Raw genomic sequence first — 144179 nt, 5'->3', positions numbered from 1 at the left:
TCGCTCCCCCATGGCAACCAGCAGTCTGTTCTCTGTGTCCAAGTCTATTTCCGTTTCCTAGACTCATTTGTGTCACAGTTTAGATTCCACGTATAAGTGATATCATAGGGTATCTGTCTTTCTCTTTCTGACTTATGAACTGCTTGATTTTTAATCCAAGATAGTAGCTCAGACAGTAAAGCGTCTGCCTGCAGTGCGGGAGACCCAGGTTCGATCCCTGGGTTGGGAAGATCCCCTGGAGAAGGAAATGGCAACCCACTCCAGTATCCCAGCCTGGAGAATCCCATGGACTGAGAGGCTCCTCAGAGCCTAGTAGGCTACAGTCCATGGTGTCGCAAAGAGTCGGACAGGACTGAGCGACTTCACTTTCACTTTCACTTCACTCTATAGTAGACTGAGTACATGTATTTACCCAACCGTTCCGATTCCGAAAGCCCAGGCAAAGTCACCTTCACATGAATTAGAAGAAACCCTCTCTTTCAGGTGGAATGAGTGCATCGCTGGGACATCAGACCCTCTTTCCACTTGGCCAACTCCTATGGGCAGAGTTATAACCTGAATGGTAGTCTGTTGCAGCCCTGGAATAAGAGAATAAGAGGACAAAAAAAAAAAAAAAAAAAAAGACAAGGCTAGGTGGCTGGAGAAAAGAAAAAACATTCTGGGTGTTATTTGGTAAGGGAAGGATATAATTAACCATCTTTTTCTCCCCATCATTCTTTTAGTTGAGATATAATCCACAGACCATAAAACTCGTCCTTTTCAATGTACAATTCAATAGGTTTTCATATATGGAACAGAGTTGTACAACCATCACCACTACCTGGAACATTTTATCACCCCTCCCTCCCCAAAGAAACCATGCTCGTGAATAATCAGTCCTGATTTTCTCTGTGCCCCCTTAAATCCCCTGGCAACAGCTAATCTTCTTTCTGGCACCATGGACTTGCTTATTCTGGACATTTCATGTAAATGGAATATGATATGAAGTCTTTTGTGACTGACTGTTCACTTCAGTTCAGTTCAGTCACTCAGTCGTGTCCGACTCTTTGCGACCCCATGAATCCCAGCATGCCAGGCCTCCCTGTCCATCACCAACTCCTGGAGTTCACTCAAACTCACGTCCATCAAGTCAGTGATGCCATCCAGCCATCTCATCCTGTCATCCCCTTCTCCTCCTGCCCCCAATCCCTCCCAGCATCAGAGTCTTTTCCAATGAGTCAACTCTTTGCATGAGGTGGCCAGAGTATTGGAGTTTCAGCTTTAGCATCAGTCCTTCCGATGAACACCCAGGACTGATCTCCTTTAGGATGGACTGGTTGGATCTCCTTGCAGTCCAAGGGACTCTCAAGAGTCTTCTCCAACACCACAGGTCAAAAGCATCAATTCTTCGGTGCTCAGCTTTCTTCACAGTCCAACTCTCACATCCATACATGACTACTGGAAAGACCATAGCCTTGACTAGATGGACCTTTGTTTGCAAAGTAATGTCTCTGCTTTTTAATATGCTATCTAGGTTGGTCATGGGAACTTCCCTTGTAGCTCAGTTAGTAAAGAATCTGCCTGCAATGCAGGAGATCCAGGTTTGATTCTTGGGTCGGGAAGATCCCCTGGAGAAGGAAATGGCAACCCACTCCAGTATTCTTGCCTGGAGCATCCCATGGACAGAGGAACCTGGCAGGCTACAGTCCATGGGGTCCAAAGAGCTGGACATGACTTAGCGACTAAACCACCACCACCAGGTTGGTCATAACTTTTCTTCCAAGGAGTAAGCGTCTTTTAATTTCATGGCTGCAGTCATCATCTGCAGTGATTTTGGAGCCCAAAAAAATAAAGTCTGACACTGTTTCCACTATTTCCCCATCTATTTCCCATGAAGTGATGGGACCAGATGCCATGATCTTAGTTTTCTGAATGTTGAGCTTCAAGCCACTGTTCACTTAACATAATGCTTTTGAGACTTATACTTCTATTATCAGCACTTTGTTCCTTTTTAAGGCTGAATACTATTCCACTGTAGGACTTGATTCTGTTTATCCATTTGTCAACTGATAGACATCTGGATGGTTTCTACTTTTTTACGACTATGAACAATGCAACTATGAACATTGGTATACAGGTGGCTTGACTTTTTACAGGAAGCTTATATTCTGTAATTAAAAAATAATTAAAAAGAAAAAAGTCACAATTTACATAAAAGTCCAGAGCTGTGATTTCTTTCTATTTTCTATTTTGTTTTTCCTCTTAGATTTAAGTATCCTTCCATTATTTGGTTGTATTGACTTCTGTTGCCCCTATATTACAATTGTGATTGATTTTTGTGGATTTGTAAATATTTTATTGGTTTTATACAACATTGCTTCTTTTAAGCATGCTACATGATAGGTTTAAAACTTGGAGGTGGGGGGAATGTCTAGTTAGTCTAGTATTAAATACAGTAATTGAAAAATCATAATGAGAAGTATGTTCTGTAGAGTCAGACTAAATATTGCCCTAAATCCTAATAATTCTATTTCTGTCATCAACAAATGATGCAATTCATCTAGGCCACTGCAATTCCACTTGGCAGGAGAACAGTTAAAGAGGTCAATTAAATTTACCTTCTTAAATCCCTGTATAGGGAAGAATCAACTTCTTACTACCACAGGAATAAAAAAATTTTTTTTAAATTCTGCATTCTAAGTGAGGGTATGCAGAAATCGACCTACTGAAATTTTGAGAGAATAAATGGATAATTATAGGAGATTGAAATCAGAAAAATACTTTTGGGAGGAAAAAAAATTCCATGTACCCATATCACAGTGGTAGGAAGAGTGGCTGCCAGATACAATGTCAGTAAACAAAGTGTTCTGTTTAGTTCAGTTCAGTTCAGTCACTCAGTCGCGTCTGACTCTTTGCAACTCCATGGACTGCAGCAGGCCAGGCCTCCCTGTCCATCACCATCTCCCGGAGCTCACTCAAACTCATGTCCATTGAGTCGGTGATGCCATCCAACCATCTCATCCTCTGTCGTCCCCTTCTCCTCCTGCCCCCAATCCCTCCCAGCATCAGGGTCTTTTCCAATGAGTCAACTCTTCTCATGAGGTGGCCAAAGTACTGGAGCTTCAGCTTTAGCATCATTCCTTCCAAAGAAATCCCAGGGCTGATCTCCTTCAGAATGGACTGGCTGGATCTCCTTGCAGTCCAAGGGACCCTCAAGAGTCTTCTCCAACACCACAGTTCAAAAGCATCAATTCTTTGGCACTTCTTTATAGTCCAACTCTCATATCCATACATGACCACTGGAAAAACCATAGCGTTGATTAGACGGACCTTAGTCGGCAAAGTAATGTCTCTGCTTTTTAATATGCTGTCTAGGTTAGTCACAACTTTTCTTCCAAGGAGCAAGTGTCTTTTAATTTCATGGCTGCAGTCAACATCTGCAGTGGTATTGGAGCCCCCCAAAAATAAAGTGCGTCACTGTTTCCACTGTTTCCCCATCTATTTGCCATGAAGTAATGGGACCAGATGCCATGATCTTAGTTTTCTGAGTGCTGAGTTTTAACAAAGTATTACCTACTGTAAAGCATACACATCTCCCAACGCCCTCCCTACCCGTTCCCGCTAGTGTACAAAAGTTCCTAAACATATAAAGGCGATTCATGATCAATCTACCAGTTACTCATTTAAAAGGCAGTAAAAATGCAAAACACAAGTGTACTGCAGGCCTAAACGTCATCTCCAGAAAGTGGGTCCACGTTTCCTGTCTCAGATGCGTGAAAAGTGCTCCTTGTAGGTATCAGTGCCAGGACTGGAGAGAAAGTTGTGGGGATGGCCAGGGCAGCAAGAAGTCTATTGCTAGCTTAGTTCACACCTTTATACCTTAAGGCATTTCAGAAATAGGCCCCTGTATGCCTGAAAACCTCTTCTGTAAAAAGGGATAAGGGAAATTATGTGACAGGACTATCACCATGGAAACAGAGTCGCTGAACACACGCTCCTCAGGCTTTGGTTCAAACTTCCCCATCCTCAGTTTGATACTGTATCAGTAGCAGCAGCTGTTTGGATCAAGAGCAAAGTTGGCACATGGGTCCAAATATTCAAATTAAAATTATGTTCATAAAGACAGAAAGGCTTGTGGCTACCTAAGTAAGGCTCAGTTCAGTAGTTGAGCCTGAGATATCTTGAGGGATATCATTTACGTGAATGATATCCCTCAACTTTGTAGACATGAATGATGAAAATAACAGCCTCTAAAGGTGACTGAATTTATGGCATTACTATTTTTTCAATAATAAAAACATTTACCATATGTTAGGCATACCATAAGCCAAGGTCACAACAGCAAATTAAACAAACAAACAGCCTTAGGGGTTTGTACCTTTGTCAAATCTCTGTACCTTTGTCTTAATTTTGCTGTGAACTTGAGGCTGCTCTAAAATAATAGTCTCTAAAAAAAGAAATTGCTGCTTTCATGGGGTTCAGGTTCCAGAGCGGGAAAACAAACAATAAATAAATGTTAAAAATATAATTTCAGGTAGCGATACATGTAGAAAGAAAAAGAAAACTGTTAGAATAAAGAACCATAGTGATGGAGGATCTCTTGACAAAGTGACATTTGAATTATTTGCTTAATAGTACGCTTAGGTTTGCAAGTTAAACACTCAGCAATCAATCATTCAACAAACACTGATGGCCCACTTATTTGGTTTCAAGCCATGTGGGGCAACAGGTCCGGGGTGGAAAAAAATCAATAAACCACAGCTTCTGCTGTCAAAGTCCTTGCATCTTAGTAAGGGAAGACAGATACATCACAGACACACAAGTGTTGGGATTTTGTTTATGTTTTTCTGTTCTGGTGGTCCTGTTGTTAGCAACTGAAATACCGTAGCTGTCTTTTCCCAAGTCCAAGCGCCTTGCCCATTTCTCAACCTGGACACAGCATTTACGTCCTCAGGTCCTGAAACTCCAGAGTAAGCAGATGGCAGCCCTCTGAGCTGTGAGCATGTTTTGCAACACACCCACGATGGACATGAAGAGTTGTGAAAATATTAGCAGAGAAATTTTTCTGATAAATCGAAAATCTACCAGAGCTAACTGTTTGAACCATCTTTTAAATGATGAAATTCCTTTAAGGGGTTTTAGAATGGTATAGAAGAGGAAGGTGGGTAAGATGGAACAGGATTAGCCATAGAATGAAACCAGGTTATGGATACAAGGGGGATTCATTACACTATTCTGCCTACTTCTATACTTGTCTAATGTTTTCCATCATAAAAAGGGGGTTTTTGCTTTGTTTTGCTTTTCGTTTTATGTGACAAAGCCTAGGACCTGTAAGTTCCATGCATGTCCTGAGAAAACCATTCTTATACAGATATCTGGGATTCATAGCTATTTCAAAATCTACTTATTTTGGCTAGTGATTTTTTTACATGCAAGAAAGATAGTAGAGTATCCATGTAGGCTGATGACTAAAGATGAATATGTATATGAACAAATCCTCAGTTTAGCATCCAAACTGTGTATTAATGCAAGTGACTATCAGAAAAAACAAGAACAACAGCAACAGTCTAATTGCTTTCACCTAGTTGATAAGCCACATTCACTGAGTTCCTACCAGGAGCCTGACTTGATATTTTCTCAATTATGTCACTGATGAGACTATGAGAATATATTTCCATTTTCTAGATGAGGAAACTAAGCCTGAGAGGGTGGGTCTCTTGCTTTAGGCCACAGTGAGCAGAGATGAAGGTTAGGGCTCTTTCCATTCTACCATTACTTCATGAAAATGAAACTCCTGAACAGACAGATAGAAGGTAGGACAAGTCTCCTGAACTGAAAACCCTGCTTGGCATTCTCCTTTTCCTCATAGCTGACTACTTCCTACCTTTTGATATTTACAGGGCAATCTGAACGGCAAAATACATCAATTCCTGGGGACAGGGGAAGAATGAAGAGAAACTGAGAAAGCAGGGCAAACCTCTGTTTTATTATTCTCTGAATAGCAAAAGTATTTTTTGAACGTTTAAAAGATATTTTAAACAATTAGAACTTTAACATTTAAATCATCTAACTCAAAACTGCTGAAACCACCAAATGGAATTTCCTTGGAATTAAATATTATTATTACAAATTACGAGAGATAAAGCATTTTCAAAACTAGGAGTCATCAAAGAAATGGCCTTAAAATTATGTCTGTTTCAATCTTTTCAAATTATCTAAAAGAAAGCTGTAAATTGGGGTATTAAGAGAAAATAAAATACAAAGTTGTGGGTATTTTCCATTTTTAAAATTTTGAACCAATAGCTGTATTATATTATAACCTAATAATTTATATATAACCAAGCATTTATTAGAATATTCTGGCAAAATTCTCTTTTATTTATAGGCAATCACACCAAACAGAAATAGAATGTGAATTAAGCAGAGATGTATAGGGAAAGGATCAGACAATTGAAAATCAGAAGAAATGGATTGCAAGCCTGGCTTTGGTACTTAAGACCTTATAAAAAGGAGCAAGTCATTTGGCGAGAGGCAAGATAAGAGAGACAGACTAGCAAGAGAAGGAGAAAAGGACCGTAATAAAATTCAACTGAAATTGAGAGCTCGCAGGCAAAACTTCATAACTAGATTTAAAAACCATGTGTAGAAACACAACAGTCATTCACAAAATATGTGTGTGTGTGTGTGTGTGTGTTTAACTTGTCCAACATGTTGAACTGGTTATAATTTTTTTTTAATTTTAAATTAAGATCTCATAAATCTCCTGGGAATTTACGGTGTCTAGAGACTGAGAAATGGTATTGCAGATAGAGGAACAGGTTCAGGGCCATGGCAGCACACAGCTGCTGTAAAGAAGAGACCTCCTCCCTCACTGGACCACCAGAAATGCAGCATATTAATTTTCCTAGCCTCAGTCTGCAGCATGGTTAAATGTCATTCAATACTGATGCCAACACTGTTTTGCTAAATGCCTAGAAAATAACATTTTGTCATGATTTCAAAAATAATATACCAGTACTCAAAAATATCTGAGGACTGAGAAGAAAACAAAACAAAACAAAACCAAAAAGTTGAGGTCAGTAGGGGTAGTTTAAGTATAGTAGGAATAAACTGGAAATCGATTCAGTTAAGGGCAACTCCCATGACTAGACCTGTACTTCCTTCCCAATACAATAAACATAGTATGTAATTATGAACCTGGGAACAAAGTTCCCCTAGTTAGAAGAAAAGCAAATATGCCTGCAAATCTCAAGTGAGATAAACAACTGAGCATTAACTGCAAAAAAATAAAAAAATAAAACAAGTGCCCTAGGACCAAACCTCAGTATTTGGAATAAGCCCTTGTAGCTGGGGAAAGTGAACCAAGGCACAATCTTTCATTTCTAGAAATTACATGTGGATAGAACTGCATGTGTGCGCTGCTGCAGGGCAGAGACCACGTGTTACTTATCATGTTATCCCCAGAATTTAGCAGAGGACCTGACACAAAATTCAGTAAATGTCTGTGGGATGAAAGAATTCTGCAACTATAGTCTATACATTGTCTGTCCAAGTTTTGAAAATGTAGCCCCACACACAGTAAGAAAACAAATTTTACATCAACTGCTGGTACACACAAACACACACACATAATACAATGAAGCAACACTTAATTTAGGAGAGAATGCTGATAGTTTCTATTCTGTTCTGTATTATTATAAGAAGTATTTGGCTATGACACACTAACTGATTTCATAATCCACTAATAAATCAAGACCAGTAGTTTTAAAAAACAGACTTATGCTATTTCTTTTTCTATTGCTTAACTTCTTACATTTTTAGGCTTCACTAAGTATAGGTCACTTTTTTTAAATCACATTTTTCATTGAAGTACAGTTAATTTACAATGTTGTGTTGAAAATTTCAAGTATATAGCAAAGTGATTTGGTTATATATTTATATCTTCTTTTTCAGATTCTTTTCCATTATAGGCTTAAGATATGGAGTATAGTTCCCTGTGCTATACAGTAGGTCCTTGTTGTTAACCTATTTTATATATAGTAGAAAAATCACATTTAAAAAAATCTGGAAGGAAATTTAGAAAGTATTCAGATCAACTATAAAAAATGTTGCACCAGTTATGAGCTTAGGTAGGCAGGTAGGTTTAATCACTAAGTTGTGTCCAATTCTTGCGACACCATGGACTGCAGCCCACTAGGATACTCTGTCCATGAGATTCTCCAGGCAAGAGTACTGGAATGGGTTGCCATTTCCTTCTCCAGGGGATCTTCCCCAACTGGGGATGGAACCCGGTTCTCCTGCATTGCAGGCAGACTGTTTACCAAAGAGCCACCAGGGAAGTTAAATGCCCTAGGACCAAACCTCAGTATTTGGAATAAGCCCTTGTAGCTGGGGAACGCTTACTATGATGGAATTCCATTCAGTCAATATTGTTTAATTATGAGTATTTCTCCACCAAAAGCAGATTGGTCCTACCTCACACCATACACAAAATTTCACTCAAAATTACATTGCAGACCTAAAAGTAAGAATTAAACCTATAAATCTGTGGCTACCAGATGTGGGAGGGGGGGAATTAAAGGATAGTCAAAAGGTACAAATTTTCAGTTATAAAATAATTTAAGTCTACTAGAGATGATGGATATTCACTAAACTTATCCTGTGATGATCATTTCATGATGCATGTAAGTCAAATCATTATGCTATATACCTTGAAGTTAGACAGTGCTGTATGTTAATTATATCTCAGTAAGACTGGAAGAAATAATAATTTAGTACTGGAGATGTAGTACACAACATGATGACTATAGTTAGCTTTGCTGTATGATACTAAGAAAGTTATTAAGAGTTTAAAGCCTAAGAGTTCTCATCACAAGGAGAAACATTTGCTTCTGTTTTTATTGTCGCTATATGAATGTTGCTTAAACCTATTGTAATCATTTCACAGCATACCATATATCAAGCCATCATGCTGTACACTTTAAACTTATATAGTGATATATGTCCATTATTTCGCAATACAAGCGGGGGAAAACTGTCAATAAACTAAAAATCATTGGGTTGTACATTTAAATTAGATTATTTAAATGTCAGATTCTACAAATTATATTTCAGCTTTTTTTTTTTTTTAAGCAGATTGGCAGTCTGGAGCGGTCAAGAAGAGGGACACATGCAGCACTTCAATGCCTGAGCAGAGAATGCTGAGCCAGAGTCAAACTGTCTACCTACCTGGCAGGCAAGGAAGTAGGGTTTTTCGGTGATGGTCTTCTTTTAAGTCCCTCTAGAGCTATGATTCGGAGAAGGCAATGGCACCCCACTCCAGTACTCTTGCCTGGGAAATCCCATGGACGGAGGAGCCTGGTGGGCTGCAGTCCATGGGGTCGCTAAGAGTCGGACACGACTGAGCGACTTCACTTTCACACATTGGAGAAGGAAATGGCAACCCACTCCAGTGTTCTTGCCTGGAGAATCCCAGGGACGGGGGAGCCTGGTGGGCTGCCGGCTATGGGGTCGCACAGAGTCGGACACGACTGAAGCGCCTTAGCAGTAGTAGTAGAAGAGCTATGATTCTTCAACTTCCTGTTTTATGGGCCAGGCGGAGGAGATGGATCTGTTGAATTAAATTCTGAACGTTCTCCAAGATGATAAACATCCTCACGATATTTTACTTGTAACTGCAAACAAGAACCAGCTTCCCTAGAGGAAAAAGAACCGGCCAAATTAAGATGCTAAGGAGGTGGAGAGCATCGTGGGCAAGTAACTGATAACGCTTCTTGAAATCACGGGCTCTATTCGCTCCCCAAGGACTGCCAGACTCAGAACAGGGTGTGCTTTTCAGCAATAGGATCGGAAACAGACACGGTAAGTAAAGGCCTCATGTCCAGAAGACCAGAGGCTTTCTAGTTGGCCATCTCTCAGCCCCGCTTTGGACAGGTTCACGGGAGAGGCAGGAAACGAAGGTGCCCAGAGTCCACCCGGTCCATGCACGAGGCAGCTGGAACCCAAACTGCGCCTCACTCTCCCAACCTGAGTCCCAGGCCCCGCCCCACGCGCACCCCCCCACCCCCACACACCAAGTGTCCGGCTCCCTCGGCGTCAGAAACACTGCTAAAAGAATTTCAAAAATTCTGTCAACGAGTTTAAGGAATACTTTAAATTTTTACAATCAAACTTTGTCACTTTAAGTGAACCACGAATACCAGCGGGAAATACGAAACGCGAAAGTGTTGAGTGGGGTGGGGGTGGGGGTGGCGGGGCGGGGAGCTGAAAGTGTGCAGCGTCATTAGGTAGGGATTTAAAAAAAAATAAAACAGGTGATCCTTAGTACGTCCTCATTTCTTTCTTTCTTCCTTTTTAAAATTTTGTCTTAAAAGGATGTTACTGAAAAGGACTTGAGGGGAAACAACAAAAACACCCGCAGACCACCGTGCGAAGGCGAGAGCCGCGGGCCGGGAGAGGGGGCGGCTCGGGAGCCCCACACCTCGTCGGCTCTCCCCGACGTGACCGCGGGCATCCTCCCGGGCTCCGGCCGGTCCCTCGTCAAGGAAAAACGGGACCATTTCGGGGCCGCCGCCCAGCGGCGGCAGCGAGGAACAGGCGGGCCCGGGCGCAGAGTAGGTTCGCCCGCTAGACGGTGGGCGCGGCGCGCGGGGGCCCTACTGTGCGCCGGGCGGCGGCGCCGCGGCCGCGCCCCTCCCCTCGGCCCGCGCCCCCGCCCCCGCCCCGGCCGCCGCGGGCGGGGCCGACCGCCCTCGGGAGCCCGCGCCCGAGCCGCCGCCGCCTGGGGCGCTCGGGGCGGCCGCCTGGACACCGGAGCGGGCCGCCGGGCCACCGGCGCAGGTCAGAGCCGGGCGGCCCCGCTGCGCTCGGGGGCGGGCGCGGGGACCCGGGCTGAGGAGGGCGCGGGGCGGGGCCGCCGGGGTCTCGGGCTGAGCGGGCCCCGGGGGCGGCAGGGGCCGTGGACCGGCGGCGCCCGGGCTGACAGGTCCCGTCCCGGCCGAGGGTCGCGCCCTGAGGAGACGTCCGGGCGGCGGGGGGCACGGGCCGCGGGCGACGCGCGCGGGGCAGAGCTGCGGTCCGACCCGAGGCGCGAGCCCGTGCGCCCCGCGCGCCTGTCCAGGGTTCGAGGGCGCGCGGGTCTGCGAGGCCCCGGCGGCGCGGCGCGGGGCGCGGGGGCCAGGGAGGGAGTGGTCTGGGCGCCGCTGCCCGGGGTACCCCAGCCCCCCCGGCGCGGGATCCCGTGCGGGCGCGTCCCGCGGCCGCGGGGGTCCGGCCCCGTCTCGGCGCCCAGGCTGACCGCTGTGGGGTCGCGGTGACAGTTAAGCCTGGGGCGCACTTTCGGGGCGGGCGGAGCCGGGGGGGCGCGCTCACGCACCGGGCTGGCCGTGAGCCGAGAGGAGGGGCGCGGGACGCGGGGCTCGCTGGCCCCCCGGGGGCAGCGGATGGAGAGCGCGGGCCCTTGCCACCCGCTCTGCGGTCCGGAAGGTGGCCGGACGGTGCGGTGGCTCCTCCACGTGCCGGGCTCGACTCCCGCTCTGCCGAGCCCTGACCGGGGAAGGTGGACGCAGGGCTGGCTTCACCGAAATCTCTAGTCCCTGCGTGCAGGGGGCGGAAAGTGGGTGTGTATCTGTGGTACTTTCTGCCTCGGTGTTAGGGGAGGAGCCTAAGGTAAGGAGGCTGAAACTGGGAGTAACCTATCTGCGGCTTTTATATAAGGTCAGTGGTTAGGTAAAGAAGGGGCCTTTACCTCCGCCGGTGATCAGAAGCCTGCGTCTCTAAATTCTTCCTAAGTCCCCTTGCTTAGGTGAGTCGGCTTACTCTGTAATTGCACTCTGTTGAAATCACTCTGTTGGTGATGCGTGTCCAAAATTTGCAGGACGCTGCTCGTGAGGCTCGTGGTGATGATTATTCTGTTGTTATTATTTGGTCGTGCTCTTGTTTTACCGCGAGAATTTCATTCACTTGGGTCTGAGAGTAAGGGTTGGGGAAATAGTGTCAATTATTTGAGGAGAGAAAGCTTAAAAGAACATAGCAGTCTGTCATGAAGAAAAACTAAAGTTTTCTTTTCAAGATTGAGGTTAACATGTAAAATTGATTTGTACAGATCATTGTCTGAAAACAAAACCAGACACGATGATTAACTGAGTTGTCTGAAACCTGTTGCTGGAGAAACTTGGTTTTGAAGTTCACTATTTTCATGTCAACTATTTTTATCATTCATGAAACAAATTGTAGTTAGAGATATTGAGAGAGCAATGACTAACACTCTTTAGAAGGCGCTGGGCAAACCTTGGACATACCCCAGGTGTTGGGTGGCAGTCTTCCTGTTCATAGTTAAGGGATCAATCGCTGACTGAAAACAGGACCTCATGATCGTCTAGATGACTTTTACAAAACCCTTCTGGAATAGAGACCCATGGAGATGTTCACTGAAGCTTCTCTCTTAAAGAAATTCTTTCCACTCCTGTGAAAGGTCTGTAGAAAACAGAGATGCTGCCAGTCAGCTTTCCGGGTGATACTTCAAAAGATCTTTTTCAAATTTGAGAACAGTTTTTATGTTGCCTATTTTCAATCGGATTCAGTCTGTGAAGTTAATAGGCACCATAGTTTTCTCTGATATACAAAACGCTTAAATGAATGCCCTTAGCCAAAAAGTGAGGATTGTTACAAAATCATCCATTATAGTCTTACTGTGTACTTCTTGTCATTATCCTTTATTTAAATTTTAATCACATGTGATACTTCACTTGCTGATAATTAGATCTTAAATTTAAAGATCTTAGGATCAATTAATGACCCACCGCTCAATCTCTTGCAAATCACTGGAAAGGGGGTAGAAACTGGTGATTTAATTTTTAAATCAAAATTCTTTTTCACGTTTAAAAGTTTGTCTCTTGCTTTTATGATAACCTCTGTAAAAAAAAAGGACATCAGCGAGGTTATAAAGGTTTGGAGATTTCCAGGCTAAGTTTTTTAGGCACTGTTTTTTTCATGCTTTTAAATTTATAATAATATAATTTATTTTTAAATTAAAACTAAAATATCCACCTGCATCATTTTCTTTATTAAACTTAGAATACCTTGAACATATTTTTGCAGTTGGCATTTTAAATAAATATTGCTGTTTTCTTTGAGGGGACTGTTTCCTTACTCTTCGTTTCTTTGTATATTTTTCAGAACGGCATTTTACAGACTTAACATAGGACTTTTTAAAAATCACAATATTAATTATAACATCTCTATGACATTAAAATTGTATTATCCCTGTGTATGAAAATTTATACAGGGAAAAAGCATGACTTTAGGAACATGTATTACATTACTGATCATAGCTAATTGCTCTTAATCAGTAAAAAAAAAAATAAGCATTTGTTAAAATAAGGATGTTTGCTACTATTCCTAATTAGCAAGATAATTTTGTATTCGACAGTTGTATAAATGGCACAGCCATGGAAACGCACACAAGTCTTAATAATACATTTCATTTATTTTCAAATTGTGAAATGGTGTTTTACTGTCAGGAGAGTTTCATGAAAACAGTATTAAAATAATACTCTGCAAATGTTTTATATATCCTGGTCTGTTACTTTTGCTTCTTTCATAGGATTTGTATGTGCCCAATGAGCAGAACAGAAAATGTTGGTCATTCTAATTTGTGGATGTTCTGGTGAATTCACTATCACTTGAACTTGGAAATATAATCATGTCATAAAATGTGGCAAGTATACCAAAAGAAGTTTTGGGTTCCACTAAAAATAAATATCAGCTGTAAAGAATTTTTTAAAAATCCTAATCAAGAAAATGATAAAAGTCACTGGCCTATGGATATAAACATGTGTCTCCCACTACCTTCAAAATTATTAAACTGAATTTCTAACTTGCTTTTATTTTTCCTAGCAGATCTCTTTACTGCTTTTGACCTCTTGAGCTGTTGCTTTCTCTCTTAAGGCCTATAAGCAACAAAAAGGGTGGTGATTTAAAAAGCTTAATCCTTTGAAACTGATCTAATTTGACTCCACAAAAATATAATAAGATCTGTAAATAACCACCTTGCAGGCATAGATAGCCCCAGTGTATCAAACTTCAGTTAGTGTCATAGCATTCTAGATGAAAATTTTAAATTGAAGACTATTTTTGATACTCCCTGGCTTTGTCATTTACTATTTGTATTTTTATCACAACACAGAGGTAGATTTGGGGGAGTTTTATGGCGTATCTTTTGAACTTATTCTAATTTTTATTTACCTAAACTACTGTAGGTTCTTGAAATCAGCTCAAATAAAGTAGACTGTATTTGGGGGGAAGCTTTTGGAGATGTGAAGACAACTATCACCGACAATGGTGTATACTTAAATTATTTTTTATTTTAAAAAACAGGTTTATATATTATTAGTATTTTTCTTCAACAGTCAATGTACACCTGTGTTTTAATAACAAATGTTTAACTCAGACCGTGAATGTTTACACTTTTAACTATTTTAATTATTATAGTGAGACAAGTCATTTATCCTAACTCTCTGTTTCCTTATCAGTGTAAATGAGAAAAGTATTGGAATTATTGTTCCGTGCTCTCTTTTTTGTATGATTTTAAGACTTTATCAGTAAATCTGTGTATCTTAAATGATTTGACCTTGTCTGTGAATTTAATTGAGCTAATTCTTCAACACATATTAATAGTTCACCCTAGTACTAATTTTGAGATTCTTGTTAACAGTGAACAGAAGATAATGCTTGCCATGTGGTGATCAATTTATCAGATGTTTCTGAAATAAGATATTTCATCATTATTCAGTTTAAACCTGTATTTCCTATTCTCTGGTGACTCCGGACAAAAATCAGCCCAAGAATTATTTTTGTCCTGTTGATAATATTTCTGTGAGTCCTGTGTAGACACAGTGTGTAGTCTTTCGTGTCCATTTTTGCTTCTTCACGCATTTAGAAGGCGCAAGCTGTGCTTTTATTTGATGAAGTTCTAGTCTTTACATATTTTTATGGCATATACTGTGAATGCTTAATGTGTGTTTGTTTTATACTGAGGCCTATGATCCTTCAGATCAAAAGACATTTTAGTGTCGCAGCTTAAAGAATAAATAGGGACCGTGCTTGTCATAAAGCATGGGGCTCCTTCTAAGAAGCCGTATCCAAAAACATAGGCTTTTAGCAACTTGAAAAGTGAACATGCCTCCTAGGAACCTACCAGTTTACTAGTAGGGACTCATTGGAAAATCATGTAATTAAGAGTGCATCGTCCAGACAATAAATTTTAAATTCGTCTTATGGGTTGTTTAAAAATCCATTCTATTGTGAACTGTCTCCTATGCAAGAAAGTAACAGCCTTGACTCTCAGCTTGAACCCCACTCTGTTCCCAGTTCACCTACAGAGGCCAACTGGGGACCTCATTAAAAGTACGAGGAGGCAGAGGACAAAGAAGGGTTGGGCCATGCCTGTAGATGGGTGTTCCCCCTTTGCAGCTGGGGAGTGGGGAGCAGCCCTCATTTCCATTCTCTTCATGGGTCTTCTCTGGCTTTCTCAGAGCCATGGCTACACCTTCAGCTATTCCAGTGACCAGGCCATTCTCAACTTGAAAATCTTTTTTGGGATGGGTTTCCTTTCTGTACTGCGATTTTTCAGACATAAAGGAAAGAAATGAAGTCATCAGTTCATGCACCATGAATCATTTACAATGGAGATTTAAAACCGTAAGGGAGGATTTACACTCTATCCTATAAGTTTAGTTCAATTTGATTCAGTGTCTTAAGAAACAGTTTTTATTTCACTTCAGTGGGTTTTTTTTTTTTTTTAGAAAATAAATTCATTGCTAGTTTTAACTGATTTTTTTTTTTTTAAGAAGCACTTCAATTCGTGGATTCATCTAGAATTGTAATATGTGGATAAGACCCTTTGAGACACATTTCCTGACCTTCTGGGAAGAGTTCAGATTAGCATAGACCCGGGGTGTGAATTCTGCACAGATTACCGTAGATAAGGAGAAGGTAGCTAGGAGGGAGAGAGAAAATTAGGGAAATACCCTGAGTGGGAGTGTAAGAGGTCTGTGTGCACTCACTTCCCACACTCAGCGGGTTGCACAGTAATTGTACAGAGACCTGAATAGAAGGGGTTGGTTTCTAAGAATTTACCCTGTGCCTTGGTGACATCAGAAACTTTTAGGACAGCTTTGACTTCTAAAGTTGCTGCTTGGCACTGTCGCTGTCTCGGGCGCTCTAAGTTGCTTCCGGAGAGAGCCCCAGCAAGTGAACGGAGAGAGGATATTATTATCCTGTGTGTTTAAGAAATAACTACTGAATGATGAAGACTGCCTCGTGCAGCAGCGAGATGCTGGAAAGAACTCCTTCACCTTGACCCCACCCCACTGACCATCATTTCGCCTCCGCTGCCTGTGTCCTTTGAAAGTTTGGAGTCTGCCTTCAAAATGCCAATATTCCTAGCAGGGTTAATTCTTCAAGACATTATCAGCAAAAATTTGAGAGGTTAGTTTCCTGGTTTGCTTGCTACCTGCAGGCAAAGCTTTTAAGGAATAATAAACACACTTGAAATGTAAAGAGGGGATCAGGAGAAGGCAGAATAAAATTAAAGCGAGTCCTGTCCCCAGTTCTCCATAAACCAGCCTTTATGAAACCAAATTTGAAAATAGTCACTTGAGATAGTGACACAAAAGGATATATTCTCCCACACAGGCATATTTTTTTCTCTTAAAAATCTACACAGGGGAATTCCCTGGCGGTTCAGTGGTTAGGACTCTGCGTTCTCATTGCCAGAGGCTGGGTTCAGTCCCTGGATGGGGAACTAAAATCCCACAAGCTGCACGGCCTGGCCGAAAAACCAAAATCAACATGTGTTGTAATTCTTCCTTGAACCATTTTTTCCTTCAGAAAAAACAAATCGTCATTCCTAAATGTCAGTTTAAGAAATTTATCAAATTTAAGGCTCTAGGAGTTGGTAGTTGGCTAGTATAATTAGATATATGACTATTACTTCTGACTATGTCTTCCTGTCTCTGGGACATTAGACAAATTATCTAGTCCCTTCTTGAGTTAGTTCTTCCAAATTTATAAAGTAGCTTTCTAACAGATTGAAATGAGAGGAATCTCTCAATCACATCATAAAAAGATATGCCAAAGATGTATAACAAATGCTTAAGACTTTGGCAAATCCTCAGATCATAAAATTTTATATATACTTTATTTTTCCTTTTATGTTTTTTGCCAAAAATACTTCCAGGAAATCAATGTGTATCTGATGGAAATAGAAGCTTAGTAGCCACCTCAAAAGCAAGTTCATTAATTCTGTGAGTCAGCTGATAGGCAGTGTTGAACAGTTCAGTACAGGCCACCGTCACGGGTATAAGTCAGCATACTGCATGCTTGCGTCGTTCACTTTCCCATAGTGTTGCTGAAGTCTAAATCTACATCAGAGAATCCCAAAGTCCTACCGTACTTACTGTTGTTTTTTTCTGCCAGTTGATAATTACCTGGATTTTGTAAACAAGGTTTTGATTGTGTATGGACAAGTACTTATACAAAATCTTTCTCTGTTTTATGTGGTGGATGAAGTTATGAAAGAGCACAAGCATGTGAATGGTGTGTATATATATATACATGAAGAAGATACTGTAGCAAATTATTTGCATATGTTCAGAAAATTCGGAAGAGTGAAGAAAACACCCAGGCCTTTGCCAATGTAGGATTACTACATGTTTTCCTAAAGCATTTGGAACTAATTAGAAATACCCTAGTTTTATTTAAAAGCAATCAACTTTTAAACTTTGTTTTCAACAAGGTCCCAGTTTGTTGACTTTCAGGACGAGAGCAGTACAATGTCTACAAAAACATAGATTATTAATTTATTGAAGCAGGGCTGACTGGTTTTACTCATCTTTCTGTCTCCAGCACATAGCACAGTACTCACTAAGCACTTCTTACATGCTTTTGAAAGAATCAAGAAATAAGTCAATGATAAAGAGTGGTCCTTGGAGCAGCAGCAGCAGTGTCTGGGAACTTGGTGGAAATGTAAATTCTCAGGCCCCACCCCAGACCAACTGAATCAGAAACTCTAGGGATAAGGCCTGATAATCTGTCTTTCGACAAGCCCTGCAGGGGATTCTCTCGTGTAGTGTGTGAGAACCTCTCACTGCAGCTGAGCCCCGAGTCCCATCTGAGAGCCTGGAGCCCAGTGTGCAGCGCAGTTAGTCCGGATTGTTCTCGCTCTTGCCTATAGTTAAGTCTCTTGATGTATTACCCTATAGGTAGTGATAGAAGCTCTTGAGATCACCCTGTCAGTTGGCTCTGTTGGTCTGACATTTTATTAGTTAGAGAGACTCAGTCTTGTTTTGGATAAGCTTGTGTCCGTAGAGGCTAGCCGGCTATCTGCTTAGCCGGAGAATCACTGCTTCCCCTTACCTTAGCGTGGTTGCCAACAATCCCCAGTCTGTAAGTCAGAGACTGGATTTTATACAGTATCTGAGGATGGTCTGGCCCTGGAGGACCCACATTAAACAGACTTACAAGAAATAGATTTGTAAACTTCAGTTCCAGTTTCATCGTAGAAACTGTATCAGTCCTAGTGATTGTTGATGATAGATTTTTTTTTTTTAATCCTAAAATTCTGTGATTCAGGAATTGAAGAACCTGGTTCTCTTATGTATAGCTGTTGTCATTATCACTTAGTTCCGCCTGCTAAAAAGGCAGTTGGGCAAAATGTTGCACAATCTGCTGCTGTACCCCTACTTTGGAGATTTTTTCCAAAGAGGTGGAGGATACAGAACAAGCCACATACACGAAGACTTTCATACAAGCATTGCTATAGGAACCAATATTTGGAAATAACTATTCAACAGCAGTGGAATGCTTAAGTAAATTATGATGTAATTAGTAGGTGGAATGTTATGTAATTGTCAGTGACAAATTGGAAAACTAGAGCAAACTTGAAAACTATTTTTTAAAAAGTAACATAAAGAATGTATGTGCACCATTGATTGAAACCTTATATAAATGTGCCTATGAAGGGACAATACAAAAGTTATGAAAAAATGTATCATATTTTAAAATAGATATGGAAGGCTTTTTGTTTGTTCTTATGCTTTCCTCTCTTTTCCAGAGTTTAGCCATTAATATAAAATTACTTCTATACTTAAAAGCCTACATTTATTGCTTTTATTTTTTAGTACGTCTGTGACCCTGATCAGTAAAGATCAAGCAAAGAGTAAATTGAACATTGAGAACCCTCTAGCTATTTTATTGCTTTTAAGCCATTGAGGATAATGTGAGACAGTACATGAATTCTTTTCTGTTATATGCAGTTTTATTTCACACTTAGCTTTCTCTCACACGTTGGGCTTCTCTGTACTCTGCTGGACTAGTCTCTGGGAGGAAAAGATTCTCCATCTTTGTTACAGCCTCTTCGTTTTTCTCAGTCATACATACGGTTTGATTTTGTTGATTCCTTTGGGCCTGTGCTCTATTTGATCTTTAGCATCCACCAGACAGCAGCTATTTTAAACAATAGTTTCCTGAGTTATTTTCCTTTCCAGCTATCCCCTTTTAAGTCTTTCTCTAAAAACTATGTATTTCTATTATGGATTTTTTTCCCTAAAATTAAATAACCTCGGGATAGTTTGTCTTCTAACTCGCATAGAATTCTGAACTGGTAACCATAAATAGCTGATGCAGAAGCACAGGAGGGTAAACTTCTATTGCAAATGGTTATTATGAGACCTTGATGTAATCCGTGATGAGTAGAGGTTTCCCAAAATCTTGTCAGACCTCAGAGTGAACACAGTAAAAGACAGACACACACAGCAATATATATGTGTATACTATCCACATCCACACACACACACACAGCAATGTCCTTTGAATTGAATACTTCTTCCTTTTTTCTGTTGCGTTGCTCTAGAAAATCCCAGAGGGAAAATTAAATAGTTTTGCCTTCAACTCAGATTACAGGTTACATTTTTCCTGTCACTTTCTTTGGAACTTCCTTTGAGAAATTTATATCAGCCTGATGCCTTTAGAATAGCCTTTATCTAAATGAAAACAAAGTTTTAAACGTTATTTTAGAAACTTTATATCAGGAATATTGGCTATTTCTCTCTTCTTTCCCCTCCCCCGCCACCATTTCTGATGATTTAATCCTTAATACGGCCCAAGGCAAACCTCAGCGGCTATCACAAACCTGGAGATGACCCTCCCACTCCCAAGAACAAATCGACAGAGAAGCTCCTTTTTAGTGAAGATTTATTTATCCAACAAAAATCTATTGAGCTCCTACTTTGTGCCAAGAGCTGTTTTAGAGAAGGAGTTTAAAGCAGTGAACAAAACAGACAAGGATATCCCTCCTGACATTCATGAGTATTGTTATCTAGATTTAACGAGGGTGTTAGTGGGAGACATGACGACTAAGAGCAGGCAATAGTCTAACTCCTGCCTCGTGACCAGGCAGCGTTGCCAGGCCAGCCTGGAACTGGGTGGCTGTCTTTGAGTTAGATGTGAAGGAGGGGAACACCTGTGTCCTTGAATATTTTTCCTAAATCTCTTATATTATTTTAGGTTATACATAATGAATAATGTAATTATTGTGTTATTTCATTTCTCTCTTAGCAACAAAGTTTACTAGCAAAGGATATAAGGATGCATCTTTTGTTAATAAGCTACTAACTTTTCTTGAAAATACAAATAATAGGATGCTGATTCACTTTGCAGAAGGAGTATTTATTTCATAGTAATTTCAAAATGGATATAGTTAAGTGGTTCACTATCCAAGTGAATTTAGTTCATAACCTTATTTATCAGAAAAATGAATTACACCTAACAAAAATGTGAAACAAATTTCACTGAGACTAGCCCATTAAAATTAAAACAACAACAACAATACTTTTTTCCCCTGGGAAATAGTTAGCAACTTACCTTTTAAAAGCATATTTGGAATTTTTAAATATTTAGAATATAATGTTTGAGTAAAAGGAGACCCAGCTCTTACTTCTAATGACTGTTCTTTGGTCAGTGTAAGTATTACAGCTATTTCAACTTCTGTACTCAAGACCCAGTTGTCCGATTACCATTTCAGTTCTGTTTTTAAATTCTCAGAAAATGTCTTACTGACCACTTAGAGATAAATCCTAAATAACATGAAACTTTGGGGGAAACAAATGGTAAGGAAAATAGATTTTGAAGGAAGTTATATGAAGTTAAGTAGAATGAATATTTTCTTATATAGACATGGGATATTAGAGTGCATCTCAATGCAGATGTAACCAAAGCCTTCAGACATTACAAATTCCACTAGAAGTTATTCAAAGCTCTGTGGACGTTTATCAGATGACCACTCGCTTTCCAGCACTAGGTTTCCTTATACAGGAAGCAAAATCTGCCCACCTGGTGACATGACTTTATAGCTGGTGGCCCAGGTGCTTTTCAGATTGGGGAAGGGAATCAGAATCTAGCACCAGGCAGGCAAATAACCGAACTCAGTGAAAGTTAAGATTATTAAGTGATGGAACATAGCACATTGGTATGACGTGTCTTTAGGCCATTCGCATGATTCGTGTGCCCTTGACCATGTGTACATACCTGCTAGAACCATCTCTGATCCTGACGAAGCACAGCACATACACACAAACATTTTGGTTTTGCGCCACACATTAAGTTTTAAGGGTCAGATGGGTTTCTTTTGTCACACACACCCTGGCCACTAGCTATTAAACTCAGAAAATGCAGACTAACTTTACCTTTAGCTGAAACATAATTGGAAGAGATTTACTCTGAAATGCAATTTAACACGTTCCAGATTCTATATTACTCATTGCATTTGCTGATTGTTTGCAGTCAGGTCTTACAAGTTTTATGTGCAAGTTCTGTACCAAGCAAAATTATGAATTCCTAGAGAGTAGAAATGAGCGTTGAGGAGCGTTTTATTCTTCTCATGTGTACGTGCCCTGCTTACCTTCCCTAATTCACAGCCCACAGCACAGGGGACTGAGCACATTGTCATTACTTTATAAATGCTTTCAAACTTGGTTTGACTTTGAGGACTGCTTTGTGCTGTTTCATTGTGGGTTTCTTAGTGCTGCTCTTCTGCACATCTTCAGTGTGAAGTGAAAGTCGCTCAGTCATGTCTGGCTCTCTGTGACCCCATGGATTGTAGCCTACCTGGCTCCTCTGTCCGTGTAATTTTCTCGGCAAGAATATTGGAGTAGGTCGCCATTCCCTTCTGTAGGGGATCTTCCCAACCCAGGGATCCAACCCAGGTCTCCTGCACTGCAGGCAGATTCTTTACTGATATTTAGGGAATTCCCTAAATTACTCTCTAAAAATGTTTATTTCTATTTTAACATTTTTGGTTACACAGAGTGATATGAAATTAATGCCAGAAGAAATTTCCATTTTGCTCTGCTAAAGCGAGCAAAATGGGATATGAAAGAGAAAAAAAAAAAAATGTTAATTATAGACTTTAGCATTCTATGTTGGATCTTTTTCTTGTCCTGGTCAGAAGAACAGGTTTTAAATGGCCTGAGGGCCAGGGCGACGTTTTGCTTTCTTGTTTGAAGACTTCCAGTGGCAACTGTAGCAAATTCAGTTTAATACTACAGCAGGGAGAAAAGTTCCTACGGATGTATGATCCAGAATGTTACTTAGATTTATTACTCATGCAGAAAATAAAACCGGTTCCCTTTCAAACATTGTGTCAATTGTTAGATAAAACACTACATGGTCTCGGCCTATTCATTTGTTTATAATGTATAGAATAATTATATGCTCAGCTATTTCATATGTGCATCACAAGTATTATCACCATAATTGTTTAACAGTTAATCTCCTTTTACAAGGTAGATACACGTTTATGAGCCACTTCAAATCAAAATACCAGGCAAAGGAACCGATTTACATATGAAGGCAAAGCAAACAGGCGAACTTTTTATTTTTTTCATGTGGCCCTGTGACCTCTCCGCACACCCGCTTTTCTCCATAGGGCTGCATGTGTGCCTGGGGAATGAAGGTGGGAGTCTCTCAGCAAGAGATCAGTGCGAGCAACTCGCACCCTCTCCACCCCTGGGCAGCCTGCCATCATCCTCCTGCCGCCACACCTGTTCATCTCCTACCGGGGCAAAGAGGTGTCCCATACCTACACCTGTGACACTGAGGAAGAAGCACATGGCAGGCAGGAGGCCACGACAGGAGGAAGGATAAGAACCGACCTGGGCCTGGAGCCGGCTCTCACTGAGGATCCAGACTTGAGCGTCCTTCACTTGCGCCTCATTCACGCACAGCCAGACACAATGAGTTACGTCCAGGTTCAGTAGGCTGCAGGCACAAAGGGAGACAGCAAAGCTCCTAGACCTCAGAGTTTAGAAGCTACGTGAGTCGAAAAGGGGCAACGTTGAAGCAGTTAACCAAAAACCCAGATCAGTGTGTGGTGAAGGACTGGAGAAAGTAGAAAACAAATGCTGCAAAAATTCCGAGAATGGCAAGATCAGTTGGAGTGGAGGGGAAGCCCATGAAAAGCCTGTAGAGGAGATGGGCATTGCATTATGTGTGGAAAATTGAGGAATTGACAGGATAACCTTAAGAAAAATCCGAAAGAGGGTTTATATGTAGACATGTGGCTGATTCCCTCTGCTGTAAAGTAGAAATGAGCACAGCATTGTAAAGCAACTGTACTCCAATAAAAATTTATTTTGGAAAAATGGAAAATGACTTTTAAATATACCAGAAAAGAAAAATGAATCAAAATACAATTTCATTAATATGAAATACTCAGACTAGGCAGATTCATAGAGATAAAAAGCAAATTATTTGTTGCCAGGGCTTGGAGGCAGAGGGGGCCAGGGGAGTGACTACTTGATGATGCAAGATTTCCTTTTGAGGAGATTAAGCTGTTTTAGAACTTGATAGAGGTGACAGTTGCACGACTTTAAGAATGTCCTAAGTATCATTGAACTGCACACTTTAGAACAGTTAATTTTATGTATGTGAATTTTACCCAGAAGCAAAAAAAGTTCAGGGCTTGAGACGGCGTAAGAGGAGGGGGGAAAGAATTTCCAGGGCAAGAAAACAAAGCCTGGACTAGTGAATAAGCACAGGCTTGGGAGGTCATTCTGCAGAGATCATCCCAGCGGAAGTGGGTCGTGTGTCTGTGCGAGGAGTGAGAAATGGGATTGGGTGTAGATTTCAGATGGGATGAGAAAGGTTCTGGGATGTAGGCAAAGGAGTGTGGGCTTTATCTTGTAAGGACGGTTGGGATTCCAGGTCTTGGGGGGAAGAGTGAGATGATTTAATCAGAAGGTTCATTTGGCAGTAGTGTGCAGGGCAAGCAGCTAGGAGGCTATCGCAAAATCTGGACAGAGGAGGGCCTGTCAGAACAGAAAGAGACAAAAGGAGAGGGCCGTTGTGAAGCAGCTTCTGGAGACGGCTCCTGCCCTGATGCTGCTCTGCTCATTGTCGGTTTCCGACTTGGTAAAAGGTAAGCACAGATATGAGGATAAGCGTTTACAGATGTTTATGGTAGAAAACAAGCTTACGCTTACCAAAAGGGAAGGGGGAGATGAATTAGGACTTTGAGACTAGTAGATACATATACTATGTATTTTGCAGTCGGAACTAGCAACTCACTCCAGGATTCTTGCCTGGAAAAATCCCATGAACAGAGGAGCCTGGTGGGCTACAGTCCATGGGGTTGGAAAGGGTCAGACTTGACTGAGTGACTGAGCACAGATACAGTACTGTATATAAAATAAACCATCAACAAGAACCTACTGTATAGCACAGGGAACTATAGTAGTATCTTGTAGTAACCTATAGTGGAAAAGAATCTGAAAAAAGAATATATATGTATGTATAATTAATTCACTTTGCTGTGCCCCTGAAAGTAACACAACATTGTGAATCAACTATATGTCAAAAAGTAAACGAAAAACATCATTAATGGGGGAAAAAAAAGTCTATATTGTCATGACACTCAGGCACACGCTTTTTTTGCATATCATAAAAGGATCCACAACAGATTAAAAAAGAAAAATGCCTTCATCCTGAGCTAGAACTCCACTGTCCTAAAGGACAGATGGACTGGACGTAGGGACTGGGTCTTGCAGGGCAGTCGGTAGCCATGTCAGCAGTTTTATGGCCCATTTTAATGGCACTTTACCCTGTGCCACGCGTCGTGCTGGCTCTCGATGAACAGTGAGCAAGGCAGGTTGTTCCTCTCCCTTATGGAGCTCCTAGGTCATAGATTGTCAAAGGATTGCTAGAAATTAAAGGGAGGCATACGTGAGCTCAGTGTAAAGAAAAAAATCTCACAACTGCAGTTGTCCAAAGGTGGGGAGGGCTCTCGTGTGAGTGCCAAGTGCACGCTTTTGTCAGTAGAGAGATTTAGGCAGAACCGGAATGGCTGTCTGTGAAGAGGTCTTGTTTGATAGGAGAAATGAATCAGGGACCTTATAAAGTCCCTTCCGATGTGAAGGTGACTCTGTGTTCTATAACATTAACTTAGAAAAACAGAGTTCTTTCTCTTTTTCTAAGGTGAAGTGTAGTTGACTGACAGTATTGCGTAAGTTTCGGGTATACAGCTGGTGATTGCAGCATTTTCGCAGATGACGTTTCTCTTTCTTATTGGACCGTGTCGGAACAGCAACGCCTGCCCTTCTCCTCATTACTTGTAATTAGATTTCCCTAGATTTGCCTGCAAATTTGATTTTTAAACATACCTGCGCAGTGAGTTGCACAGTTCTTTTTAAAGAAAGTACTGTTTTCGAATGCCTTTTCAACTGTCATTTATTCCCTATTTTACTATTCGTGAAGTTCCTCTTCCATGTGACATTTGCACAGGCAACGCAGATTTCTGCAGAAGTAAGTTACATAAATCACAGGCAGTCTGCTGACCCCTAAATCATTAGTCCCCACTCCTGTGGTGTAACGCAAAGGCCAAACAAGACCAGGCGCGGCTACCCATGTGGGGAATGTCTCTGGGATTCCATTTTGGTCTGAGTGAAAGCTCAAATAACTTTTGTTATTCAGCTTATTTCACTTAGTTATGACAGTCTCAAACTCTTGCTGTCAACATTTGAGCAGCTCAAATGAGCACAGATTGATTGTACTTGGGAGCATCCGGAGAACGGGACTCCTGTAGGAGTGATTCGTGCCTGCTCAGCGCTAAGTCGTGTCCGACTCTTTGAGGCCCCACGGACTTTGGCCCCCCGGGCTCCTCTGTCCATGGGATTTTCCAAGCAAGGATACTGGAGCGGATTTACCATTTCCTCCTCCTGGGAATCTTCCCAACCCAGGGATCGAACCCACATGTCCTGCCATCTCCTGCCTTGGCAGGTGAACTCCTGAGCCACCTGGGAAGCCCTGTACTCAATAAATATTTGTTGAGTGTTGTTCATCGAACAGTATGGTGGACAAAGCACTTCACATGGGAAACTACTATAAACACAAGCACGAAAGTAAAGAGAGTGTGAGTTTAGAGAGAAAAAAACAAAGACAAGTTCCCGAAGGCAACAACATCCTTTTGTAATTACCAGTGTGAATACTTTTTGGCTCAGTAATTGTGGAGGCTTCTTAATTTCCACACAATATTTAAGATGCCAGTGCTGGCCCTTTCTGAGTCTGTATCCACAGAGAGCAGCTGAGCTGAAATGGGAAAGGCCATTTCCTCTGGCTCTGCTTTCTGGGCCTCTCCGCCCCCGTCTCTTTCCTCCTTTCCACCCTCCCCCGCCCCTCCATCCCTGCTCTTTCTGTTTGTTATTGTTTAGTTGCTCAGTTGTGTCCGACCGTTTTTGTGACCCCATGGACAGTAGCCTGGAAGGCTCCTCTGTCCATGAGATTTCCCAGGTAAGAATACTGGGGTGGGTTGGGATTCCTCCTCCAGGGGCTCTTCCTGACTCAGGGCTCAAACCCACGTGTCCTGCGTTGCCAGGTTACTCTAACTCTGTTCTTACTCCCCACCCCACCCCTTTTTTTTAAAAAATATTCTGATGTTTTCCATATTCTGTCCCTTTTTTTCCTTCTTTTTCTGCTCTCTCATCTGATGGCCCTCTTCCTTTTCTCATTTCCCAGTTTCTAGTATCTCTCTTCTTGGTCCAGTCTCTTAAATACAGTATGGAAAAGGAATGTATTTTTAATCGACTAATCAAATAAGGACATAGGTATTTTTTTTTCTTTATTGCAGTGTGATTGACATAACTGACATAAATTGACATAAATTTAAAATGTACATTCTGGTGATCTGAAATACCTGTGCATTGTGGAAGACTTCCCTCTGTTTGTTAGTTAACATCCATCACCTCACAAATACCTCTCTCTCCTTTATTTATCTATTTTTTCCTTTTTGGAGAGAACATGTAAGCTCTATGCTCTTCGCAAATTTTGATTATATAATACAGTGTTGACAGCTATAGTCACCACGAGCACATTCAGGGTTTTTTACTCCGAATGTAACGTGAGCAACATGCTTATGTTGCTCTTTCAGATGTGAAATAAAATTGCTTATCCCTTATAAATGGATTTTGATTGATTTTTTAAAAAATTAGTGAATCGCTAATCCTCAGATTTGGAGAAGGGGATCAACAGATCTTAAGTCATAATTCCTAGTAAAGCACCATCTTTAGTTCCTCATTTTTCCACATGGTTCATGTATCAGCTATATCATGGGATCCTTTAGCACCATCTAATTTTTTAAATTACATCTTGATTTACACAGTTACACAAGAGCTGGAATATTTCTCTGTTTTGTTCATTGTTTATCCCCAGTGCCTAGAACACTGTTAACAAATGTCAGATGCTCAACAAATAATTGTTGCTTTTTTTTTTAAGTTTAGAAGTCTTGTGTTTTTTTTTTTTTAATATTTAGTTTTATTTATTGATTTGACTGTGGCGGGTCTTAGTTGTGGCTTGCAGGATCTTTGATGTTTGTTGGGGCGTGAAAGCTCTTGTTGCAGCATGTGGGATCTAGTTCCCTGACCAGGGATCAAACTCAGGCCCCCTGCGTTGGGAACACAGAGTCTTAGCCGGTGGACCACCAGGAAGTCCCTATTGCTTTTCACTTCAAATCTGCAGTTTCATTCTCCTTCCTAATCCTGAATAAGTATCATGACTTTTTGGAGTAATATTATTATTCACTGGGATAACAAAGATTGGTTTATACATGTAACCATAGGATTTCATGTTTAGGTAGTGCTTCCTTCCAGTTCAGTCTCCACTTCAGTCTGCTCCACAGTTTCAATCCTCAGCTAAACTGTCATTTACCCATCCTTCTAAAGGACTCTTCCTTAACTATCTCAGGCATCAAAAAAACAACCCAGCAATCGACAGTAATAGTCAATATTTACCGAGCCCTGATTCTATAGCAGGCTCTGTTTTAGGCACATTACATACATCGCCTCGTTTTAGTCTGCCAGCAACCTGTTAAAGGTATACACTCTTACCTCTGTTTTGCAGATGAAGAAACAAGCACAGAGAGGTAAAAATAACCTGCCAGGCGATAAAACTAAGATCTGAACTCAGGCAGCCTAAACCCAGGCACCTTGTCTTGCACACGCTAACAAGAGTCTAATTTCCCAGTATTTAACTTGCCGGAGAATGAGATAAGTACACCCCATACTACTAGCACCATTCCACACCTAACAATTCCATCCACAGAAGTGTACCTGTATTCAGAGGTACTCAAGGATTAGAGCCAAGCTTTTCAGTTGTTTTGGTTCCCTGCCAATTGGTTTACGTGTTAGAAGGAAGCAACCTGAAAGGACTTATAATTGTTACTTGGGACAAAGTAAAGTAGATCACCAAATCTTGATATTCAGTAACTCCACTGTCACTGAAAACCAACCCCTCTTAGGAGATTTCTTTATTTCCATTCTTCCCTTTCTCTTAAATTCCTCTTCATTCAAATAAAGTCACTTGATTTTGTCACCTCAGGCTATAGACATCAATTTAATAGCCAGTTTTGAATGGGAATGTTATGAAAATCTAGGGAAGGGTATGATTGGCTCATCTTGACTCTGGCTTCTCATGGAATCAGTCAGCAATTTGGGGGCGGAGAGGTCAGTGGCAGACCAGGTATTTAACTCAATGGGATAGAAATTAGTCATTTGGGAGCATTCATACACTTTCGCCTTCCCTCAGTGCACCAAAGAGACTTTTCATTTGAGAGCATCTTGGAGAAGGAAATGGCAACCCACTCCAGTATTCTTGCCTGGGAAATCCCACGGACAGAGGAGCCTGGTGGGCTGCAGTCCATGGGGCCCCAAAGAGTCGGACACGACTGAGCGACTTCACTTTCCTTCTTTTTCTTTTCTTTCCCCTGTCCCTTAGAATAGTTGATTTTACTAGGTCAGTTCCTACATTTTTGTCAGGTATTGGAGAATGAGTAGAAAGGGGCTGGACATGAAAAGTTGGAGGAGATTTAAAGTTGCCACAGTTCTAAAGAGCTCGGACAGAGAGGAAAGTGAGATTGTGACATTACTGGGCTGGGGATGGAGGACATGTTGAGTTAGGAGGACTTGTGCTGAAGGAGATGCTTTGGAAAGCATAGGACATGAAAAAGTCAAAGGAAAGGGAGGTGAGAGGGTCTTCTGTAGTTTTGAGTTGAGCCTCCTTGAACGTCTGGTGACCCAGACGGTAAAGAATCTGCCTGCAGTGCAGGAGACCCGGGTTCAGTCCCTGGGTTGAGAGGATCCCCTGGAGAATGGAACAGCACCTGCTCCAGTATTCTGGCCTGGAGAATTCCATGGACAGAGGAGCCTGGCGGGCTATAGTGCATGGGGTTGCAAAGAGTCAGACGTGACTTAGCGACTTTCACTTAACGGCGCACCGTTGCGCAAATAGAATGAAAACCAAGAAAAGCCTAATGGATTTATTAAGAAGGAGCCCACTTGTCACTTTTGCTTGAGTTTCAGTAGAAAGGTGGGTGGTGAAAGCCACACTGAAGTGGGTTGAGTGAAATAATAGAAAGTGAGAAAAATGTTCAAATACATTTGAAAACTAGTGAGCTAAATAGCTAAGCAGATTGTTATTGTTGATACTGTTGGGTTTTTTTCTGATTGCGGAGCTTACAGAACATATGCAATGTTAATGTACTTTATTAATCTCCAAAGATGAACAATATGTGCAGATTCATTTTGTGGTGGAAGCTTTTCCACTGGAAAATCTTGAGGAATCTAGTTATCTATAGAACGCATATTTGGGGAGATGCTACTGTAATCTTTCACAAATAAGATGATGTTGGCTGTAACTTTGAGATTAATACTCTTGTTTTTAAAGTTTCTTAGATCTCTAAGGAAATATTTTCAAGAATGAATGTTGAATTTTACCGGGTATTTTTCTGGTGGTTTTTGAGATAGTCATGTGGTTCCAGTGCTGGAACACATTATTCTAATAGGTTTTCCAATATCAAATCTTCTTTGTCCTTCTGAGATAAATTCAATTTTATTATGGTGTTTTATTCTTTTACTGTACTATTGGCATTTGTTCATTAGCATTTTCTTTGTACATTAGTGTCAATAAGTGAAGTTGGTATTTTTGTTCTTGTTAGGTGTTGAAAATTAATTTGGTCACTCTTTTTCTTTCTACTCAGAAACAATTTTTGTAGCAAAAAGCATTTCTGCCTTGAACACTTGAAAAAAAATTATCTATAAAATTTTCAAGGCCCAGAGCTTCTTGGGGAAGTAATTCTTTGATAAGTTTTCAGTTGTTTCCATTTTTAATTATTTTTCCTGTTTCTTAAGTCAACCTTTACCATTTTTACCATTTCAGAGAGCGTAGAGTAAGTTGCAATATCATCTACTTAGATTCTGGTAGAAAGCTTGTCTCGGATAATAGAAAGGTGGATGCGTAGATGTGAACAGACCCTGTCTAGTGTGGGTTGTGTTGAAGTGGGAGGGGCTCGTCTGCTCTCTTCACAGCCTCATTCTCTGGCTTACGTCGACGAGGAGAGAGATTTATGAATGAATGACTCTACACCAGTCTGCATTTAATTGATCAGACGGGGAGCACGAAAGAACTATAACCCTTGGTACCTCCTGCCCCCAGAACAGATCTAGTTTCTGCCCGATTATTACATTTTATGTCTGGAAACTACACCTTCTATGGCACAGTGCAGTTCTAAATGGATACAGAGAGCGGATTACTGAGTTTACCAAAGAGAAGGGGCTTGAGAAAAAGTTAGAGAGACTTCCTGAAAGTCACAGAAACTGGCCCAGTTTTCTGTCTGGTCCAACTCTTAGGGCCGCAAGGTAGGAATACGTAGCAGTTTCCAGAGAGCTTAACTTTTTCCTGTCAATTTTTTTTTTTAATGAATTCATATGTATTTCAGGTGAGTGTCAAAAAAAGCTAATATGATTTACTCTTAGCCTGGCGTCAACATTCTTTACTTTTTCAGATAGAGATTTTATTCAAATTTTTCTTTATCAATATTTCTTTCCTTGTGTTTTCACATATTTAAACCCTTTTTAGTTGACTTAAGGGTGAAAAAAGTCAAAGTGGTAATCCATTGTAGATAAGCTGTTTCTCACGTATTGATGTGGGGACTCCTTTCATTTTTCACTAACAGATGAGAGAGTGTTTCACATGCAGAACATTGCTACAATACAGATCAACAGTCAGAAAGCAAAGCGTGACGGTCTAAAACTCAGGCAAGTTAGCTCTGTCTGTGCCCCATGCTGAACACAAAATAGTTACCTTAACTGTTGATACTGAGTTCACAGTAGGAAGTTTTCAATTTCCAAACAGAAGTACTAACCAATGCTGGGGAAACAAACAAATAGTCAAACAAAATACGTGGGCTGCAGTTTACATTCCTTTCATGCAGAAATAACAAAATGAGAAAACATTTTATGTTCATGATCCACTACGTTTATGCCTTTGATACAGTTCGTGAGGTTCTCACCGCAAGTATACAGGGGTGGTTTGCTATTCCCTCCCCTGAGAAAGATTGAGGGCCTCTGAGGATGAGACAACTGGAAGGCATCACCGATGCAGTGAACATGAACTTGGGCAGACTTGGGGAGATGGTGAGGCCCAGGGAGGACTGGCGTTCTGCAGTCTATGGGGCCGCAAGGAGCCATGACTGGGCCACTGAACAACAGCAACACATTCATGCCATTCACTGGGTGTAACAGATTAGTTTTTGCAAATTCCAGATGGAAGGGTGCAGAATTTTTTAAAAAAGGAAGGAAAAATGAGAATTTGGGGGAGGTTAGACTGGGCAGAATGTTGGGTCTGGCTGTGAAGGCCCTGATGATAAGGCTTTGCCACTGGGTGCTATTTTGTCTTTATGGAACACACAGCTATTCTCGGATCCCTGTGTCCTTTGTAAGAGCCAAGGATACACATTCTTAGACCTTTGGCATGATTACTCAATATCTGCTCTCTGCGTCTTCCTTTTATAAATCTGTTCCACTGGGAAGGGAGTTTGGGGGAGAATGGATGCATGTATGTATAACGCCAAATCCCTTTACTGTCCACCTGAAACTGTCCCAAAATTACTAATTGGCTATACTCACAAATAAAATAAAAAGTTAAAAAAAAATTTTTTTAAAGGCTCCACATGAAATGTGTGACATCTCTTGTCTCTAAATGGCTGTTACACTTTTACTTTAGGTTAGCAGGCATGTGCCCTCTAGAACAAGCTTGTATGTTCATAAATGTCATCTTTGCTGTATATAACTTTTATCAGTCACCTATCTTTTGAGGTTAGTAATCCTTTTCAGATCTAGTTTTTCTTAAGTCTGCTCAGCAACATAGGTGCGATTATTAATTCTGCATAAAAGATGGGTGAGACAAAGGACCTTGACTCATGATCAGTGACAGACTTGCCTTTTCAGGAAGATTCTCCATGATTTATGAGTCAGTCTGTTGTTTGCTTCTAGAGAACACAAAGCATTTTAAGCTCAGGGAAAGCAAACATTCAGGATGAAATCCAACAGAGGAAATCCATGTATTTCTGCTTATCCATTTTGACAGCTGAGGTTGTCTAAGAATTTTGAATATGTGTGTATATTAAAAATCTTCTTTCTTTTCAGTTGTTCAGGTTTGAAAGAAGCCACAACATACAACTCTAAGCCACAGACATACAAGAGGGACGTTTCCTTAAACAAGTGTCACTCCTGAACGGTAGGTAAACTCAGAACTTATTGTACTAAATTTGTATTTAAATGAATCTTAAAAAAAAAAAATACTGCGAATGCTTCATAGTATTTTCTTGCAAAATTTCTTAGAGAGCTTTTATTTTGACTATCAGAATACTTTCTACTGTATAATCTACCAGTCAGTGAACAGAGGCCACAGTAACTTACTTGTCTAAGACAAAACAAAGATAGGAAAGTGACCTAGAAGTTGAGAAAATAACTCAGATCCTTAGAAAATAAGTCTCAAGTACATTATGTTAGCTTCCTGTGTTAGTAGTTAAATTGAGAGAAAAATAAAAATATCTTGCGTGATTCCCTGTAAGTCTTGCTGCCATGATGCCAGGTTACAGAGGAGAGAGTAGCTTAATTTATCCAATGCTCGGGTATATATATTCTATCTGGGGTATTAAAATCCAGTGCTACAGTTATTTATTTTATTATTCAAATAATTCCAACTCCCAGTGACTAAGGCTGGAATAATTTGAACAATAACATTTTTAAGAACTACAGCTTTGGATTACGACCCCCATATATATACAGTCATACAAAGGGCTTCTCTGGTGGCTGAGATGGTGAAGAATCCAGCTGCCAATGCAGGAGACACAAGTTTGATCCCTGGATCGGGAAGATTCACCTGGAGGAGGAAATGGCAACCCACTCCAGTATTCTTGCTGGGAGAATCCTGTGGACAGAGAAGCCTGGTGGGCTACAGTCTGTGGGGTTGCAAAGAGTCAGACACGACTGAATGAGTAAGGCGCAAAACAAAATAAATGAATAACTGAATGATTAAGTAAATGGAAGGAGAAGTACTTTTCCATACAGAAAAAGTTTAAATTAGTAAACGTGAAAGGAATGAGGGAGACGGAAGTTTGCCTTCGGAGAACCCCAGCAGCAGTGACTGCTCCCGACAGGGCCACTGACCAGTACTCAGAAGATGAGTGTCAGGAGGAGCAGAATATGGACACAGAACCTCAAAGTATCTCCCTCCAAATATTTATTAATTACAAAGAGAAAAGTAGTTACTTGATGGGGGAGAATCCTGGGAGAGCCCACTTTAACCAAGTAATCCAGGTCAGTAGGTTTATATCCACAGTAATAAGACATGGAAAAGCGCCCATCAGGTCCTCAGAATTCTTCCCCCACATTCATAACGGTAGTTGAACCTGAGACAGTGTTGGGCAAATCTAAACAGACATCCCACGGAGAACCTCACCAGCATCCTTCAACAGTGTCCAGGGCGTGAAAGACAAGGAAAGACTGAGGCACTGTGCGCTCAACTGCACTTCACTGTCTGTTAAGTATACCTCCGTAAAACCACTCAAGAAAAAGAAGAAAAAAGAGTGAGAAACTGGAGGAAATAAGGAGAAATAGCTACAGAACACAGTGTGGGATCCTGGATTGGGCCCTGCAACTGAGAAAGGGCGTGAGTGGAAAAACTGGTGAAATCCGAATAAAGCTGTTTACATTCTCGTGCCAACTCATTTATTAGTTCTCCTCGTCGGGCTGTGGTTGTAAAACGTTCACAGTAGGAAGCCCAGCACAAGTGACAGGGAAACTGTATCTTTGCAATTTTCGGTCAACAAGATGAGACGTTCTTTCGAAGTTACATTGGAGTCCCTCAGTAACCATTCTCATTAGAGTCTCACTGGTTTTCAGAGGGAGTTTCTGTTTGTTTGCCAACTTTAGAACCCTCTTCTCATCAAGGAGTCCACCTTGAGCTCCTTCTTAACCTTGTGCATGCACAGAACTTCCTTGGGCTCCGCAGCCTTCCTCGCCACATAGTTCTTCAGCTCCACAGGCTTCCTCCTCACATGGTTCTCCAACCAGTTACTTCCAGCCCCTAGAAAACCTGTGAGTCGGGGGAAACACCCACAAGGCTCTGCGTCCTCAGAAACCACCTCTTAGCGAAAATTTTAGCTGGCGATGGTCAGGGTGTGACTTCAGTGTGCAAACTAAGTCTATGTCTCATTAATGATCTCTTGGTCCACCGTTCTTGATGCAAGGCACCATTTGCCCGTAGAATTAGGAGCCCTATGTTTGAATGGTGAAGATAAGAGAAGATCGTGCTGTTTTTTCAGGTAAAATGTCTAGGAGTTCTGTGAATACAAGGAATAATAAGGGAACTTTGATTCTTAAAGGAAGTCGATAGCTGTATTGTTTGCTTTGAAAATCAGTTTAACTGAAAAACAAAACAAAACAATAAAACACCAAAAAAACCAAAGCCAATTTAAAATCAAAAGACTAAACTCTTGAAAGACCAAGGAAGGGGCAGACATGTACTCTGGCTTCTGAAAATGAGCATTTGGGCACGAAAAACCAAATAGTAAGTGTTAGTTCTTCCCTGAAGGGTTTTTTGTCATCAGTTCTCTTGTGTGTTCAACCAGTTTGGTAAACTACGCGAGTTCAGAAACTTTAAGTGAAACGAGAAGAAACCGAAGTGTCATCTAGAGCAGTCAGTTCGTAGCGATGGCAAGCATGCTGGTGCCCAGGAGCTGGGAGGGATGGGAATGGGAGTTCAGTGTTTAACGGGAACTCAGTTTCAGTCTGGGCAGATGAAGAAGTTTGGGATGGTAGTGATGGGTGCATAGCAGCGTGAATGCTCTTAGTGCCACAGAGCTGTACCTTTTTAAATGGTTAAAATGGTACATTTTTATGTAAGTGTATGTTTTACCAGCACTTTAAAAAGTGAAAAAATAAGTGGGAGTCGTTAGCAGTTCCACTCCCCTTCTTTCTAGGGTGCCCAGCTTTGAGCAGAATCTCTGCCTGGGGGTGTTTCTCCTTCTGAGGAATCTTCTTTAAACATCTAGAGATGATTTCCTGGACATCACTTACCAACCAGAAGGTTAAATGGCCCCGTATCCTAAGTGGTGCAAGTAGAAAGGAACCTGGCACACAGGAAACAGGAGCGCTGGGTAGTTAGGAGAGTTGCTTTTGGGTTAATTTATAACTAAGACAAATGAATCTATAAAAAGAAGAAAAGCCCCATAAGAATTATGTTAACTGATGGTAAGGGAGAAAAAAGGGTTTAGATAAAAGATATCTGAACTCGTTTGGTCCCAGTGATTTTATGGCTAAGGAATTCAATTAGAGGTGTACCGGCCAGAGCAAATCGCAGTCCTGTAAATTACTAATAGGACCCCACGATCTTTATCGTCTTCTGTATGTGTTCACATGCAGGGTTCGGGCCTGCCCTCTGTAAATACACTTTCTGCTCAGCTATGCTGCTAGGTATGCACTCAGAGCTGCAGGGCTGGCACCCAGATAGGGTTCCGAAACCTTCAAGGTGGGGAGGTGGTATGAACAGAAATACGATTAGGAACTAGGACAGATAAAGTGACTTTGGCTGTTGAATTTGGGCCATTGGGTTTGTCTCATTTCACATTGAATTCTTTCAAGATGTTTTTGTTACTGAGAAGCTGTGAAATATTGTTTATAAGAAAAGGACCACCGGTAATCACACTATACTAAACTAAGAAACTGCTGTTCTAACTTCTGCTTCATTTCTTGCAGTTCTAGCTGACCTATGTATGTTTTTAAATCACTAACAGTTATGGTTTATGTAGTATTTCTGCTTCTTTCCCTATTAGATTACGTATCTTTCTCCCTGTTTACCTGGCTTTCAGATGTCATAATGACAACACGGTAGTTCATCTTAGTGATATCACAGAATTTAGTAAGCCAGGTTTTAGGTGGCTTAAAATTTTCTAATTGTTATACAGTTACTGTTTAGTCTTATTCAGTTACATACAGTGAATATCTTCATGCACATACGTCACTTTTCAAAAAAGTCATTTTCTTCAGATTGATTGCTTTAAGACGAGTTCTGTGTTTAAGGTTTTGAGCAAATGTATTTACTCTTGCATTATTTGTTTTTATGACATTTCACATTGCTCTGTGAATATATTAGCAGCAAATTGAGCAAAGGCATATTTCCAGAGTGTGTGTTTAAATGATTTCTGTTCATTTGAATCTGTTATCATTTAGCTCTGGGGGTGTGTGTGTGTGTGTGTGTGCGCGCGTGCGTGTGTGTGTATGACAGAAGAATGAGGGTGGAGAGTGAAGAGTTTCACTGGTTGTTTAGATATTAGAATAATATGGGCTTTGGGGTAGTTTCAGGGTTGTGTCAGGAGGTGTTGGTTTTGTTCTGGGTTAGGAAAAACCAACTTGGTTGCAGTGAAGTTGTAGATTATTTCCTGGGGCCATGCCAAATTTAAATCAGATGTAAAGTCTGTGCTGTAGGTCCCTGTGGCCTTTAAGTCTGCATGTTGCTAGTTGTTACAAAGGAATGATGGCTTTTGAAAATGCAGGTTTAACTAAGTAGCGCTTCCAGAGAGATGGATACAAACGCTTTTTTAAGGATTTATTTCAATCAGATATTTTAAATTGGTAGTTTGAATATTTGAAGGGAATAGTAATTTTAGGATAAAGATATAATGATAGGAGAAAATTTTAAGATACAAAATTATATGTTTAAAATGTATTACAATGAGTAGAAAAAGGATATTGGTGATTGTCTTTCCTTTTTATTCTAAACTCTCATTTGGGGGTTAAGTGTAATAGTTAATGATGTGAAATAGAGATTACAGCTTTTTAACTATAATGCAGTGTAATATACATTTTGCTATCAAATAAGCAACATAATAACAACACTAAAGATCATGTAAAGAAAAAGATTATCTATAATCAACATCTTTATTGAAACTAATTTCTACAAGTTGCTTTCCTGTTCTTAATAAATATACACACATTTATGTATGTTTATATAGAATTTGAGAAAGAAAATACACTATCCCTGATCCTCGATGTCTGTGAAATTAGGAAATTATGATAAATGATTTCTAAGTTATCTTTTCATTCAAAAACAGTATTTTAAAACCTAACTGTGCCTAAACTCTGTAACATCTTCTGGAAAAACATATAAATTGATCACAATGAGTACTATCTTTACCTAAAAAATGTGAGTCACTGCTATGAAATGTAGAGGATTAACTGCAAACAATTAAGCCTGAAAGAAAAACTTTTGTAATGTTTATTAAACTGAAGAATTCGTGGTAGGGTGAGGGGTTTGACTATTTGAGACTCTTGAGTAATAATTTCAATAAAGCAATGTTTGGCCTCAAGTAGTAATTTTAATAAAACTTACTGTACAAAGGTCTGATAAGAGAGGATACAAAAAATTACTTTTGGCGATGACTTGATTTTCATTTACAACTGTGCTTTCATTCTTGTAAGAGAAAAAAAGTTTTTAATCTTTTTATAATCTCATAATTTTAATGCTTTCATGAACTAACAGTGTGTAAAATACTGATTTTTGGCACCTAGTTAGACCAGTTAGGAAAAATGTACGCGTCTTCCTAATGTCTCCTTCCAGGATTTCGTTTGCCTTTTTAAAAATGCCAGTAATGAGCTGTGCTGTCCTAGCTGTAGCTTGCTTGATTCTTTGGCTACTCCCAATAACGTGCATAAATTCTGCCATATAGAATCAACTTAACATGGTAAGAGCCTCACCACTGGAGGCCATTGCTATTCCGTGGACCATAAAGTGAAGCAACTGTGCTCTCTCTGTATTATTCTACTTGTTTTGATTTTTCTTTCTTTGCACTTATGAACTCCTTGTCCTTCAGTCCAGATCTTGTGATCTGAAATCATTTAAATTATTAAAAGTTTGATATTTTTAACCTTTTATACTCTCGGTAGACAGGACATAGGAAATTTAGTGACGTAAGCACCTTTAATAATCTTTAAAAGTCATAAGACTTGGTAGCTGGGACAAGAAACAATTAGGCATAAATTTCAGGGAAATACCAAAATGGCATGACTTGTGTTCTTTTGTTAGCAAGCCAGTTGGCTTTCCTTTCAAACCCAAGGAATGAGTCGTGTGGCCACCTTTTATGATTTCAGTTTCATCTGCATCACAGAAATATATGTTTCCCTAAGTTTACTCACTATAATTTGTGATTGCTATTTTTCTTATCTGCGAAGGAAGTACAACAGTTCCCACTGGGGAAATACCATGTTAAGTTGATCCTAAAATAAGAAATCTAAGGGAAAGGTCACATCCTAATAACTTGTACAAATCTAAATTCCCATGGAGCTTTAAAATTATTTTGTAGCAATAGAGTATTAACAATGTGTTGTTGAACTTCTTCCAGATAGCGTCATAAAATTGAGAACACTTTTGTGTACAGAAATAACCACTGATATATCAGTACAATTGACAAGACCTAATTTTTTTTCTCTTTTTTTTAGCAATCCATTTTGAGCATCCAGAGAAATCTAGCATGAATCATAAACCACAAGATGCTTTTGGTTGCTTTCACTGAAAATATAAGGCATATTACTTAGGAAGTAGTATAATAATTACATACAGAGAAAGGGGTTTTTCCTATAACTATAGAGATGTTTAATACTCCACTTTTTACCAGCCTTGACCCCCCCAGTCATACTTTGGAAAAACCCTGAGTATGTAATTCTGGACAGAATTCCTGCTTCCAGGAATGCCTGAAAGTTGACACCTGAACATCAGGGTCACCTAGGCCGCAGTCTCTCCTTTTCTATTAGTTGGCAATCTGTTAAAATCTCTGGGCCTCAGTTTCCTTATCTGTTAGGATATTGATTATGAGGATGAAGTAAGATCAAATAAATACAGGGCTTAGACAAATTTTTTACAGATCATATACTTTAGGATGTTACTATCGTCACTGTCTTTAGTTTTCATCTTTTCCACGTGAGGAAATTTAGTGCTTATCCGTGTGACAGAGCATATGTTCAAAGAATGTCTACAGCTACTCAGTATCTTTGTAATAGCTCTGTTCAGGAATGGCGTTAGGGTCCTTCCTTGTATTAATTCATTAATGAACATTGGTTTTGTGCACCTATATGAAAAGGGTGAAAAGGAATAGACCTAGACCCTACTGCACATTCCGCGGGATAAGTGCTTGCTGGGGAGCGGTCCCACAAAGTAGACTCACTTCCTGCAAGTTCACATCCTTTTAAGAAGAACCGACTGGGATGCGTGGTGGCTGGAATGCGATGAAGTGACTTGACGTACACCCTGAGTGATGAGTGGAAGTTACAATGTTCCCAACTCCAGTATATGGAGGTCGCTGTCCTCATCCTTTCATCCATCAGACTTTGCAGTAACAGTAATAGCAACAGCAAGTAAGAGTCTTAGGAGAATAAATTCTCTGTGCACTTCTGCTCCCCGACATGGCAAAGGGAAAAAAATCTTTATGTGTGAACTACTGATGGCTGTTACTATAAATTTGTTTTTCCAACTTTTTAATTTCCATGGATGTTTTCTTAGTTCAGGTTTTCCTAATTCCTCACCTGAGTTATTGCATATTGTCTCTCCAACTCAATCCACCATTTCCATTTCATCTTTCAAGTAGACAGATTTTCTTCTCAAACATATGTGTGCATTTCACCCTGCTTCCTGGGAGCGTTATGGACTTCATGGCCAAGCTCAGCCTACACGCTGTCTTGTGGCTTCCATGTTAGGGCATGGCCACACCAGATGGCTCTATTAGTGTTCCTCTCATAGCATCGGTTCATGCCTAGAATGTACCAAGTATCAGATGATTGCAGATTTTGTAGTTTCACCAAGGGAGCTTCTTGGGGATAAAGACTGTCTTCTGGGTGTCCCTAGTACTTAACACAGTTCCTAGCAAGGATTATGCAAGTGCTACAATTATAATGTAATTAAAATTAAATGATTCAGATATACTTTTATTCCTGCTAATTAAGGATAGTACTATTAGCATTCTTGCCTAAATATTGCTTTTAAATCTACCAACAAGAGATAGGAAGTGTGATATCAGCCAGCTACTTTTTGACCTGTATAATTCAGAGATGAGGAATACTCAGTTCACAGACTTGTTGTGACCTTTTAGTCCTCTCTAGTATTTGAAGCAGGGCTGCTCGGTCAGGTAAAGGTCTATAGCAGTTATTTGTACAGAGGTTTTGTTGCTGTTGTTCCTGTTTATATGTGGTGTTTATTCGACAAGCATTTCCGAGCTACTTTTCTGTATCCAGCCCTGTTCTAGACCAAGGGGAATGACACCATTCATTACTCACAGTCTGATTTCAAGGGCAATACCAACACAGACCACATGAAAGAATTAAATCACAGAGCTGGGTGACGTGTGTTTGGGAAAAAACATGAGTGAAAGTTCGTACAAGCAAACACATCCACAGAGCTGGAGTAGTCAGGTGAGCTGAACCCTGAAAATGTGGATACGGAGACTTGAGAAGGAAGGAGCTGGAGATACTAGACATGAGGGGCATCGTGGGGTGGGGATTTCAGGATGTCAGGGACACACTGACTGCACTCTAGAGTCAGTGGGACGGTCACGTAGGAGGAGAAGGACTGAGCTTGGCAGGATACAAAGGCTAGAGCAAGGAACTTGGACTTTGTTTAGGAGACACTGGGCAACTTGAAGGTTCAGGAAGGGGACGTGGTACAACAGTCACTCCATTTGAAAAAGGACAAGTGAAAGAGATATTTTGATAACGTTAAGTTGGGTGACTGAATGAAAAACAAAGAGAATGAAAGAAAAGGGTCAAGAATGACCTTTGGGGTGATGTATAGAAAGACGGGAAAAATGTGGGAGAGGAACTGTGTTTGGGGGAAGAAAGATGAGGTTGATTTTAGGCTTGTTGAATTTGAAGTGAAGGTGGAGTATCTCAGTAGGAAAGCCCTGGAGAGGTGAAGATTCGAGACTGAACCTTGTTTTGGAGGCTGGAATGAGGCACGTTGATTTGGATGTCGTGAACACGGAGTAAAGAATGCTTCGCATGGCATAGAGTAGCATAGCATAGCGCGTAGCATAGCATGGAACATAGAGTGAAGAGCAGCGCACAGGTCAGGCCTGAAAGGGGAAGGTGAACAAATGGCAAGAGTAGGCGGGATCATCACATCACTGCCAAATGAGGCAGATTTTAAGAAGAGGAAAAGAATACAAGCCTTAGGACCTCTTACGCACCTGGCGTCACGTTACTACCTTGACGTATATAATCTTGTTGCGTCCTCACAACAGCTGTGTAACTGTAGGAATTATAATTACCCCCATTTCCCAGATGAATAAAGTGAAGTTAAACAGGTGAAATAATGTGCCTAAGGGCATACTATCAGTGCCCAAAGGGGTGTAATTTCAACTGAGATTCCTTTGACTTCCAAGCTCACATATTTTCTTTTTCAACTGAAATATTGTAAAATGACAGCACCCTGTCAAGAAGAATGAGAAAAGGAGTAATGCCCTTAACAGCTGCAAGGAGGAGATCATCGTTTAATTTTATAGCTGGAGTGTAGTGGGAGGAGGGCTTCCCTGGTGGCTCAGCAGTAAAGAATCTGCCTGCAATGCAGGAGCCTCAGGAGACTCAGGTTCCATCCCCTGGGTCGGGAAGATCCCCTGGGGGAGGGCATGGCAACCCACTCCAGTGTTCTTGCCTGGAGAATCCCAGGGACGGAGGAGCCTGGCGGGCTGCAGCCCACAGGTCACGAAGACTCAGACACGACTGAGCGACTGAGGGCACATGCATGCAGAGTGGGCAGAATGAGTGTTTTGGGAGCTTAGAGGACAACAGGTGGTAATATATGGATGAAGGGAGAGATTTTAGACCCCCGCCACGTGGGGCAACAAATAGCACAGCTCTCCCAGAAAAGCTGAATCAAGGAGTGTAGTGAGGGGTGCAGATCAGTGGGGGAGGAGATAGTATAAGGCTGAGGCCTGAGAAAAGTCATTAAAAAGGGCTGGAGCCTGTGAGAAAGGATTGCTTCCACCGAGTTCGGAGGTTGGTTTTCCAGTGGAGACCAGGGGGCAGGGCGTAAATGAGAAACATGTCAGATAAACATAGGTATTTTTTTTTAATTACTTTTTTCCTATTTATGTATTTAATTTTTTGGCCATGCCACAGCATGTGGGATCTTAGTTCCCCTACCAAGGACTGAACCCTTGCCTCCTGCTTTGGAAGCGCGGAGTCTTAGTCACTGGACCATCAGGGAAGTGGTCATTTATTTTTAATTGAAATATAGTAAATTTGCAGTCAGTGTTGCGTTGGTTTCAGGTATACAGCAGAATGATTCATATATATATATGTATATTCTTTTTCAGATTCTTCTCCCTTAAGTGAAGTGAAAGTCGCCAGTCGTGTCTGACTCTTTGCGACCCCGTGGACTGTATAGTCCATGGGATTCCCCAGGCCAGAATAATGGAGTGGGTAGCCTTTCCCTTCTCCAGGGGATCTTCCCAACCCAGGGATCAAACCCAGGTCTCCTGCACTGCAGGCAGGTTGTTTCCCAGCTGGGCCACCAGGGAAGCCCTTTTCTTTGAAGGTTATTATAAAATATTGATCAATTCCCTGCGCTGTAGAGTAGGGCCCTTGTTGGTTATCTATTTTGTTTATAGTAGTGTGTCTCTCGGAGAAGGCAATGGCACACCGCTCCAGTACTCTTGCCTGGAGAATCCCATGGACGGAGGAGCCTGGTGGGCTGCAGTCCATGGGGTCGCTAAGAGTCGGACACGACTGAGCGACTTCACTTTCACTTTTCACTTTCATGCACTGGAGAAGAAATGGCAGCCCACTCCAGTGTTCTTGCCTGGAGAATCCCAGGGACAGAGGAGCCTGGTGGGCTGCCGTCTATGGGGTTGCACAGAGTTGGACACGACTGAAGCGACTTAGCAGCAGTAGCAGCAGCAGTGTGTCCCTGTTAATCCCAGACTCTAACTTATCCCTCCCCTCCTCTGCCTTTCTCCTTTGGTAACTGTAAGTTTGTTTTCTAAAACAGAGTTTTTTTAAAAAAAAAAAAAAAAAAACACTAGTTGTAATGACACCTCCAAGTTATAACTTACTTGGGGAAGAGCTCATAAAAATAGATACGGTGGCTATGTGACCGTAATCAATCATTTTCCCTCTTCCGGCCTCAGTTTTCCTGTGTGTTGACAGTTTAGTGTAGGGTAGACAAATGAGTCTCGAAGGACCTCTCCAGTACTTCATTTTCTAAGCACTGTGGAATGGGATAGGCTTGATCTGTTCAGAGAGAGGGCAATCACATAGCTTTATACATCAAAGAAACTTGTAGGAATAATTAAAATGAGAGATACAAAGGAAATTTTCCGAGTTTTAAGTCCTCCAGTCAAAATTTCTGGTTGTCTCTCTCTTTTCTCCCTTATTAACAGTTACTGAAATGTCAGTGTGTTACTAACTGTGGCTAACTCTTGTTACTAATCCTTGAAGGCAAGGTCTCTGTCCTATCCTCTGATAAGTCCTCACCATCACACCTAGTGCCTGACGCAGAGTAATGACTCTGCATATTAAAGGGGTGAGAGTTGAATTACAGAACACAGCGTTTCCGTTAGAGCGCGTGCTGTGTGTCTCCTCCGATGTCGATGTCCGTTCTCCTCCTCAGTGGCAACTCAGAAGTGTGTGAATTATGCCAGGGCAGTCCCTTTTCAGTATGCTGCTTTGTTTCTGTACCGCTGTAACTGCTTGTTTTTTTTATTGCCGTGTTGGTTTTTTGTTCAAAGGAATCTACCCTTGGTGAGTTGACTGACAGCTCATTGAAACCTTGGGATTTTTTCAAAATTATCTTTTGTAGGAACTCACAAATTAATTAGCGTTCTAGTTTCACACCTTTTTGTCCGTTTGGCTGTTGGCTGTTTGGTTGCTAAGTCGTGTCTGACCTTTCGCAACCTCATTGTACCGAGAACGTTGCCTTTATAAAAAGGAATCGCGTTTTGTATGACAGAGGAAAACTGATTTTGAGAAAAGCAGAAATCTATTTCTGAACAAATTCAGTGATGGTGGTGTAAGAGAAAAAAAAAAAAAGCCACAAGAAGTCATCCCAAATTAGTAATGCTTCCCATCTTGAACACGTGATTTCAGTTGTCCCCAGCTAGCTAAAGGTTACAAAATGTCACCAAATATCCTTTACTTCCTTATAAGCTCTTGCTCCCCCAACACTTATTCCCAAATATGGTAGATGGAGTTGTAAAAACCCTGAAGTATGACAGTCTAGTTTATTACACTTTTAGTTAGAAGCATTCTACCAAAATGAGCTGAGAAATAGAGGAAATGGATTCAAATTTACAGCAATCCAGTGAGACAGAGTATTCCTTTCTCCAGACCACTCAACCAGCAAGCCAGTTTGTAACTTTCGTGCTCCATACGTTGGAAAAGTTGCAGCTGTCACAAAATCAACAGAGACGTCTCTGGCTAATGTGCTTCAGTGTGAAGATTGACTGTAGCAATGTCTTTTTCAAATGCATGCTTTTATACACTCTACTGTACTGCTTTCAAGACGGCACTGATGTCACTTGGTGCTACTTTGGGACTTACTGAGTCCTCTCATCTCTCTGATAGGAATTAGAGCCAGAGCTGACATTTTCCACTATTAGCAGACTCTGCCTTCAGCGATCTGGTGACTTGAAGATGCCTTTGTCTCTCATTACCATGCTTCAAGTCTACAGATTGTCCCTGGTCTTCCCTTTTCCTGAGATAGAAATTCAGACTGTTTACCATGGGACACACAAAAATGCCAGCTTTAACAAATGGCTGTTTGATTCTTGGATAGAAATGGAAATATTGGGCAAGACAACCAAAGATCCCAAAACTGAGTGGTCAGTGAAAGCTTTCGTTATCCTGGGCTTTGAGTGAAGATAGTAGCAGCGTAGCATATAGAATCAGCCATCCTGTGAGAACATGAACTTGAAGGAAGAGAGTGATTGATTTTCATTTCTCCCTTAAAAGTTGATTCAATTTTAAGTATTTTTTTTTCAAAATATATACCCTCACCATATTATTTTAAAAGTGACCGATGTACTGTGGACGTTGTATTGAAAGAGGTCATCTTGTCATTTGAAACACAAGAGGAGTGAAAAGGGTCGAGTGGTAAAAGAGAAGGAAACGGGGTGTTTTAACCCAATTTGCTTCTTCCTCTTTGGACTGCTATTCATTTTATTTTAGCTGTTCTGTTTGCCTGAACACAGGCAGCGTCACCACTTCTCTTGCAGTGTTCTGCTCGTAGAGACTTAGAAGCAGCTATAAATCAGTAGACGGAGTAGAATCTTGGCGGATGAGGTCTCAGCCAGGAAACAAGCATTTTGTTGATAATTTAGACAATTCGAGAACCTGGTGTCTGGGCATTCAGTGAGAAGTCAGGGAAGGGAAACTCGAAGAACAGGACATTTATTATGAATAGATGTCACCTTTCTGCACTAGGAGGTTTAAATCCAACTACCTTGAGAAAAACTAAGGATGTTTCTCTTTCTACTTACTTGGCAAGTTTAAAAAAAACAAAAACAAAAAACAGTGAGGACCCCAAATCAAAAGAGAGCAAGGGCCACAGCAGTGCGTGTAAGATGGCAGCTGGCATCATGCTTTTTGTGGCTCTGCTGAAAAAGGTCTCAGACCCAAAGTCTGCAGAGGCAGTGAGAGGTTATTGCGCACACTACAGCGGAGGTACACTTGGGAACGGCCTTTGAAACAAGTACTCATGTCATAGAAGAGATGTTCAAATTCCAGGACCATTTTTGTACAGAATGGCACTGGCTGCCACGGGCTAACTGGGCCATCAGTATGCCCTTGGAGAAATACCTGTTTTAGTCCTAGGCCCCCTTTTAGTTGGGCTGTTTGCTTTCTTGCCTTTTATTGTTCTTCTCTCACTTCTTAGTTCATTTTCTTACACAATTATACACTTTTCTGTATAATCAAAAAGATTATTTCACTGAGCCCAGAGACATGCTTTATATCTGCCTTTCATTGCCACAGAGTCAAGGTTGAAGGCTTCTCACCCTGTTGCCGGAATTAGTACCTGAGAATCTCCCTTGAAATGAAAGAATTTTTCAGAGTGCTTTGATGCTCTGAAATTCCTCGTATTCTCTCCCAAATGGCAGCTTCGTGAGCCCACAGCCCTACAGGACTGACTCACTAAGAAGTACTCAGGAAAATAAACATCTACTTTCTTAGAAAGAGCTCACTGTAGACCTAGAAGCGACCGTCTCTTTCTGAAATTTGGATCCAAAGAATCTTGGGGGTCCACAGACATATTCCTGGGCTCTGAGAATTTCAGAATTTAAAAATACTGTGTTGGCATCAACAGTACAGGCCTTTATAAAGCCCCAGTTTCACAATTCAAGGACATTTTCATGGTTTCTTACAATGTTAGTTTTCTCAACCTGGGGATAGTCTGAAGACACAGCCTTCGCAGATCTGTCCAATTTTTTCCTTCCCTTCAAAGGGATTCACATCAGTGATGCTTAAGAAACTCTGATCAAGTTCCCTTCCTTTCCTTTTACAAAGGAGGCCTAGAGAAGTTAAGGCTTCCCGGAATAACGCGGCAAGTTAATAAAACCAGTCAATACTGAATCTCCAGTCTTTAGTCCGCGTTTGTTGTGGATGCTGCAGGGATCGTGAATCCCTTGGATTTAAATGTTGTGGGAAAGGCAGACAACAAGCAAGTAATAACTAAGACAGGAGTGCTGCAAGGGAGGAAGAGAGTGGTGCGTTGCTTGGAGTAATAACGGGCAGGTTTCACCTGATCTGAGGGTTTGGGGAGGTGATTTTTATGCTGATAATGGAAGAGAGAGCGTAGGAGTCAGCTTAAGAAAGGAGTTAGCTGTAGGAGAAAGAAGTACCACAGAGGAAATAACACGGGAAGGCTCTGCCTGGGGAAAAGCAAGCTATAAATGGAGAAAAGGACTGGGAAGAGGCTTCAAAGATAAACAGGGATTATTCAAAGCAGTTCAGATGCCAGGCAATCAGAAGCCAATATAGATTCTAAATAATGGAGTGACAGAATCTGATTTGAACTTTAAGAGGTCATTCTGGCTAAAGCTGCAAAACTGTCTGGAGAGGCAATTAGAGCTGACTTAGGGAAAGCAGGTGGGAAATGATCAGAAAAGATGTGTAAGAGAGGCGAGTAATTTGGATCGGGGTTGATAGCAGAGAAGGTTGAGAGAAGTGACTGAATGAATTTAACAGATAGAATCAAAAGGAGGTGGTGATTGATTGTACATGAGTGTAAGAATAGTTATGACCTTTTTGGGGGGTGGGTGGGATATGATCAGCTGGCAGATTAGTAGGAGCCATTTACTAAGTCAGGCTTACTGAATGAGACCAGTTCTAGGAAAAAGATGGTAGATGTAGTCTTGGACCTGTTGAGTTTTGAGGAGCCTATTGCAATGGACATATCAAGTAGGTGTTTGTATAGAGGTCTGAGGCACAAAAGAGATGATGAGGATGGAGATAGAGATTTAATCATCTCAGTATATCCTCGACCTTTGAAGTCTTCTGTGATGCTGAGGGGAGAGTATATAGAATTGGAAGAGTGAAGAGCCTGAGGACGGACCAGCTTTCTTGGTAGCATCACTGGTATCTCAGGAGCCAGAAAGAAGAGAAACCATGGAAGAAGGACCAGCATCCAGAGGTCTGTCTGCTCTGTGATGGAAAAGCCGAACGGTTAGTTCCACAAAATATATCCCTACCTGACATGCTGAGATAGTTGTACGCCACTGATTTGTCAAGTCAAACATTTTTCCATTTCTTTTTCCAGAAGGTAGTCTTGTGAAATGTTGATGAACTGGGATGTACAGTGTTCTCAGTAAATTGAGTCTTTCTGGAATCAGCCAGAAAGCCCTCGTCATTTCTGGTTACGTAAAATCCTTTTAAAACACAGTAAGCCAAGTTTCTGTCTTGGTAATTATTGTGGGGTGAAATAAAATTTAAATTGAATTTAGGTAATTCTAATGATTCAGGAACTCTTCGTTTCTTAGATTCATTTTGAATAGCAGATAACATTTTACTAAAGATATAGAAAATGTTTAAGATTATCTCAGGAAATGCTCTAGAAGCCACTTTTAAAAATAAATCACTGGAGAAGGAAATGGCAACCCACTCCAGTGTTCTTGCCTGGAGAATCCCAGGGACAGGGGAGCCTGGTGGGCTGCCGTCTGTGGGGTTGCACAGAGTTGGACACAACTGAAGTGACTTAGCATAGTAAAAAGTGTTAATAAAAGTTTGACAAGTCCTTCAAAAAAAAAATCACTTTTTAACTGCCTTTTTTCCCTTAGTGTTTGTCCATTTTTTTCTAAAGGTGTGGGAACAGCTTTCAGTACATCAAGAGCTTTTGAAAGCTGCTGAAAGTTATATTGCATTTATTTTTATTTATATGTGGATTTTTATATAATTCTAACCTAGTAGAACCAGGGATGTCAGTACATTTCTCAGTGTTGTTAATTTCATAAAAATGTGTCCTCTTTGATCCCTGACCCCGTGTATAAGGCAGCTCTTTCAGAATTATTCTAGTGACATCACAGATATACATATGAAGGCAATAAAGAGCAATGTAAGAAGTTACAGCTATATCAGGTTTGAGCAAAGAAGTCACGAGGCAGCTGCACAGGGGATGTTTCCAATGGTAATAATGCCAAAGTGAATCTTTTAGAATGAAGTAAAATACCCTTCAAAGTGTGGTCTAGGGAGCAGGAAACTAACATCTGTGCTTACTCTGTGCCAAGCGGTTCTAAGTGTCTTGCACACATTTCAGTAAATCCCCTGCGTACGACCCATCAAACTGCAAACTTCCAAAGATGCGAACGTGTGTTCCGTCGCCGTCAGGCATGAGTGACATTGCCCTCCGTCTCCTGCTGCTGACGACCCTTCAGCTCTGCCATCTCCCACCTCCTCTTCCCCCTCCAGTCAGTAACTCTTCCTGTCTGTTCACTCGATGCCAGCCCCTGGATGCCAGCTGTTGCACTGTACTACTGTACTGTTCAGGGTACTGAACTATAAGATTAAAAATGTCGTCTTTATTTTCTGTGTTTGTTTTTGTGTATTGTTTGTGTGAGAAGTGTGATAAACCTACTATAGTGCAGTATATAGCTGATTGTATTAGTTGGGTACCTAGGCCATCTTTGTTGGACTTAAAAGCAAATTGGACTTCTGAACACGCTCTCAGAACTGAACTCATTTGTGTGTAGAAGACTTACGTACAAGACTTAGATACTATATTTCTTTGTAAAACAAAGAAACTGCAAAATCACAGTTGTTTTATAATGAGGCCACTGAGACTAAAAGAGGTTAAGTACTTTGCCCAGAGTTACATCCTGGTAGGTGGTGATGTCAGAATTCTACTTGAAATTCATTTCCTTTTAAAGTGAGTGTTCTTTCCATTTACATCTCTACTCCTACCAGGATTTCAGGAGACCTACAGCCTAGCTCCTGCCTCATCCTCTTAACTGTGTTGCCTTGGATATGTCCTTTCCTCGATTCCTGAAAGGGCGTCCCAGGTGGCTCAATAGTAAAGAATCTACCTGCCAGCGCAGAAGTTGAGGGTTTGATCCCTGGGTCGGGAATATCCCCTGGAGAAGGAAATAGCAACCCACTCCAGTATTCTTGCCTGGGAAATCCCACGGGCAGAGGAGCCTGGCAGGCTGCAGTTCAGGGGGTCACAAAGAGTTGGACACGACTTAGGGACTGAATAGTGACAATAACAAGAAGACTCCTATAAAGCACAATAACATTTGGATTCACTGTCCTCCGGACGTAATCTTGCTCTTTCCCCTTGTCTAGAATGCGTCTTACTTCCTCTCCAGGTGTTCGTTCATGCATTGTTACCCTGTTCATCAGTGGGTCAGGCAACAATAGTCTTTATTCATACATAATTGAGGTTCTCTGACACAGCTGTGAATAGGTATACCCGTAGCTTTGTAGGCCGTAGGGACCTGGTCCCTCTTTTTCAGGAGACCATACTCTGGTCTTACCTGCATCTTGCTCATGTATAAGCCATAGCTGGAGTCCCATTCCTTCCATGAACCCATCCCATCTTGATATGCTCTTCTGAGTCCCCGTGAAACTGAGTCATTTTTCCACGTATTTGGCAATTCACCAGGTGCTGCCTTGTGACATCTCCTCTGTCATTGGCTGGAACTCTTATTTACATCACGAATCATTACTTAACTTTTCACCTGTTTGCAGCTTGTTTCTCCAACAAGATATAAATTCCTTAAGGGCAGGCTGACACTTCTCTGTATTTCCCACAGTGTCTTATAAATGGCAAGGGTTTCTGACGGGGTTCGTCCAACAGACGTGTACTGATTTGGGTTAGATTGAGATCTTACTTCTTGGTCGGCTGACCTTGGCCGTGTCACGTAGCTTCCTCAGCTTTCTATAAAATGGTAATAATCGCTACCTGTCACGATTAAATAAGTAATGTTTGGAAAAATGCTTTGTGTACTTTAAGAGACACACAAGCCTTATAGATTTGTTATCCCTTGTGGTGAAAATCACCATATTATGAATTCCTCCAGTGGATCCTTCATGTCCCAGCATTTACTTCAGCTATTCATTTGATCTCTTTCTATCTCTCTGGTCCTATCTTATAGCTCTATACAGCTTAACGTCTTTGTTTGCTCTAAGTGTAGTTTCGAATTTTTTTTTTTTGCTTTATTTTAAATATTCCCAAATCTTAGCCTTATTTATGACTGTGGATGTAAATGAACTGTCCTCAAAGTCCATCAGATTAACAGGCCCCTCATACTGCAAAATTGGGAGTAATAGAAATTATTGTTAATTTTCTTTCAGGCTAGCTTAATCCATTCACTTGCAGTTTCAGATAGATGTAAAGGTGTTGTTAGGAACTTGATATTGAGATTTTTAAAAAAATCTATATTAAAACTTTGTTTATTCTCCAAAGAATATGTTAGAACTGGTACCTTCCAAGCCTGTGTTGCCTTTGGTTATGTTTATGAAACCTTGACAAACTTAGTAATAACCCCCAAATACAGTCATTTCAATATCTAAGTCTTGTGATTAAGACTTTCCAAGTATACAGAATTTACTGAATTGAGTTAGTCTAGTCTTTGCCCCTTCTGATGCTTTGGTTAATTGTAACCATCAAACCAAACTTTGTTTTGTTGTCTTCATTGAAATTAACTTTTTTGAGCGTGTAAAAACTGTTTTTAGTAGGATCATTGCTTCCTCTAGCTTTTCTAGAGTGTGGTTCCTATGTGGGTAATGTCTGTCCACCTCTTGGAAACCTTGAAATAAATATATTGACTGTTGCTATTGTTATTTATGTTGAAAGATATTAAAATGAGATTTGTAATCCAAATGGGCATTACTTACTTCACATCTGGTTCCTTGAAAAGTGGCCAAATGCAACAGTTCTTAATGCAAGACAGCCTGGGGCAAAACCTTTGCAATTCCCACCCTCCTTTGCAAAACAGCTGCCCTGTGTGAACCTTTAAAATGAAAAAGAAGAAAAGAGAAAGAAAATTTAGTTTCACATTTAATTATAGATTTCCAATAACAGTGTGAATATAATTCTTACATTTAAGAGCTAACAACCATTGGAAGTGGAAGACAGTATGAAAAAACTACGGCAGCATTGATCTGATCAGGACCAAAGACATCGTGGAACTTCTTTCTTTAAATACCCTTACTTTGCTTAATTTTAAAGTGATTGTATGTTCTAGTGGCCTGTGACAGTCTCAGTTTATGCCTGTTGCTCAGTTGCACTCTTCAAAGTGCCAGACTTTGGGCAATAAAGTGTATGGTCATCTTCCTGAAGCCTGAATGATGAACTGACTGAATGACTGAATCTTACTGAATGATGAGAACCGATTAAAGGAACTTCAGGTTGAGGCAGTGCTAGAACGGAAAGGCTGCTGATCAGAATTCTCACTAAAGAAGATGAAAACTGAGCTAGAAATTGATTTGTGACACATTCCGAATGTCACAGGGTCCCCCAGATTGATGCTGATTGCTCTCAGGGAGCATGGAGAGGCAGAGGGCTAGAAACAGGTCAGGAGCTTGTGGTGTCTTTTATGTAACACTGACATTGGGTTTCCTGTCTGAGGTTTTCCAAGTTGAGAGTCTCACCTCTTGATACCCTGAGGAGTAGTGATGCTGGTATCTAGTAGAAACACTTCAGAGAAAAAAAACAAAAGGAAGATAATAGTTCTTTAGAAAAATGGAAACATTGTTCCTGATAACTTTCATCTTCTTCGGAAAGCTTAGTTAAATATCTCTGCCATTTACCTTAGTGATCTACTTGGGAATTTAATTGTATCAATTATAAAAGGCTTGCTTTTGATATGCTCTTTTAAAGAGTCCTCAGTATCTGATAGCTATTTTTTTTTTAATACTCAGTTGTTGCACAGTGTCATTATTTGACTTAAAGTAGCCTTTTTAAATTCTAGGAGTAATAGCTACTATTAAAAAAAAAAGATGCAGAAAAATATAAAGCAAAAACTAAGCACTCACAGTCCTGTCACCACGAAATAACTAATGTTAACACTATAGCATAGTTCCTTTCAGCTTTCTTACACATATATATTTTTAACTTTTATTCAATGAAGGTCTCAACTTATATCTTTATGGAAAATGCTTTTATTGTTCTGGTAACAATGGGAAAATAATATGTTTGTATAGAGCTTTAAAACATGTAAAGTTTTTTTTATGTATATAGAAACATGTTTAATAATATCCCTGTAAGACAAGGCAAATATTACTTCCTTTTTTACCTTAGGGGAAAACTGGAGAAACTGAGGAAACTGGAGCCCAGAAATGCTCAGTAATTTGCCCAAAGACATTGGCAAGCAGTAGAGCCTTCATTAGAACCCTGGGTTCCTTCACAGTCCAAGACTCTTTTCTGTGTACAACTTGAGAAATTTCTTACACTAGAGCTTTTAAGTCCTCCAAAACAGAATCAGGTCTAAAGAACTAATTATGAGAAACTGATTCTTCAAGTGGGAAAAGAAAGTAAGGCGAGAGGAATGGTGTTTTTGTAGAATGGTCTTTAGGTTTGTAGAGGGATTGTATTCAAGGAGTGATAGCCATCTTTCTTAGAACCTCTTCCGAAAGTGTAACAAGGGGGCTGAGTCCTTTGTGGGTAGGGATCTTTGCTGAAGGCCTTTGAAAATACAGTTACTGTCTGTTTAGAATTAATAGTCAATCAAGTCTTGAACCTCTAATGCTATATTAAGAAGAATGAATGAAGTGAAACATACCTTCTCCTGTTTTCAAAGGACTTAACAATGTACCTGGAAACATGTGAAACAACTCAGGGGTAAATTGTGTGGTTCTTGAGGCAAGAATACTGGAGTGGTTTGCCATTCCCTTCTCCAGCGGGCCACGTTTGGTGAGAACTCTCCACCATGACCTGTCCGTCTCGGGTGCATGGCTCATAGCTTCAATGAGTTACACAAGGCTGTGATCCACGTGATCATTTTGGTTAGCTTTCTGTGATTGTGGCTTTCGTTCTGTAGACTGTGGGACTGTAGTTCTTGCTTCTTCTATCTGCCCTCTGATGGATCAGGATAACAGGCTTGTGCAAACTTCCTGGTGGGCGGGACTGACTGTCGGGAAAACAGGGTCTCGAGGACCCTGATGCTGGGAAAGGTTGAAAGCAGGAGAAGGGTACGACAGAGGACGAGATGGTTTGATGGCATCACTGACTCGATGGACATGAGTTTGAGCAAGCTCTGGGAGATGGTGAAGGACAGGGAAGCCTGGCATGCTACAGTCCATGGGGTCGCAAAGAGTCAGATGACTTAGCAACAGGCAACAAATTATGTGGTATTGACTCTGTGTACAATTTGTTATTAAGGTTAAGAACTAATGACCTGACATTCAAACAGCATTTACTTTGCTCCCGTCAAGAAAAAAAAAAATATCATTAAGTGTTATAGCAGAAATAAGATCAGGAAGCCAGAAACAAGCCCTGGAAAATGATAGAAAATAGGAGTATACGTATTGATTCACATGTTAATGAATCCATTCAACATGTATTGAGCACCTACTGTATACCACAGGTACATCAGAATGAGTAGATAGAATAGAATAGAACTTCAGGTGTGTGTTAGGAAATAGTGGACAGTAGGGTGGTGAGTGGGTGGGTGTGTGGGCCGATGATAGTGGTTAAGACTATCAACCTGTTAATAATAGGTTAGGCATGATTCTGATTAGGGATAGGAGTTTATAACAGATGAGATCTTAATCCTTAAAGCACATTGATTGGAAGAGTTAAATGTTAGATGTCTTCTCACCTACTCTCCTTTCCCTGTCTCCACTTTATAAATGGGGAATTAAGACCAGAGCCACTGTGGCTTGTTCATGAATGGAGTTAGTAGCAGAACTCAAGGGTGAACCCTGGTCTTCTGCTTCCTTTCAGTTATGCTTCCTTTCTGCCTCTTAACTTTTTCTTTTCATTTGCTTGTTCTTTCAGCATCTGCCTTGTTCCCAGAGTAGACCAAAATAAAATAAAGCAACATGTGAAAGAATGTCAATAACTACTGTATGAGGGGCTTTTTGGCCTTTGTTTACAGGAGAGGAAAGAATTCTAAAGAGACCAGAATGGTCCAAAAATGCCTCATGGAGAGGTGGCGTCTAAACTGGGACTAAAAAGCTAAGAATTTTTTTTTAACTTTTTATTTTGTATTGGAGTACAGCCAGTTAATCAAGTTGTGATAGTTTCAGGTGTACAGCAAAGGCAGTTAGCCATACATATGCATGTACTCATTGTCCCCCCAAACCCCCTTCCTATTCAGGCCGTTATATAGCGTTGGACAGAGTTCCCTGTGCTAGACAGTAGGACCTTGTTGGTTATCCATTTTATTTTATTTTTTGTAGCTTTCAACTTTTTATTTTGTATTGGGGTATAGAGCGTCTGTCTACAATGCGGGACACATGGGTTCAATCCCTGGGTCGGGACGATCCCCTGGAGAAGGCAGTGGCACCCCACTCCAGTCCTCTTGCCTGGAGAATCCCATGGATGGAGGAGCCTGGTAGGCTACAGTCCATGGGGCCGCAGAGAGTCGGACACGACTGAGTGATGTGACTTCACTTCATAGCTGGTTAACAGTGTCCTGGAAGTTTCAGGTGGAAAGCGAAGGGACTCAGCCATGCGCATGACAGGCATCCTTTCTCCCCCAAACCCCACTTCCTGTCCAGGCTGTCCCATAGCACTGAGCGCAGTTTCCTGTGTTACACAGCAGGACCATGCTGGTTATCCATTTTAAATAGAGCAGTGTGTACATGTCAATCCCCAATTGCCTAACTATCCCTTTCTCCCATCCTTCCCCTCCCCCCAACCATAAGTTTGTCCTCTAATTAAGTCTGTGAGTCCATTTTCTGTTTTGTAAATAAGTTTATTTGTATCATTTTTTAAAAGATGTCATGGATTCTAGCTTTGATTTAGTCACTAACTCTGTGTTATCCAGGGTGCAGCAGTGGGCAAGTCGCTTAACCTGTTAGTACCTTGGTTTCCCCAACCATAAGTGGCAAGGGATAAAGTTAAATGTTCTTTAAGACTTCCTGCATAAGTGCCGATCTCACATTTCCATTATCTGGGTATACCATACCCTTTCTCAATCCCCTATTTATCCCCTCTCCCAAACGCTCTCTTCAAAGCTCCTTTAATCAGCTTGCCATACTGCTTGCCTCATTAACGCTTGGTCACTAAAACTTTCTGACCTCAGAGCAGAGGTCTTTTGGGTGCACAGTTCCCAAAGCATTTATCTGAGAGCTCCGTAGGAGACTGAATGTGGTATCATTCATTAATCTCCCAGGGGCTACGTTCTCATCCTCTGTAATAACTCTCTGATGGAAGCTCTCCCATAGATAGCAATACACTCTCCCTTCAGGCGCTACATGAAAGAAACAATGGAATCATCCTATAAAATTACACAGAATGAGACTCTGGCCCATTGTTCTCTTCTGCTGCCTAAGGAGGAAGCTGTATTCTTTGGATCCGTGTAAAGATTTTGGCTTGTCCACCTCCTCGGATTCCCAAGTAACAATTAGGCAATCTGGCCTTCTTCCCACTTCTCATTTCAGTGTGTAGGATACTTGTCAACTTGCCCAGGATGACTTGAGGCATTTTGAGCTCTTCGTCTGAGTGTATGCAATAGATAAATAAAAACATAATTAGAAGGAAGACTGACTTAATACTTGATTTTATTTTTATGGGGGGAGGACATACGTATTTTAGAATTGAAAGCATTGTTGTCTGTTTGTTTGTTTGTTTTGTCTCGCTTCATATTTTAGTTTCCCTCTCCTTCCCTTCGTGTTCAATAAGATGTTTCTAAATGTTTACAGTAAAGAGTGTATTAAAATGGAGCTCATGTTTGTAAATGTGAAAAACATAGCGTCTCACTTTCTAGTGGTTAGTGTATCTGAAGAAAAGCACCCCTGGAGTGCAAACAACAAACTCGGTGGTTGGAATGTGGTTTAATCAGTCCACAAACCTGTCAGGAATCTTAAACTCTCTTCCCGAAGCTATGCTGACATACAGCATGACTGTGGAGGAGCCAGTTCAGTTTGTGTTGTATGTTTTCCCTATAATTTAGGAATAACCGCTTGCTAAAAGCTGAAAATCGCTAGTAGTGGAAATCGTTAGGTGAAATTGAAGCCTTCGTTATATTATTAGGAGGTGACAGGTGGTTTGTATGTTTAATAAAAGGAAGAAGGGCTAGAGCTCTAAAGAACCAGTGGATGGGTATCGTGGTTGTCACTGTCCTAGAACCAAAGATAACAGAAAAGTGAAAAAACAGTTGAAAAAATAGGAACTTAAATATGTCAGTATTTTATGATATGAGAATTCAGTGGAAAGCATTTAAGAACAGAAGAGCATTCAGTGAACCTTCAGAACAGAATCCCTAACCAAGGGATTTCGACACTGAAGATACCTACTTTTTTAAGTAAGAGGAAAAAATTAAATATTTACTCTTCCTTTGTAATAGAAAACTATACTTCAGGGGCATCCACATTGCCTTAGTTCTCAATGGAAAGCTCTACCTCCTATAAAAATGCCAGCTAATAAATGTAGAAGGAGGGATAGAATCAAACATCATAAATTCAAAGTGTTGATTCACTCAAGGATTATTCAGTGTGTTGTGACTTTTGGGTGAATGGTTGGTGAAACTGAATATCCTTATAATTCCATAGTTAGCAGCACACATACTACTTTCTAGTTGCAAGGAAAAAAAGGAACCCTACCGTGTTATCATCATTCTAAATTAGTAATTGATCTTAGCATCACTAATGGTCAGTCATATACCATCTCTCTGATGTGATGAACTAGGAAACATAGAATATTACCTATATTACATTAAAAAAAAATGTTTCACCTGAATCCACACACCCTTAGATATAATATCCAATTTGTGGGAAACATGGGGATAGAGAAGCAAGATAAACAATCCTAGAAGAAAACAGCCAGACAAATCCAGAGGGTGGACATACCATGGGATAAATTGGGCTAATCTTTTCAATTAGTCAGTGGCCTTCAAATTAAGGAAAGTTAGCGGTGGGGAAGGTAACCACCCTAGATTTTAGGAGACGTAAGGAACATAGAGCCAAATGGATAGCCGCATCCTGGGTTAGAGTCAGGCTAGGAATAAACCAGCTATAAAGAGCATTTGGGCTCAACTGGGAAATTTTAAATATGAACTGGGTATTATTTGAAATGAAAATTTAGTAAAATGGAAAGATGGGGATTATGGACATTAAAAAGCAGATTACCTGGATGCAAGGGGAGTTTGGAGGAGAATGATTACATGTCTGTGTATGGCCGAGTCCCTCCACTGTTCACCTGAAACTATCACAACATTGTTAATTGGCTATACCCCAATAAAAGTATGAAGGTAAAAATAAAAAAATAAAACAACTTATAAATAAATGGAAAGCAGGCTTACCACCAATAAGTACCATACCTCATTTTTACTAAAAAACACAAATACTATGTGTATAGATACAGGTATGTACATTTATATATGTACTTAGGATTATACATATGCCCAGAAAAAGATCCAGTTAGAGAAACACTAAGAGTTCAACATTAATAATCTCTAAGTAGTAGAAATATAATGATTTTATTTTTACCAATCTGTATTTTGAAATTTTCGACAATGAAAATGGATTGGTTCTGTAAATATAAAATGTTAATTAAAGAAAAACACTTTCATATAGTAAAGCAACAGTGTTTTCTGTCCTTTAAGGAGAATAAAAATGTTTCCATTGAGGAAGAAAAGTCAGACTGGAAAACAATTTAGTATCTTTCAAAAACGTCTGGTAGTGGGTTTTGCCTGTAAAGTTGTATCTATTTGTCTTTAGTCAACATGGTGTAAAGAGTCAAACAGACCCAGGTTTGAATTCAGACTGTCACTTTACAAGTGTTTTTACTTGGGGCATGTCACTTTATCTCTCCAAGTCTCTGTTTTCTCATCTAAAAGAGTGGTTGTGAGAATTAAAGATGACTTAAATAAATCAGTGTCTGGAACAGAGTGTGCTTTCAAAATTATAATATTTTGAAATCTTATCATCAACAATTTAAACCTTACACATGATAACTTGATTAATAAAATAATGAGAACAGTCATTAACTGACACCTCTGTTGCTCTTAAATTTATGTTTTTTGAATGTAAGTATGTTTCGCAAAGTAAGTATGACCTCCCTGGTGGCTCAGATGGTAAAGCGTCTGCCTACAATGCGGGAGACCCAGGTTCGATCCCTGGGTTGGGAAGATCCTCTGGAGAAGGAAATAGCACCCCACTCTAGTACTCTTGCCTGGAAAATCCCATGGACAGAGGAGCGTGGTAGGCTACAGTCCATGGGGTCGCAAAGAGTCGGACACGACTGAGTGACTTCACTTTCACTTTCTATGTTTCACAAAGACATGGTGTATATAAGTAGAGTATGAAATTGTTAAGTAGTTAGATCTTCAAAAACAAGTATGAATTTTAAAGGTTCGCTTAGCAATAGAAGACCCATTTTTATTTATGGCAGCAGTTAGAGAGCTGATAGAAAAATAAAAGATTAATTTTGTAGCCAAAATCATTGCCAGGTTCCACATGCACGCTCTTTTCAAGAGCTGCTTTTTACTTTCTTCTTTTGCTTTGAAGGACCTTGTAGCATCATTGTGAATTTCAAAATAGATAAAAGCACAGTGCAGCTCTAAGGTGCTTTTTAAAACTTAAAAGTATGAGTACCTCACAGTGGAAATTTTCACATAGTAATTTTATTCTTTTTATTAGAGGAACTGTGACAAAAGAAAGTACAACTGTTTGTACCAGAAGAACCCCAGGCTGTTAGGATGACTCATGAAGAATCTGAGCATGAGGCAAAAGGACATTTGTCAGCAGAATGGGTTCCTGAACTGATTGATCAGATATCACCAATTTTTAATTACCAAGCTGTTATTGAGTACTTCCTTTTTAAAAAGCCCTGACTCTAAACTCTGTGGTCCACTGTGGCGTCCCCACAGGTGAGTCATACACATTAAGTGACTCACATGGTACTGAAGCTTTTTTGCTAATAGACTTCTAACATAATTGTTGGCATTAAGAATAATTGATTGGAACAATTTACTTGAACGTTTTATTGCATCATTTTAATGAGACAGAGCACAAACTGGGAATGAGGAAACCTGATTTCTAGCTCAAAGTCTGCTGCTGATTATTGGAGTCATACCTTGGGCAAATCACTTGATTTCCCTGTAACTCATTTTCGTTATGAAAAATTAAGAGTTTGAATGTGTTAATCTCTGTGGTATCAAGTTATAGGAGTCTGTAATCTCAAAAGTCATTGTATTTCCTTTGGGGAAGTCACAAAACTGGTAAATGGCTTATTTTACATAAACTAAACTTGCCTACAGCTCTATGGCGCTGAACTTGCATTAGGATTGCGGGGTTTTCATATGGTTCACCAGTGATGGGATACGTTACCTTAGGAATCTCCAGATAGCTGATCTTGAAAAATTAATTGATAAAATCTGAACAGTGAAGAAGATACATGTTTTAGAAGTTTGGGATTTCCCACAACTTAAATATGGGTCAGTTGATGATATCACCTGTAGGTATTTTATTATGGTTAGAAACCAAATTGCTGGAGAATTTCAAATATTATACTGCAAACACAAGTTAACATAGTTTAGGTGGTATGTCTTTGGTTCAACAGTATAACGACTGGAAAAGTGTTTAGTTGATGCCTAGAAAGTGGTTAGACAAGTTAGAGTTTTGTTTTGTTTTTGGTTTTTTTTTTTTCAGGTGTAACAGGCAAGTTAACTTTTAAAGGGGGTGGGGGGACGCAGGAAGAAGGAAGTTTCCAGAAGAAAGTGTCTTTGGTGGTGTACCTAATTAGCCACCAGGTATGAGAAAGAAGTAGTAACTCAGGATTAGAACATGAATAAGAATGCAGTATACAGTTTCCATTACCCTTTAAGTAAACAAATTGCAGGCGTACTATTAAGGATCTCCACATTAGAAGCCAAAAGAACTTAAAGGGTTTTACAGAAAGTTCTTCTCATTCCAGAGACGAAGAAATGTGACCCCAAAGAGTTAACACAAGTCTGAAGCCATATAACAACTGAAAACCTATGCTTTCTGGCTCCAGTTTCTATCTGTGACTCCATGGATCACATCACTTCAGGGTCAAGAAAACCTTTTAAAATACCAAATACACATCTTCTGGAGCTATTGGCTATCAGCTAACATCTTTTCATCGAGTTAATTTTCTTTCGTTCAGAATGGTGGTGGTGGTTGTTCTGCCGCTAAGTTGTGTCTGACTCTTTGCGACCCCATGGACTGCAGCACACCAGGCTTCCCTGTCCTTCACTGTCTCCTGGAGTTTGCTCAGATTCATGTTCATTCATCAAAATGGTTTATTAGCTTAGAATAATAATCCTGTATAGAAAACATATACTGTCCATGGGGTTCTCCAGGTGAGAATACTGGAGTGGGTTGCCACTTCCTTCTCCAGTTGACCTTGTTTTGTCAGAACTCTTCAGTGTGACATGTCCGTCCTGGGTGGCCCTGCATGGCGTGGCTCATAGCTTCATTGAGTTACACAGGCCCCTTCACCATGACAAGACTGTGATCGAAGGGCCAACTAATTGGAAGAGACCCTGCTAATGGCCAAGTTTGAAGGCAAAAGGGGAAGAGGGTGGCAGAGGATGAGACGGTTAAATAGCATGACCGACTCAATGGACCTGATTGTGAGCAAACTCCGGGAGACAGTGGAGAACAGAGGGGCATGGTGTGCTGCAGTCCATGGGGTCACAGAGAGTCGGACTTAGTGACTCAACAGCAACAAGGCTGACATGGAAAACATGTCCCTGGGTTGGCCAAAAAAATTCTTTCAAATTTTTCACCTATGTGAAAATCCAAATGACCCAATACTTTTTGAAATTCTGAACCAAGTTATAGTTTTAGCTTAAAGAAGAGTGGATCTTGCCCTCCTTTCTTTCAAGAAAAAAAGAAAACGAAAGAAAGGACCCAGATGTGTTCAGTGGTGGCCTTCCTTTCTCTCTTTCCATGGGAATCCTGGACTTGCTGGGATGGTGGCCATGAGATCTACCTGTTAGGATACAGGGTTGTATGTTCTGCTAAAAGCCCTGTGTCCCATTGAAACATCGTTTTTCCCATGCTGTGTTCCCAGAGACCATGGAGAAACTGAATTGATGCGCCCCCCGACACTGGAAGGTGGGCTTCTGAGCTGACTTTAGTTGCACCAGGAAAAGGCAGCAGTTCTGGGCAGGCAAAGTGAGCTTTCTGGTTGTTGGCAGCTGTGTGACTTCCTTGGGGGACCATGGAGAGATGTCAGTCTTGTCGGAAGAAGAAGAAAGCTGAAGGTGTTGTCACTTCCAGAGGTCCCTCTCCTCCGTGAATGATCCGTGGGAGACAAATGTATCAGGCAGCTGTCTCCTCATGGCTCTCATCACCAAAACGATCAATAACATGCATTGGTGCCAGCTAGGCACACAGCTCGGCAGGACCCGAGGGATGCTCACAGTTATTAGATACTGTTCCCTCAAGGAGCTCCTGACGTTTTAGGAGGTGATGCAGGTGGTCATAGCTCTCCTAGCATGAAACAAAGCAACTTTTTCAGTGGGGCTATAGCAGAAGGAAATGGCAACCCACTGCCGTATTCTCGCCTGGGAAACCCATGGACAGAGGAGCCTAGAGGGCTACAGTCTATGGGGTCACAAAAGGTCAGACCCAACTGAGCGTAGGTAGAGGCGGAGAACCAGCAGGAGAAAGAATTCTGTATGCACTGTGCTAACTTGTACTAACGTAGCTTGCTTTACAGGAAAGAAAAAGAGCGCGCTTAAAGCAGCTTTAAAATCCAATCTAGGGAATGAAATCCAAATTTAACCTGTAGCCACCCAACCCGGAACAGTAAAGAATCTGCCTGCCAATGCAGGAGACCCAGGTTCGATCCCTGGGTTGGGAAGATCCCCTGAGAAGGGAATGGCTACCTGGACTCCAGTTTTCTTGCCTGGAGAATCCCATGGACAGAGGAGCCTGGCAGGCTACAGTCCATGGTGTTGCAAAGAGTCAGACACAACTGACTGACTAACACAGAGACACATACATGCTGCAGTATATTACAGAAGCTGAGCTGTAACATTATACGTCTGAAATTTATATGATGTTATCAACTAACGTTACTATGATTGAAAAAAGAGAAAGGTTTTAATTAGTTTCTGAGAGTAATGTGACAGGAAAAAATACTCTCTTCTGTGGGAACATTTCATGCAAATCTTCGTCAATCTAATGCTTTTTTAAAAAACTTCATACAGGTATAATACTATGATTTTGCTAATTATACATTTTTAGACATTCTCTTACCTTTTTGTTATGGAATCATTAACAGTTGTTATTATTCTACTTGTTGCTGTTGTCCAGTCGCTAAGTCGTGTCGGACCCTTTGCAACCCCATGGACGATAGCCCACCAGGCTCCTCTGTCCATGGGATTTCCCAGGCAAGAGTACTGGAGTGGGTTTCCATTTCCTTCTCCTGGGGATCTTCCTGATCTAGGGATCGAACCCTCGTCTCCTGCATTGGCAGACGGCTTCTTTACTGCTGAACCACCTAGGAAGCCCATTACTCCAGTTGCTTCTCCTAAATGTACTAAAATTTGGGGAGTATTCTGACTGAGTAATATTCAGATTCTTTTGGTTAAGAGATGATTCCGTAAATAATACTGAAGAGTTAATACTGAAGAGTAGCCTTCTCAAATTCCAGACTTCCATTTCTTTCAGATGTCATAACTAGGATAGGATTAAGCTTTCCATCTTCCTTACGATGGCACCATTCCTGATTTTCCCCACACTTCCTCCTGCTGGCCATGTGCCCTGCACCCGCAGCCACATCCACACCCCTGCGTCTCCACCGTCCGCAGGGAGACGATCGCCTTGTCTTCTCGCCTCTACGTGGCACAGAGCCCGACATCCCCCCGTGTTGGAAGCTGGGTTAGCTTTTGTGCAGGTACGTTAGGAAGGCGGCCTCCTCCCACTTCTCCTCACTCTGGAAAATTACCAAGGGCTGTCTCTCATAGGTGCCTTCCCAGGTGGCTCAGTAAAGAATCTGCCTGACAATGCAGGAGACACAAGACATGTGGGTTCAATCCCTGGGTCAGGAAGATCCCCTGGCGAAGGGAATGGCAACCTACTCCAGTATTCTTGCCTGGAGAAGCCCATGGGCAGAGGAGTCTGGCGGGTTATAGTCCATGAAACAATAGCAGTCTTTCAAAGGACATGCTCCACAGGATGGAAGGCAGTAGAATTCTTTATAAAAGTACCCTTCAGAAGCAAAGTGCTGATAACCAGTTGGTGTAGAAAACACCTAGACGTGGTCTAAAGCTCCAAGGCCTACATTACGGCCCATTTACTGGCATGCTTTTTTATGCATCTTATTATAATATCCTTCAAAGTTTGATAGTATAAAGAGTAAGACACTGGGAAATCTCAAGACCTTGATAGTAAGTAAATTCACATACGTGTCAAAACACTAACAGATTTGTCAGTGATCATATACTGTGTCCACTGATGGTAACGACTTAACTTAAGCAAATACATTATTTCTGGTACCATCACATGCTAATTGACCTTCAAGGTTAAGGAAGCTAAAAGATCACTCTTTAAGGGATATTTAGATAATTTTGATAGATATAATTAAATGTGAACTCGTTGAGGATGGGAACCTTGACTTATGAATATTGTTATCTCTTATCCCTTAGAATAATACCTGGCAGTTAGTATCTCATGAACATCTGAGGGATACATGAGTGGATAGCTGTCACCTGTGTAATTAGATACAAATGAGATTGGCTCCGTTTATTTTTTTAATTTTTATTTATTTATTTTTCTGACACCAAAACACTTTGTATTGGGGGATAGCCAATGAACAATGCTGCGGTAGCTTCAGGTGAACAGTGAAGGGGCTCTGGCTCCATTTGCTTTTGTCCATTTTAATTTGTAAGCTGTATCTTACATGATCCAGTGCTGCAGTGTGATAGGACAAAATCACTAACATAACAAACACGATGAAACAATCCATATTCTATAAGTATTTTGTTAGTAACTTGGGGTGCTTTCTGTGTTGCTTGGTATGTTGTCAAGAGTTTAAGCAACATTTGTTGCACCCGCCACTGCTCTATTAAAACTGTCATTAAAAACACACACACACACACACGTCATTTTTGTCTATTGATTATTTTAAAATTCTACCAGGTGAGAGCACATCCATCTTGCTCATCAAGCCAGCACCTAGCTCCATGCCTGCCTATAGAGTGCTGATATATTGCCAGTAAATACTCGTTGAATAAATAAATGAATGAAAGACAGAGACTAGGACAAGTATTTTGCTTTCTTGTAAGATAGTCTAGGGGAGAAGGGTTGGCAGATTGTGGTCAGTGCTATAAGAGTCGATGGTATTAGATTCAGGGGCTGTGGAGTAATTCGCTGTCAAAGATAATTTTATGTTTGCATGGCTGAAGCCTGTCTTCAGAACTGTTAGAGGCTTACAGCGTCTAGCGACATGGCAGGTAGGCCAAGTTGCATGGTGTCTGAGAAGGAAAGAAAGAGAAAATAGAAGTGACAGCAGGTGAAGAATCCAGAAACCAGTCCCTCTGAGGACTCTTGGAAGGAAGGAATGTGTGTATTGCCCAGAGAGTCACAGAGATGGCTAGAGAACCAGGTGATAGTGTTGACCTCAGAAACAAAACTCACACGATCCTCAGGTGGAACTACGGGGCGTGAATGAGCTACGTGGTCACTGAGGAAGTGCGGGAATGATAGGAAGAAGCGTATTGAGAAACTCCCCACACTCCCTGCATATCTATAGAGACGGAAAAGTGAAGAACAGTTACTTACTGATGTTCCTTTAAGGAGGTAACGCGTCTCCCCCTTAACTCACCCGGTGCTCTAACCCTGTTGCGCCTGATTTATTAAAAGTGGTGATTCAGTCACTTCTAAGAGTAGAAGTCAGTGAAGGCCAGTGGTGGTAAACTGGCCTGAGAATTAAATTCCAGTTCCAGCTCCATCCCTCCCTAGCTGTTTAACCTGGAGAATTTACTTCTCATTTGGGATCCCCATTTCCTCATTTTATTAATAGATCCTTAGACCCGCAAAGGGCTTCTCTCACTCGAAAATGGTATCATTCTGCCAACTTTATCCTTCTTATAATCCATCATAATCTTAAGGACACTTTAGTAAACTTGTTCTAAGTTCATTTTTTAAAAATTGGAGAGACTGTGCAATCAGAAGGCAAGAATGAGGTGATGATAGGGAACTGGGTGAGATACTGCCACTTAACAGGAATAAGGAGCTTCCCTGGTGGCTCAGACAGTCAAGAGTCTGCCTGCAATGCAGGAGACCCAGGTTTGATACCTGGGTTGGGAAGATCTCCTGGAGAAGGGAATGGCAACCCACTCTAGAATTCTTGCCTGAAGAATCCCATGACCAAAAAAGAGCCCAGAGGGCTACAGTCCATGGGGTCGCAGAGTTGGACACAGCTGAGTGACTAATACACACACACAACAGGAATAAAGCCAAAATTTGCCTTTCACACTCAGGCACATTTTGGAACATTGAGTATCTGTAGGCAGTGCGTGGGTGCTAAGTTGCTTCAGTTGTATCTAAGTCTTTGCAATTCTGTGGGCTGAAACCTGCCAGCTCCTTTGTCCATGGGATTCTCCAGGCAAGAATACTGCAGTAGGTTGTCATGCCCTCCTCCAGCGGATCTTCAAACCAGGGATCGAACCCACGTCTCTTACATCTCCTGCATGGGCAGGCGAGTTCTTTACCCCTCGCCACCACCTGGGAAGCCCTATCTGTAGGCCAAATGGGGCTTAAATTTTTGTTCAGTTTTATTAACAAAAAGGAAAGTGTTCTTGACTTATTTTTATCTATCATAACTTCAACCAAGAATCTTGGGTTAATCACATCTTTAAATGTTGTGTCATTGTGCAAAGTTGCCCTCTGAGAAGAAAGAAGAAACTTGTTTATTGAGAAAAGACCCTGATGCTGGAAAAGATTGAGGACAGGAGGAGGGGGTGACAGAGGATGAGATGGTTGGATGGCATCATCAACTCAATGGACATGAGTTTGAGCAGGCTCCAGGAGCTAGTAAAGGATGGGGAAGCCTGGCGTGCTGCAGTCCCTGGGGTCACAAAGAGTCAAGCATGACTTAGCAACTGAACAGCAGCAGCAACAAATGGAAAAAACTAGCTCTACGCAGCTGTAATTCCCTCAGCTACTTGGACTGTCAAGAAAGCTCTTTTAGCTCAATCACCTTAATAAAGGTGTTTTGGTTTTTAGAAGTTTATACACAATGGAATTGCCCAACTCTCCACTGTATTCTGTGCTGTGGAGACCCAGTTAAGTCTTCTTCCCACCAAGTTATTGCTCCACAACTAACAAGGGAGCTTTTGCTAGTCTCTTGTAGGATGAGGAGTTACTCAATGTAGATGAACCAGATATATATGTATTCTGCTCGGGGAATATTGGTATCAGCAGCGTATTCAGAGATTTATTACCACCTGATATACTGCCCCAAGTGGAGGCATCTTTTTAAATCCACAAGTCACTGCAATTCCATGAGGCCACTTGTGTGATAGGAGGAGGCCTGCTCCCACATTGAAATTTGGCACAGCTAGCATTTCTCTTTGCCAAAAAGGTCAAAGGCCTTGAGCAAGAAGCCAGCTTTTTCCTGATTACAAAACTGACCACAATTCCTCTCCAACCTATCAATGTCAGTCTTTTTTTTTTTTTCCTTTCTGGTAATGCGTTATTCCTCTCAGGGAGAACTCTACTTTTTTTCATGATGATATGGAATCTATCCTTCCAGTGTTAACCAACGTTCACACATCAGCTGATGTATATGCTATGGATGGGTAAACTTAATAACTAAGTTTCTGAGTAGCAGACCCTGATATATAAAATCTGAGCTGTCTCAGGCCCTGTCTCCAGTCTGTTAATGCTTCAGTTTTAGAGAATCTGGATCTCTGTGTCATTGTTTTACAGATTTCACAAAGTAAGAGAGTAAATACCTAAGGACAGAGCATTTCTGTAGCTGATCGCAAATTTTATAAACACATACTTGAATTCAGACATTTTCTTCAGATATCAGATGATATGACTAGAGATTCAACCAAGGGTGGGCAGACAGGAAAAAAAAAAAAAATTATCCAAGTAAGTGTAGCTAGTATTTCATAACCCAGAGATGCAAAGTTTTCCATTTTAGAATCAACTGAATATTGAACTGTGTCTGCTCTCAGAGTTCTAAGTACTATCCTGCCCCCGCCTCTCACAAGACACGAGGGTCACCGGCGAGACGGTGTGGCAATGTTTTCCTTGTAATGTACCAGGTCTTGCCAAAGCAGTGAACAGCGTTATGACGCAACAGTTTATCACAGCTGGTCTCTAACAGGAGGATGCCAGCCAGTCCATCCAGGCCTGGTCCTCTGTGAGTTTATTCCCACCTCCCCAAACATTTGGAAACGGACGTCTTGGCTCATTGGTGGGCTCCCAAGTTTTACTGCCACACATCTTTTTCTTTGAACGGAACTGGCCTTTTGCAAGGAATAGACCAAATATCGGTGGGAGTCACGGCAAATCCCTGTTCCATGCTGTGATGGGGGAAACCCTGGGAGATCCTCTTATTGACCCAGAGAGTGAGCCCTTCGCTGTCACCGTGTCTGCAAGTACCTCACAAGGTAAAGTCAGCTCCAGATTTGGCTATCGGTGTGCTCCGGGCATCACGGAAGGGTGAACTTGACCTTGTGGCTTGTCTTCCAAGTGATGTCTGTTCTGTACTCTGATGTGTGTAGGTCAGTATTTTGATGCTTAACTTGCTGCTCTTGCGTTCACTTAAAGCATACTCAGAGCTTTTTTTTTTTAAAGCACAAACAACTAAATCCAGATTTTATTTCTCTGCTTGACTCCTATGTCCTGAATTTAAGTATTCAAGGTATATTTACATCCAAAGAAATTCTACTTGTTTTCATAGGGTTGGCCAAAAGACTTGTTCGGGTTTTTCTGTACAATCTTAGGAAGAACCTGAAGGAACTTTTTGGGCTACCTAACATTTTCTGGGTTGATGTATGTTTTCCCCAAATACCTAAGGTCTTCTTGGAATGTCTTTCCTCCTTGTAGCCTTGTGTGTCATGTATCTCTCATAGCAGCGTTTATTCATTTTAAAGTACTCTCAACATGCTTTTGCTCTACTTTGAAATCTAGATGCTTGTGTGGACATTTTATCTCTCTCAAAGAATTGTAAGCATCCAGGGTATAGGGCCAGGTTGTATTCTTTCTGTTTCTTAGGGTGCAAAGCAGAGTGCCTAATGCTTTGCAGAACAGTGTGGAGACCTTGGAGAAGGCCTAGTCTAAGCATCTCATTTTGCTATTGCTAGGTATTTGCTAGGTATTTGCTAGTTAAATGATTATCACTTTTACTCAGATGTGAAAGATTCAATTAGATACCTCATTTTCAGCATTTCTTTCTTGGCCTTTGCAAAATGTAAGTTTTTTATTTCTGTAGCTCCTTCTACTGGAGCGTATTAGCACAGCTGCTCCTGTTCCGTGCTATATCGTGTTCATTTCTTCTTTTCTTCCCCCCTTCTTGTAGATGCTACGTAAAAATCCATTGTGTTAGCTAGTCTGATTCACATTTTACAATGTAAATGCTAAAAGTTCATTGTGTTAGCTAGTCTGATTCACATTTTACAATGTAAATGCTAAAAATTCATTGTGTTAGCTAGTCTGATTCACATTTTACAATATAAATGCTAAAGTGTTAAAATTAAGTTGATTAATTGTTGAAATGGATGGCTGTACATTTTGATGTTTTAATTTCTCTGAAAGTCTGAAGTTTGAACATATTAATCACAGAATTTTTTAAACATTGAGCTTTTTAAAAGTTAAGAAGACAATTTCCTGAAGTGACATTTCATTTTATTGTGACATTTGGATTCAATGTATATTTCTGTCATCCGAGTCTCTTAAATAGGAGTTTAGTCTAATTATATTACATAAAACCCTGTTATTCTGTTTTTCTACAAGCCATAAAAAGCATTGCTGTGTTTCTCCAGTTATTAATTTAACCTGCATCAGGGCAGAATGTCCAACCTATACTGTAAAATAATTCTTGTGTCAAAATTGGACAGTTTTGTCTGTTTGAAAAGAATATGTCCAGAATGCAACGCAACAGATATTTTAGGTCAACTGAAGCGAGTGTGTTTATGGTAAGGGATAGTTGTGGGTTTTGCGTCCATTTTCCTTCTGCACTAACCTCTTTATTTTTATACTTGGAATTTGCCCTGGGTGTAATTTTTTTGTGTCTCAAATCCCTTTTGAAAGAATAACCCAGTACTTTTCTTCTTAATTAAGATGGTACAGAATAGAATTACTAGCAGTTAAGAAATTATATATTGTACCAATTATTTTAACTCTCATGTTAAATGATCTCTGATTACTCTTTATTCATGGATGTTTTTTCTGTCAAAAATAGGTTTCTAAAGGCCAAAGACTCGTGATAGGTCACTTCTATTGTATTTTGTAGATGGCCACTTAAATACTTCACTGTTGCCAAAACAAACAAACAAACCTGAAAATAAGTTGGGAACGTGGTCATCATTAGCTAATCGAGGCCAGCAGAGATGAAACCCTGTAGAGATTAGGTACCTGGCCTTGGTACAGGAATTTATCTGGCTTCTCTTCCTCATCACAGGGAAAGGGAAATAAGGCTGTTGCAAAGATCTGGGTGCTGCTGTTGAAGGCAAGATGGCTCACTGAGTGTGAATGGTCCAGTTATCCAGCCATACTGGTCCCTTTCATGAGACTTAAAAAGTCCACTCTGTGTAACCTCTATGCCCAAAGGGGACTTCTGCATGTTTTCCTGGGATTCATTATCACCGTGATTCCATGTATCTTATTCCCCTTTCTGTTTCCATCGTGAGCTTTTCAAGGAACCCCAAGTAACCCCATGCTGGCCGTGAAACCGTTTCCACTAGAGAAACTGGCAAGGTTGAAGGGAAGCGTCCATAAGCTGAAGCTGAACATGCCTCCCGCTTTCAGCGCCAGACTTAGTCCTGGGTGAATTCTCTAATTTTAAGTTGTTGCACCAGAGCACTGAAAGATGATGACATGCTTGTCCTTTGGAACTGATTGAGCAATGGAAGTGTGCCTTAGAGACACGACAAATGCTGCAATCGATGATTCTTTGAAACGAGAGTCTCTCCTGAGACAGGGGTGAGTGATGGATTGCTGCCGTTTCTATTGAGGGAGACTTAAACTGTGGCCGTGTGGCTCCAGGCAGCTGTGTACTTGGGAGCATTAGATAACTGAGCCAAGCCAAGGCTTTTACCTTTGCACAAGTTCGAAGGGACCCATGTGGTGTCAGGAAATGGAACTCCTGAACTTGTCCTGGCCATATGCTTTCTGTGTGAATTTAAGCGTGTCATCCATCCCCTCTGCCCTCCGCACACATGTTAACAGGAGATACAGGGCTGTTGTGAGGACTGAATGACACAGTTGTGCGCAAACACACCAGACCCCCTCTGTGAAGTTCATTGTCCTGGGTTTGTGGTGTTAATCACTTGTGGATAGAACAGAAGATACACAGTATCCTAAATTGAAGCCTTTTAAGGAAGATGGAGGGAAAAAAAAACTGCAGGATTCCTTATGCATCAAAATGAGTGACAGTTTTAAGTGAGATGAGGCTTCTGTATAACCTCTCTTGAATGTTTTGATAAGGAAATGATCAGACTTAGAAAAAGCATCCTCATGTCTGATTTTTTTTTTTTTTAAAACGGGCCAGTTACCTCCCGATTTCATTAACGTTTGTCTATAAAGAGGTTGAATTTCCACAAGTTCAATCATTCTTTGTGCCTAAATGAGAGCAATGATTGCATGGTTTCTTCTCAGAGACATCGAAAAACTGTCTTAGCTTATAATGTTCTCTATATGATGAAGATTTAGGTCATTGACAGCTCCAGATTTTATGATCTCACAAGAAATAACAGTTCAGGGAGCTTTTCTAGAATTCTACTGTTGTCCATAATAACGTTTTCCTTAGTATGAGTGAGTGAAAGTCAGTCAGTCGTGTCCGACTCATTGCGACACCATGGATTGTAGCCCACCAGGCTTCTCTGTCCATGGGATTTTCCAGGCAAGAATACTGGAATGGGTTGCCATTCCCTTCTCCAGGGGATCTTCCTGAGCCAGAGATCGAACCCAGGTCTCCTGCATTGCAGGCAGATTCTTTACCGTCTGAGCCACCAGTGAAGCCCTTCCCTTAACAGTATGGCTCTCGGTTATCATTTATTTCTGATTTAACTGTTCAAATTTGTTTTCTGATCACTGGGATGTAGCAGATTTGGCAGATTTCTAGACTCTGGGCATCTCCTTATTATGTTTCCGAAAACTATCATTTCTCTTGTACATTCCCCCCAAATTATGAATTATAGGAAACACCCCAAATATATGTCATTTATAGTAAGTGCTTACAAGAAAGCATAGCACCTTAAAACTTTTTTTTTTTCCCCAACAAAGCCTAAGGAGCACGACTTGTCTTCAAACTCATGCTCCTGCTTAGTCCCTCAGTCGTGTCCAGCTCTGCGACTTCATGGATGGTAGCCCACCAGGCTCCTCTGTCCATAGGATTTTCCAGGCAAAAATACTGGAGTGGGTTGCCATTTCCTCCTCCAAGGGATCTTCCCGACCCAGGGATCGAACCTGCATTGCCTGTGCATTGCAGATAGATTCTTTACCATTGAGCCACCGGGGAAGCCTGCCAGCAACTATCCATATAAACTGCAATATAAATCCATATAAATGGCAGTGTAAAACATGGGTCATTAAATGAAAAACAATTTTTATACCTCTGATAGAGATTGTCGTGGATTATTACCTTTATCAGCATTCTCACTTACAACTTGAATAAGATAAGCTGGAGGAGATTCTGAAATCATCATAGCTCTTTGTAAGGTACGTATTCTTTGTGTCAGAGGAAATCTGACCAAAGCAAATTTCTTAGTTATATTAGATCAATGGAACAGACACAACGTTTCTGTTACTTCAGCTTCCTTTGAACACCCTTATATTAGGCTTTAGAAAGCTGTCCAGAAAATGCCTTGTGTTCACCTACTAGTGTTGAGTTATTTGTGAAAATATGTGATATATGAATCAGACTCATTTGAATAGGACTAAGTTTCTATAAACCTCTACCAGATAACTTTTTTTCTTTTTGTAGACAGTTTTGTACCTGTAACTAATTTAGAGACACGGACATTGTACATGTATTTGATAGCAACTGCTATTCAGCTCTTATAACATGGGAATCAAGACCTGCCTGAGCACACAGGTTTTTAGGCCCATGCAATTTTTAGTTGAGAAAGGGATTGCCAACATAAGATTGAGGTTCCCACAAGTGGCAAATGGTTTACATTATAAAGTAGATTCAAAACAGCAACTGTCAATTACCTACAGGAGAATTATCCCTCATTGCCTCATGCCAGGATTTCTGTACAGCCTTATAGCTGACCTTCTAAATGAGAAACTGTCAGCCAGCCAATCCAGTCTGCCAGATAAGTGGTCCTAAAAGCCTGTCTTTATTACCCATCTTCTAATACATATTGAGCATCTACAGTATAGTAAATACAAGACACCAGCAGGAACACTGGCTTTCAGAGCTCTTTGTAATCTGTTTCTAACTTATGTATCTTGAAAGTAAAAGTGAAGTCACTCAGTCATGTCCGACTCGGTGACCCCATGGACTGTAGCCTACCAGGCTCTTCTGTCCATGGGATTTTCCAGGCAATAGTACTGGAGTGGATTGCCATTTCCTTCCCCAGGGGATCTTCCCGCCCCAGGGATCGAACCCAGGTCTCCCGCATTGTAGACAGATGCTTTACCGTCTGAGCCACCGAGGAAGTCCTTTATGTATCTTATTTCCCCCCAGTCTGAGAGACTGGCCTGCCTTGCTCTAACTGGACCAATGTCATTGTCCCAAGAGCAAGCCACACTCACTTTTGCCTCCAAGACTACCGTGTCCTGGAATAGCTCTCCTGATTCTTCCACCTTTGCCAGTCCTCTCTGTCCTTCAAGGTCAGGTTCAGGTGACATCTCCTCCATGAAACACTCTCTGGATACATTGCCATTCATCGCTCTCCCTTTCCCATAAAAGGACTGTGTGTCTTCTCTTCCCTCCACTGCCCCTGAGGACGATCTCAGTCTCCTGAGAGGTTTACCTGAGTCTAGCCCCCAGCCGCCTAGTCTCAGCCCAGAGGGATCACTTAAAGTGCAAGTCAGGTCTGTCCTTGTGCTCAACACCGTGCACTGACTCTCCCTTCTCTCAAATGTACCCCCACCTCACCGTGTCAACACCCCCTTACCCCCTGTCTGCCCTCACCCCCTTTCTGCAGCCACATTCGCCTCTTTGCTATTCCTCCCACATTCCACACTGCTCCTGCCTTGGTGCTTTCGCTCCAGCTCTTGCATCTTCTTGCACTTCTCTTCCTTTGACACCTTGGCTGACTCTCAGCACCTCCTAATCTCTGCTCAGCTTTTACCTTCAAGTGAGGATTGCTTTGACCCTCTGTTGAATTCTCTGTCCTCCCCCTGGGCCTTCCCCTCCGCTTGCTCTACATTTTCATGTCTAAAGCATTCCTCATCCTCTAGCCTCCCGTATAATTAACTTACTCTCCGTATTTATTGTTTATTGTCTGCTTCATCCCACTAGCACATTAACCCCATGAAGTCAGGGATCTTTGTCTAGTTTGTTCATCCACTGACACATCCCAGCTACCTGGAATATGCTTGGTGAATAGCAGGGCTCAGTGACACTTGTTCAATGAAAGAATAAAAACCCTCTCGCATTTTTGGTCTATATCACAGTGTTTAGCCCTTAATTTCAGACTGCCTGATAAGCCAGGTTATATAGTCACTGAGGACAAGATCCAAGTTTATTTTTCCTTTTATTCCACCAGTATCTAACACGTAAGAGGTGTCTAATACGTTCTTGTTGACTTATTAAGAACACGCTGCTCTTCCACGGTACTTTTCTGAGGTCAGACACTGAAATCTGTTTAGTGTGTGAAAATGAAAGTTTAGTGTGCACTGAATAACATTCTAAAATTGATGCTATTATAAGCAAACCATGTGATATATGTGCTAAAAACAAAGTACAAAGATACTATGGATTAACTAAGAGTTATGTGCACCATGGCCCTCCATTGGTTTGAATATCATTAGTTGGATATCACTTGAATATTAATTTGAATGTGACAGGTTTTTAAATTATCCAAATGCCTGGCTTCTTTGGCAAGTCTGTCCTATCTCCTGATACTTCCAGTGTTCACCTGAACTTCAGGAGCCCTGTTTGCTAGCAGAAAAGTACCTTACTTGGTTTAGTAACTAATATCCCACATCTAAAGCCCTTAGAGCACTGCGGGCTGTGTCATCAGCGTCCAGCAGATGTTAATTCTGTCTTGTCACCTTTAAAATAGAAGTTACCACTCTGGGATAATACAGGTTTACATTATCCATACTACCAAAAGTTTTCTATTTTCAGTTACTTAAATCAGACTGACTTCTTAAGTCTCCTCCAATCTTTTCCTTAACATTTTTTTCAGAATATCTAGGTATTATCTGCTGCTGCTGCTGCTGCTGCTAAGTTGCCTCAGTCGTGTCCGACTCTGTGTGACCCCATAGACGGCAGCCCACCAGGTTCCCCTGTCCCTGGGATTCTCCAGGCAAGAACACTGGAGTGGGTTGCCATTTCCTTCTCCAATACATGAAAGTGAAAAGTGAAAGTGAAGTTGCTCTAGATACCCGTTATTAATCATAGTTCCAGAAGAAAAACCAAGGTTCAATTTCTAGTTTTGGCAGAGAGCCAATGGCAGAACCTGGTAACAGAACTCCTGACATCCTTCACATGTTCCGGTCATGTGAACACAATGGCCCCCTTACTTCTTTTAGAGAAACTTAGATATTCATTCTTCTTAATCTTTTGCTTTGCATTAGCAATTAAATATTTTTAATATAAGATAATTGGATATTACCTTCAGTTCAGTCAGTTCAGTTCAGTCGCTCAGTCGTGTCTGACTCTTTGCGACCCCATGAATCACAGCACGCCAGGCCTCCCTGTCCATCACCAGCTCCCGGAGTTCACTCAGACTCACATCCATCGAGTCAGTGATACCATCCAGCCATCTCATCCTCTGTCATGCCCTTCTCCTCCTGCCCCCAATCCCTCCCAGCATCAGAGTCTTTTCCAATGAGTCAACTCTTCCCATGAGGTGGCCAAAGTATTGGAGTTTCAGCTTTAGCATCATTCCTTCCAAAGAAATCCCAGGGCTGATCTCCTTCGGAATGGACTGGTTGGATCTCCTTGCAGTCCAAGGGACTCTCACTGTTGTCTTACCCTTTACCTAAAACTCTGCCTTTTAGTTTTGAAAAACCTATTATGCAGACTGGGCAACTTTGCTTAGTTGATTAAACTATGTTGCTAATAAGATCCAAATGTGTGTGTAAGTTTGACCTAATTATGGCCAAGTTTCCATAGAAATCTCTACCATTTACAAGGAATCTCTTTACTATTGATACAGCCACACCTCTAGCCAATTACAAAGTACAAACAATTGACCCAGGAGAAACCAGTCCAATTTGCAAGGGTTGGTTCTGTATGAAATCTAATCCTCTTTGATGTTATATTAGTTTTGTTATTGCTTAAATAAATTCAGGTATTACAGGGCCATGCTAGGTGTTGGAGATGAGTATCTTTTCCTTGGATTATCTTTATTAGGAGCAAACCAATCCTAGTCATTCCACTGGCCTTTACAATTCAAACACATCTCGACATCGAAGAGAGCCCTGATTATTTCAGAACGTGTGAGTCTCTTTCTCCTCTGTTTCTAAAGCACTTACTGTCTCTCTACTGTCTTCTTTTATCAAACGCCTTTCACCTTGGTAATGTCTCAAGGTCAAGAACTACATTATATTGCATTTCTTGTGAGACCTGAAGAATACCTTGCACATAGTTTTAGGCCATTGGGTATCTTGATTTCGAAGAGCTGACTCATTTGAAAAGACCCTGATGCTGGGAAAGATTGAGGGCAGGAGGAGAAGGGGATGACAGAGGATGAGATGGTTGGATGGCATCACCAACTCAATGGACATGGATTTGGGTGGACTCCAGGAGTTGGTGATGGACAGGGAGGCCTGGCATGCTGCGGTTCATGGGGTTGCACAGAGTTAGACACGACTGAGCGACTGAACTGAACTGGCTTTGTATTACTGATTGAGCATGAACTGAGATTAAGATACTGAGAAAGAAAAATTGCCAAAGAAAGGTAAATCAAGGAAAAGTTTTGGGAAGAGAAACACCATCGTGAAATATACGATGACTTGTATAAGAAGCAAGGTTATAAAATAGGTTATTGATAAAAGAAGATGTTAAATTATTAGAATAAAATTGGTAGCTTGAATTTAACCTACTGATATATTTTACTTAAAAAGAATGTCTCAAAAGACAACTCAACTGATTGGAGCACATTAACCTTCTAAATAGAGGACTCTTGATGTAGGCATTAGGTTTTAGAGAAGGATTTCCTGCATTATTAAAGAGTCTCTATATAACAGAATGGGCCAAACATATCTAAAGCAAAAACATATCTTCTAATACTCACTCCTAGGATGAAATGTGCACCCTTTGAATTTTTACCTGCCCTGTTTACACTGCTTTAAGAACCTATAGATTAAGACCTACAGTTCACATGAAATTGATTTTTTGTGTATGATGTAAGATAGGGGTTGAACCTTTTTCTTCTCTATGTGGATGTCCAGTGTGTGACCTACTCTATTTATTGAAAAGACTGTCTTTCCCCACTACGCTACACTGGCATTTTTCATAAACTAGGTGACCGTGTACATGTGGCATAGATTCTGGGCTTGCTCTTCGATCACACTGGTCTCTTTTTCTGTCTTTGCACCAACCAGTATCTGGTCTTAAGGACTGTAGCACTGCCATTGGTTCTGGTATCTGGTAGTGTAAGTCCGCCAGCATTTTCTTCTCTTCAAGGTTGCCTCATCTAGTCTTAGCCCCTTAAATTTTCATGTAATTTTTTAGTCTCAGGATGTCACTTTCCACACCAAAAAAAAAAAAAGTTAAGATTTTGATTGGAATTGTTCCAAATCTATAGATAAATGTGGGGAGAATTGACAGTTTTATAATAGTGAGCCTTCCAGTGCATGAACATGACATACCCCTTCATTCAAACATTTAGATCTTTTTTCAATAGTATTTTTGAGTTTTCAGTGTAGAGATCTTACTCTTATTCTGATAGATTTTTTTCCGTAGGTACTTGATGGTTTTGATGAGATTGTAAAAGATCATTTTAAAATGTCATTTTCTGTTTGTTGTTGGCTTTATAGAAATACAGCTGACTTTTGAATATCAACCTTATAGTCAGCAACTTTGCTAAATTCTCCTGTTAACTGTAATGGTTTTGTTGTATGTGTGTTTTTTTTAATACAATCATGTCATCTGTGAGTAATGTTAGTTGTATTTGTATTTTCCAATTCTGTGTCTTTGTTGTTGTTGTTGTTGGATTGGACAGGATCTCCAGTGTTTAATAGAAATAATGATAAACTAGTATCCTTATCTCATTCCTGATCTTAGAAGGAAAGCTTAAGTATTTCACTATCAAGTTTGATGGCTACTTTAGGGGTTTTGTCTTTTTTAAAATAGCTATTCTTTATCAGATTAATGAAGTTTCCTGCCCTTCCTAGTGAAGAAGTTTTTTAAACTCATGAATGAGTGTTGAATTGTATCAAATGCTTTCATGTAGAACATTTTTCCATCATGCTATAATGGCTCAGGAGGAAGTGTTAAAATGAAAATGCTTACATCAAATATTTTAATATGATGTGACAATAACTTTTGAGATTATATATATATATATCATATATATAAAATCTCTCTATGTATGTATATATAGTATAGCTAATGAAAACCTGTGTTTCACGCCATAACCACTGGTGATCTAGCTACATCTGTTTTGACACTTTTGTCCTCAGAGTTTGTTTAGCTTAAGACCATTGTCTTCTCATTAAGAGTGTTTGGCACAGCAAATTGAAAACACAAGGGTAACCAGAAGCATAGTGTATCACTCACTTTGCCAGACTAAACAACTCTCAGTAAGGCCAGCTTTCCCCTCTAGGATAATTTCAGGCCTTTAGAGATGCTTCGGTAGTAAAATTTTCTTTAAAAACACCTACCCACTCTCTCTCTCCCTGGTTGCAGGAGGTCCTTTGCGATGGTTGATAGGTGGACAGAGTCAGGAGAAGCAGTCTTTGGTGGCTGCCTCCTTTCTAAGTAGTTACACCCTTCTAGAGCATTCCTTTCTTTTTTTTTTTTTTTTTTTTCCCTTTCTACTCAGCCTCCTCACTCCCATTTGCATTCCCCCATCACTGCAAAACCCAAATCAAGCTGCGCAGAAGGAGCTGACCAGCGGGGAGCATTCCAGTCCACTGTTTCTGGCCTAAGCGCCATTCTTTGCTGGCTGCTGGTGTGTGCTAGGCAAGACCAGATTTTCAACTCGACCAAAGTAACTACAGTTCAACAGATTCAATCCTGACTAGAGTTTAGTGAGTCTCCCTTTAGAAACGTGTTTTTCTAATACTTGACCAACAGAAGACATGTTTTCTCTTCTGCTTTTATCAGAAGAACCAACCTTGAACAAACGAGTTTGACCATGATGAGAAAGAGGGCTTGAATCTCCAGCTAAGGTGGCAGAAGAAATGATCATCTGGATGAGGGCATGATTCTTTCATCTTTCCTGTCACTTCGTATCTCAGGACTGGATTAAACAAGCTATCTAAACGAGATGTGGCCCATGCAAGAGAAAATGAAGTTTGTGAAAGTATAAACGAACATTTTCTAAAGCCCTTTGTTGGTCTGACTTTAGAAATTTGCTGTGAGACCTCTTGGCTTATTATAAAGACATGTGCATATAAAGATACATATTAGAATACTTTCAACCTTTTGAAAGCCAAGGCTATCAATGGGAGTATCTCCGAGACATCAATCGCAGAAGCATTGAATTTGGTTTGTAGTATTGTCTAAGTTGACAACACAATGAAAATATCTTTTCTTAAAGAAACAAATGACACTCTGAGAAATCCATTTTTTTAATCCTTTTAAACATTAGTAAGTTGTATTAAAAATAGTCAGTTATGTTACTATATGTACATTTATGAGTTATACATATATTAACAAATTATAAATTACATATGTAATGGGTCAGTGCCTGTCATGGAATGAGTGCCTGAAAATTATTAGCTACTTTTAAACTGTGGGTCTTCCCTGGTGGCTTAGTGGTAAAGAACCCGCCTGTCAGTGCAGGAGACATGAGTTCAACCCCTGGATCAGGAAGATCCCTGGAGGAGGAAATGCCAACCCACTGCAGTACTTTTGCCTGGGGAATCCCATGGGCAGAAGAACCTGGTGGGTCACAGTCCATGGGGTCACAGAAGAGTCAGACCCGACTTAGTGGCTGAACAGCAACAAACAACAGCAGTAGGCTATACTTCCGCTAGTGAGTCCCAGGCTCTTTTTCTTCCTTGATACCAGTGAAGGAAAAGAAATGAATTGATAGAATCTGTCTTTGAAATGCTTGAGTCACAGCCATCTGTGGACTGTCATCTATTGGTCAAGTATTAAAAATAGTTTCTGATTTTCCTTTAGTTTACTTGAAACTACATCACAATTTTCTCTACTTTTCCAGGTTATTATATGATAATTCCTTTTAAGAGGACTGAGGAAACAGGCAGGGAATGTATTTCCTCCTTCTTAGGTGAAATCATGGGAAAATGTTGCAACTTAAAGATGCTTAATTTTTACCTTTATCAAAGTAAAATTTGTGCACAGTTTTGGAAGTCAGATCGTACAAAGCTTTTCATGAAGAATCGCAATCTTTAGTCCATACCCAGTCCCTACTCCTCAGAGGCAACGATTTTTAACTTCTGAAAGCATTTCTCCTGGCTTTTACTACTGTGTCTTAAGATAACATGCTTATACTGCTATTTTAAAATTGTGTCCATCATTACCCACTGACTTTCTACTGTGATAGATAAGAATTTATTTAGCCCTTTGCCACCACTGTCCCTTTCCCAAAACACACACTTCTCCTTCCTCCCAACTTCACAGTGTGGCGATTCATAATTTTAGGTGAAATCAGATATTTGTGCTCACCTTTGAAAGTGTTGCTTACGGTTGAGCCAGACAGTATGCTGCAGTTCTGCCTCTGACCCTGAATAGCTGTTTGTTTTTCTGGAGTTTATTATTATTACTATCTTTGCTCACATGTTGTTCTTTTTCTACATACCTGTCACTAATTCCTCAAACTCTCCCTCAATGTGGGCATTTGCATGTATCAGGCATTGGGTTGCTCAGGGGATCCCTCTGCCCTCCCCTGTCCCCCTGTTGCTTTCTCTGTGTCTAGGAACAGGTTCTGTTCAGGATCTGGCGTCCTGGGCCTTCCTACCACCTCTCCACTGGGTTTCCATCCCTTGCTTCCTGGATCTTTTGTTTCCTTTTTGTTCCGGTGTGGAACTCTAGGAAAGAGGTGACTCTTTTTGAGGCTTTGTATTCTCCTCTTACACTTGAGTGACGGTTTGGCTGAGTATAAAATTCTAAGTTGGAAATCATTTTTTTTCTTTGAAATTTGAAAACACTGCTCTTTTGATTTTCTAGCTTCCAGTGCTGCTCTTGAACAAGTCAATGACATTCGGATTCCTGGCCCTTTATATGGGACTTTTTTTTTCCTGTCCGGAATCTTTTAGGAGAGTCTCTGTAAAAGGAGCATTCGTCTTTACTGTGATTCCTTTCTGCGTGGTTTAAGTTCTCTCTTGTGTTTTGCTGTTGTTTCAACCAACATAAATCCTTGCCCTTAGTCATTCTAACGTCAAAGAAAACCTAAGGAGTAACTTAATGCTTTTCAAGTACATGAGGCAAAGGACAAATATACAGAAGACACTAACTATCCATTTAGAAAATGAAATTCCAAAATTATAAACTCCAACAACATAGCTTAGACCATCGTTTCACAAACCCTATTCCATCAAACAGTAAACTCTGTGAACATTGTAGGCCATGCCCCCCCCACTTTTGTATATTCTCATGAATTATTAACATCTAATTCTAAGAAGTACTGCGGCAAACCCATTTAAACTGGCTTCATGTCGCATTTCCTAAGTTTATTTGCCCACCAGAATTTTTTTGTTTTTAATTATTCTGAAAGGAACATCGCTAACATATGTGTAACACAGTTGGGGACATGCCAGATAAGACGTAGACTTTCCTGGCTGCAGAAGAGTAATTAAGCGTTGGAATGAGTAACCAGGAGAGGCTGTGGACTCTCCTTTTGCAGAGGCCTTTAAAACAGGACATCTGTTTTAGGCGTAGTCCTGTTTGAACAATAGGACTTTGCTGCTGTTTCTTCCTCTTCCTGTCCCCTAGTGGTAGCATTGGGGAGCATTTAGCCCACCTTTTACATGATTCTAGTACTCTGGTGACAAAAAGTACCTCTGCCACCCATAATTATATTTATAGGGAACTCAATGGCCCCATGCCAGATGCTTTGCATATATTATTTAATGATTCTTCAATGGCAACTCCATGAGGTCTGCAGTAGGATTGTTTATACAGACTAGGAATAATTAGGTATAAAGAGGTCACAAAATGGCAAGCAGGAGGGCAGGATTCAAACCCGGGGCCTCTGACTCACTCCTGGCCCTCCAGCTGCAGATGGTAATGTCCAGAACAGCAGCCCCTTCAACAAGCAAACATATAAAATGCATCCATTTATGATGTGAAAACTTAGACTGGTATGATGCTCACTTTATCAGACTGTTCCCTAAACCTTTTGATGAATTCAGAGTTTATTGTTTTTCTTAGAAACAAATTCTACTCCCAGTTTTTTTTTCTTTTAATTCTAATTTGTCACCTAGCACATGGCTTCTTGCATGAGACTTTTTTCCTTCATGAATTTGACGTCATTCCTGTGTAGGAGTCAAGACTGAAATGTTCAGATCTGTAGATATTGGTGTAGGTTAAAAAGTCCCCTTTTCAACGTGTTTACACACAGTAACAACTCCCTGACGCAGTGCAGGGGACGCTACAGAAGAAGACGGAAAGCCTGGATTCTCATGGGCTCAGCCTCCAGCTCTAGACTCACAAGCAAATCACTTGGCCTGCTTTTCTTCATCTGTCAGATGAGGAGCTTAGATGATCTCCGAAAGGCCCTTTCTGCTCTAACGTTTTCAAGATGATTTCTGTCTCTGGGTATCAGCTGTTGTAACAGGAGAGGGTTTAGGAAACTCACAGGTCACTGCAAAGTGATTTGAATAGGTCAATAAGGAGGGTGGCTAAGTGAATCACATTGAAGAGTACCATGACCCTGAACTGAAACAAATGAGATTGGAAAAAAAAAAAAACACCAGTGACCAAATATCTCTCTGAGGTCACTTCCAACAGGGCTCCTAAATTTTAGACCATCTAGGAAAGGCTCTTTCCTGCACCCACTCTTGTTGCTCAGCTTAACCAGTTGCTCCAGTGAAACCTCTACTGGAGAATTACTCACCCTTTACAGGGCATCTCTTTGAACCTGGCACATCATAGGTGTTCAATGAGGGCTCATTTTAATTAATTGCTATTTGATATAGAACTAGAAGATCCAAGGAGAGATTTGTTTTCCTAACCAGTACTAAGTTAGGAAGTCACATGTGCAGGCTAGGCTCTGGAGTTTTAGACCGTCTGGGTTGATAACCCAGCTCTGCTCTTTAATAACTGGTACAGGCTGTGGAGTTTTAGACCATCTGTGTTCATTCATAATCCAGCTCTGCTTGTTAGTAACTGGGTGGTCTTGGGCAAGTTATTTCCATATCTGTGCCTCGGTTTCCTCTTCTTTAAAGAGATTTACAAGTATACCTACTTCACAGGACATTGTGAACATTAAATGAGATGATATTTGGCACAACACCCAGCAAAAATTTAGGGTTCTATTAATACTCAGTTCAGTCACTCAATTGTGTCCGACTCATTGTGACCCCATGGACTGCAGCACGCCAGGCTTCAGCTAATGTAATTATTAAGGCAAGAGAGATAGTTGGATAGCATCGCCAATTCAATGGACATGAACTTGAGCAAACTCCAGGAGATAGTGAGGGACAGGGAGTTTGGCGTGCATGGTCCATGTCAGCACAAAGAGTCAGATATGACTTAGCAACTGAACAACAATTATTATTATGAAGGAGATGCAGCATTTCCCTGGACATTCTAGAAGTTTTTCTTTACTTTTCATAGGAGACAGCATAAAACCTGGCAGGTAGACTGTATAGTTCTAGTGCTCGACTTATCATGTAAAATCTTTTCTGACCCACTTCTGTACTCCCGAACAGTGATGCCTCTCGGGTGAGAGAAGTTGCATTACTTTGCATCATATGTCTCTCTGCATGAAATACACTGTACTTGGACACGTTGTGAAAAAATCTGCTCATGAACTGTTGCAGAGTTTAAAGCCAGGGTTGATGGTCTGTCCTACCCCACAACATCTGCCCCAGGACTGCCGTCTGCTTGAAACACACCTACGGTTGTGAAATTAAGGGATGTGCCTAACACAGTGCACTCCTGTCACCCGGCTGGAAAGTGAAGACACTGTTCCTTACCCCTGAGAAGGGCTGCTGTGCATGCAAGTGGTTTGCTCATGGGTTCTTCCATGGGTAATTGCAGTAGGTAACGAAAAACACCTACTCGCCTTACAGCTTGGCAGAAACAGTAGCTTATGTTTTCTAGAGACAAAATTAGAAGCAGGCTGCCTGGACCCATCTCTTAAGTCAAAATAAAATAAAACATCTAGGGAACCACTGTGCCTCCCAGTAACTGTGGCCGGTGGGGTACTATTGTTTAGGTCAAGGTGTCCCAGGTTGAGAGGACAGGGAGAGGGAAGGAAGGGAAGTGTCAGACACTTTTTCATAGAGCTGAAGAAGCAGACAGTTTTCTTTCTTACTTTGTCCTTTCTGTGTAGAAAAAAAAAAAAAAAGTTTATAGGACCCTAGTCTTTCTGCTGCAGTTATCAGAAGAGAAAAACTGAGTATGCATTGTCGAGAGGAGGGGGTACAGCTTAAACTGTATTTTATTTATGATACTGAAGGCTACATTTTTTTTCTGGGGAGCTTCAGTCTTAGCAAAACTAAACTGCCGAGAAAGTATCTTTATTTTTTCCATTTTACACAGAGAAATGAATACTTGTTCTGGCCTTCCTTATAAAATATGATCATTGAGTTGGCAGGCATTTAGTAAACAAGGTCTAAAGGGAAAACGGAATAATAAGACACTGTCCTTTGCTCCAAAAACTGGAAATCTAACAGAGGAGATATTTGTTTAAACAATTATACCAGAATGAAAGAGGTGTACTCAGTGCTGTGGGAACACGGAGAAGGGAGGATATTTTTTGAAGTTGGAGAATTCATGGAAGGTTTCATGGAGCAAGTAGTGTGTGGATCAGTGTGGGATTTTTCCCACTCCTGTGGGAAAGACAGACGGGCGTCATGACGTGTGATCGTGAGGAATGGGCGGAGTCCGAGGAGTCCCAGAGACAGCGTGAACAGAGATGAGCAGGGCAGAGTGTCTGCCCTGGGCGCACAGTGTGAGGCGCCCAAGCATGTGGCTGCCGAGGATGGTGGTGAGGTCCGGGAGCCCAAGTGGAAAATGGCACTGAAGAAGTCTGACTATCGGGGTGCTTGCATGACAGATGAAGACTTCTAAATTTATTGCACGTCGATGAGTGCTCCCCCTGCTTCTGCAGCAGATTGCTCTTAGGTGAAGAGGACCACAAAGTTAGCCATCTTGGGGAAGGAAGGGACGTATCGGTGGAGCACAAGGGACGTTTAGGGCAAGGAAATGTGGGCTTCTGTGATGGTGGATCTGGGACGCCATGCGATCGTCAGAGCCGTAGAATGGTCCACACAGAAGAGGGAACCCGACTGTAAACTGTGGATTTTAGTTACTGATGTGTCACTGTTGGTTCATCAGTTTTGTAACAAGCAATACCACACTAACGCAAGGGTTAATAACAGGGGAAATGTCAATTATTAATAGGGGAAACTATGTGTTTCAGGGTTTGGTGGGGAGGGAGAAAGAGGAAGGAGGATAGGAGAACTTTCTGCTCAGTATTTAAGTAAACCTAAAGCTGCTTTTTAAAATAAAGTCTATTCTCTTGGGGACTTCCCTGGCAGTCCAGGGGTGAAGACTTCACCTTCCAATGCAGCGGGGCGTGAGTTCAGTCCCCTGGTCCGAGAGGTAAGATCCCACATGCCTTGTGGCCAGAAAACCAAGACATGAAACAGAAGCAGTATTGTAACACATTCAATAGAGACTTAGAAAATGGTCCATATTAAAAAAAAAATAAGCTTAAAAAAATGCAGTCTGTTTTAAAAAAATAGTGTTCTAGCGGTAGCTGAAATGTACTACAAGTATAAAGTTGTTTAGGCGTTTCAGAGTCATCTCTTTAAAATCAGATGAATTTTTCATTCTAGTTATTTACACATAAATAGCTATTTTACCATTAAAATTTTCCACAAAGCTTTTCAATAAAACCAATGATCCTTAGGGATATGATTCTTGTGTGGAGAAGCCTGATGTTGGTTGGCAGGCAGTCACTGAAGTCATATGTTAAAAGTGAAAGAAAATGAAGCCAGTAAAATGATGCGCAAACAACTTTTCTTGCAACCCAGACATGTTTTGCATCCCTATTTTTATTTCCCAGTATTGATACAGCAGCATATTGCGCTGCCTTTAGCTTGGTCAACCTTTACTTTGGTGTTCAGAAGAACTTTGCAGTCAGCGTGCTGAGAAACCAGTCGATAAACCCACAATTGTGGATATTGCAAGAGAGACGAGAGAGGTGTCTTTTCATAGGAGAGCGATTTATTCTAAGAAAAATGGCTGGAGAAAAATAAAGGAAGCAGACTGAGGAGACAGGCAAAGTAAATGGTGTGTCCTGGGTTGGGTAGATTTAGGTGACGTTCAGAACAAAAGATACAGTTCGATGGATGCCCCGTCACTAAGAGCGCACACCGTTTCCTGGATGTCATTGAGACCCAGTGTGAGCTCCGAACTGTCAGCAGCGTAGGGCTTGTACCGTAACACAGATAACCTCAGATGGTTTGCGTCCTTATTCATGCAGATATTCAGACGTGCGAACCCACCCAGTGCCTGATGAGCCCTCTTGGAGCCACTGAAGCACATTCACAGCGCTCGTCTCCTTATTTGTGTTTTCGAGGCAATTTGTTTTTCTTACGAAGACCACAGCTAGAATCTTTAACCTCTTGCAAGAGTCAGCCTGTGAGAGCTGCATTCTTTAGCTCTCTGCTTGCTGGGAAAAAGCAAGAAGCCCATTCCCAGATACCCTTAGGAAAGTCATCCCACTGTAAGGAGAACAGGGCTGTCTGTAGGATGTTGGTATGGGTCCGCTGTACAAGCTGACACCACTAGAGGGTCCTCGACCAGGACGTTCAGGTAATGGGTGACTCCCCTCAGTTAGTTCAGCAACCTGTACGGCACTAGGAGGGTGGTTGTGTTCATTTCTCTCCTCGTGATCGCCTAGGTGACATCTTGACCGGAGACTCTTTCTGTATCCTTTCTGTGTGTCGTCACGAGACTGCCCAGTCCTCAGGACTGACGTCACAGCTGGCCTTTTCTTTGTTTCAGAAATTACCATGGTTGACACAGAGATGCCGTTTTGGCCCACCAACTTTGGGATCAGTTCCGTGGACCTTTCTATGATGGATGACCACTCCCATGCCTTTGATATCAAGCCCTTCACCACCGTTGACTTCTCCAGCATTTCCGCTCCGCACTACGAGGACATTCCGTTCCCAAGAGCTGACCCGATGGTTGCAGATTATAAGTATGACCTGAAGCTCCAAGAGTACCAAAGTATGTGGTTTATTTCACTTTTCAGACTGTTGAGACTAGAATTGGACTAATCTCTTGTCCACAGTAGGGTAAATGCTCCCAGGACTAATGGCTGTGGTGAAGACATTTACCATTCATTCATCCATCCACCTGTCCATGAAATACTAAGCGTTTATAACTGACCAAGGGCTTCCCAGGTGGCTCAGATGGTAAAGAATCTACCTGCAATGTAGAAAACCCGGATTCGATCCTTGATTTCCCTGGAGAAGGGAATGGCTACCTACTTACTCCCTTGTTCTTATCTGGAAAATTCCATGGACAGAGGAGCCTGGCAGGCTAAAGTTCTTGGGGAAAAGTGTCGGACTGACACTTTCACTTCCCAGGTGGCTAAGTGGTAAAGAATCTGCCTGCAGTGCAGGAGACGTGGGTCGGGAAGATCCCCTGGAGGAGGAAATGGCAACCCACTCCAGAATTCTTGCCGTGGAGAATCCCATGGACAGAGGAGCCTGGGGGGCTCAGTCCATGCGGTTGAAAAGAGGCATGGCTGTGACTGAGCTGACACACACATGTAACTGACCAACAAGGCAGGTAGTATGTGAACACCCTGGATCCTCCTTCCTTTTTCCTCCCTTCCCGCCTCTCTTTCTTTTCTTCTTTCCTTTTCGGGGACAGTCTCCAGCATGATCACGGTGCTAGCTGTATCTCAGGCTAAATGTCCATCCGCAACCCCCCAGATTTTGATTCATTATTTCTACTTTTAAGCAGATAGGTAACAGTTTATTACCTCCTTTAACTTATCGCTAAATCACTGTTACTATAATGCACCTTTCCTAATTCTGCAGTTTGAACAGCTTACACTGAAACCTATTTTTCAGCACAAATTTGAATGTTGACATTGTAGACTATTGATAAATCTCCGTGCCATTAATGCAGCTCACATCAAGAAAAACTAAAACTGCACTTTTCAAGATAAGATAAATTTCTGTGATGCTATTTCCTTGATTTTTATCTCTTTGCTGATATGCTGGTTTTCCAGAGCAACCACTGTGTAATTGGCAGCCATTACTTGACAAGAAGTAAGAACTTCCTGTATTTCTAGTTTTTTTTTTTTAAGATAAATTATATACTTGGTTATAGTTACATGTGTGATTTCAGTTGAAGCTTAATATGGAAGTTTAATAGGCTTGATCCTGACCAGCAGAAAGATAGTGCTTGCTTTCTAAAGTGTCTCTCTCTATCAAAGATCATTTTACAAACCATCTTTTCAGACTCAACATTGATGAGAACCTGGTCTCTTACTTTTCATGTACCCTCAAGCTGGGCATACCATTTCCTTCTCAGTTCTTTTTGTGTTTCCTTTGCAAGAGTGGTTTAAGAACACTTTTAAAATGCAATATTTAAGCTGAAATATATAATTTAATATTGTCATGAATGCCAAATACAGCCCATAGAAAAATAACCTTCATGATTTCAAATATTATATATTTCCTGTGGGAACTTTAGTATCATGAGGTATTGGAGGGTCATAGAACCACAAACTTAATTCCCTTCCCAGTTTGTTTTCACAGGTGAGGCTCAGAGGTGTTGTAACTTGCATGTGATGACAAAGCCCACTTCTCCCCGTGTCTTTTTCATGTTCCATAGTGCATCTAACCTAAATAGTAAAATATGGGTAGTAAGGTGTGCTATAGCGACATGCCCTGTTGCCTGTTTAGCATTGTTACTCCTGTGATGATTGTCTGCTCATGTTTTTCTGTACACAGGTGCAATCAAAGTGGAGCCTGTATCCCCACCTTATTATTCTGAAAAGACTCAGCTGTACAGTAAGCCTCATGAAGAGCCTTCCAACTCCCTCATGGCCATTGAGTGCCGGGTCTGTGGGGATAAAGCGTCAGGGTTCCACTATGGAGTTCATGCTTGTGAAGGATGCAAGGTAAAAAAAAAAAAAAAATCGTTTTTGAAATAATTTGCTGAAAATGTACCTAGGTTTCCATTTCCTGTTGCAAACAGATGGCAAAGAATTGAGACAGAGCTGTCAAACTTTTAAATATCTTTGGTAAAACCCATTCTTTAGATGATATAATACTTGAAAACCTAAGAAAATCGTCAAAAAGCAAGGCTACTGTGCCTCACTTCCTTTTTTCCAAATTAGTCCTGTGCAGTGCTGATCTAATTCCATCTTCGCATTTTGCAGATTACAAAAAAAAGAAATTGCTTGTTCATAGTAACATGGCATGAGAGTGGACAGGCTGACCCTGAACAGAACCCAGATTTCCTGAATCTCCTAATGTTTTTTCTTTCCACTATACTATGTAATATTCTGTATATGTAGATAGATGGATAACCTTCATTTGAGCCTTACCACAGTCCTAAAGGTTGAGCTTATTTATGGCCGCTTTGCAGGTGTAGAAATCTTGTGTCACTGAGATTTTCCCGTGGTCATCCATTGTAAGTGGCACATCCATACACCTTCTGACTCGTAAACTGATGCTCTATGTTTCCGTATTCAGCATCAGTGTGAGCCATATGTTATGGTCAGGCAAAGAGATACAACTGTTTTTGAAAAGAGATACCCTTTCTCTTCCCCTCCTTTCTTTGTGAAAAAGGCTATTTTGGAAAGTTCGTTTAGTAATATTCTGCCCTATTGAGAAAATGTTAATCTACTCATGTTTTAAAATGAAGTCTTTTAAAAGGATTAATTCTAATAGGCTCCTTGAATAAAATAGTAATTGAATAGTATTATATACTCTAGGGCTCAGAATAAATTTTTGATAAGTATTTACCTTATAAAATAATGCTGCTTATATAAGATCAGATTCAATCATCAGTAGGGCTTTTTGTTCAGAATGAAGATACATGACAGCAGTTAGGTAGGTTGGAAGATCTGCGTTCCTAACTGGACCATGAGCCAAAAAAGGAAGTTAATATTTACTGAATTTCTGCTATACACCAGATACTGTGTAAGATGCCTTTGTATATATTATATTTTTAACCATATCCTGCCTAAGTTTTCACATCTATAACATGATGGTATTGATTCAGATGATCACTAAAGCCTCTTCAATTCAAAAGTTTATTTTTCTAAAGGCAACCTAATAAAGTGAAAGAAACAAGTTAGTAATTACCTGGCCACTTGTCCATGGCCTCTAACCAATCACATGAGGATTTCAGCCTCAGTCACTCATGTATAAAACAATTTGGCTAGAGTAGCTCGCCAAAGGGTTTCTGATTCATCTCTGGGTCTGAAATTCCAAAATGACTCCTGGCAAGAGATGCTTTCATTTAAAACATGAAAACCCATTCATTCAGTGATTGAAACCAAGCTAAAATATCTGTAACCTTATAGGAAATCATTATGTTCTCAAGGAATAGTAAGAACCTGTCATTTTACTCAGTTAGATTTATGTAATTTTGAGGAAATTGTGGCTAAATTCTTAGAAGTACTTGAAGAAATCATCTAGTTTTGATCATCTTGGTAATTTATGTTGATAAATAAAGTATGGTTGGTTAAGTTTCCACAGTATAGTATTGTTTTTTATTGGCTGGTAAAGCAGTTAGAAAACAAAAAGTTTTAAGCAAATAGTTTCACTGTGATTCTATTCATCAGATATTTGTGGAGAGTTAACGTTTCTGAGAACAGCTAAAAATTGAATGGCGATTTAAGGACTAACCAATCAGCCAAAAATTGAAAAGACAGATATTGTGAGCAGTTGCTTATGGTGTTAGAGCGAAGTTCTAAGGGCATAAAAACTTAGAAGATCAAAGCAAGCAAAGAAGAAAAGTAGCAAAAAGAAGAGAAAATAGGGAGGAGAAAACTCAAGTGCCCTCTAGTTACAAACGGAAATGTGCTAAGGCAGAGACGGAGAATTAACACTTAAAACCTGATGAACCCAGAGGAGTCCTTCACCTACCAGAGACAGACAGGCCAAAGCAGTAGAAGAAAATTAACAGTATAGTAACCTCCAGTGATTTGTAAACCATCCAAAATAAAGATTACAGACTTCCTGAGAAAGGAAATCAACCATGAGTATTCTTTAGAAGGACTGATGCCGAAGCTGAAGCACCACTACTTTGGCCGCCTGATGGGAAGAGACAGCTCATGGGGAAGGACCCTGATGCTGGGAAAGATTGAAGAGAAAAAAAGGGGCAACAGAGCATGAGATGATTGGATGGCATCACCGACTTAGTGGGCATGAATCTGAGCACACTCTGAGAGATACTGAAGGACAGGGAAGCCTGGCACACTGCAGTCAATGGGGCTGCAAAGAGTTGGACACGACTTAGTGGCTGGACAGCAGCAACAAGAAGACTAAAATACAGAGAAGGTTATGCTAAGCTTAGAAGGGAAAGTAGGCATCTGCCCATTTTAAAGATAAGAATAAGAAAAATGTTCGAGGAATAATATAATTTGGCTTCTCCAAGGATGTCAGCAGTTCTCAAAGTGTGGTTTGGGGATGGGGTCCCTACGACCTTTTCAAGATACCCATGAGGTTGATACTGTTTTCATAATACTATTAACTTGTTGTTTGCCTTTTTTATTCTCATTCTCTCAGGAATGTAAGTGGAATGTTCTAGAAGCTACATGACAGGGAACGGTAGCATAGTTCTAATGCCTGATGGAATGTGACCTGAATGTTCTTGTACATAATAATGTCTCAGGTTTTATTTCTAGTCTGATCAATATCCATAGGTATAGCTCACATAAATTAAAACTGTTTAAAAACCTCAACGTTTTGGGGTGAGTAAAGGGGTACTGAGACCAAAAAGTTTGAGAACTGTTGTTATAAGGAATGAGACTGAAGACATGCTCACTCATTCTCCGGTACTTTGGAGTTAAACAGAATTGCTGCCACACTCTGAATGCCATCATTAGGCCAGTTAGACCAGTGCCCATCAGTAATCAAAGATACCATCTTAATGGGACCTCCTTGGTGGTCCAGTGATTCAGTATCCACCTGCCAATGCAGGAGACATGGGTTCAGTCCCTGGTCTGGGAACTAAGATCCCACATGCCACAGGGCGAATAAGCCTATGCCCCACAACTGCTGAGCCCACATGCCCTGGAGCCTGCTGAGCCCACATGCCCTGGAGCCTGCTGAGCCCACATGCCCCGGAGCCTGTGCTCCACAGCGGGAAGAGCCACTGCAACGAGGAGCCCACACCCCGCAACCAGAGAGTAACCCCTGCCTGCCGCACCCAGAGGAAGGCGGTGTGCCACAGCGAAGACCCAGCACAGCCGTAAATACATTTCACAAAGATGCGGCCTTCGCTCACCAGCGACACTCAGTGAAAGTGAAATTAATACACGTGTTAAGACTGCGTTAAAAAAAGGTGTTTTGGCAATGTAACATTTGTCATTTCAGTAGAATGTGGGATATACCCATAATTAAAATACAGTTGACCTCAAACCTACAAACTAATTTACAATAGAAAAAAAATAGCTGTATTGCTCAAGATAGCTGTCAGTAGACCTTCTTAAACATATCTACATGCCAGTGGAACAGGTTTATGTTGGTGGCCCTTGCCGAAGTTCAGACAGGAAAAAAATTGTTTGGATTTGGATTACAGGGAAACAGTGATAGATTCTTCAGTTGTTAATATTACAGACTTAGGTAATATATAACCTGTAACTAATGAAAGATTCATATACTTTAGAACTTGCAAAGCTGACACTGATTGCTTATATGTCTGTAGTGGAAGATCATTTTAGAAGCATAGACTTAATAAAGATACAAGGAAACACCATACGATACTCTATAATCTATTTTTATATTTCTATGTATTTTTGTATTCCTACCTCAGGAAGAGTTTTTAGTATATTCCCATGCACCAGTGCACCAGTGGCAGCTCATTGATTCAGCCTCTGAAACTATATTCAGCCATATAGTTTCATGTTAAAGCTGGCTGCAGGTCTGACACAGGACATTTAATCTCGTTGCAAAATTTAAATACCACTCTTAGGTCTCATTGTACCTGAAGTTTTGTTACTAATAAAGCAATGAAGGAGAGGTTGGAGAAAATGTTTTAAAAAAAGAAATAAGCAGGCTTTATGTTCTCACAAGCAAATGTGAAGATTTTACAATAAAAATATACACAAAGCAATTTATGGTGACTGATGCATCTCCATCACACCTGTTCGTAGACTTCATGGTGATCAGAACTGTGAGCTGTTGAAATGGCCCTTCATTTTATGGACACTGACATAGTAAAAATGAGTGTTTCTTTATTGGCAATGAAGAAAATTTGGGGGAAGCCTGCTTCATTCATCAAGTAAAGAAATAATTGTTACAAAAAACACTAAGTGAGAGCTTTGTATCTTCCTCTCTAGGTTTCTTGAAAAAGTCAGATGACAAGAAAATGATTGGTTATCATGAACTTAGTCTTAAAAAAATTTTTTTAAGTAAAAGCAGTTCCAAGCTTGTGCTGGGATTTCTATATATTTAGTTCAAGATTTTATGTGTATGGTCAGTGCATATATGATATACAGAATGATGATCCTTTAACATTGGAATCATTCCAAAAAATGTGATACTCTTTGAAAGACATCATAGGGGTCAAAACAAAAAACAAATCACATTATAAATGTTAAACTTAAAAAACATGATTATTTTATTAAAAAGTATTCATCTCCAACCATGCCAAAAAAGTGAGTACTCTGGGACCTGTCAGATAGCCGAGCAGCATTTTCAACTACTAGTGTTGGGTTTTAAAAGTAAAGCTCAGAGAAGCAGCCAAAGATATCATGAAATATATATGACCCAATGGCAAAAATCAAAGCAAGATTTCTCAACAGTATTTAATAGTGGCAACAGTTCTGTACTTTAGCCTTCTTGAATCAGTCAGGGGGAAAATGCCTTTTAAATATTCAAAGCATCTTAGAACCCTCTGAGAATTAAAGAAGTTTACCTTTCCACCATACCCTACATAGGACATATCCTTTGAGATACTGCTGATCTCAAAAGAGGTAGGGAAAACTCTCTAAAACATTAGTAGCATAACAAACAAACAATCCTAGGTCTTGAACTGCAGCTGCAGACACACTTGGAGGGGCAGAGTTTCCTCATGATAGATGCCCAGCTTCTGAGTTAAGCCAGAATTCCCAAGAGAGTCTGAAATAGTCATAAGTTAGTGGCACTCCTGACTTCCAAAAGAAGGATCTTCAAGTTCTCTTTGGAGGAAAGAATTCCTGTAGGATTCTCATGGTTTAAGGTCAAGAAATGACTTCAAAATAAAATATTAGCAAGCACATAAATAGGCAGCTGGCTTGATGACATCCATCAGAGGTAAAGAAGCAAACAGACCTCTCCACCCCTACCCAAGAATGCAGATATTGGAACCGCCCGATCCAGAACGTGCAGCTATGTGTGAGTTGTTTAAAGACAGAGGGCAGAGTCATAGCAATGAATGAACAATGATAGACTGGCAAGAATGACCAACAGCCTTGAAAATAAGTGAAACTTCTAAAAGTGAAAAATATGATCACTGAAATGAAAATTCTATGCAAGGGTTAAATAGCATCCTGGACACAGCAGAAGAAAGGATTACCAAACTGAAAGATATGTGCAAAGAAGTTATTAAGAATGAAACCAACAATGTCTTAAAGAACATATCCCATCTGGAATCTGCTAGAATTTGAAGCCTCTTTTACTTCTTGAAGGATTCATAGGATCTTTGAATATTAAAAATATGTCTTCTTTACTAATGAAGAGTAATATACAGAACTCTTCTCACTGATGAACTTTGGTGAGAAATGTTTGCTTTTTGTTACTTTTGCCATTGCAAAAGTCTTTTTTTTTTTTTTCATCTTATTTGGCTGTTCTGATGTTTACCTTTGTGATCAACATTAATGGCAAGGAGATAAAAAAATGTAAAAGAGAAATTCAGAAATATTGAAGGCTTGAAAAGAAGGTCTTAACACCTAATTGGAGTACAAGAACCAATGAACAAGTGAAACCGTGATGCAGAAAATGTCCAAAAAGATAAAGAAATCCATGGCTAGACACACTGCAGTAAAACTGCACAGTACAAAAACCAAAGAGAATCAAATGCAACCAAAGTCAGTTGACAACAGACATCTCCACAGAAACAGTGAAAGCACAGAGCCAATGGAATCCGGATTGTTCAGAGGAAAAGCTGAGTACCCTGTGACTGTTTCAAGAATGAGAGCGAAATGAAAAGGTTTACAAGTTAAAAAAAATAAAAAGACTGAACTAATATTCTTCAAGGATAGTAAGCCGTAGAGAGGAAAATCTCTTTGCAAAATCTGTATGTAGTATGATACTGCTTAATAAAGCCCTCAGTCAAGCATACCTAAGCAATGTCTTATCTAGTTTACAGGCTGTATGGTAAAGCTATGTTTTTTTAAAGGTCAGGGAAATGATAAGCTCAAAATTAGGGTTATGATTATGTTGTCAAGCAGCCGCAGGAGCAGCTGGATAAGGGAAGAGAGCATGCGTGCATGCACATGGCTGGTTATGATTTTAAATCTTGAGCTGGATGATGGGCTCAGGTGGGATAATTGTCTTATTATGTTTTATAGTGAAAGTCACTCAGTCATGTCCGACTCTTTGTGACCCCATGGACTGTCACCCGCCAGGCTCCTCTGTCCATGGGACTCTCCAGGCCATAATACTGGAGTGGGTAGCCTTTCCCTTCTTCACGGGATCTTCCCAACCCAGGGATAGAACCCAAGTCTCCTGTGTTGCAGGTGGATTCTTTACCAGCTGAGCCAGCAGGGACGCCAATTATGTTTTACAGTTACATGCATTTCCTACATGTTTGTAATTATTACATTTAATAAGATAGCTTCAAAACCTGAAAGGAAAAAAGTGTGCCAATGACCTTGTAATATCTCAGTCATAGTTTAGAATCTCAAAATATCAGAGATGGCCCAGAAACGAAGTTAAATGACACATATTTATTCAACAAAAAAATTTAATCGGGCACTATTGTTAGTGTTTGGGTTAGGGTTAGCCCTGTCCCCAGGGAGCTCAGAATTGTAGTTGGGCAGTGAGGGAGGGGCAGAAAATAAACATAAATAACTAAATTATGTGGTACATTAGGAAGTCATAACTGCTAATGGAGCAGGGAGATGGCGGGTAAGAGCAGAATAAAGGAGAGCAAGAATGGCCGATGAGAGGTGGGAACAGGGACAGGCCACAGTATTGAATAAGGTAGATAAGCCTCATTAAGACGTTGAGATGTTAACACAGCTTGAAGGCAGTGAGGGAAACAGGCGATTGTATATTTGGAGCGTGAGCTTTCCATGTGAAAGAAGGAAGTTGAGCATGCCTTCAGGGCTGGAGTTGTGACAGCGAAGATGGGGAAAGTTGCAGTGAGGTAAGCTTGTAGGGTATGACCAGGACTTCAGTGGTGGTTGTGCTGGGTTAGAGATAATGTTAGATTTCCAAGTGAAGTTGTCAAGTAAACAGCTGAACATACTTGTCTAGAGTTCAAGGTAGAAATCTGGAGAAAGTCAAAATGCATGTCAGTGGTAGAATCAATCCTAATTCAGTGCTTTTTGTATTCAAACAGGGCCAGATAAACTTGAAAGAATTAAAAAGTGAGTTTCATGAAAGTGATTGCAATAGAGATAAGTAGGAATATTCTCAACAACAACAAAATGGAGTTAGAAAACATTTCTCGTTAGAATTTCTTCAGGTCTTTCAAAAATAAACAGCAGAATTCAGCCTCAAATTGACATGTTTGCTATTTTGAGATAGCGGTCAAGTTTCTGAGAACTTATATATTACTTCTCCTGTTATTTTCTGTTATCTCTGTTTGTAGGCTACAGTGATTATGGAACACTCTTTCAAATGCATAAATAAATGAAACCAATTTTGTAGGAAATTATGCAACATAGAGAATTCCAAAAAAATTACCCACATGTGGATTTTTATTGGCCTTGCTCATGTTTTAGAATGAAATGACTCTAAGTTTGCCAAACTGCTTAGCACAATTATAAGGTTAGGGCATGCTGCTGGAATGATTTACAGAGAGACTGAACTGATTACATGGTGTTTTATTTGCATTACATTAAGTCCAGAGCACTTCTTAGAGCTTGCTGAAATCCAGATGTGGGGCCAAGATGCACTGAATGACATCAGTGGGTTGTGGTCACTAAGAGCTAAAAAGGGACACTGGAGATCCTCTGTTTCTTTAGTTTATAGCAGAGAAGACTGAGAGAGGTTAAGTGATTTGTCTAAAGTCACCACTGACGGAATGTGTCAAGAGCCTACAGTATCTAATACTCAGGCCAGTGTGGCTTTAAGCCATTGTCGCAAACACTTAACACTTGCTTCTTTTCTGCTCCCCCCCCCACCGTCCCCCCATATTCCTTTGTAGGGTTTCTTCCGGAGAACGATCAGATTGAAACTTATTTATGATAGGTGTGATCTTAACTGTCGGATCCACAAGAAAAGTAGAAATAAATGCCAGTACTGCCGATTCCAGAAGTGCCTTGCTGTGGGGATGTCTCATAACGGTAAGTGAGCACTTTGTGCCCGCACTCGATGCTTCTCATCACGGCTGCTAGACCCGTAGGCCCGAGGGCTGTGGCTGAAAACGTGTTCAGTTTTCCCACAGATCGCCAGATTTCAGAAGACTGCATGCCAATAAAGCATTTCCCAATTAGGTCAGAGTTGTTCAGCTCTAAGTGTGAATCCTTCTCTCTTGTAGTTGGGCATTTGCCACAGTGGGAGAAAAGACTGGGAAGTCTGGGCGGTAATGAAAGTTACTGTAGTGTTCTGAAACCCATGTAATGTGAGAGTTGTGATTAATCTTTTGTGTTGCTTTAATAATATTAAAAATACAATTATATGTGTAAATAGTTTCTACTTTTTTTTATTTTATAGGAGCATAGTTGATTTACATAGCTGGGTTAGTTTCAGGTGTATAGCAAGGTGACTCAGTTACACATATGCATTTATCCACTGTTTATTTTTAAAGATTCTTTTCCCATATAGGCCATTCAGAGTATTGAGCAAAGTTCCCTGTGCTATACAGCAGATTATTACTAGATATCTATTTTATAAACATTAGTTTCTACTTTAAATGTAAGAAAATTCTGATTTACGGATATGGAACTTTAGTGGCATATCAGACATAGATATATGTCCTTTTTTTTCTCTTTACTATGCAGAAATGAGCGGAACCCTATTCTTGACTTTGTACAGCATATAATTTGTGAATTCAGCAAGTATTTTTTAAAGTCCCACAAAACTTCAATAGGAGAGTAAAACATTCTACTTTTTTGAACCTGTATCTTAAGTGAAGCTTATAATTAGGAGTGTCAGCTTAAGGGCAGGACTGTTGAAGACCCATGTTTTCATGAACTATAGAACTAACTCAGTACAATCATGGGAGATAGCCCTGTTTGAAGAAATAGCTCTTAATCGCCATTTGGCTCTCATTGGTTGACTGGCTCACAAAACAAATTTTTGATGTAACTAGGTAATATTCTATTTGTCAAGTATTCATCAATTCTTTCAAAAGTTATTATGGGCTTAGAGATATATTGATAAAATGCCAAAGTAATCAAATTAAATCTGAAGTCTCACGTCATCGTATGCCCTATTTTTTCTTTCTCTTACCTTTCCCTCTCTCAAAACTGATCTGGTAAGAAGATATACTATTTGAAGTCAGCCGTCATCTATGAGGTCTCAACAGCATCTGTGAAAATTAAATTTTTGTTCCATCATGTAGATTCTTTTTTTAACAGCCACAATCAAGATATTCGGGAATCACTAATTGAATAGGTCTTCTACCCTTTAAAAATGGTTTACAAAATTATATTTGTATTGTTAATACGGGGTCATTTCCTCTAAAGGCAAGAATGTATTTTGAATAGTTCTACCAACTATATTAGACAGGATAGAAATTTAGTCCAACTTTCCTAACAATTGATTACATCTGCTGTCTATACAACTTCAGTCATTAATTGCAGGATAATTTGCTGGTTTAATTCTACCAATTTCCTTTTTATTTCAGACTTCGTAAAGCAAGGGTACATTTTCAGTTGAAGGATTACATTTTAGGTGATGTGATCATGTCGCAGTAAATTTATTTTATCTTTATGAAGAAATCTTTGACTTTGAGGTCATTGTTATAAATACCTTGTAGGAAAAGATGCCAGTTTTGCTTTCAATTATATTTACTTTTCAGAGAAGGCAATGGCTTCCCTCTCCAGTACTCCTGCCTGGAAAATCCCATGGACAGAGGAGCCTGGTGGGCTGCAGTCCATGGGGTCACTAAAAGTCAGACACAACTGAGCGACTTCACTTTCACTTTTCACTTTCATGCATTGGAGAAGGAAATGGCAACCCACTCCAGTGTTCTTGCCTGGAGAATCTTGCCAGGGATGGGGGAGCCTGGTGGGCTGCTGTCTATGGGGTCACATAGAGTCGGACACAACTAAAGCAACTTAGCAGAAGCATATTTACTTTTTGTCCTTTAAAAATTGTCACTTTTTGTATTGAGGTACAGTATATTTTCTGTTGCTTGCATACATTCATGTAAAATACATCTCCTATTGCTTATTGTTTACAGGCAAATAATTTAAAGTGCAACTTTTATAGTATTGATGGTATAATTTTCTCTTTCCAGAAAAGCCAAAGCTATCATAAGCATGATAATTAGGTCGGCTTTTGCCTTCTTGTGACCATTAGCTTACTCTATTTAGAGAGAGGAGCAGCCTTATAGAGAGTGTTCGGTTAATTCTTACAAAGGTAAAAAAGGAAAGAAATTAAATATCATGGTATCAAAGATCATACTTTAGCATTTACAGGATTGCAAGCATGACTAAGAAAATCCCTTTTCAGGGTTTTTTTTTTTTTTTAATGGAAATGGGCTGCATAGAAAACAGCTAGGTTTTCCCTATTCAATCCACTTTAGACAGAAGTTTTATTTTTCACAAATATGATAAGTTAGTGAAACCTTAGCTTTACAGAATTAGGCATCTTGTGGCTTAGACGGTAAAGAATCTGCCTGCAGTGTGGGAGACCTGGGTCAGTCCCTGGGTCGGGAAGATCCCCTGGAGAAGAGAATGGCTACCCGCTCTGCCTGGCGAGCTATAGTCCATGGGGTTCGCAAAGAGTCAGACACAACTGAGCAACTAACACTTACACTTTCACTCGCTTTACTGATTAGGATGTTGTAGTATATAAATGATGCCTTTTTTCTTTTATTAAAAAAAAAAAAAGCTGACAACTTTCAAAATAACTTCTTAGCAGCTTGTTAAATTCTAGAAAAAATGGTTTCACAAGTTTCTGTGGCTCTCCCCATTTTAAGGTAGTTCTCTTCTTTCTTGCAAACAGAAGCACCAGTGTATGTTGCAAAAAAGAAAAACCCGAATGGCAAATGCCTTTAAACTGCAACCTGTTACTTTTTGTTTCTTTAGTCTTCTTTGTGGTATGGGGGAAATCTCCCCAAATTCAAATAACTTTCAGAAGGTTTAACAGAGTGAAAAGTCTAAGGCGGAGGCTGTGGTACTCACACCTTCAAGGGGTTCATTACGGCCCACAGCCCAGCCTCCACCGCCCTCTCCCACTGCCGCTTTTTCCGCTTACATTTCAGACAAGCTGTATTCTTGGCTGTTGCTGCAAATTACCTGGTGGTAGAACACCGCTGGGGCTCTGCTTCCTGTGCCCTCCTTCCCTGTCAAAATCCTACCTGGTGTTGAAGCCCCAACTCAAACACCATCTCTTCCATCCAGTTTCTAATTCCCCATTCTTTCTCTTCTGTGAGCTTCTTAACCTCTCCTGTAAGCACCACGTTCTCAGAAAGCAAGGGAGCAAACAGACCTGTATCGCCAAAAACCAAACTATTGAAAACAGTTAAAAAAAAAAAAAAAAAAAAAAAGGAGAAGTTAGAGAGGGAAAAGTCAGGGAAATCCATCAGGAGACCAGTGCAATCCTGTGAACTCAGACAGTGGGCATGGCGCGAGGTGGCAGCATCGAGAGAAACATCACAGCCGTGACCAATGACTGCACGTGTCCGAGGGGAGAGAGGTTGTCAGAGATTATTCGAGGTGCTTAGTTTGGGTGACAGAGTGAGTTAATCAAGAAAGGAAAACTGGAGGAGGAGACAATTTGAAGGGGAAATGAAAAGTTTGATTTTCTGTTCCGTTAAATCATGGGCTCAGATGGTTAAGAATCTGCCTGCAGGAGACCCAGATTTGATCCTTGTGTTGGGAAGATCCCCTGGAGAAGGGAACGGCACCCCACTCCAGTATTCTTGCCTGGGAAACCCTGTGGACAGAGGAGCCTGGTGAGTTACAGTCCATGGGGTCGCAAAGAAACACGACTGAGCCACTCACTTGAGGTGCCTACAGAATATCCAGCGTCCACGGGCAAAGGGACACAGGAAGAAGTGAAAAGTAAGGGGACAAATCTCAGGGAAGAGAGGGCAGGAGTCTTTAGCACATTTTATGCGTCAGAGAGAAAACTTGAGCTAGGAATAACAGGATGTAAATGAAGGAAGAGGGGCTGTCGGAGGTCTGGAAACTAGCAGACAGCAAGATATGGGGAGCCAGAAAGGCAGAGACCAGGGTGAGAAACTTTTAAAACTAGAGGGTGCAGAAGGTCAGCAGTGTGAGGGGCTGGGAGGAAGCCAGGGAGCGCAAGCAGAACGAGCACTTAGAACAGGCCCCTAGATGCGACCGTTAGAGGGACTGTAGGGGCCTTTGTAAGAGCAAAGCTTTGGCGAACTTAAATGAGGAAAAGCTAGATTGCAATGGTGCTGTGCGCTCAGTCGCTCAGTCGTGTCCGACTCTTTGCGACTCAGTGAACTGTAGCCTGCCAGACTCCTCCGTCCATGGGAGTCTCCAGGCAAGAATACTGGAGTGGGTCGCCATTTCCTCCTCCAGGGGATCTTCCCGACCCAGGGATCGAACCTGCATCTCTTGCTTCTCCTCCATTGGCAGGCGGATTGTTCGCCACTGAGACACCAGGGAAGCCCCCTTACTACGCTTGATCCTAGCCGAAAGGCCAAGAAGCGATTGCAGTGGGTTGGGAGGTAATGAGTAAGACCGTGAGGGAGGACGACAGCTCTCTCAGTAAGTCCAGTGGTGGAGGAAAGAGCATGAGGCGGATGGTTCTGGGGTCAGAACCTTAGACCCTGCTTAGATGGAACGGAAGGAGCTGGTAGAAAGCAGTGCAGGAGAGGGAGAGAATGATCCCTGCATGTGTAGGCCCTCTTTTATATTTTGGATCTACCATACCCATCCTTTTCGTCCTTGTGTCCCCTAGTCCAGTTTTTCGAGCCGGTATCTTCCATCAAACAGGTGTTCAGTGAATGAATTAAAACGATGTCACATAAGACTTCAGAGTCAGAAGATGAGGCCATAGTATCTTGCTCATCTTGACTTTGGAGAGAAACCTGGACAAATGTTTAAATGTCCTCTCCAAAAAGTTTGAAAAAAGTTACCCGCAACTTAAAAATTACTTAATCGTGGTGATAAGACTGGCCCTTGTTTTACTGTAGAGGAGCTACAAAATAAAATGATTGCCAAGTCCTGCAAAACCTCCAAATGCGCATATTTTTTCCCTCAAGAAAGAGAGGTGGAAAAAACATAACTTATTGGCAACAGTCATATGAAAAGCAATAGTGTTATTTTTCATACAAGTCTTGTTTACAGGCTACAGCTGTTGCAAAAGAAACGTGTTAAAAGTGGAAAAACTGACCTTGAGACAAAGCCTTACTCATTGTCAAAAGCCTGATATGACTGCGAATTCACCCCTTAGATGTTAAAGGACAAAAATATTTTTAATAAGACTCAACCTAATTCACTTGCCACCCCTCCCATGTTCATTGCAGCATGATTTATAATAGCTAAGCCATGGGAACTGCCTAAGTATCCACTGATGGATGAAAGGATAAGGAAGTTGTGATATGTGTGTGTATATATATATATATATATATATATACGCAGGAATATATATGTATATACAGGAATGCACTAATTCATCCCACCCTTTCTCTTCTTCTGTAGCCATCAGGTTCGGGCGCATGCCACAGGCCGAGAAGGAAAAGCTGTTAGCGGAGATCTCCAGCGACATCGACCAACTGAACCCAGAGTCTGCCGACCTCCGGGCCCTGGCAAAGCATTTGTATGACTCGTACATAAAGTCCTTCCCGCTGACCAAAGCAAAGGCGAGGGCGATCTTGACGGGAAAGACGACAGACAAATCAGTTAGTTCTCTTCTACTGTCTTCATTTGGGGTGGCTGGGTTTTGTTGTTGTTTTCCCTTTGAGTAATGACTTACCATGTTATGCACAGACGTGGTAAAGAATCCGCCTGCCATGCAGGAGAACCCAGTTCAATCCCTGGGTTGGGAAGATCCCCTGGAGAAGGGGATGGCAACCCACTCCAGTATTCTTGCCTGGGAAATCCCATGAACAGAGTAGCCTGGCAGGCTACAATCTATAGGATTGCCAAGAGTCGGACACGACTGAGCAACTAAGCACCCATGCATATGTGTTGCGTGCACGCACACACACACAAACACACACACACAGAGTACCATTCTGTGGTTGGCTGGTACCTACCTCAGGCTGAGTCTAAAATAGAGGAGAGAGAGTGTTTTCAGATACGGTAAATAAACATTATTTTAAATAGGGAAAAACTCCTTCAAGCTCTCCTAATAAAAATTTTGAGACTAGTATAGAAAGGTACAGGTCATCTTGGTGGTGGTTTAGTTGCTAAGCCGTGTCCGACTCTGCAACAGGTCATCTTAACTTGAACAAATGAACTGAGGCTTCCCTCATGCCACCACGCTCTTTCAGGATCCATATCTTCTTTTCTTGGCATCAAAATCCCTGTCCACATTTGTAGGCCTTCAAGCAGCCCTGTTTTTCTCTGGAAAGGGCCTGACCTAGGTTTGGAAAAGGTGGTCGATCTCACGATTGTGTCATGCAGAACTACTCAAGTACCTCTCAGAAGTTCTCTGTGGGGCATAAAAATATATTTCGGATATCACACCACCTTTCTTTCCTTGTAGCACTGTCTTGATTATTATTCCCAGGGAGCTGGGAGCCCCGTCCTCATGTTGTGTATATGAGTTTTATCTTCTCAGAGGCTCTGAGCAGCCTGGGCTACTACAGGGGAGTCTCAAACATCAGCAGGCACATTGATGACCTGTTCAGAAAACCCAGACTGGGTGATAATGGTGGTTGAGTCCGTTTTCCAAGAAGTAGAATTCTTCCCTGGTAACAAGCTGAGAAAGCACATGGGAATTCTGTTGAAACAAATTATAACTGTGCCTGAACTCTGTCCCCAGCCCTGCCATCACCTTCAACTGTGACCTGGATCCCATCTCTGGACCACAGTTTTCACAGGCAGAGTCTGGTTTTGAGTACAATGTAGTAGGTTCCTAGGGTAGTAAGAACCACAGGACATTCTGAAGACACTGTCCCAACCCTTGAAAGCCTTTTCATGTCATTTATTTTCAGATGAACACCAGCAGGAGAGGTGTGCAATTACTGAACAGATGAACAGAAATATGTAACTCTTTCCCCACTTAATTTTATTTGGGGAAAAGTTTTATCACCCGTTACTGTATTTTGATGACTATCTCAAGACTTTTTTTTTTCTTTTAGCTATACCATAAGAGTAGAATCAGCTAATAGAAAAGGAAAACTTTTTATGCAGTTGGCTGTGTAAAAAGCCAACTAACTGGTACGCTGACAGTATTAGACCTCTATCCAGCTGTTCACAGGTTTTTAAAAGTCTTGCACATTCATTATGTTCAAGACCCACACTACCTTGCAGCTGCTATTATCCTCTTTTGTTCTCCTCCCAGAAGCCAGTCCTGCCCATTGGCCAGCAATGGCCCGGTTGACAGAAGCACTGTGTGGTGAAATTCCCAAGAATTTTCACCTTGGGAAAACATTCTAAGTGATGGTTGATTTTTATGAATGTTTAGAACAGCAGGAATTTCCCACCTTGTTCTGCTGCCCCAGTACCTTCACAGTCAGGAAATTTTCCTTGCATTGTTTTGTTCTTCTCGAATTCTAGCGAGGAGCTACTGTCTTCCATAGGGCAGGCAACAGGTTGTATGTCACGATAAAGCTGAGCCTCGGGCTTCCCTGGTGGCTCAGTGATTAAGAATCCACCTGCCAGTGCAGGAGACCTGGATTCAATCCATGGGTCGGGAAAATCCCCTGGAGGAGGAAACAGCAGAGACCACTTTAGTATTCTTGCCCGGAGAATCCCATGGACAGAGGAGCCTGGCGGGCTACAGTCCATGGGGGTCTCAAAAGTGTCAGACACGACTTAGCGAGGAAACAACAAAAAGCAGAGTCGATGTATTCTTTAAATGAAAAAATGAGGGCACAGCTAAACAGAAACAAATGGCCCCAGCCTAGCTGATTTTACTATGGAAGGTAAACTGTGTTCATTTAAAGGTTAGAGAAACAAGAAAATCAGAGCAGCCTGGCTGAATAGTTAACAGTGGAAGGCAGCTTGCGCCAGTTCTCTGAGAGCCCCATGTGTGACAAGGAGCCAAACAGGAGACCCTGAGCTGGGAGAGAAGGAGAGCCCAGAGCACACTGTTTACTCCACAGTTTGCCTCGGGCCGTTCAGTTTCCAGAAACTCCTTTCTCACCTTCTCTTTATCTCCCCATCCAGACCTGCAATCCACCCTGGAAGTCCTATTAATTTAATAGTACCTGAAAGATAAGAGGAAAGCATTAAAAAAAAAAATTTTCTCCAGTAGTCCAGATTTTAAATGTACACTTCCAGTGACCAGCATACTGTGAGAGGCCCAGAGCCCGATTCACCATAAATCACTTTAAAAGCTCACGACAGTTGCCTCTTTGGCTCTAAATCTTTGAGTTAAAATGAAGGGAATCGTAGGCTCTTTGTGTGTTAGTTGCTCAGTCGTGTCTGACTCTTTATGACCCCGTGGACTGTAGCCCGCCAGGCTCCTCTGTCCATGGGATTCTCCAGGCAAGAATACTGGAGTGGGTTGCCATTTCCTTCTCCAGGGGATCTTCCCAACCCGGGGATTGAACTGGGTCTCCTGCATTGCAGGCAGATTCTTTACCTTCTGAGCCACCAGGGAACCAAGGCTCCTTATGGGATACTAATGTTAGTATCTCAGTTGTGTCTGACTCTTTGTGACCCCGTGGACCGTAGCCTGCCAGGCTCCTCTGTCCATACAAGTCTCCAGGGAAGAATCCTGGAGTGGGTTTCCATTCCCTTCTGCGGGGGATTTTATGGGGAGAGGGTTGTGAAGCCCCAAACTTTTATGCGGTAAATAGGTATTAAGCTGTTTTAAGGAAAAGTGCCATAAAATGCTTAATCATCGGCTTCCCCCTGTAGTAACTAAGACCGTGCTTTGCCTATAATGGTCACTCAAAATGTGTTTGCTTAATTGAATTAAAAGCTGCTGCCTGTGCCCTTTGAAATTCTGGACTTTCATCAGAAAGCCTTTAGCCCAAGATTTGCTCACCAACCTGGACATCATTAAAAATCTGGATGGAGGCAGAGTTGCCTCTTGTTAAGGTCTGGGAAGGAAAGAGAGACTGGGCCAAATTAGAATAATCCACCCTCTGATTACACAAAGCTGAAATTGAATTGTTTGGCTCTCTCTTTTCTCCTTATCTTGCAAAATCAAATTAAGCACCAGCGGAAAGAAATAGTGCAGAGAGGAATATGGGAAAGGGAAAAAAATAAAATCAGAATGTGATTTCCAATGAGACTAGAGATTTGTTCTTTATCTTACATGGTCATGTTATTCATTTGATAGCATCTATCTCAGGGCTGTTCTGTTATCTCTTCTTGGCCAGGACTTTTGAAAGTGAAGACTTGCATTGATAGGAAAAGTTTTGCAGAAGTGCGGACTCTGAGAGGATGGGGGGATCTGGAAAAGGGGCTGCGGCTGGTGCAGGAGAGGGATTGGGGCCCCACTGCACACCCCGCTGGAGCTGCTGTCATTAGGATGGGTTCCGCCAAGCCGGGGGAAGGCTGCTCAGCGTAGTGGATAACCAGTTACCCAGAACCTTTGGGAAAGGAAATGGCTTTATTGAAGAGGCCTTTCTTTAAATTTATCTTCCTGCTCCGTTTAACCATTGCCTGTTCTGTCTCATTGGTGAAGTGCCTGCTAGCCTTTCAGGCCCAGCTCCAGCATTTGCCTCCAGGCAAACCAGGGCTTCTTCCTTCCCCACTCAGCTCTCTCCTCTGTCTCTTATTTCCTGGTGCCATTGGCACCGTGCAGAACAGGTAAATGAGCAGATCAATTAAATGCTCCTTTTTTTGACAAACATTTATTTATTTGGCTGCATCGGGTCTTCGTTGATGAGAGCTCCTTCCTTGCAGCGCACACTCTGTGGCGTGTGGGCTTAGTTACCCCGCGGCATGTGGGACCTTAGTCCCTTGACCAGGGCTCGAACCCGTGTCGCCAGCTTTGCAAGATGGATTCTTAACCAGTGGGCCACCAGGGGCTCCCCTCCTATCTTTTAAACTTCGACGTCATACCTCTAGAATATGATGGTCCCACTTTCATTGTCCTTGCTCAAAGAATAATATTTGGAAACTTTAGCTCTGGATTTAGGGGAAGATGGGGAATTGGAATCGCAGGATGTGGGACGTCAGAGAAGAAACATTAGGAGCACTGGACCTTTGAGCCACCCTCAAATAGAAATGGAACTGACTCTCCCCATGGTCTGTTTCCCTGTCAATGGCTTGTTCCTGCCCAGACCCCTCCTTTGAGAGAATCTACAGAACTCTTAAAACCTCGCATATGCTAGAACCAGGGTGCTGTATCTCCTGAAGGCAATCTGAGAACTGAATGGACTTTGGAAGTTCCCAGTGTTTGACTGTTACTCTGCTGTGATGATCACACTGGGTGTATGGTCTCACATGATCCCATGTTTGTTGATGAAAATAGAGAGTGGTTTTCAAAAAACCATTTTCAGTGCCATGGTTTGTCATAAAACAATAAATAGAAAAACCCTTGGTGTGTCTGCCAGCTTTTCACTCCATATCTGAGGGATGGTGAGGCCCTCCTGGCTGCACTCTGTCTGCAAATAAGGAATAAAGCCTGTTATTTATACTGTACTGGACTTTGGGTCCTGAAGCATCGCACTGCTTGTAATGCATACATGTGGAGTCACTGTTTTTATAATTGCAGGAGCAAACTGGTGCCATCATAAAAATGGTTCTAAACAGTGTGAAACAGGAGACCAAGGAATAGTAAAACCAGCATGGAAAAATATAAACTTTCGTGAGAACAGTTCTGTACCCATTTAAATGCTTGCGTCCTAAAATTTACAAGGGCCGTCAAATATAGTAACTCAAACTATTGGAAAGATATCTGTCCTTTTAAATCCTACGCTTACCAGCTAAACAAAGTGTGGTCTCTCTCCCCGTTTCCCTGAGTGAGCTGGAATTTGCTCCCCTGAGAAGGAAGACACCAGACAGACAGACCCTCAGAGAAAAGGAGGCTTGGGAACAGTGGTACCAATAAGGAGCAGAATGATCGTGCTGCTTTGTTTCGATCACTGTTGAAGAAATTTGGCTTCTGGAATCATTAATCTATAGAGTCACATTTAACAAATAAATTGCTCTATTTCCAGTACTGTCAGGAATCACTGAAGATATAACAGATGGCCTTCTTTTAGACAATAAATTTAGAAGATAATATTCTATATAGTCAAGAAGAAAAGCATTTTTAGTATTTTTTTTCATCTTTAATAATTAGACCTAGTTGGTCAGTATGCTTGTTTGCCAGCTGAGTAACATTTTGGTCAGCCATAGATGTTTCTTTAAGAGATGAGGGTATGTGCTGGGTCATTAAAGTGTGAACAGTTGCTCCTATTAAGTTTTTGTGTTAAATCTTTAAATGATGGCAGGAAAACGAGATACACTAGCAAGACTTTCAAACTTAACTTCGATCCCACGTTGTTGTTCAGTTGCTAAGTCGTGTCCGGCTCTCTGTGACCCCATGGACTGAAGCCCACCAGGCTTCCCTGTCCTTCACCATCTCCCAGAGTTTGCTTAGACTCACGTCCATTGAGTCAGTGATGTCATCCAATCATCTCAGCCTCTGTTGCCCCCTCCTCTTGCCCTCAGTCTTTAGCACTTAAATGGCATTTCTAGGAAGTAAGAGTTCAAAGACCCTGCCCCAAGACCCCAGCATAGATGAGTTTAGAGCGCCAGTTCCTCCCAAAATTGTCATTTTATGTAAAAAAAAGCAAAAGTGGGGAAGTCATGTAGAAAGTAGCAGAAAGAGAAAAGGATTAGTCATGAGTGAGGGGATCTGGTTTAGGGTTTGCTATAAACAGCTGTTTGACTTTAGAAAGTCTCTTAGCTTCAGTTTATTCATACCTGGTCAGAGAATGACGCTGCAGATTATTCCTGAAGGCCTATCTGTTAGTTCTCTACAGCCAGTGGTTCTCCGCAAGAGGGAAATAGGAATGACAGAGGAGAAACCAGAAAGAAATTGAGGAAACCCAACCAAGGCAATCTGGATTAACAGTCACCCACTGGAGCTAATAATTGAGGAGAAGCGTGTGTGCCTCAGAGGATGCAGGTCAAAAGGATAAAAAGGAAGGAGAAGATGAAGAAGACAAGGCCCTAAGGATTCACTCTTCTTCCTTGAGGCTTTGCTCTAATCTGTCAAGAAACCTAAGACCCCCAGGATCTAAACTAAGATCACCATTTTTCCAGGCCAGTTTTAACTTTGATGTAGTTACCAAGTGATTGTGAGAGTGTAGAGTTGTCTACTTCACTAATTTCAGTTTCCCAACTTGGAGATATCATCAGAATTGTTGCTGTTGTTGTTTAGCCGCCAAGTCGTGTCCAGCTCTTTGCCACCGCATAGACTGTAGCCCGCCAGGCTCCTCTGTCCTTGGCATTTCCCGGGCAAGGATACTGAAGTGGGTTGCCATTTCCTTCTCCAGGGGATCTTCCCGACCCCGGGATCGAACCTGCAGCTTCTGCATTGGCAGGCGGGTTCTTTACCACTGAGCCACCTGGGAAACCCATCACCAGAATGATCCCTGCTTTCTCAGTTGATTTTTTCATTTGTCTTTCCTAGGTTGCCATTTTATTATTCAAAAGGAGCTGTAAATTTAAAGCATTCATCTATAGTCACTGAAACAATTCATACATTAAAATGCTGATGTTGGACTGCTAAGAAACAGTATTATTCTATCTGTCCATTCAAAAAAGTAAACTTTTATTACTCTATTTTGTCTTCATTAATAAGCCAGCTTTTCCTGTGATCTTTGTGTTATACATAGGAGGTATGCAATAGTTCTAGAACTAATTTTAATTATCTGTAAAAACAGTGCCCTTAACCCCATCCCAGTTTTGATATGTGGAGCCATTTTTGGAAATCAAAATATATCAACATAGATTACATTTGCTGTATCTCTCCCAAGAAAACTAGCTTCCTCTTACTGAAATCATGTTGTTCCCCTGGAGAAACATTGTGTTCAAGTGCAATTTTCCTCATTCCATCCTGACCTTTTTGTGGTCTGTAGAAGTGCAAGCATTTATAACAGCCAGAGGCTGATTCACCACGAAGCTAATGAAGCCTCAGGGCCTCTTCCCTTGCATAGAGCCCCTTCCAGTGCTCAGGGAAGGGCCTGAGCTATTTGTTCTTATAATCTGTATTACTGAACCCAACAGTTGTTGTAAATGTACTCAACAGTCATGTACATTTCAGGCCCCACAAAGCCTGGATCTCACCCTGATAACGTCCTAGATGTAGTTAAGCATTCTTTCCTGTTAAGGAGAGATGCTTATCTAGCCATTTGATACAGTGTCTGAAGATAAAAACATTGTTAGCCCCAAATTAGAAGTGTAAAACCATTAAAACCAAATCTAAAGAGGATATGGTTCCTCTGACAATGGCAGATCATGCAATGATACCGTGCAGGCTAGTAGAAAAGAGAGGAACGCGCAAGTGAAGGACATTTTGTGTGGAACGTTTTACCAGAAAGATAATGTTAAGTCACTGATTCAAGATAAACTCCACAGGCCGAATTCCCCTCGTGGTTTTCAGAGTTCAGCCATCTGTAAACCTGGCGGGCCACTCTCTTCTGCTGTTTCTGTATGAGGAATCCCAATGTAAAGTGTGTGGGTTGGGACTTCCCTGCTGGTCCAGTGGCTAAGACTGTGCACTCCCCACGCAGGGGGCCTGGGTTCAATCCCTGGTCAGGGAACGACATCCTGCATGCCACAGCTAAGACCCAGTGCAGCCAAATCAATTAATTCATTAATTTTTTTTAAATGTGCGTGTTAACTGTTTGCAGTCTAATAATTGGTGAGTGGGTGGCAAAGAAAGGCAGATCTCTGGGCAGATCACATCTGGATCACTCCTGCAGCTTGATAGATCCACACGGGAGCTGAAAGGATCTTATGCAGACTTCAAAAGTGCAAAAAAAAAAAAAAAAAACCAGCAACATCAGCTATGACGAGGAAAAACAAAGAAACCCACCTGGGATTCATTTGCATGTCCATACCCAGAATCCTCTGCCAACTCAACATTTTGAAAATGCTGAAGGGATCTTTTTTTAAAAAAAGAAAAAAACTGGAATGGTTTGGCATGATGGTGGGGGCTGCTGATTCCTTTCTCTGTCCTTGAGTGTTTACTGCCAGGAAATCCTGACCAACGTCGATTGCCAAGGGGTTACCAAGTCACATTGTTGTTAAATTGGGAGAGAAAATTAGCAGGATTTTGTGCCTTCTGTGCAACTATCACAGAGTTTCAAAAACAGGAACCTGGGGCTTTATATGAGGGGACAGGGGAAGTCGAGGGGGAAGAGTCACAGGATGATTTATCAGGGCATAGTTCCAGAGAAATTGCTTACATGGAGGTGGGAGAATGTTATGCATCCATTCTGTGCCAAGAAGCTGAGGGACTGAGTCATCCAGAAGCTGGGCAGATGAGGTACTGTCCTTCCACACGTGAAGAGGGGATGACTTTATATCCTTGTTATTTGTGTTTGTTCAGGTGCAGGTGGACTCTTCAGGTGCCCTCAGATTTCTCATAGCGGTAAAGAAAGCCAGCCTCTTGGTAGCATAAATTAAAATGGGCCGCAAAACTCTTTGAGATCAGAAACCACCTTCTCCTCGGTTCTGTAAAAGCTAGTGTTTGTCAGCATCAGAATCTGGCATTCTGGAAAAACTCAACACATGTTAACTGAAGAGACTGTCCATCTACTCTGTCCTTTTTTTTTTTTTTTCCCTCCCATTAATAATATAGGTCTGAAGTAGAGAAAAAAGCAAAATGCCTCAAAGCTGTATGAACTATTTGTTCTTGGCTTGCTTGAAGACTTAAGAGTCACCAGGCGAGCTTACTCTTGGGTTCCTCTCATCTGTCCTACTTTGTGGTTTTGTATTTGCTAAACAATACAATTGGAGTGATTTTTTTTTTGGTTTAAAAAAAGTAACAATTTCTGGAATAACTCCAGTGAATGTTGTTGAAATAAGAGGCAAGTTTGGGAATCTATTCAGCATCTAAAACCCCTTAGAATTCGTGTTATTTCCTTCAGTGCAGAACAGACTTAATAGTTTGCTGAAGGGAATTCCCTGGTGGGCCAATGGTTAGTACTTTCATTGCTTGGGCCCAGGTTCAGTCCCTGGTCGGGGAACTAAAATCCTGCAAGACATGTGGCATGCCCCTCCCCCAGAAAGTTTGATAACAATCTTAGACTACTGTAGAGATTAATGGTTTAGACTGTCTGAACCAGTGGGTCTTGGAGCTGGCTACTGCTGGCTCTCATTGTGTCTGCTTCCTCTTGCCGAGGAGGAGAGAATTCTCAATATCTCTCAATAAAGGTTTTCAAAAGAAGCTTTATTTTTAGTACATCAGAGACTTCATATTCAGTGGACATGTGTGTGTATGTGCACACTCACACAGATACACACACACACACACACACACATATCACAGACACTATTTCCAAGAAATGCAACTAGCGTATCCTTAAGAGAAGAGTTGGAAATCTTTGCAATCCACTTCAAATGAGAAATTCGAGGGCTAGGAAAGATAAATGACTTTTCTAAAGTCACAGAGTTAACCACAGAACCAAAGTTGGAAGCCAGATACCCTCAACTCTTATTCCTTGCTTCTGAGTAAAACACATGACTAGCATTGAGGGGTAGCTCCTTACAGAGTTCAGTAGGTATATACGTGTGTGTGTGTGTATATAATTGTGGACACTTATTCAGAGTAGCCTTGAGAATTTCACAAGGACCACAAACCTCTGGTTAAATCTATACAAGGAAATGAAAGAGAAAGATTATTTCGTGGACAAACCCAGCAGGCTTTTGCTAGTAGCCTATTGCAAACCTGAATAACTGATAAACGAGTTTTATTGATTCTTGACCCTTAAGGACATATACTTTGAAAAATAAGTTCCAACCTTTTTTTAATTTGCCACTTTTGTAGTGTTTGCCCATAGGCCTTATGCAGCTGCTCTTTCTGAAACAGATTGCTTCCAGAGCATTTAAAAAAAAAAAAAGAGGAAAGAGAGAAACAGACATTTTCTTGACTCAGTGTTTTTAGTCTGCTTTCAGACTGATTTTTCTATAGTTAAGTATAGTTTACATATGCATTATGTTTCATTTAAGCTCTGAGAGGATTTAATCTAAAACTGCAAGATTACTTTATGTCCAAGTGGGTCTATTCAACCCTAAGTTGCTAAAATAATTGTTTTTATTGAAAGAAGGTTAAAAATGTATCCCATTGAAAGCTAGAATGAAACAGTAGATTTTTGCATCATTTTTTAAATCAACAACAAAGACCTTCCAAACAACAGGAATTGGAGCTACTAGCAAGTCACCGGTTGTGGTATCATATCACCAGTGTTGGTGAAATATGTTTGGTTCCAGAAGACAGCTTGGAGGATTAATCAAGACATGAGTATTTTCTCATTGTTCAGTGTTTTCAACTTGAAAGATTTTCGTTAGCAAAGCAAGTGTCTGTGAAGAAGCTGGGATGGTATTGACCGTGAATGAGAAATTTCCAACTCAGCCACTTTCTCCCATTTTTCTTTGCAGCCATTTGTTATCTATGACATGAACTCCTTAATGATGGGAGAAGATAAAATCAAGTTCAAGCACATCAGTCCCCTGCAGGAGCCCAGCAAAGAGGTGGCCATCCGCATCTTCCAGGGGTGTCAGTTTCGCTCCGTGGAAGCCGTGCAGGAGATCACAGAGTACGCCAAGAATATCCCCGGCTTTGTGAACCTTGACTTGAACGACCAAGTAACTCTCCTAAAATACGGCGTGCACGAGATCATTTACACGATGCTGGCCTCCTTGATGAATAAGGATGGGGTCCTCATATCCGAGGGCCAAGGATTCATGACAAGGGAGTTTCTAAAGAGCCTGCGAAAGCCCTTTGGTGACTTTATGGAGCCCAAGTTCGAGTTTGCTGTGAAGTTCAACGCACTGGAATTAGATGACAGCGACTTAGCAATATTTATAGCTGTCATTATTCTCAGTGGAGGTAAGCTGCTGCTTGTGGTTTTCCGTGAAGGAGCGTGGGGTGGGGGTGGGATGGCTGAATGAATGTCAACTTGCCTTCGCGTGAGGCTTTGCGCCTTTTCCCTCTGCACTTACCGCACTTTCCACATGGAGAGTGCCAGTGGCATAATGCCCTGGGAGTGTCGCTACCCATGAGACATACCGAGAAAGAATAGCAACTGATTTCCTCTCTGACAGCTGTGGGTAACTCAGGTGCTTTTCCTTTATTCTGAAAAAATATTTCTTTCTGGTCAAATCCAAACATGGAAGACAAATGCCCTCTTCTCCTTCCCCCCCCCCCCCCTTTATTTCCTTGTCTTTTTCTGTTCCTTTCCAGAAGGCCAATCTATTTTTCATTTAAGTAATGCCATGTATAACTTTGTGAGTCGATGCTCACGTGCATAGAGAAAGTACCACTGTGTGTGTGTGGTCAGATTATGCTCCGGCCCCACCATCAGCGAGGTGTTACTTTGAATCGCTTTTGCACGTTCAGGGATCAAAGAGCACACATCTGCTGACCTCTGCCTCCTCTCCCGTGTGGAGTCCTCTGACAACTCCTCTGACCGTACCTTGGTGAGGTGGTTGGCTGTGATCAAGAATGCAGTCCCAAGCAGAGAACTCCCAACAAAGAAATAAATTGAGTTATTTAGGCATTCTTTGTACTTTTGGCCTTGCAAGGGCATGATCTGATTAACCAACTCCGAAAGCCAGGTTTTACACTACAAGCTACTTTCACTGGCACCTCATGGGTTTCCAACTTGAGTAGAAGAAAGTTTTAGTGTCATCTCTCTATATAAAAATTGTCTTCAGACAATCAGTTTTTATTACTTAGGTGGACTTAGGGCAAAGTTTTTTGTGGGTGCTCTACAGAATACCCCCTGTGCATGAAAACTGATGTGTAGGGGGACAGTGGTCCTTTAGATGTAAGTTGTGTGGACTAGACTGCATGTCGCAAAGAGCAAGGCCCACTCCGTAGTCTTTTGTTGTCCAGTTACTCAAGAGCAGAGTGCTTCTGAAATCAGATGCGCGGTGTGTTAGTAACAAGAAGAGTAAGTAGCGAGTACTCACTGAGTACTTTCTGTGTGCAGTAAGTTTTCTAACCACTTCACACACATTCATTTAATTCTCACAACCCCAATGAGGTAAATACTCTTTTGCAAATAAGGAAACCAAAGCCCTGAAAGGTTCAGTAACTTGGCCAGAATCTCCCAGACAGCAAAGATGGAGTCAGGATGATGAACCAAGGTCATCTAGGTGGCTTCAAAGTCTACACTGGCAGCCCACTTTACATGACCAGGGTGCAAACAGATAATAGCACAGTGCAGATTAACTCTGACACCACAAGCCCTTTGTCATGTGATGGTTAATAACTGCAAAACTATGCTATCCGACGTGTTTTGAGACCTACTTCTTCAGTTGACCCTTGAATCTCTGGAATCTGTGATTCATTCAACAAAGAATGAGATTCCAGTTTATGTTAGGTCCATCGGGAAAAAAAGATTCAATTTTGAACAACCAGGTCAGAAAACAAGTTGGTATTGTTTAGCTAATATTTTAAGGCCCATTTTATTTTTATTGAAATATAGAAATATAATTATTAACATGTGATCTATTTCTAAGATTTTTCCTAACTATACTATATATACCATGTTTATGGGCTTCCCCGAAGCTCAATGGTAAAGAATCTGCCTGCAATGCCGGAGACGCAGGTTCAATCCCTGGGTGGTGAAGATCCCCTGGGGGAGGGCATGGCAACCCACTCCAGTATTCTTGCTGGAGAATCCCTGGCGGCTACAGTCCATTGGATCACAAAGCATCGGACATGGTAACTGAGCACATACCATGTTTATATTCCTTTTTACACCTAATCATTTCTCATGTCATTAGCAATCTTAATATTTTTCTTAATTTTAAAAATAAGTAATATACGGTCATTTTTTGATTCAAAGACTATAGAAAGGTGTAAGTGAAAGGTAAAGCTCCGGATCCTCAAAATAAAATAGGATTAACAAAGGTCTGTTTCTCCTACCAAAACGCTTCTGTGCCTGTGCTGACATATCTGTGTGCTGCTGTTTAAAATTTGTTTTAATTGAAGTATAGTTGACTTACAGCGTCGTGTTCATTTCTGCTGTACAGCGAAACGATTCAGCTGCGTGTGTGTGTGTATATTTATGCCTTTTTTACTCTTCTGCATCATGATTTGCCACAGGATATTGACCATGATTCCCTGTGCTATAGAGCAGGACCTGCTGTCTGTCCATTCTCTAGGTAACAGCCTACGTCTGCCAACTCCAGCCTCCCACGCCATCCCTCCCCCATGTCCTGTCTTTCTTGGCAACCCGAGGTCTATGCTCTATGTCTGTGAGTCTCTCTCTGTTTCACAGAGAGCTTCACTTGTGTTGTATCTTAGATTTCACGTGTGAGTGACATCCTGTGGTATTCCTCCTTCTGATTCTCTTCACTTAGTGTGACGATCTCTGGTTGTAGTGGTGTTGCCGCAAAGGGCATTGTTTCACTCCACGGTAAATACGAACCACAGCTTCTCTGTCCGCTCATCTGTCGACTGGACGTTTAGGTCGTTTCCAAGTCTTGGCTGTTGTGAATAGTGCTGCTGTGAGCATAGGGTGCACGTATCTTTCTGAATTAGAGTTTTATCTGGATATATGCCCAGGAGTGGGATTGCTGAATCATGTGGCAACTCTATTTTTAGTTTTTTGAGGAACCCATACTGTTTTCCATAGTGGCTGCACCAACTTACATCCTCACCAACAGTGTAGGAGGGCTCCCTGTTCTCAGCACCCTCTTCACTATTTGTTACTTGCAGATTTTTGATGATGGCCATTCTGGCTACTGTGAGGCAATGCCTCACCGTGGTTTTGATTTGCATTTCTCTAATGTATGCTATCAATTTTAATGACAATAACATATTTCATTTCATAAAAGACCATTACATGCTAAATTATCTCCCTACTTATGTATAGGTTGCTTTATATTATAAGAGCAAATTATGGTTGATTTATGTTATAGAAAATTATGGAAAATGTGTTCTAAATTCTACTGCAGTGATTCTTCTTACATATAAATTTCTGTTAACATTTCAGATTATTTTCTCACTCTATAAATTATCAGAAGTAGAAATGCTGAATAGATGCCCATGAATATTTTTAAATCTTTTGTTTCATTATTGCCAGATTGTTTTTCCATAAAGTTTGTGCCAGTTTATATTCATTCCTACCGCAGATATTAAGGGAGCCGTTTGAAATAAGCCATTCCAACATGCTTGGTTTCTATCCAGGAAAGATTTAGGCAAGAAATAGTCATGGTAATTCAGGGCTTTTTGAACCTGAGCAATGTTGTTTGATGGGCACGTGAGAGGACAGTATAATTTCATCTAGAAAAATGCCATATACTCCCCATGACACGCAAACTAGATTATTTTTTAAAATCATTTATTCAGTTAGGCCTTTAAAATGTGTATGAATTGGTCAAAAATAGCTCTGAGAATAACTTGATTTAATTTGATAAATGCTGCAGACTTTGGCTTTCAGTTATGAAAATTAAAAATGGTATCATTTAAATGCCGGTGCTGTATAAACGAGTTCCTTTGAGCGTTCCCCAGACTGTCTTCACAGTAGCCAGTTTCCAGAGTTCATTGGATCCTCACAATAATGAAAAGAAATCTGAAAGTAGCTGCCAGTCATAGAATCTTAAAATCATATACATGTAGTTATAATGAGAAGAAAACCATGTGAATCATTTGAGACGTCTTTAAAAAAAAAAAGAAAGAAAAACTTAACCATTGGCCCATTGGCAAGTTCCCATATCACAAAAGGGAAATCCTTCTCTTCCCTGAGCTAAGTTTTATTTTGTCAATGAAGTCAGCCTCTGGGCACTAGGTAAGAATGGATAAACTGGACCCCATGTTTGCTCAACACCCAGGAACTCAATTCCCTCCTTTAGTCAGAGAAGCTGGTGGGTAGAGGCCAGAGAAAGAGCTGCTCTGGTCATTCTGGACCCAAAGACTGGATCCCAATGAGATGAGCTTCCTGGTCATCTGTAGATGGTGGAACCACCATCCCAGAGAGTGGTGTGTTTGAGTACACCATGTAATTTCTCATACAACATATAATTTCTCAATTCCCATCCTGGGTTTTCGAAGGGAAGATGTTCATGTAAGCAAAGAGGCTTTGACAAGATTCTGATCCTACCTGTTCTTAACAAGAGGGGTTATTTTCTCCTGTGCGGTTTGTTCTGAAGTCTGCAGATAGCTTCAGGGACTCGAGAGAGGAGTGTTATGGGCAGGGAACCTGGTGACCTCCTTCTAAGCTGGCCTTGAGACTCACTCACAGAAGAGCTTCGTCCCGGTCAAGGTCATGACCCTAGACTGAAGGGGAGATGGGCATTATGTAAGAGTGGGGTGGTGAGGAATGGGGGAGGTTAAGAGTGGGGGTTTCCCCAGAGGACCCAAAGGGGGTTTTTGGACGAAAGTACCTGATTTTGACCCAACTAAGTATTTGCTGGGGAAACTGGAGTTGCAGTAGTAAAGATCACGGCCACTCAGCTTCAACCCTAGAAACTGCTGATGCCGTTAGATTTGGTCCTTAGATTGGCCTGGTGTTCAGCATCTCTACTATGTATGCACCTCTCAGACCAAGCTCGCTGAGAGAGATGACCTAGTTCTCAGAATTTCCTCCTGTCTCCCTCCTTCTCCTTTGAGCTTCAAGCAAGAAGAACGAGACTGAAAAGAACCACATTCCCCGAGCCGAAGCACAGCACTTTGTCCCTTACTTTCTCTCACTAGATCCCGACAGTTCTCCTGGATCTTTATTCTTATTCCATAGAGAGAGAAGAGTCAGAGATGAAAGGGTTGTGTCTAAGAACTGACGACTCGTGAGCAGTGAAACTAGAAGGGAAACAAACCCAGGCATCCCGACTGTCACCTCCCCGAGTTCCCTCTGCCACTTGACTGGAAGATGTGGTCAACTCCCTCATCGGGTCAGTGGCCCCAACCTGTGTTCCCATCTCTGTTCTGGAGCCCTGGGCCCAGAGTCCGGAAGCAAGGCTTCCTCGGCAGTCATGATAAGGGAAGAGAAGGAGCAAGAAGCCCTTGCTCCCTCTCGTCTCACTGCCTGGATGGGTGGCGTCAAGAGTAATAAAACTGCCTCCAGCAAGGGCATGTTTGCAGCTGGCGCCACAGCATCGTGCCAGGCACACCAGCAAACTCCCCAAAACCTACCAGCAGCCAAGGCCAAGTGGAAAGCTCAGGACACTCCACTGGACACTTTGCCCCCCTCGGGCGTTTGCTGTTTGGTGGAGAAAAAGCATAGGAGGGTTCCAGCTGGAACTCGGCAACAGGAAAAAGCTCTTTCTGTTAATTCAAAACAGTTTGGAATCCATCACAGTTCTTCCCAAACTTCCACGATATGGGGGAGGAACGTCACTGGATTTTACAATATATTTCTCGAGGCAGATTGTCATCACCATCCTAATGACAGAGAAGCTGTAAATATTGGTGCAGGAGCCACAGATGGCAAGTCACCCGGCCTCCCCATTTAGCCTCTTGGGTCTGGCTCAGTTATGCAAACCTCCTATATAGCGGCTCCTCCTGTTTCCAGCCATTCCAGTCATGTTCTTTCTCCACGAAGCAGTTTTGGACAGCTGCTCTTGGAGTGAATATGTGCTTTTCTCCTGTAGAGTGGGCAGAGAGCACAGGCTACTAGGGAGAATTCTTCATAGCTATACATCTGTAGGTGAAGGAAGAACTGATACTCTGTGACACCTAGACCACTCAGGTCAGTACACTAGAGCTCTGTTTATATCCTTGGTCATGACTTACATGTGTATAGATATATGCTTTAAAAATAATTATTTATTTGTGGCTGCACCTCGGGGCATGCAGGATCTTAGTTCCCCAACCAGGGATCAAAACCATGCCCCCCTACATTGAAAGGGCAGAGTCTTAACCACTGGACTGCCAGAGACATCCCATAGATGTGATATCTACGTTTTAGTTTGTTGGAATTAGAATCAGAGCACAGAACCCAGCCCAGAATAAGTACTTAATAAATGCTTATTGAGTGAACAGTGATCAAATATTACTAATAAAAAGAGCTGCCATCTATTGACCACTTCACTGTGAGCCAGAACAGATGGTAAGCACTTTACCTACATCCTGAATCTTTAATTTTCCCTGCAATTCTAGAAAATCTCTCACTTATCCCCATTTTACAGATGGAAAAAAATAGAAGTTTAGAACTGCTTTAGATTAGGCAATTTGCCCCACGGTCACAGAGCTCCTAATCAGTGAGGCCAAGGTCAGATCCAACCTGACCTTCAAACAGATGCCCTTAACTGCCACTGCCTTGTGTGTGTTGAGATGTGGAACCATCCCAGTTACTTATCTTGGTCTTGGAGTTCTTTGGCAGAAATTACCATTTCCCTGTTACCTTCAAGTATTTCAATCAAGAATTTCCAGGTACAGTTCAAACATCACTTCCTACTATCCAGAGCCCTTCTCCAGACACCATTTGTTCCCAGCTGCCTCCCAAAATTATATCTCCCAGGTCTGAGGACTGCTCTGGGAAGGAGTGGACTCCCGTGTTAACCCCGAGACTGGAGCTGGCTCTTCCATTTGTCCAGGTAGCACAGCATCCCTGTTCGCAGAGCTCCCTGCAAAAACTGACCATAAACTTGAAGTACCCAAGTAAATACGTCCCAGTGTGGTCAGATAGCATCTTACAGCAGGTTCTGATAGAGAGGAGTGGTTGCAAGGAAGTTTGTGAGAGAAATGTAAAACTGTTCAAATACCGGTCAGTAACTTACTGTCTTCCTGAGCATCCAGGTGTCTGCTCTTCCCATTCCTTGTACAGCGAGCACCCCTCTCCGGAGGACCACGGACCCACGGGTCCAGGGTGGGAGGGCCTCTGGGCTTGTGAGTGTCGGCTCTCCTCCCCACCCCTAACAGCCCTCCAGAACCTTGTGGATATCGACAGCTCATGTATAACCCTTTCATTTTCACTGCAGAACTGTTGTTTCTGCAAGTTAGAATGGACAGTCCCCCTCTCTTCTGGGATAGAAGACAAGAGGGCAGGTGCCTGAGCGGGCCTGTGCTGTTCTTGAGGAAACCCCAGCTCGGGGGGTTGGGGGGCCCTGATTCTCCACCAGTGGTCTCCATGCCTTCCTTGTCTGCTGGCATCATCCTTACTAGTTAACTGGGAGGAGACAAAACCAAAAATAGTTTAAAACTGAGATACTATGAATACTGTGAAGACCAGTAGGGCAGATTTCTTCCATTTTGCTGTGACAGTTAAATATTCATCTGCTTTATCCGTATGAGACATAGGCTGGTACCTAACGGTAAAAGTTGTTTTTTTCTAACTGTTCTCTGTAATGTTGAGAAAACACACAGACATCTGATTTCTCATGTGACTGAACCTTGAGCTGGACAGTGGAAGAGTGTTGATTACATGATTCATATTCCCCGTCTGGGCCACGGTTGTGTCAGAGAGTAATTGCTTTCATTTATTAATTGGAAAATATCGACTGGGCACCTGCCCTGTGTCCACATGGCGTGTGACACTGCTCCCTTCTCCTGGTAGTCTGGTCTCCGCACTGTGCTGCCGTGACCAGCAGGCAGACCCTGTCAGGTGGCCAAGATGGCTTTGAATGATGACTCAGTGTGGGTTATCTAGAAATGTCCCATGGAGGGTTTGGTTTCGGCAGAGGGAGGCATATTTATATAAGTTCTCAACTGGCACCCAAATTCTAAAAACCAGAGACCTCGGGGTTGAGGGGGGCAGGGAGAAGAACACACTAGAATCATCTGAGGAACTTAAACCACACACACTCACTCACACACACACACTCACACTATCACACACACACAGTCACACACACACTCACACAGTCACACACACTCTCTCACACACACACACAGCCACACACACACACTCATACACACCCTCACTCTCACACACACACATTCACACACACACACACTCATACACACCCTCACTCACACACACACATTCACACACACACACTCATACACACATTCACTCACACACACTTACACACTCACTCATACACACTCACACGCATTCTCATACACACACTCACACACCCTCTCACACACCCTCACAACTCTCACACACACTCTCACACATTCTCATATACACACTGACACACACACACACATTCATACACACTGACACACACACACTTACACATACACTCACACACACACATTCACCCACTCACACACACTTACACTCACACACTCACACTCATACACACATACATTCACACACACATACACTCACACTCACACACCTACACTCATACACACACACACATTCTCATACACACACACACACACACACACACACCCTCTCACACACCCTCACAACACTCTCACACACACACTCTCACACACACTCACACACAGGCTTTTGTCATTTGTAGTGGAACACTGAAGCATCTTTATCTCTGACTGCTTCAGAAATAAAATCCCCTCCCAACCCCAGGCCCCATAGGCTGGGATCATTCGTCGTGGCACTTGACCTCAGAGACAGACATGGGCTTGAAAGCCAAACTGCTGAGTCATTCCCGTCCCTGCACTGACATCTTGGAAGAGGCTCAGTCAGCCAGTCAGTGGGCCACTTTGGGGAGCACTTTATCATTTGGGGTTCTCACAATGTGTGGTTAAACTCTGGGTGACCCCAGGCAGCCTTCCAGACTGGCACAAGCTCGCCGCGACACTCAGATCCTCTTTGAGTGAGGAAGAGTGAAACCGGTGCCGGCTCCAGAGGCCAGCACAGGTGGCGAGGGGAGAAAGGCTGCCCGGGGTCCCACCCGCCACCCCTCATCTGTGGACCAGGAGAGGAGGGAGGGGCGGTGGGAGGCTGTGGACCCCCCAAACCCCCTCACTCCACCACTTACTAAATGTGTGATTGCACACATTTACCTGCCGGAGCCTCAAACTCCTTATCAGTTCCCTAAGTAAATAACATTATGTGAAGCCTCTGGCATGATGCCTGGGACATGGTTGGCACACATAAATGCTCCTTTTCCCTCTTCCCTTGTGTGATATAATTTAAAGTAGCTCCATGCGATCCTGCCAGTCAGATCACTTGAAATTTCACTAATAGTCCTTCTTAAAATCCCTTAGTACCATATAAATACTCCTAGGGAGATATCAGCTAATCTCTTTATCAGCTATCACTTTAAGGGGATTAGCTGTGGATTGAGAACAAAACCCCAAGGGAGAAAGATACTGGGGAGAATGGGTGAGGGGAGAACTCTGGGCCCTACTGGCCCCTGAAGGAGGTACGGACCAAGCAGGAGTACGTATATGTGGTGGTGGCAGGGTGGGGGCGCGGGGGGAGAAGCTGCAGAATGCTGTAAAGTCTGGGGGGATGTTATGTGGTGAGAGGTCATACTTAGCAGTTGGAGGCCACACCTGTTTTGAGATCACAGGTTCTTCTCAAAGATGTCGGCAAGGACAATGTAGGGGAGGAGGAGAGAGGTGCAGAGAGCTAATTCTTGGCCACCTTCTTTCTTGTTGACTCCCTTTGGTTTGCTCTCAGCACTTCTAGAGGTTGACGAGGCAAGAAAGAGTCACTCGATTTGGAGCGTGAGTGTGTCAGGCTTGATGGAGGAGAAGAAACCATTCTCCATCTTTCCGCTCCAGCCTGGTTCCTCTGCCCCCGCTTCCTGGTTGGAGCTGAGGTGGGACACAGAAGGGGCAGAAATTGACCTGCATTCCTGGGCTTGAAGGGAGTCAGTAGCTTCCCTGGTCCAGACTCAGAGAAGGGGAGCAAACCCCAAGGCTGAGTTTCACTTGAATGACCTTGAATGTCCAGAACAAAGGGACCCGAACACCTCATGAAAGGAGTTAGAAAAAGACAGGACTTCCCAAGGGCAGGATTGAAGTCTCCAGCCCCATTTCCGTTCTGAAAGAGCTGGAAATAAAACAGGACCCACACTCCCTTCACTGCAGGTGCCCTCAAGAGAGGAAAGAACTGTGAACACAACAGAGGGGGACGCCCCGCCCACCTTGTTACCAGATGCCTTTGTGTCCTGGGCTGTAGTCAGGGAGGTGGCTTTTGGAGGCAGCAGTCAAGCGTTTTGAGATGAGGGGACTTGGTGTGCATTGCTACTTAAAGGGCAGATGAAAGAAGGTACGACCTGGGCATGGTTTCGTGGTGGTGGTCCTCCCAGCCTCCATCCTAGCCGAGTCACATGTGTCATTGCTACGTCCTTGGTGGTTATCATTTGGACACAAAGAAAGCATTCGTAAACTGTTGTCTAACAAGGATGTGTTAGACCATGAGCCCCTTCAGAGGGAGTCTCCCCGCAACATGTGCCTCCACGCCTGACACGCTGGCCCCAGATGACCTGCGTCGGCTCCGTTGTTCCCTTTCCCCGATAGCAGTGATTGACCACGTTTCTCCCCACATCATCCGCTGCTCACACTTCTGATCATCGTAGGCTGGCCTTGCTGGGATTCCTGCCACTGCGTCCCCGGCAAGGTGCAGTCCCAGGAGTGGAGAAAGAAAAGCCTCTAGAAGGCAGGGTGAGGAAGGGAGCGGTTAAGGGAGAAAGAATAGGAGAGGCACAGAGAAGCCCCGGGCGCGGCAGAGAAACAGGAGGAGCAGAAAGGTAAGAAGAACAGAGGCGTGCTGGACTGTACCGTTATACGAAACAGCTGCAAATCGCTAACTTGCCATGTGTCAGACGCTGCTCCAGGCGCTTTTCATCTCGGGACTCATTTTATCCTCTCGTCCACCCTGTGCACTGGGTTACTGTCAGGTCTCCCCTCTTCTAAATGAGGAACCCGAGGTACAGAGCGGTTTAGGAACTTGCCCAGGTTTACCCAGCAAGTAAGCTTTGAGGTTGAGATTCCAGATGCTTCTGGAATCAGTAGAGTTTGCTCTTGGCTTCCCGACACCTGGAAGTTTTTAGGAACGACAGTCACACCCCAGGCCAAGTCAGTCAGAGTCTCTAAAGAGGGGAGTCAGGCATTCGTTTGCATGTTTTTAATTTCCCCAGATAATTTCAGTGTAGAGGCGAAGTCAAGAATCACTGCACTCAATCAAGCCCCAGTTCAAATTTAAATACGAAAAGAACACATGTGAAAATTCTCTTAGTTTTTGTTTTTTTTCTCTTAAAGGTAGAATGGTGGGAGGGAGTTGCTACAGGTCATGCCAAAGTTTGCCAGAGACAGATCTGGATGAATGCAGAGGTTTGCCTAGTGGCCCCCATGATTCTGATGGTTAGATCAGGAAAGGACCACAAGACCCCAAGACCATCTCTAAGAAAGAAGTGAATGTGGGCACCGGTGCTTCTTTGTTTCATAATTGTTCTTAAACAGTCTTGCTTACACGCATTCAACTACAAGAATGAGAACTTGCCCCAAACTCCCAATGTGTGTCTGTATCAGGAACCCTTATCTCATGCTCCCAAATTTCTGCTCTGCCAGTAACAGCTCAGAAACCACCCATTTCCCAGCTGCATAGATGCCACCCCTCCCCGGCTTACACTCCATACACTGTCCGTATGGGAACTGCCTCTACCTGAACAAACAGCAACCAGCACTATGTTATAAAGCTCCTTTACCTGACTCCTTCTCACCATGACCTTAAGGAAAGAAACACCACTGTTGTCTTAAAGATTAAGGCAAACCCAGAAAGATAAGATGATTTGTCCACAGTCACATGGAGCCAAGTGGAGGACAGACGGGATCAAGTCTTCAGTTTCCAAATCCACTGCTGTTTAAAAAAAGAAAAAAAGCTCTTTAATGTTGTGATAGTTTCAGGTGAACAGCAAAGGGACTCAGCCATACGTGTACACATATCCGTTCTCCCCCAAGCTGCCCTCCCCATCCAGGCTGCCACATGACACTGAGCAGAGCTCTGTGTGCTATATATACAGTAGGTACTTGTTGGTTTTCCATTTTAAATATAGCATCCACTGCTCTTTTTAAACACACCTGTGTACTTAGGAAGCGGTGGAATAAAGGAAATTGGAGAGAAAGAGGAAGTGAAATGCCAAGTGTGAGCTCCCTAAGGAGCCCCACCTCCCTTCACTTTCACCCGCGCTCAGTTCTTTCATTGCCTTTGGATCAATTTACCACTCCCCAGCTATCAAGACTTCTTTTTCCTAAAGGTACTGGATACAATCCTTTTCCGACTTGTCTCCATCAGAAAGCCAATAGGAAAGAACTGGGAATGTCATAACAGCAGCAGTTAGAAAGGAAACAAAGCCATCCACTTCGGTTTTTCTGCACCTCCTTCAGGAGACACCACCGTGGCCATCTGGTCCTCTAACTAAGACATCTCCTGAGAAAATGTGGGCTAGGGAGATGCCTGGCCCAGCTGGGCAGAGAATTTGAATCTGCTTCAGATAAGCTCTTAATGGAACCAGCTCTGGATAAGATGGGAGCTTTGTAGATTTGCCCACAATCAACAGTGTTCTGTAATCAATTCCAGCACTGTGTGATGGGGACCGGAAAGCTTTCTTTCCCAATTCTTTGCAGCCTGGGGAGTAAGGAACCAGTAATTGACTCCAGCTTCCTTGAAGGTTGGGTCCTGGAGTCTGAGTCAGCACGCACTTTGCCAAAAGGGCTTTCTAGGCAATCTAGGGCTAGTGAAGGGGGGGGGGGGTCCCTTGACCTTGATCCTCTTCCAGACCCCAGCTCTAACCTTCAGCAAGGTGAAGGGAGAGGACGTCAGAAGGTTTCTAAGAGTGATGCTTTAGCAGGCCCTGAGCTGAGGGGGAGGGAGAGAGAAGGGTAAGGGATCCGGGACAGCTGGGTCTGTAGACAGGCTCCACTTTTCTGCTGCAAAAGTGTGTGGCACTTTTGTGCTGCCCAACTTAGCTCAATAGGGGTTCAGGTATGAGTGGAACGAAACTGGAAGCAAAAAGACAGCGAGGGGAACAGAGAAGGCCTTGGAGCCGACTGGAGAGTAGGGGGTGAGGGCGAGCCTGACACATCCCTTTTGCTCTTGACCCTAGGGAGGGCTGAAGACCAAGGAAGCTGTTCTAGCTTTCCAGATTAGCCACGTGCTCTTAAGTTTAATGTGTGAGCCTGTTAATGTGCTTTTCTACTTGGATTTTGAGTTTATTCCCCCAGTTTCGTTATGTGAATCGTGTAAAGGGAATTACAAGTAAGGAGAAAGCTTAGAACTTTCGAACTCAGGTCTTAGAGATCCCCTCTCTAGTCCATTCCGAGTCTTTGCCTTGACTGAGGCCCAGTGAGGGCGACAGTGGGGCAGGTCAGTAAATGGTCTAACTCGCCACAAGAGAAAACATAAATCAGTGGCCACAAAATTTCAGCCAAACTTCATCCGTCACATCATAAAAAAAAAACCTTGCCAGGGAGAGGCTTGAAAATCCAAACCAGATCCTTGTCCCCTCATAGAGGCAACAGTTCCATTGCAGTGCGTGGCGGCCAAGTGCTTCCAGCAAGCCCCGTCAGCTGCATCTGTGGCTTCGCTTGTTTGAACTGTCATGATAAGTGAAACCCAGAAGATGAACATCATCTCCTCTGCAGAAGTTTTGACCCCACGGATGCTGCTCTGGAGGAAGGGGAGAGGGGCTAAGCAGTCAGGGTGCCCATGAGCAGAGGGTTCTGCGTTAAGAGTGTGGGGTCCCAGCCCACGGACGACCACACTGACACCTCCACACAGAGCGCTGCCGCTTGCGACGCACAAGGGTGTGCTGTCCAGGCCCTCAAACTCTGGCACATCTGTTCCGGGGAGAGGACTGGCAGCCAGTTGAACCAAAGGCACCCATCCAGGATCTGCTCTTCCATGAAGTGTCAGGGGGGTTCGTTATTGCATAGCAGCTGTGAGAAAGGATGACTCCTCCAGGGGCGTGAGTCTCTAGGCCAGGACCGAATCATCTGTTTCATTCTCAGAATCGGAGATTCTTGCTGATGGCCCCAAAATTAAGTGCTAAAATTAAAAAAAAAAAAAAATTACTCCAGTCAATGGAATATGTTAAAAAAAAGTTAAGGGGGGTGGGGGGGAACAAACTACAGGTAATTTTCTGTCTGTAATTTTAAAAAGAAGAAAAAAAAACTTAGGAGCATGTTTAAAGTTCTGAAAATCCCACCCGAGACCATTCTCACATGGCTCTTCTGTGTCTCACCTCAACGGATAAAGGTTGCTCGAGTTTATTAGATACAGGAAAACCCTGTTTCCGAGAGACTTCTTCATTGTATATTGATGCTTCCTTTAGGCTTGTTCACCAACCAGAAGAACTGTGGTTTTCAATCCAGGACTCTTAGCCAGAACAGCCTTCTCACTCATTAACTCAGTCAACTGAGTGCTTCCTGTGTTTCCACTGGAGCCTCAGAGATGATCAAGACATAGTCTCTGCCCTCTGATCACTCATGGCCAAGTAGGGGAGATAAACAAAAAAATCTGTACCTATAATACAACATACTAAAAGTTAAGAGTATAGTGTCTGGAATCCGATTCAAATTTCAGCTCTGCTGTTTACTATCAAGTGGCAGTTCTTGGACAGGGTTTCTCTCCTTTCTCTAATTAAATCTCCATTTTCCCCTCCTTAAAGCATTTACCTCATGGAGTTATGTGGAGATTAAATGATGTGTTGTATACAAAGCCCTTTGTACAAGTTTTGGGAAATGCTAGCCACTCAGTAAATGTAATCTCCTAGTATAGTAGCAGGTGAGGTTTTTGTAGGCACTGCACAGTCCAGAGAAAGGGGATTGGAAGAACAGGGGAGAGGAAGGGATGATCTCCAGAAAGGCTTCAGGACATAAGGGCACAGGCAGGGTTTTGAAGAGTAAGTTTAAGTCAGTAGGATGATGCACAGAGTTATGACAGAACATAGGATACTTGAAGGACTCGGTTTAGAAAGAGCTTACTGTGGCTGAAGCCAAGGAACAGTGATAGATGGAGGCAAGATGGTGAGGGACATTAAAAGGAAGTAAAAAGTCTCATACAGTGCTTTAGTTTACAGGGAAGGGCAGAAGAGTAAAAAAGAAAAAACAAGGTGAGTGGCCTTCAAGAGCTAAAATTTGAATCAATATAAAATATCAAGTGAGTATCTTAAATGCCATACATACTCTCTGCACCCCTCTGCTGAGTCTCAGTGAGAGAATCTTGTATTCTCACCACAATGCAACAAACTCAGAAATTAGAAAAAACAGAAACACTCAGCCTTTCCACTTGGAAATCTAAAAACATGTCTCTAAGTCAAGTGAAAGTCACTCAGTCGTGTCCATCTCTTTGCAACCCCATGGACTATACAGTCCGTGGAAAACTCCAGGCCAGAATCCTGCAGTGGGTAGCCATTCCCTCTTTCAAGGGATCTTCCCAACCCAGGGATTGAAGCCAGGTCTTCCACATTGCGGGCAGATTCTTCACCAGCTGAGCCACCAGGGATGCCCATCTCTAAATAACTCTTAGATTAAAAGTGAAATCAAAATAGTAAAACAGACTATTTAGAAAAGAACTGTAAGAGGATGATTTACCGAAGCCTGTGGGGTGAAACTGTTTCACCCCATAGGCTTTCACTCAGAGGAAATTTTAGAGCTTTAAACTCATCCATCAGAAAACAAGAAATACTGAAACTAAATGAATTAACCATTCAACCCAAGAAATGAGAAAAAGAAGGAAAAAATAAACCTAAAGAAATGTAAAAGAATGAACTAGCTAAATTGAAAACAAAAGGCAGTTTTCAAAAACAGAGTTGATCAGTAAAACCAAAAGTTGTGCTTTTTTAAAAAGCAGAAAATAGATAAGCCTCTGGCAAATAAAAATTTTAAATGAGAGGATACACAAAACGCATTCAGTTAAAGGAGATATAAATAATAGAGACTCTGACTCTAAGAGAACGTTATGTACAACTGTATTCCGATGTAAATTACTAAAATTTTCCTTTATAAGTAGTAGAAAGCCTGAATAAAAAAAAAGCTATAGGAGGAAAGTTAAAGATAGTCACAGATTTACCACCAGCCTCAGATGGTTCTGCAAATGAATTCCAAGAAACCATCAAGGAATACAAAATCACTATATAGAAACAGAAGGAAAATGTCTCAACTCAGTCTGCAAGGCTAGTTAACATTTATTGCCAATAGACAAGGGGTGGCACACAGAAAAGAAGGCTCTGGACCAATCTCACAAATTTCAAAGCCCTGAAATAAAATATTAGCAAATGAGTGTAAGAGTATAAGAAAATCTATGAATGTACTCCACTACACTAGATTAACAGAAAACCACATGCTCATCACTGTAGATAGAAAAACTTAAAAACATTTGATGAAGTGCAACAAAATTCCTGATTAAAACACTTTAAAACTCTGGGGGAGCCAGGAGAAAAACCTACCTGCCATAATCTCGTAAACATCCTACTTGTGATAAGCCATTAGAAGCATTTCCCTCAATGTTAGGAATAAAATAAGAATGCCTCCCGACACTACTATTATTTAATACCATTTTAGAGGTCTTGTCCAGTGCAGTATGGCAAGAAAAAGAAATGAGAGCTACAAACACTGGAAAAGAAGAGATAAATTTAAACTATGATTATTTGCAGATGTAATTGTCCAAAGTTCTCTAAAAATCCATGATAAAAACTATTTGAATCCATAAGAGTGAAATTGGACTAGATTCAATATAACAAAATCAATCATTTTTTTCTAAACATCAGCAGGGATACATTCGAAAATGTGATGAAAAAGAAGTATAGAATTCAAGAAAGCAAAGAATTCTAGAAAGTATTCAAGGATAAATCTAAAAAGATCTACATGAAGCAAAAACATTAAGAACTTAAAAGTAATTTAAACTCACCATTTAAAAGTTCAAATAAGGACAATATAAAGAAGAAAGTGAAAATTACCTGCAACCTCTCTAGTCAGAAGAAGCCTGTGTTAAAATTTGGTCTGTCCTTCCAAAGTGTAACAGTATTTGAAAATACTGTCTCTTTGAAAATGCATGTGCTATATTAAGCAAAAAGAAGACAAAAGTTTGTTTTCAAAGTGTGTTTAAACTTGTAATAAGAAAGTAAGTAGAGGTGATAAAACATAGACTCATCAGGAAGAAACAGAAGTTGAAAATGAGATTTCTGAATGAGTAGGAACATGCCAGCAGAAAAGTCCCCGGTCTGGGGAGATGATCGGTTTGCCACTGTGTTCTGTCAACTGGTCACACAGCTTTAGTCTTGGCCAGGCAGAGAATGGCCCTGGAAAAGAGCTCTGACAGTCTTGGCTTGCATTCCATTCTCCTTGTATGCAGTTCTTGCCTGCTATCTGCTTACCTTCTCTCCAACACGCTGTTTTAGAACCAAAGGAAAACCAGTAAAATGTGAGTCATTGGCTGAATATGCCTCAGATGTGGGACCAGAGAATTTTGTAACTCAACCTCCTGTTCTGTCTTCCGTTTCTGCTCTCCCAGACCGCCCAGGTTTGCTGAATGTGAAGCCCATTGAGGACATACAAGACAACTTGCTGCAGGCCTTGGAGCTGCAGCTCAAGCTGAACCACCCCGAGTCCTCCCAGCTCTTTGCCAAGCTGCTCCAGAAAATGACGGACCTCAGGCAGATTGTGACAGAGCACGTGCAGCTGCTGCAAGTAATAAAGAAAACAGAGACGGACATGAGTCTCCACCCACTTCTACAGGAAATCTACAAGGACTTGTATTAGCAGAGAAGTCCGAGCTCACTGGCGACATCTTCCTTCTCCAGTTGCACTATTATTTTGAGGGAAAAATCTGACACCTAAAAAAATTACTGTGAAAAAGCATTTGAGGAAAGAAAAGGTTTTAGAATAATAGATCTATTTTATGCATATTGTTTATAAAGATACATTTACAATTTACTTTTAATATTAAAAATTACCACATCATGAAATTACTGGTCGTATTTGAAGACTGAGTCTTTTGTGTTCCCCACCCCATTCTCCAGGATTTTTTTCCCTTTCATTTCCTTTCCCTTCCTTCCATCCTTTTCCATCTTTATTTTTCATTTTCCTTTCTTTCTTAAATACGTGAAACAATGTGGATGGAACTGCTGATCAATTTTCATTCCAACTCAAGTCATTTTTTTACTCAAGTTACAACTTCTCTGAACCTTCTGTCTGCTTTAAAAATTACAACTAAGAATAGAACTCCAGGACCAAAAACCGTTCAGGGCATGTGTTTCTTTACCTGGATATACTCATGTGAGGCGTATCCTTAGGCCTACCAGGAATTCAATCTTCTTCCTTAATCTCAACCAAGATTTTCACTCGCCAGCAGCAGCCCTCTAAGGATGCCAAAGCGTATGCAAAGACCCCAGTGGCAAGTATTAACAGCTAGACGCCGTGGTAACACAGAAGTGTTGTAAGACATGGTACCTGGCAAAAGAACTTACCACTGAATCGAGAAGAGATGAATCCTTCTTAAAAGCAGATTAAACTACATAGTGTGTGCCAGATGGATGGTTCGGATGCCGAGTACTATAGGAGGTCAAAGCAATGAAGATTGAAAACATCGTGAGTGACTATAAACTCATTCAAGCGGGCCTCAAATATGTGTTGGGCTCGGCGACAGGTAGAGAGTGGAAGAAAAGACATTCTAGGAAAGCAAAATTATAGGAATAACAACATAAAAGGAAAGCACACCAAAACACGGATGAGGGAAAAGGGCCACGTTCTGTTCCCGATGTATCTAGAGCAATTTTGCTACATTTTTCTGCTGGCTTCCTTGGGGTCACCTTGCCCAGGGAGCTCTGACTTTTGTGACCTCAAAGGCTAATTATCTGTCTAGGTAATACATGCCTCCCCAGCAAAACAGATGGCATGTTCCCTAAAAGCAGAGGCCTTCTTGGCGCAGGGAACAGATGAGTTGATTGCAACCACCAAGTTCACTAGCGTTGCTTAGCCATGGACAACATGATGACTTTAAAGCACGCTTCATCAGCAGTCTATGCTGAGGTCTCTCTTCTCCAAGATAATTGTTTCTGCTGACCTGAATTATCCCCCTGTGGCTTCTCCCTTAGTTTAGGCTTCCTCCTGGTATTGATACTGAGGAGAACATAACTTTATGCTCGAAGCTTTCAGTTGAAATCTTTTCATCCTTTACCCCAAAATAAACAGATCTCCAAAGAGTCAGGTTAGGGAGGTGAGTCCTGACCCCAGTCCTAAACATGCAAAGTCACTAACCCTTTAGGAGAGACAGCTGCAGAGTTCAAACCTTTAGAACCAAAGACATGACCAGGTCATCCAGGGGCCATGGACCAAGCTTATTATGTAAATGACATCAGAACATGGGAAAGTGACGGGCCCGATCCATCATGGGGGGTGGTTTTTCCTCCTTTGATGCCAAGCAGCCAGTGGCTTCCCTACTGTTCCTCGTGGAGGAAAAAGAGAGTGTGCGGTGAGAAGACAAGGAGAGGATTCCACCTCCGGGGAAACCCCTTGCTTACAGGAGGGCTCGAACAAAGAGCCTTTCAGCGCGGCCACTGCTGGTCCAAAGCCCTCTCCGCACCCTCGGGGCCAGTGCAGGGAGGAAGGGAGCTGCTCTCAGCTCTCTGGCACTGATGGTTAGCATTAAACAGCTTTTAAATCCTGGCAGCTTTCAAATTCCCATCTCTCTGACTTTTTCCCTGTGGTTTGGACCATCATTCGCTAAATATTTTACGACACGTCATAGGCAGGCTCCAGAGCTCCCGCTCCGCTCTCTGGACTCCTTTTTCTCCCCAGGATGATTCACAAGTTCATCATCAACAAATGTATCATCAGTTATTCATAGCACTTTCTCTGGACACAAACACACTTAGGGATTTGTGTTAACAAAAATAGGAAGAAAAGTTAACTGTGGTCAAGAGCCAAAAGAACAAGCAAGAAACAGCGTTCAAGGCTCCCACGAGGGCCCTGCCCCAGCACCTGGCTCCTGTCCCATCCTCCCATCTCCCCGCTCTCTCCACCCCCCGCCATCTGTGCTGTGGAGCGCAGGAGCGGTAGGGCACCCAGGGCAGAAACCGTGGCTGCACACACCCTCCTTCTCTAGACACGACCGGAAACGGGGTGATCCAACGGCTTCTTTTTTTAAGGAGTGGATGGGGAGCAAGAGGACTGGGGTCTTGGGAAGCATGGGGCCGGCGGGGTGAGGGGGGCAGTGCAGAAATGGGATGGTCAGCTGCATCAGCTCCGCTGAGCACAGCAGGGCTGGGGGAGCAGACTGCTGAGTAGGTTTACTGAGTTGCTCCTGGATTCCAGTGTGTTTTCCGTGGTTCCCTCGAGGCTACCAGGCGAATCCTTCTTGTGGGCAGGCCCGAACTTGCTGGATATGGTACTGATAAAAGCAGGGCAGGGTGACGGGTTGGGAATCTCCCTAACCCCTCCACCCCCGGGTACCTATTCCTTCAGAAAGAGTCAGGTTACAGAAGTGAGCCCCTAGAAATGTAGGATCCCTGAGCCTTGAGGAGAGACCGCTTCTGGGCTCAGCCCTCTAGAACCACAAGCAGTATCACATCCACCACGTGGGGACCTGGGGTGGGGGTGGAGCCGCCTCAAGAAAGCAAACTTAAGCTTTAAATCCTGAGAGAAGGAACCAGAGTTCCTTTTCAGGAGGATCACGCCATTGCTTTCTCCTTCCTCTTGCTACAGATTTGCTGGAACAGTTGGGGCTTACAAGACAAAGGGCCCGAGGTGCCTGTCTTCACTAGGGGGGGCCAGCCCCCCTCTTCCCCACTCCATCCTGGTCCTCGGCCCCCAGCTCCTGTTTGCTTCCATTCTCGTGATTCTCACGCTTAGTCTCTACACATCCCTGGCCTTCACTCCATGCTTGTATATGATGGGTACCCCCCGTCCACATGGAGGTGCCTGTGATGGGGCCCCGCCCTGGAGGGGACCACAGTATGGCAATGAGGTCAGATGCATCATCGCAACTCAGCCCAAGCAATGAACTGCCCAGAGGTGGGAGAAGGGGTCCACAGAGACCCTCCGAGGAGCATGGAAGTACGATTGTACAGAATGTGTTCAGAAAACGAGATGTCAGGGACTCCTGCTCTAGCGTCCGGCGTGAGATGAGAGTGGCCGAGTCCGGGACAGCCTCATGCCCCGTGCTGAGGACCGCGTCTGTCGGCAGTAGGGATCCGGGGATGTGGCTGGGCAGTAGAGGGAGGTGACCCAATTTGAAATTGGGAGAAAAATCTCTCTAGAAGTCAGATCCTGTCTACATGCCTCCAGTGGCGGTCCAGCCCCGAACAGCCACCTGAAGGGGCAGGAAGCTGTCTCCCTTCCAGACCCCCCCAGGGATTTTCCACCTCATAGACCCATCTCTGCCCCTGGGGTCACACATACCTGGAGGTCCTGACTCACCGCATTCCCTAGGGTCCGGTTACAACCATTCAGCCGAAGGACCCTGCCAGTCTACCTGTCACTGTTCCCAGGAGCCCAGCCTCACACCCACCTCACCACAAAGTTCCTGCACCTTGATGAGGGTCGTTTCTACCCCACCTGCATGTCCTATGCCCGTATCCACATGGGCTCTGCGCCTGTCCTGGAATTCTGGAAAATTAGAGATGAAGGGACCAACCAACTCAGTTGACAGATGAAAACCCTGAGGGTCAAAGAAATTAAGAAACATGCCCAGGGTCCTAGGAGGCTAGGATTAATTTACTCAAAGAATTTGAATTCCGTAGTTTAACCAGAGACGCTCAGAAGGACAGACATGGAGCTAGTGTGAGTATCTGCACTGGTGAGCAAAGGACAGGGAGGCAACCAGGTCCTGCGAGGGCTTGTTGTGCCGATCGAGAGATTATCGTTTAAGTACCGTGTAAGTATCGTGTAAGTCGCTTAGGACTGTGTCTGGCACATGGAGAGCACAGCTCTTAGGGGAAATGATACCCTCATTTTTTTTTCTTGATGTTTTGTGTTTTGGCTGTGCCTCGCAGCGTGTAGGATGGTTCTCGAGCAGAGATTGAGTCCAGGCCTCTGCAGCAAAAGCGCCAAATCCTAACCACTAGGCCACTAGGGAACACCCCCTTGCGTGGACGTTAGTGTTAGGCTGACTTGGATTAAAACTCTAACTCCACTGCTTACTGGCTCTATAGCCGCATGGCTTTTGGCCAGTCTCTTAACCTTTTTAGGCCTTAATTACCTCAAATGTAAAATGGGATCATAATACCCATCTTACAGGGTTATCGTGAGGATTAAACGTAATAGTGGTTGTAAGACACTTCACAGGGTTTCTTGGCACATCTTAACCAGTTAATCTGCGTCAGCTACCAGTAACACCATTGCCCTTGTTATTATTAAAGTGCCCTTCATTTGAGAAAGCATCCTGGGTCCACAGGACAGGCTCTTCCTGTTCAAGTATCCAGGCCCTACCTGGATGTCCTAAAGCCAGGGAAAGAGATTGGATTTCTGCATTTGACAGTACCATAAAAATGGGTTCTCTCAGAAGCATCCTGCCTCCAGTCCATAAGTACCAGGAGAAAATAATTATTTGAAACACAAACACTATGCTTGGATTTAGAGCAAATGCCAGGATGAGGCTTAGGAAAACATTTTCTCCAGAAGTAGTGGGACTTTTCTCTTGTGACTTATGCTCCTAATTTTAGATTAATATTACATAGTTTGCATTTCCAGAGGGGTTATAAAGTATAAGAAAATTGCTAATTTAGGTCTGCAGGGAGTGGGCCAGGATATTTCCATCCCCTCTGGGGTTTTGTAAATATGTTCCAGGCCAAAAGTTCCCAGGAAGAGGGTCCTTCCTGGGATCTATGTAGTGCCATGGACTGGGCTTAAGGAGGATCTGAGTGACCTTCTGCTGGAGCTGGAAAACTGTGATCCTCTGGCTCAGTTCAGTTCAGTCGCTCAGTCGTGTCCAACTCTGTGCGACCCCATGGACTGCAGCACACCAGGCGTCACTGTCCCTCACCAGCTCCTGGAGCTCAGACTCATGTCCATTGAGTCGGTGATCCTCTGGCTACTTGTCCACAACCCTGGAGGCCAGGAAGACTGTCTGGAGTCTCCACTGTCAGTTTGAGGCTCAGCTCTGCCACATTCGAGGTGTGTAGCCTTGGACAAGTCACTTTCCTCTCTGGGGATATAGCACCTGGCCTCTAGAAGCCCCTCAGAAAATTACATCTAATTCATTCATTATGAATAAAGGAATGAGTGGGTCTCAGTTACCCCATCTGTAAAATGGGAATGATAGTACCTAGGTACATGCCTTACGGAGTATCACAGGAAGGAAGTGGGGCAGGCCTGGTCACCATTATTCACAGATAAGAATGCGAGGTGAAGGAGTTAGCCCAAGGCTACAGAAAGGATAGGGAGGTGCACAGCTGAGGTTAGCCCTTCAGCCTTCTGAGGCCCACCCCATCTAGGCTTCATTTATAGGACAGCATTTTCTTGGGCTCCAAAATCACTGCATACGGTGACTGCAGTCACAAAATTAAAAGTCCCTTGCTCCTTGGAAGAAAAGCTGTGACAAACCTAGACAGCATATGAAAAAACTGAAACATGACTCTGCTGAGAGAGGTCCAGATGGTCACAACTGTGGTTTTTCCAGTGGTCATGTACAGATGTGAGAGCTGGACTGTAAAGAAGACGGTGTGCTAAAGAACTGACACTTTTGAATTGTGGTTCTGGAGAAGACTCTTAAAGAGTCCCTTGGACAGCAGGGAGATCAAACCAGTTGTTCCTAAAGGAACTCAACTCTGAATATTTATTGGAAGAACTGATGCTAAAGCTCCAATACTTTGGCCACCTGATGCAGAGAGCCGACTCATTGGGAAAGACCCTGATGCTGGGAAAGATTGAAGGCAAAAGGAGAAGGAGTAGACAGATGATGAAATGGTTAGATAGCATCACCAACTCAGCAGACATGAATTTGAGCAAACTCCAAGGGCTAGTGAAGGACAGGGAAGCCTGGAGTGCTGCAGTCCATGGGGTCATAAACAGTCAGACACGACCTAGCAACTGAACAACAAAGCTGTCTTTGGGAAAACCAAAGGCAGTATCGCCTGGTTGACAGAGCACGAGCTTAATGGCATCAAAGACTAACGTTTGAATGTTAGCTCTGCCATTTACAAGCTGTGCACCCTCAGGTAGGTTGCTTCCTGTCTCTGGGCCTCAGCATCAACATCTAACTTGTGGAGATCCCAATCCCTGTAGGTTGTTGTGAGGATTAGAGGTGGTCACATATGGGGGGCACACCTAGAGTTCCGAAGCGATTAGAATCTTCTTTTTTCAAAAAATTTTATTTATTTTTGGCTGCGATGGGTCTTCGTTGCTGTGCTCAAGCTTTCTCTAGTGGTGAGTACGGGCTACTTTCAGTTGTGGCGCCTTGGCCTCTCATTGCAGGAGCCTCTCTTGCTGTGGAGCACGTGAGTCTGAGTGAGCTCCGGGAGATGGTGATGGACAGGGAGGCCTGGCGTGCTGCGATTCATGGGGTCGCAAAGAGTCAGACACGACTGAGCGACTGAACTGAACTGAACTGATGTGCCGTAGGGCTCGCAGGCTCCAGTAGTTGAGGCACACGGGCTTAGTTGCTTCAAGGCATGTGGATCTTCCTGGACCAGGGATTGAACCCTTGTCCCCTGCATTGGACAGCACATTCTTAACCACAGGACCACCAGGGAAGTTCCCTCCCTCCTCCCCTTTTTTTTAAATTTTGGCCTCACCCACGGCATGGGGGATCTTAGTTCTCTGATCAGGTATCAAACCCTCGCCCCAGGCATTGGGAGTGTGGAGTCTTAATCACTGGACCACCAGAGAAATCCCCTCCCGCTTTTTTTTTTTTTAGTTTTGAAAGTTAGGATTTATTTTGAAAGGTACCATCCTGATGCTGGGAAAAATTGAAGGCCAGAGGAGAAGGGGACAACAGAGGATGAGATGGTTGGGTGGCACCACCGACTCAATGGACATGAGTTTGAGTAAGCTCTGGGAGTTGGTGATGGACAGGGAGGCCTGGCGTGCTGCAGTCCATGGGGTCACAAAGAGTGGGACACGACTGAGTGACTGAACTGAACTGAACTGAACTCCTAGGCAATTACAATCTTCTAAAGACAAATCTTCTTAAGACAATCTTCTAAAGACAGCCTCACACAGCTTACTACATCCTCATACCCACTGGGGCCCGCTGGTGACCAGATGGTTTCTTCTCCACCAGAGGGGGAATCCTGCCTGCAGCCTGTTAGGGTTCTGACAGTGATCGGCCCAGGACCTTGGAAAGGCTCTTTCCCTGAGCTTCAGTTTCCCCGTCTGCACAGTCAGAGGCTCCGTCTGCACTTTTCCTGAGCCTGTTTCCCCATCTGCACAGTCAGAGGCTCCCTCTGTCCCCGTTTCGGCCTCTGCAGCCGCAGGACCTGAGGGCGGAGGTCGGGGCGGCCTACCATCAGAGCCTGCGTTCCCTGCGGCCCGGGCGGCAGCCAGCGCTCCTCTGGGCGGGGGCCGCTCCGGGGGAGGGGGAGCTGAAGAGGGCCGAGGGCCGGGGCCGCGGAGGCGCCGGTTCCCACCCGGCGCTGCGGGGAGGGCGGCGTTGTGCTGAGTCAGCGGCTGGCGGCCCCGCGCACGCTGGGGCTCCCTGGCCGCCTCGCGTGCCAGCTGAGCCCCGGCCAGGAGCCCCTGGGAGCCACGCTGCGATCACCGCCGCTGCTGCGGGAACCAGGCCCCGAGAAAGCCCTGGCTTCCTGGCCAGGCCTCCCACGGCTCCGGGCACCATCGCGGTTGATGAGGGAGCAGCCGCCAGGCCTGCCTCTGCCCTCCAGCCGGGTCCCCTAATGATGCTCATTACTGCTCTCCAAAGCCCATACAGCCTTTCCTTATAAACCGCTGTGCAGACATTCACCCCTTCCAGAAACCCAGCTAGGTAGTTGTTGAGCCGGGGCCCCACAGCAGAGAAACAGGCTTCACTCAAAAGGCACCATTGTGTGTGTTAGTCGCTCAGTCCTGTCCTAGTCTTTGGGAGCCCATGGGCTAAACAGCCTGCCAGCCTCCTCTGCCCATGGGATTCTCCAGGCAAGAATACTGGAGTGGGGTGCCCTTCCCTTCTCCAGGGATTCTTCCTGACCCAGGGATCGAACCCTGGTCTCTTGCATCGCAGGCAGATTCTTTACCATCTGAGCTATAGGAAAGTCCCTAAAGGCACGGTTGGGGACAATTTATTATAGTTTGGGACTGTTTACAAAGTTAGGGGAGTGAGGGAGACCAATGAAGGCTGGTGAGACACCACAGGGCTAGCCAGGGCAGACACCCCAAGGTGGGGGGACAGGGGTCGTTACTAGAGCCCAGGAGAGGCAGCCGTAGGAGGGGGGCTCCCTGCAAGAGGGGAAGTCCAGGGAACTGAGCGATCCCATCCCTGTGTCCCCCAGGTGGCGAGAGCAGCTGCGGGCGGATAACCACCCCCCCATTCCATTCTCCTCCCGTCCTCCCACCTGACTCTCCCATGGGCCACATCCTACCGGAAGTCAGAGAACAAAAGAGCCAGTAGATAGGATGAGGGATCCCTCGATTCAGCCTCTGCACCACAGCCAGGGTGGAGAAGGGTCGGGGTGACTCCACAGGGGCCGAATCCTGCATGGGTAGGAGGTGTTGATAAACCCACGATACTTGAAAAGGAAGCAGAGACTCTTAGATCTGAAGTCAGAGGACACTTAACTGTCCACTCGAGGATTCAAATTCTGGTGTGTCCAGCTTGGCGCTAGTTCTTTCCACTGTATTCAGCCAGCTCAGACCGAGGGGACCAGGGCAAGAAGACGGGAGGGCTGAAGCATTCAGCATCTCCTCGCCAGGGGGATCAGCCTCATCTCATGGGGTGCTTCTCACTGGTTTCCATCACATCCCCTGGCGGCTGAGGAGGGTAGCCTCAAGCAGCCCATGCACGTTTTATCCTTAAACTTAATGTAAGCTTTATAGTTTGCCCCACCACACATATATATATATGTCATGAGCTGTGCTTCGTTGCTCAGTCGTGACCGACTCTTTGCAACCCTGTGGACTGCAGCCCGCCAGGTTCCTCTGTCCATGGGGATTCTCCGGGCAAGAATAATGGAGTGGGCTGCCATGCCCTCCTCCAGGGGATCTTCCCAAGCCAGGGATCGAAGCTGCATTGCAAGTGGATTCTTTACCGACTCAGCCACCATAAAATATATGTATAATTTGTTTCTAACTGGAGGATTATTGCTTTACAGTGTTGTGTTGGTTTCTCCCATACAACAAGGTGAATCAGCTGTAACTCTACATGTGTCCCTCCCTCTCGAACTTCCCTCCCACCCCCACCCCATCTCACACCTCCAGGTCGGCACAGAGCACCCAGCTGACCTCTCTGTGTTATCCAGCGACTCCCATTAGCTGCCTGTTTACATACGGTATGTGTACGTTTCAATGCTTCCCTCTCAGTCCTACCCTCTCCTTCCGCTGCTTTGTCCAAAAGTCGTTCTCTACGTCTGCATCTCGATTCCTGCCCTGCACGTGAGCTCACCGGTACCCTTTTTCTAGATTTCATATATATATATATGTTAATATGCAGTATTTATGGGGCTTCCCTGATAGCTCAGTTGGTACAGAATCCGCCTGCAGTGATGGACTTGGGTTCGATCCCTGGGTTGGGAAGATCCCCTGGAGAACGGAAAGGCTCCCCACTCCAGTATTCTGGCCTGGAGAATTCCATGGAGTGTATAGTCCATGGGGTCGCAAAGAGTCAGACAAGACTGAGCGACTTTCATTTACACAATATTTGTTTTTCTCTTTCTGACTGATGTCACTCTGTGTAACAGGCTCTAGGTTCATCTGCCTCAGTAAATTGCTTAAAATCACTTAAAAGTTACTTAATTTATTTCTACCTACCCCAGAAGTTCAAGGGAAAAAAGTACCCTTGAGGGACTGGTGCTACACATTTTCTCTGGCTTCAGGTGCCCTTAAAACAAGGCTGTGTACCACGGAGAAGTCCTTTAGGGAAAGAGGTCCTTTGCCCAATGTCACACAACTAATAATCATACTCAGAGCCCCACGGCCTTGCTCCCTGCATGGCTGACACAAGGGAAATCTGGCCAAATGAAGCCCAGGAGAGAGTCTTAAAAGGGGGGGCAGGTCACCAGTAGTCCACCCAAGAGGGCAGAGAGGGAAGAGATTTGAGCTCAGCATCGGCACATGTCCCCTGGGTTCTCTGTCCCCAGCTCTGGGGACACTCAGAAAAGCCAGAGGAGGCTCCTGTCCTCGAGGGTCCCACCCGGCATGCGGCCAGAGCAGAAGGGCTGGGAGGCAGGCAGCTGGGTGTCGGAGCCCCAGCCCTGCCTGCTCTCGGCTCTGTGACCTTGGGCAAGTCGTATAACCTTCCCAGGTCTTGGGTTCCTCTTTTATTACTGGGCAAGCTCT

General features: G+C 42.3%; 1 protein-coding gene and 1 non-coding gene across 3 annotated transcripts; both read left to right on the top strand.

The window, feature by feature from the left end:
* Positions 1-33027: 33027 nt before the first annotated feature.
* On the top strand, positions 33028-133517 carry PPARG (peroxisome proliferator activated receptor gamma). 2 transcript variants are annotated; one of them, XM_068981633.1, is made up of 7 exons: positions 33028-33096; positions 88159-88386; positions 90129-90298; positions 98710-98848; positions 104354-104553; positions 115379-115829; positions 133270-133517. In XM_068981633.1, the coding sequence occupies exons 2-7, from the start codon at positions 88167-88169 to the stop codon at positions 133515-133517; spliced, it is 1428 nt and encodes a 475-aa protein (XP_068837734.1). In that variant the 5' UTR covers positions 33028-33096; positions 88159-88166. The 2 variants fall into 2 exon arrangements, with proteins under 2 accessions (XP_068837734.1, XP_068837735.1); XM_068981634.1 differs by lacking the exons at positions 33028-33096; positions 88159-88386; positions 90129-90298; positions 104354-104553 and having other exon boundaries at positions 98747-98848.
* Positions 59561-59632, top strand: TRNAC-ACA (transfer RNA cysteine (anticodon ACA)). The gene has a single exon. It is a non-coding gene; the product is annotated as a tRNA-Cys (tRNA).
* Positions 133518-144179: the final 10662 nt, after the last annotated feature.

This window comes from Capricornis sumatraensis, chromosome 10 (genome assembly GCF_032405125.1).
Source record: "Capricornis sumatraensis isolate serow.1 chromosome 10, serow.2, whole genome shotgun sequence".
Classification (NCBI taxonomy): Eukaryota; Metazoa; Chordata; class Mammalia; order Artiodactyla; family Bovidae; genus Capricornis; species Capricornis sumatraensis.
This window is presented reverse-complemented; position numbering and strand designations above follow the sequence as displayed.

Bases quoted from the DNA above. Each gene is read 5' to 3' on its own strand.
- PPARG (XM_068981633.1), top strand. From the start codon at position 88,167: ATGGTTGACACAGAGATGCCGTTTTGGCCCACCAACTTTGGGATCAGT. The intron at 88,387-90,128 runs GTATGTGGTTTA...TTCTGTACACAG, and splicing joins GAAGCTCCAAGAGTACCAAA to GTGCAATCAAAGTGGAGCCT. The intron at 104,554-115,378 runs GTTAGTTCTCTT...TTTTCTTTGCAG, and splicing joins GAAAGACGACAGACAAATCA to CCATTTGTTATCTATGACAT.